The sequence below is a fragment of the Pagrus pagrus genome, assembly GCF_965226575.1.
Source record: "Pagrus pagrus genome assembly, chromosome: 8".
In the NCBI taxonomy this organism is placed as follows: domain Eukaryota; kingdom Metazoa; phylum Chordata; class Actinopteri; order Spariformes; family Sparidae; genus Pagrus; species Pagrus pagrus.
This window is the reverse complement of record NC_140192.1, coordinates 18160933-18304599: the sequence shown is the minus strand read 5'-3', so window position 1 is coordinate 18304599 and position 143667 is coordinate 18160933. Positions and strand designations below refer to the sequence as shown.

Below are 143667 nucleotides of genomic sequence, written 5' to 3'. Positions count from 1 at the left end.
TTACAATAATGAGATTCAGAAAAACAGGAAAAAGTACAAAAACATCCACAGAAACCTTTTTAAACTTAATAAATTTTTCATTACTAAGTAGCAAAGAAAAAATTAAACTTTTCAAATCTTTTTCGTATAAAATGTTTTAGAAATGTTTACAAACAGCTTTTAAGAGTTTATATTAATAATATGTCCAAAGAAGAGGAAGAAGTGTGTTCAATGATAACAAAGAGTCACCAGAAAACTTAAATAATATATATTTTGTACCATGTTCAGGACCAGTCACACCACTTCTACACCATTAAAGTTTGTCTGCATAGAAAGGTTGTGACATTATTAGAAGATAATATTGGTCAATGTTTTTGGTCACTAATACTCAATTTTTACTAGTGCGAATAGTGAAAATCCTGACTGGCTTCTGGTCAGCTTCTTGTTCAAGTAAAATAAAAATCACTAGTTTACATCGCATGATATGAATACTTATTCCTTCTCTCTTCTAAGTTTGCGTTCGTACATCTTTGTTATGTTTATCCAATCTGAACGTAGAACAGACAAATTAAAGCTCATCTATAGTGTTTAACGACTGTGTTTCTGCTCCTGTGTTTCGTCAGTGCACAAAGACGTGCGGTGTGGGTGTGAGGATGAGGGACGTCAAGTGTTACCAGGGTAGGGAGCTGGTCCGAGGCTGCGACCCCCTCACCAAACCGGTGGCCAAACAGACCTGCACCCTGCAGGCCTGCCCCACTGAGCCGCCAGGTAACACCTCAGGAACAGGAACACACGCATACTGTACACTGGTGGATTTTGTTCCATAATGCTTTTGTTTATATTAGAAAACAGCATCGACAGATTATTGGAGCCACCAATGAAAATCAGTCACTGTGAACTGTCAGTTTGTCTCAGTCCAAGTGCAGTCAAAAGAGATTTGGTTGGCCAGCAACCTGCCCAGGAAGTAGATCCATATGCAGTTAGCTACAGTTGTTCATCCATGAAGCTAATTCATGTTCAATTTCAACAGGAGCCAAAGATTTATGTCAAACTGATGTTTATGTCTATGCCTACAGTTGTGGTGGCGAGTGCAAAGCTAGCATGAATCATAGTCAGAATGGCCACAAATACGAGACTAACACTGTGTCTACGCAGGATGTGTTCAGGCACAGTATTGAGTGTAGGTTACCTGTGTTTTGACAGCACTCAGAGCACACAACACATAATCACTATAGTAATGTGTGTAAAAAAATAAGAATAAAATAGACTTGAAGCGCTTCTGGTTGTGTTGACCCACATCTTGTGGAATACATGAGAACAACTAGCAGACAGATCTGTATCTGTTCCCTCAGACGTGCTTGAGACGGACAACTAAAAAACATGGCTGTAACGCCTCCTGTGTAGACACACCGTAAGATGCAGGTTAAAAAGTAGTGTAGTTTCCCTTTAAGATTGAGATCTTTGGCTTCTTTTGCTAAATGATGAAGGCTTTTGTTTTAAAAAGAACAAAGTAAGCAATCAGAAACAGTATTGTTTTGGCTATCTTCACCTAGCTTGGGTTAAGATTTAACCGATTTAAATTGCTAACATGAGCTCCACCATCTGTGAACTGTGTCACAGATGAGAGCTGCCAGGATCGTCCCTCCACCAACTGCCTGCTGGCGCTGAAGGTCAACCTGTGCAGCCACTGGTACTACAGCAAGGCCTGCTGCCACTCCTGCCGCGCCATACGACCTCCAATCTCCTAGTTCAGGACAGCACTGCCCCGCTCCACCCGGCTCTAACTCCAGCACGAGGAAAGAAATGGGTACGTTTACGTGCACATGGTACGACAATCACTATGAAACAGTGAGAGGAAGCTGAAGGTTGGAGGCTCTTACCTGTTTTTAAGGAACTGACTTTGTGAGTTGGATAGTTTAAATGAAATAGGGTCAGTCAGTCCTGTTTATGCAACATTAACTGCAATATTTACACGTAAAACAAAAACACTTTTGTCATTTATTTATTCCTTTTCTTATTTCTTTTCCATTTTCTCTTTCCAAACGTTCCGAATATAATGTGTTTCTGGAATAAATAGAGAATCAGGCAAAAAGCTGTTTTTGTTTTGAGCAAAACTTTTCTAACACTCAGTTTAGATGTTTGAGATTTGATTAGTTTCTTCTTGAGTGGAGAGAATTTCTAACATATTAAACATTACAGTGTGTTTGGGTCTTTAGTAAAACATGAAAAAACCTGCAGCAGCCTTTCGTCTCAAGACCTCAGAAACATCTGAAAACAGATTCAGGAACCAAACTGTACATTTAGTTGAGAAAATGACTTTTTTTTCCTAAAAACTTCACATTTTGAGCCCCACAGCTGCCCCTCCTATCACTCCTCCAACCATCACAAAGTATAACATGATCATAATCACAATTGTCATTATGATTTAACTGTGTCTCACCCACAAAACCAGTTGTTATCAGCTGTCATTGATCATTCATCTTCCTCTAACAACATATGGAGTTGGAGACAAAGTGGAGTCAACCCTCAAACGGTCTTACAGAGCCCCACCATCAGTTAACAGTGTTCTCTTGTTGTGTTCATCGCTGCAATGACAAGATGTATTAAATTATTTCTCAACAGAATATACTGCATGACTAGAATATTTAATACAGATACTGTTTATGAAATATTATTTAATTATGTTTCAGTCTGGTGTCTGGCATGTAAAAAGTTCCTATTTCCATTTCACCCCCTGCTACTTGGCGCTACGCCAGTTCGCCTGGAGGATATGGAAGCATATTTATTAGTCATAGCACATTTTCATTTATCGTGACGCTCCTGATGCCAGCCGATGGTTATTCATCGGGTCAACTGATGCCAGCTCTGGTCTGTGTGTGTGGCAGGGGAGGAGAGAGTTCATACAGACACAGAGAGAAACATTCCTGACACTTGAAGTATGGTTGAAATGTATTCAGACGTGTACATGTATGTCTCATTTTTAACTATTGCGTACTGTGTTTTTATATAACTGATACCTCTTTGTACAAAACAAAGTATTGTGTACTGTTGATAATAAACTGAAGTCCTAATGGTACTGACTTGTATTTCAATTAAATAACAGTAAATGAACGTATTTGCCCCTGTCATTTTTATATAAAGTCATAGATTTATTCAGAGAAAAGAAAAACATAAACTGTATCACGTACCCCCATACATGCTTTCCCAAAGGCACATTAACAGCAGGGAGACTGAGGGAGAGGATTTGATAGCTTTATTTAACCTTTGTTTAAGCAGGATGCTCTCGACATGTAAATCTCCTTGAAAAGTGAAAACAGATTATGATACACAAACCAACTGAGACACTAAAGAATGAAGTGTAAATGAGGAGAAGGAAGACAAAACCACGAAAAAACACAAATGAAACAGAAAAACAGGCACAAAAGGCATATAAATCATAACATTAAATCATTATTTTTTTTGGGGGGGGGGTGCACTTTACACTAATATTTCATAGCAAACAGTAAAGAGATGACAGGCCTGGGTGTGGCGCCCTGATGCCCAGGCCACCAGCGCTCCCTTAAAGGGTCACTCCTCCAATTCAACACAATTTAAGTGTGTTTACAGGTCTTGGGGAGTAGAAGTAGAAGTGAAAGGTCGTATAAACCCTGTTGTGGTTCCACAGGAAGTCGCATGCAATCTGAGTAATTGGCTCCAGTGATGTCACTCAGTGGCTAATTGTATTGTGGGTAATGTAGGAACCAGGTTTTGAATAGGAAGAATAAAAATGTTGAATAAAACAGGTGATATCTCTGCTTTTGTTGTCTCAGTTTTGATCATCTGTTTATAAACTGTCCACAATGAGTCCGACAGTGTGACAGGAGTGCAATGCTACCCAAGTGGACTGCTTTACAGAACCACCGGGGGCAATTTACCAGATTACATGCAGCTTCCTCTGTGGTCACAGCAGGCCTTATACCACTTTTTTCACACATGCAGGAGTACTCGCGTGAAAATAGGCTGGTACTGTCAGGTACTCAGTACCACTAAAAGGTTGAGTGCCAGAATGAAAAAAGGGCTGCGTGCACCTTCAAAACCAGTCACGACCGCATTTCCAACAAGAAAACACATCTGCTTACGTTATATCAACTCAAACAACATGTACTTTCCTTATACATTGATTCTAAATTGCTTCTCCCCCTCCATGTTGTGTTTTTAATCCGTGCTGGAGGGAACCCTGCTGCTTTTCTATACCTAGTTGTAGTTACGCTAGCTTGGGTCAACACTGCCGCAGCTGACTGTCTGATATCAAATGCTGTGGGGTTGTTTTCCTGCAAAAATCTCCTTACTGAAGTTTGACGTAGAAGTACTGGCAAGAACTTAAAACTACTTTCAACCCTGTTAGTACTCCCAAGACCTGTAAACACATTAAAGGGGCACTGTGTAGTTTTGGAGAAGTAATTCAAATTCATAATAATATTTACAATATTAATGATGTAATAATACAAACTCAGAGGAAAATAAGGTCCCCAGAACACTGTTTGAAGCTAGAAAGGTGGCAGGGTCCGCCAGATATAAACAAAGTAAAACAGTATGAAATTGTGTTGTGTCATTCAGTCATGAAATTTTTTATAACGGTACTTCAGGCTCCTGTTGAAAGTCGAGGCTGCGATGATGAAAATGTCAAGATAATTGTTGCGGTGCATCCCAGCTATGAATCCATTAAAACGCTGTAATGACTGTAATCTGTGCATCCTTCTCCAGTGACCTCCACTCTCTTCCCCCAGGCTCCCTCTCATGCAAACAAGTTGACTTTTAATTTAATGAGGGTTGAAACTGATAAAAGAAAATTAAAAAAACAACCAAACAGAAAAAAATCTGTCCTGAATGAACTCCCTCTCTGCTGCTCTTTATTTAATGCCCCCCAGAAGGTAGAACACAGATACCAAAGAGATTTGCATCATTTTATTAACACTGTAAATGAAGTCACTTTCACACACAGAGCAGCGACAGTAGACTCAGGTTTGCAGCTGACGCCCCCTGCTGGCCAGTGTGACAGCATCAAACCTCTCGTCCTGTGAACCGCAGGATAACAGAAACACATGAACTACTGAAGCAGAGAGGAAACAAATGCAGCTATTTCAGTCTACTCACTGAATAACAAAGTGGTTCTGCACTCATTCTTCTTGAGGAAGTTTAAAAGTGTAGATCCTGCAGCTCAATCCCCCAAAACGCCCTGAATGGATTCATGTCGGAGGCTTTACTTATCAGTGGGGTGGATATTTATATGTCAGAGACCTATTTGCCCTGAGTCCCAGGATGTGTTTCCTCTGTGGCTACATGCAAACTGTAACCCCAGCTACTTCTGTAACCTAAAACATTTAATAGTCGGAGCTTGCTGCAGGCAGAACTTTGCCTGAGCAGAGTTACTGCCTGGTAGGCTGAGTGGGGGACCTCTCTAAGATCAGGAGAAGCATGAAGTTGGTATCTAAAAATTGCAGTAAACATCAAATTGTCAAGAGATAGAAATAAATGACTTCATGCAGCATCATTTTGTGTATTTTAAGATACGGACTGATGGAGAATAAAGAAGGAAACGACCAGAAACAAAAGGTGATCTTTCACCACAAGTGTAATACAAACAGAAGTTTTATTATACCCAAGTAAAGCTCACAAAATGTTACAACATTCTTATTGCTCAATTTTATAAACTGGTTTATTCCGATCATGATCGTATCTCTGTGGTTATATATTGAAGTTACTGTGTGCTCGCCAATTTTGTACCACTGAAGGTAGTACAAGAAAAGTCAGTTACTGAATATAAAGCATGTTCAAGGTATTGAAATGTCTGTGATAAGTAATTCAACTGAAAAAAATAAGTGGTAACACTATGAATACCCATCACTGTAATGCATTATAATGCACCTATAGTGCTGTAAAATCATTGTTATCAGCTCTCATGAATATTAAGGTGCAATGTGTGAGAATTGGCTACCAGTCAAATTCATACCGCAAACAAATAGGGGCCTGCTAACTGTAGCTGCTGTTAGCAAGTAAGCTCAGTTAGCCATGCAGCTAGTGGTTGTATTAGCTGACTGCATGGACTGAGACATTCACTATCTTTCCCATAGCAACAGGCTAGCTGGTTAGCATGCTAACTTCAATAGATTTGTCTGCAATACACAATACATAAACGTGAGTGGCATAACGTTGAAACTGTCATTTCTTCAGATTCTGTTGATAATTTCAGTTATTTTTTTGAATCTTTAAACAAAAAAATCTTACACATTGCACCTTTTCGTGATGCTTTATAAACAGTAAAGGGAAAACTCAAAACTTGAAACTTGGCAATGTCTATAATATATCAGAAACGTACTTTTAATGCATTATAGTGTGTCTATACTCATAAGTTATATAAATATATATTGAGAATGCTACATAACAATAATCATAAATTATAAAGCATTTTATAATGACTTTTGGACACTCACAGTGTATTAAACTTCTCCTTGTTAGAATACATGAAATGAATTCATAACACATTTTAATCACTGTTATGATGTATTATAATGTTAATGTTATAATGTTATGGTTGCTGGGAAAGTGAAAAAGTGAAAAAAATAGATTCAAGCACACTGATAATGTATTTTTTAACAGGCACTAACATACATTATACTAATGTTTATGATGCATTATAGATGTTGTTATGATAATGAGTTATGGTTGTTGTTATAAAGAATTCATGAGAGCTTATAATTACAGTTATACAGCTGTTTAGGTGCATCATAACATGTTATATATATGTTCATAATACATTATAATGCATTACAAACACGAGCTTCATAGAAAGTGTTACCAAATTATAATTTTTTTAATACATTTTCTATTTCCCGTCACTGTAATGGCGGGTTCAGACTACAATGTTTTTGTCTCTTACGTTGGTCACTGTGTCAGACCAGGCAGTTATAGCAATATGTGGTGCGGATGATTCTGGCACTGATACTTTCTTGTTGTGTGAGAAGCCTAAAAAAAGAAATAAAAACACAGTTCCACCTCACAGCACCAACAACCTCATTTCTCTTTTGTTTTACCAATTTTATACGTATTCTTTCACACCAATGAGCACCTTCTCCATTTCCTTTCCATCCAGCAATTGTATTGATAGACGTTTTTCAGGGCTGTACTCTGCCTTGCAGGATGCACCACCTGGAAGACTCAGTTCAAGGCAAAAAGCCTCTTTTCTCTGAGAGGTCAGAGGTCATGAGAAACATTACAACATTAGATAGCAGAGATTTAATTTATTAACAAGCTGGTACACTTTAAACATCAATATGTTGAGTGAGGTCATGTTTCAGGACTGGATTTTAGTCATTTATATTCTTACAAATATTAATGTTCAGCTCTTTGTTGAACCAACAACCTCCCAGCTTTAGAGGGCAGACACACTAACTGCTGCTTCATCCTAGCGAAGGTGTTTTAGGTCTCTGCAGGTTCTGCACTTCCATCCGACACACTCGTGATCAGTGTTAGCTGAAGACGACGTGTTGCTACAGAAGGCTTAACAAACTTCATGAAACACTCAGGAAAAAATCTCACATGACAGAAAAAAACAAAAACATTCAACAACAATAAACAGAGCTTATGTCATTTTTAAGCAGTGTATTATTTTGTCATACATGATGTCCTTTAAGTTTGCTCCAAATGAGAATTTTAAATCCATCTGAATGTTCATTTTGGGATTAAGGAAAAAACAATCTGCAGCTCCTGGAGAAGCTGTTCTTTCTTCTGATGTGACATTTGTAAAATACCAAATACTCATCTACTGTACTATCATTAATAAATACCCAAATGTGCGATCAGTTATTTGTATTTTGTCTTAAATGCTCAATATCTGGTGAAAAGCCCAAACCATCGCCCACAGCACAGCATCTATCTACAGCGGGGTGACAACAGGAAATAAATGTCCTCCAGGAATCACAGTCATTGGATCATTGAATGCTTCAGAAAAGCCCTTTAAAATGTTATTTGTTTTTCTGCACCAAGGCAAACAAACAGGAATTCACACACTGAAACACTCACATACTGACAGTATCACCAGCTGCTCTCCACCGTCTCAATTATAATCAATACAGGCGAAAAAATACAGCGTCGTGCTGACAAATCTACTCAAGTGAACACAAACATTAGTAAAACTGAAGCTTCATGTAATGTTTGTGTGAGAAGCCTTTTTTTTTTCATTCATTTTTTAGACCCAAGGATAAAACTACTTTAGATCCCAACTTTGGATGATATCCATACAATTACTGACTTGATGATGTTTCACCTGGTTTTGAAACAAATGGGGAATGTATTTTTATCATTTAAAGCTGAATACATGCAAATATTCTAATTGTCGAATATGAAAAATGCCATTCTTGACACCAATAATTTAATTTTCTTTGGTCAAAAATCCTGTTTTGGATGTCATGGAAAAATTTTGACCAATTGTTTTGATATTGAATGTTGATTTAAAATAAAAATTCAGATTTTAACAAGTTATACTGAGCTTGGTAAGTGTCTAAACCTAAAACTAATGTGCTGGCACAAAATACTACTTAGTGCACTTAAAGGGTAACTCCACCAATTTGGCAATTTTACACATTGAAAAGTGTGTTTACAGGTCTTGGGGTGTACTGCTGCATATGTGGAAAAAGCAGTAAAAAGGATTTTGTGGCTCCAGAGGAAGCTGTGTGTTATCTGATACATTTCCTCCAGTGATGTCACTCAGTGGCTAAGTAGCATTGTGGGTAATGTTGCTTACATTACCCACAATACAACTTAGCCACTGAGTTTCCAGGTTTCCAAAAGCAGCATTGCTTTTGGTTTAGCATTGCACACCTATAAAACTGTTGGACTCATTATGGACAGCTTGAATCGATACAGCACAAACAGAAATATCACCCTTTTTATTGTACACATGGTTCCTTTTCAAGACCTGCCTACATTACCCACAATGCACCACTGGAGGCAATTTATCAGATTACATGCAGATTCCTCTGGAGGCACAAAAGGCTTTACTTTTTACTACTTTTTCCACAATTGCAGTAGTACTCCCCAAGATCTGTGGAGTTGCCCTTTAAATTCTCATTTATGTGCATGATATTTTAATGAGTGTACAAGTTTGTAATTTCTGCTCTCGAATTCATTTGTGTCCCAAAATAGTTTTCTTTCCCCAGGAAACCTGCCGAGCTCAGAGAAACTGAATTGTTAATATCAAGGAAAAATTCTTCTTCTTATATGCTCGGCATTCATTTTAAACCTTAAAGGTGCGATATGTAAGAATTTTAGTTGAAAACATTCAAAAATGTTCTTAAATGATCGACAGACTTTATGACATCCATGTATTGTGTTGCGGTGACATACAAAAGTCAGCATGCTAACCAGCTAGCCCTGGCCCATCCTGGTCCAAAGCTCATGTGCTAGCAGTGAAAACAGCAACACTCCCCCGCTACTCTGAGCCTCCAGCATGGACTGCTAGCTGCACGGCTAACTGAGCTAACTAGCTAATGTTAGCTGCAGTTAGTTGTTCAGTTGATACGCTGCCCCCTTTTTGTTTTGAGAATTCAACAGGTTCTTACATATTGCACCTTTAAAAGCCTCTCACACCTGCATTCAAATATTCAAAAAGTCTATCTGTCTCTAATGAATTGTTAGGTGAAGGATTTCCACTGTGAAAGAAATAAATGTGAAACGTAACAGTTATTGAACACTTTACAGTTGCTGCCACACAAACAAACACAAAAACATTTTGTCTATGGGCACATCCACTTGTATATTTTTTTCCACTGCATGAATGTATCACAGTCAAGTGGTATTATAAGTACCCTATATTTTATACTGGATGTTCAGTATGGAGCAGAGTACTGGTCTGTTGTAGAATGGATTGTGCACAAATATTGGTTTTCTATTAAAAAAGGTCTTTGTGACTGTATGTGAGGTCAGTCTCATTAAATGTGAACAGTTTACAAATGGAAGCTACTGACTCAGGAAACAGACGTGTCTTTAGCTTTGTTTTCTTCTCCAAAGCTCTCTTGATTTGGAGCTTAAAGGGTGAGTTTTACTCTATATTTTTCTTCTGAACAAATCCCATGAAAAGACCAAAACCAATAACGTGTTGGCCTGTCTCTCAAATCTTCCTCCGAGCCAATGGCTCTTACTGAAGACATAAATCTATATAGCACCTCAAAAATACATACAGTAGTTTCAACTATAACGCCCGGTAATTTATGTAAACAGCTGGTCACTGTAATTTTCCTAAAGCACGATTGTGGAAGTAGTGCATTTGTTGGGGCCTATTTTCAGCGGCGGATTGGTCCACATTTGGTGCTCTCGTGAGTATTTAGGGCTGCAGGACGAGTGCGATTGAGACACTATAAACTATGTTGTGTGAGTTCATGGTAATGAAGGAACATGTCACCCAGTGCAACAGTGTGGTTCATTGATGTGTTTTTAATAGTTTTTGGACAGTAATGGAGCTCTATGGCACAGGGGAAGAAGACATATCAAGTTGATACACACACAGTACTCGTTAATAAATACATTCATTAATGGTTTTGGTCTGCACATGGGATTTGTTGAAAATTTGAACAGACTCACCCTTTAAAAGAGATTCAGTTAGCCTGAACAAACTGTTAACTAGGCATTAGTGTCATTCGGGAACCAGCCTATTTGAACTTGATTTTAATTTGGGATTTTTTCCCCTCCATTTCTGTCTCTTTTGTGGTTCATTCAAACAAACAAAACCTGTGTTCAATTCACTCACAAACGCTCAAATTGTTAATTGTCTTTGTTATACTTTAAAACACATATATTGGTTGGCTATTTAACTAGCTAATTAGCTAATTATCTACACACAAAGTCATATGTAATGGTCACAAAATGATCAGTTTTAAGTCAAAACTGACAAAAGTTAGTCTCTTCATGTCTGTCAGAAACAAATGTTTATGTTCAGACATGCATTCAGCTGTTAGCAGTTGCTCCGGAGATGCAGACCTCCAATATGGCTGCCAGGGGATTGATTACATCACCCAAAAGCCCTCAGTATCGCAGTGCATCAGTACAGCACAGTTTTAAAGCTGCATTCCAGGCAACACGTAAAATGTTAGTTCAGTTAGTTTGTATTAATCAACCTCTCCTCCGGGCCATAAGGGCGGCGCTGCTTCCACACTGTCTGCTCCTAGACATCGGTGCTGACACTGTGGGTGTACACCTCCCTCATGGTGACGGAGCGGATGAGGTTGAGCTTGTGGTAGAAGCTGGCCAGGTCCATTGGCAGATCCAGGTCATGCTGCTGCACAGTCCTGTAGCTGATCCTGCGTCCGCCGTTGCACAGCCTCTCGGGGTGCTGCAGGTAGAAAGGCAGCGAGCAGCGGGCGCAGGACGGGCAGAAGGCGTGTGAGCGGTGGCACCTGCGCGACGGCGGTGTGGGGGAGTAGCTGGCAGGCCCGTTGGCCTCGGTGAGGAAGGTGGGGGGGTAGGTCTCCGGTTCCTCGCCAAAGTGCTCAGGCGTCGGAGGCGAAGGGGGAGCGGACAGAGCCAGAGGGCGGGTCGGAGACATGGTGGCGAGCTCTGGTTCCTCCTCTTCCCCCTTCTCAGACTCCTCCCTCTTACAGCAGTAATACTTGAGTGGTCAATCACAATAAGAGAGAACTGCAGGTCAGAGTCATTGTCAAAGTTAGGACAAGTTATTTTAATGTTAAACTGCCAATAGACAACTATTATGCTGCTACTTGTCATTCTAAGGTAAATACTGATTGGACAGAGTAATATAGTGCAGGCGGACTTTAGTTACAAACTATTCTAACTAACTTTACAACTTGTAGATTGGTCAATTTATGGTAAAGTGTGTGTAGTAGCTATGTAGTGAGACACTTAGTGGTGGTGACGTTGAAGTAATGCGACCGCAGTGTACTTCATTTGTAGCCTAACATTAGCTTTTTACTCCTGCCGATTTCATTTACGCTTAAAAAAAACATTCAAATGGTGTTCATTGAGATTATCTTGCTGAACAAAACATGTAGGTATCATAAATGAGGGAACCAGGGCGATGCTAACTTCCAGGTTAGCCTACAAAAATACATCATCCCTGCTGCACTCTATGGCTGTAAATAAAATGACATCATCTGCATATAGATTGGTTTCCTATAAACCTCGCTTTTTACAATGCTATTTGGCCTGCCCACCGAGCTCGATTTTTCCTGCCGAAATGAAGGTGGCATTAAAGCACAAAAGAAGCCGTTGCCATTGCACAACCAGAACAGGAAGTGGAATTGTTTTCCCAGTCGCTATCCCCAGGTAAAGAAAAATAACCATGCTGTGAGCGATAGAAATTGAGGTAAAACACGAGTGATAGGACGGGCATTTACTGTGTTCCCTCTTAGCAACGGGACATGAGATGGTTCAAAACTGGCATTCTTTCTACTACATGATACTGAATGATACAAGGGCGAGATTTCTAGGTTAAACTAGGATTCTTACAGTTGTTTTTTGCTTTGGACAGTAGCCGGCTACTAGCTGTTGCCATGTTGCTAACGATGTGTTAGTGACAACAGCGCTAACAGTAATACCACAGGAAAATGCTCGGAGAGGGGAAAGTTAAAAAGTTGTCTATTTCCACTTTAACACTGACAATCATTCTGAGCATATTAGCATTGAGCTCAAAGCACAGCTGTGCCTAGGTACAGTGACTATGGGTATAGACCCTTTTCAGTTAAATGCTCATTGTACTTTGTGTTTCTGTATTTTTATAGCAAGGTGTTTCTGATTGAAAGGATGAAAGTCTAACCTACTGTTACATACATTCAGCAGCCTGGAAAGGCTGCATAGTCACTGAAATAGTCGATAGTAAAATAGTCATACCTGCAACCTACATAAACACAGTACAGCGACGATGGTCAGTAAGATGACTGTAGCCAGAATTCCTCCTGCGATGACCACTGTCCCGGCTGACATTCGAAATCCTCTCCATCAACAGCCTGCAGGACGGATGAGGAGGACAAGGAGGACGGGGACAAAAAGGAGGAAAGTAAAAGATGAGGATGACAAAGAGGAAAATAAGGACGAGGAGGAAAAAAATAAGAGTAAACAAGGGAGGGACATAAGAGAAGAAACGGGGCAAGAGAAGAGAAAAGAGGAGGATGAGAGGGAAAATAAAGAAGGAGTGAGGGAGAAGATGAGGAAAGAGAGAAAGAGGAGAGAGGGAGGCACGGGTCAGTAAGGAGAGAGATGGAGGAACAGATGGAAGAAGGTCAGGGAGAGGGGAAGAGGAAAAAGATGACAAAGAGATAAGGAAAATGGGTGTGGAGAGGAGAGAGTACTGTGACAGAGATAGGGGAGATGGAGGAAGAGGAAGGGAAATAAGACGAGAGAGAAAGTGAGTAACGAATAAGAAACAAGAAGAAAAGAAGCAAGGATCAGAGGATTCATGGGAGAGAAAAGAGTGCAAGGAGGAAGAGGTGAGGGAAGTCAAGCAGGAAAACGAAAGGAATACGAGGAGGGCATGAGGAGGAGAAAGAGGAGGAGGATAGAAGAGAGATAATGATGTTGCTGTAAAGTTTTATGACTCTACTGTACAGCTCCAAAATGTTTCAACTGGTTTCTCTTGCCAGCAGCCATTACTAAAAATATTGCTGATCAATTTTTATTCTTTATCTTTTACGACTGGGCGCACATTAAGCCCTCACAGTGAGCCAAGTGCAAATATTAGCAGGTCTGATCCCCTTCCTCTGTGATCACCACATCTGGGATGTAAACTTATTTCATTATTTTTTAACAGTGAAACAACTATGAACCAAAGTTTAATGAACTTTAAATTTAGCACTTATTAATGATGATTATTAATGATTATTGGCTTTTTTACTCACTTTACTCAAAGAAGACTTTACACGTTTTAGCAAGGCATGTCAAGTAAGAGCTGTAGTTATAAGGAGCGTCCATTTTCAATGATTTCCAAGCAGATTTATGGCAGATATTCATATATGTGGAAAGTTTCATTTGCGCTGATTCAAACAGACCTGAATCATGTATGTTCCTTCAGATTTGGATGAATTAGGACTCAAAGAAGTTAAGAGATATTAATGAGGGTGAGAACAATTCAAGACTCAAGGCCTCAAGGCTCACAGAGATTTATTTATTTTTTATGAGACAGAGATGTAAATAAGCCTCTAGTTTATGTTTAGCATTTCATGGGCTAACTGTATTCCATTAAACATTTTGCATATTTTAGTTTTAGTCTGAGTGCTCCCAAAGCTACCTAACGATTAAACAATAAGGCAGTCAACTGAGCGCAAACCTCTGCTAACACCAAACTGCTCTCCGACCTGCAGAGCTGCAGCCTCCAGGACTGATGATGGTGTATTGTTTGCCTTCCTGCACGTTAGGGATAAAAAATGATAAGCATCAAGTGGCTGAAGGCTCGATTCAACACCTTCAGCAGAGTTGAATCAGCCGGGGTAAAAAGAGCAGCCTGTCCTCATCAGAAAAACGACCATATAGGTCGACTGTGAAAGGGGCTTAGTCTTTACATTTGTTGTTAGGCGCCCTCTAGCAGCTGTAGTAATTATTACAGCGGGGAAGGAGGACGTGAGGAGAAGTTGTATGCAAAGTGAAAAGTCTGTATAGGGAGGAAGTTGGGGATGGACAGTCGGGTTAAACAAGCGACCTAACCAAGAACTTTAATACCTAAACCTAACCAAGTAGTTTTAGTGCCTAAGCCTTACCAAACTGCGACCATACAATGGAGGTCAGTGGCCTGACGCTGTTGCACTGCAAAGGTCATGTTGTTTTTGAAACAGTGATATATGTCATTTGGGAGATGCTGACAATCGACCTATTCAGTCGTTTAGGTATGAGGATGTGTTGCAAAAGAGAAGTGACCAGTATATATTTTTTTAAAAATCTGCTGGTTACTTTTTGAGTCTACAACTACCACAAAAGACTGACAGGGAAAGAAAAAAGGTCTTAATTAATAGAAGTAATAAGGTAATCTCTAAATATGCCAACATTACAAACAATCCAAATAATATTGTATCTGGAAGTTTTCTGAGAGAAAAGGGTAAAATTAAAGCCACCAGAAGGGAGAAATATGCGACAGGGGTGATTTTTTTTTTATGCAGGAGAAGGAGCAATCATTTTTGGTAATCGGTGACACAAAGTTTGTTCAGTTTTCTCTTTTTCATTGTGTGTAAGCGAGGACAAGTCACATTTTATTATTCACTTTCCCTTCATGTTTTATGCATTAAATCTGGTCCCAAACTAGAGGAAAGTGTGTCTTAGCAAACAGAAAGAGAAATCAAAACACTAAAGGGACACCAACAAACCTTTAATGTGATGACAGCTGGAAATGTAACCAGTTCTCCCTGTAGGCTGCTGCCCTGTAGTACTTAGTAGTCAAATATACCCCTGAAGAGTGAAATCACTCGTCCCTGATGTCAGAATACTATTATCAATTTAAATGATGAATAACTAATATGTAGCTTTCCCTCATGTTTATACAATGAACAAAAGCACTGTTTAAAAAATGTGTTCTGATGAATAGCAGAACACCGGCAGGCAGAAGCAAAGCCATCATCATCGTCATCATCATCATCTTATTAACTCATTGCTTCCTGTGTGGGTGTGACGAGGGTGGACAGGAGTTTGTCATGTTGTGGGACCATCAAGGTCTGATGCATGCCAACATCCAACATGCCAAAAATAGCTGAGCGGAAAACATATGAATGAATAAGAGGAAACATCACAGGTAGAATCTACCTGTTGGCTAATCTACAGGCTAATTTATGTAATGTGCTCTCGGGCTACAGCACCATTACTACAGCGCAGAGTCAAATGGAGGTACTTTTACTGACAGTCAAAACAGAGCTGCAGCGATCAGTCAATGTATCAATTAGTCGATCACAAGAAAATTAGTTGCCAACTTTCTTTTCCATCTTTTCTGTCAATTTCCATGAACAACCCTTGTTTCTGGAAAAAATGTTTTCCGGTTTTCTCTCTGATGTCCTCCGGCTGCTCTGCCCTTAACTGTGATTTTCAGAGTGTCCTCTAACTATAGCTACAACTTGTTAGCGGACTCTGCTCGTAACACTGCTGGGGAGTGTTGGTTTTTCAAATCGCTATCACAGCAGTTCAGGTGCAGGGCCAAAATGGGCGCCCGAACTGGAGCCAGGGGAGCTGGGATTGGAACTAGCAACCTCTATGAACATCATGGTAGAGATGAAGAGACCGAAGAGGACACATAATGCTAGCTTGGCACGCTGTTACTATTCTGAGCACGCATGTTCACTTCAAGACGAAAAGGTTTGAAGACGTAACATTGTTACGACGTGCACGTAACGTTATATTCATTCACACGAGATACATTAGTTTTGTGGTATAACAAGAAAACTTTCCGAGTAAACTTTGATTTTAAGTTCAAATGCTTCATCTCCGAGTACGAAATGAAAGTAAATACGGTAATCAGCCCCCGTTTCTAATTTGCCTGCTAACAAAGACTACTCGTTTTGTCTGAGTTTGTATTTCCTGAATATCTACAACAAAGGTTAGAGAGTGCAAAATGTGCTGACTGAAAAGAGGCAGCTACAGTTCGTCACTAAAACATGTGAAAAGACTACATGCCACCACACGTACGTATAAGAAAATCCACCTGGATTCACAACAGCATTGCCGCTCTGACTTGAAGGCAGCTTGAAGGAGCTACGGAGCAGCAGAGCCTCTCACAATGAAGACGCCTGCCTTTGAACTTGTCACCACCCAGAGATTACGCGACCAAACACCGCCATGGCCTGCCTCCCGCTCATCGGCACCCAGAGGATCAACTCATCACTGGCTATTGCATTGTGTTTCCATAGCAACGGAGCCCTGGACATCAGCATCCCCAAGGGCCCGGAGAGTCGTTTACACCCACACAGCAAGTCAGCATCACACACAAATCACCGGACAAGACACACACTCAAAGGTCAGCATCCATCCATCCATCCATTCATCCATCCATCCAGCCAACTAAACACAATACACCTTCCTTTTTAGACCTGAAAAAATCGCATAAATACAAGTGATATGAAATAAATCTGAAGTAGGAAAAAGCACACGCTCAATCTAACTTACAAAAACTAAAACAAATACAAAGACACATGCATTTGCTTGACAAATCTTAAATAAAACAACTTTTATTCCTTGCAGCTCCTTTAAACCAAAATAAATCACAGAACGTGACTCCAAATGTCCTTACAGGAGTATTATATCATAGAGGAGGTGACTATAAATTGTAAGTTGAGTCAGGGCCATAGCCACCATTATGGAAACTGAGGTCATGTCCCCGAGTACTTTTTCTGGCCTAAAAGCAGTCAAATCACAATATATTTTATCTTGACTGCTTTCAGGCCAACAGAGGAAGCAATCGTTATTTCTTCACCAGAATTTATTGCTGACAGTGCAGAGAAGACTGTAAAATTTCACATTGGGAAATAAAATCTACGTATAAACCTAAACGAACAGTTTAATCAATGACTGGAACAAGAATGGGACCTTTGAGTGTGGTTAAAATGCAGCAGGGTGACAGTTTGAAGGACTTGGTGGATTCATAAGCAGACACGTTATAAGTCCCTATCTATGGCTTTTACATGAGAACAGTCACGTGACACTGGAACGTGCACACGAGCTTTTGAGCAGGATTGAAGGTGTGATGTCATTACTATCAAACACCAATAGACCACATGATTGTTTTGCTGTTTGCAGATAGTCTGGTGCGACTTTTGCGCAAATTTACGCGCATAGGTGGCTGTTTTAAAGTGATCAGGTTCACTTTAACTTTCATACTGTCACTCTGTCCGTTCAATAAGTTCCAGCAGTCTCTTTCACTCAGGTTCCAGGGGTGTGGATTCATCAGCACCATAAACACACACACACTCTCTCTCTTTCCCAAACACACACACACCGAAGCCCAAGACTTATTACAACACAAGCTTCAATTACGCGTTAGAAATCAATTCACTCGTGTGCGTAAAAGCGGTAGCGACAATTACGCACAAATTCAGGATACAGCAAAGAGGTTTGTTTGAAATGAATCAGGCAACTTTCAGATAATAAGTCTCATTTGGAGAGCCCTCTGCGGACTTTTTGCGCATTTTACGCAGCTTTCTCGCACCATGGCACAAACCTCTTCAATAACCGTTTTCTGGCACTTTGTGACACCCACTTGGCTCCTTCAGGAACCACAGGCTCATCCATACAAACAGCTGATAATCTTACCCATCACATTAGTATTTGGGGTCGTCCCATAGCGTCCTCCCGCAGCACCTCCAACTCGGGGCGCCTCGGTTTGCGGGCAGAAGTGACGGTGCGGAGAGTCGAGTTTCAGTTTGGAGAGGTGTAACCAAACCTATAACTCTCAGCTAACAGCGTTTTTACATCCACACACACATCTGACCTGTATGAACGAGGAGCAGAGATCTGTCTCGGTGCGTCAAAGAGGAGGAAATCTGTCTTCACATTTCTTCTGTTCGCGTCTTCGTTCCACAGTTGGAGACGTTTGAAAAGAGAAAATGTGGCAAAACTTTTACCTCGCGAGAAGCTGTTTCCTTCGTTGCTTCTTTTATTAATGTTCTGCTTCAGAACAGGTTGCAGATTTTTTAAAAAGATGTCCAAATAAACAATTCTGAAATATTTCCTATCCAGGTGCCCAGGTTTCCTCTTAGTCCCAACAAAACCTTGAAAAGAGAAAAAAGATGGGAAGAAGCAGATCCAAACACACACCAGTGACCGCAGGAGGAAGCGCTGTTGGGAGAATTAATTGTGGGATGTATGTTCTGCACGGAACCGGTCTCATCCTGTCTGTGTTGCAGCGCATTCATTTCCGATGCTGACCTGACTGGATGTGACCGTGCGTCACAGGAGCGCGCGCTGCAAGAATACCTGAAGGATGCAACCAGGTCGCTCCTAATCTAAAAAGCTTTACAAATCTTAATCTCACCCTTTATTGAATCAGGTGATGTCTTCCTGATATTGGGGGAATGATCTTGTTTTCAGGGGGGAAACAGGAATAAAAGAGTAATCTCAGCTGGACAGTTTTATTATTTAAAATTTTAGGAAAACACTTCATCCCTAGATTCTCCTCCGGAATTACCTGTTAAAACATATATTTACAGTATTTGTTGGCATCTGATCACCTTAACTTGCCGTTTTAGGTGAATTTTGTGAGTTGCACCTTTAGTCATTGGTCACCTGCACACATTAACAGGCCCAAGCCACATCTTCACACCCACCGAGCAAAAACATGTCCAAAAGATGTCCAGTGGAGAGCCAGAATTAAAGTTGTCTTGACGTCTTTTCAATGTTCACCAGTGAAGTCCAAGTGACATCCTGACAGGGTTCAAAATTCAAGTCACAGATGTCTAAAGAACTTCTTGTGGTTCAAAAATTTAAGTTTTGATGATGGCAAATGTTACCCTGTGGTTTGAATGAGGCCTGTACCTGTACTGAGCGATTTATCAGCTTTGCTACCATATTTGATTCATCCAACCTTGGAATATTAGCGCACCTGATCGATGACCAAAACTATATGTATTTAATAAAGCTGATAAATACCAGCCAACCCCAATTTTAGCCTTGCAGTCATACCATTACATAGAAAGAAAGAGCTACATGTATTGTGTCCACTTTACTATGACCATGAGAGAAGAATGACCCTCCTGTTTGTTGTCAATAATGACGACAATAAAAACTAACAAAAAGGGAAGTCTGCTCTGTGTCCTTCAGACTTGTCTTGGTTTCCAAAATGAATCGATTATTTTGGAGCCAGATACACTGAGAGAAATTTTTCCACAGCCTGAATCAATTCACAAAAAACAGAACTTTGTGAAAAGTGAAATTTCTCATACCAGAATTTTCAGGTTGTTTTGCTGTATCTGTTATTAAATATGTACAAAATCTGAATCAATAAAATGAGTATTGGCTTGCTGCTGTGCTGTTTCTCTGTTTGCAGTCTGCCTCTCTCTGTCTCCTCTCTCTCTTCCATCTCTCCACTTTGAGCGGCACCAAGAAAAGACGAGTCCACGAGAGGCAGAGAAAGAAAAGATTTTATTGTGTGAATTATTTAGAGGTTAAAGCAGGCTGAGATTCCACTGTATTGTACAGACAAGAGAGTGTAATATTAATGAGTGGAGACGTTAGAGGCTATTTCTCCTCTTTTCTGCTGCTCCTGCTGGGCCTTTTTTCTAAAGGATATATAAGGAGGCAAAATTCCTGTATCAAGTTCTTGTTAACTTCAATAAAGGAGCGATAGAAAGCATCACAAACTGCCATGGTTCGTGCACGGCCCAGGACAGGAAGGCTCTGCGACGGGTGACTGCACAGAGCCCACTCCCACTCCAGCCACATGTCAACCTGCTGCCATCTGGCAAAAGATACAGAAGTATCTGCTGCCGTACCACCAGACTACAGAGCAGCTTCTTCCTTCAAGCTCTTAAACTCCTGAACTCGTCCTCAACATGCCACCACAACAAATAGTTTTATTTTTGTGACTCATTACTTATTCATCCATTTATATAATTTTTGTTTTTTGCGGAGCAAAGTGGGACTACAACTAGCATCTCATTGTGTTGTAGTATGAATAAATGTATAAATAAATGAATCTTGTACCTTGTACCTTCAGCATCCAGCTGCTCTCACAGGAAGCTGCTGCTCCCAGCACCAAAAACAAACTTTCAGTATCTAACCTGAACTCACACTGCAGAACTTCACAGACACGATGGAAAAAAACTGTAACTTTTTCAGTTAAACCACGAAAGTACGAATCAGAGAAAGTCTGAGGAAGTCTTCTACAGTCTGTGTAGTGGTCTGTATTTTGTGACATGTAAAAACATAAATTTGGTGTGAAAAGAGACCCTCCATGACCTCATTTGCTGCAGTGCCCAAAAACCAACTATGTTTTTTTTATATATTTATCCAGGTTATTTCTCAGAGACAGTGCATATTAAGGAAATATGCCAGAATTAGCCAAGAGGCAGGTTGTCATCTGTAGTCCCTGGCCAGGTGTAACCAAACCTTTATCACAGCAGTGGCAGATCAAAAGACTAGAAAACAATAATTGTAATGTTTTGGTTAATTTGGAGGACTTGTTGGTCTTGACTCGGTGTGTGTGTTGGTTACATCTTGCTTGTCAGTGTTGGCTTCTTTTATGACCACGATCTTTTAAAAAATCTTAACCGAGTAGATGGTGCCAAAAGCTAAAAGATAGCAATAGCAGATCAGAAAATGGTGATATTTATTTTTGTAAATATAATTGTGTTTGGAAAGAAAATACCTTTTAATATTTACACCCTCAACACGCGGTTGAGCTTGTGCACCCACTTCAGACGGGCTGTGCGCTAAGGGTTTTAGCTTAGCGGCTACAGTTAAGATTTCAGCTTTTAAAAGAGTATAAAAAACTCAGGATCAGGATTTCAGGGCTTCTAAACAAAAAGAGAGTTTCAATGAAGAAAGCTGAAATCCAAAATCCATAAAATACTAAAATACAAAGACCAAACACAAAAGCTAAACAAAGTACAAATCAAAAGACAGTGTATAAACCAGGAATAACATGAGGAATCAGGAACAAAAAGCCAGAAACATGTGACGGGAAGAGTGGACAGGAGGACACTGGAACACAAGGACAGGACAGAGGAGACAAACTGACAAAGAGAGAGGAGAAGACAAGGACTTACATACACAACAAGTGATTTACAGATGAGGAGCAAAAAGGGCGGGAAGCAGACAAAGGGAGGATGTAGAGAATGAGACATGACACATGAGAATATAACTTCAAAATTAAACAGGAAATGACAGAACCACAGCATAAACCATGACAAGTTAGTTCACATTAAGATGTAAATGTATGAAGGACAATCAGCAGCTCCTTGTTGACTTTGTCACCCCTCCACCTCTGTCCTCTCACTGCCATCGCTCAATAAGACAAACAGGGTCTCAGTGTAAGTCATCCACTTAGCATTGATTCCCACATCAGGGCGATGGATTAGCTTACAGTGGAGACTGTGTACATGTGGCAAGGTCAGGTGACAGGTCAGCACTGATGAGGCAAAGTCCGATACACACCATGCATTCACTGTGTCACACAGAGCTTCGATATGTTGTATAGATAGATAGATACTGTAGATAGATATTCTGTAGATGTACAGTATGTAGTTTCTCTCCTCTCTACTTTCTTTTCTTTTCTGCTTTGCTTCCTCTTTCTTCTCAAGCAGGACAGGATCTGAGTCCTCCAGCATTTGTTCCACTCCAGTTCATAATCCTGACTGGCACAGAGGAGCTGCAGAATCCTTAATGTGACACGTCATGATACCCACCAGATGCCATCGTCCTCCTTTGTATCTCTCACATCCCGACAAGCCCCGTGTTCAACACACTCTGACTGATCCCAGCTCTTGTTCTCTCAGTCACAACATCATCCAGAACATGGCAGCAACCGAGCGAGCCGGCGGGCTGACGGGATGTTTCCACCTCCCTGCGGCTTTCCACACAAAGTCTGTTTACAGCTGCGGGATCAGCACAACAAGCTCCACGACAAACTGGAGACCATCTGAAACATGTATCCAACTGAGGATTTCATTCTTGCTTTTTATAAAACAGTTGAAAGTGTAACCTTTTCACTGTATCAAACCCCACTTTTTTTAATCCATTTATTCAGTTTTCATACTTTTACTCATATTCTCCATTTTATCAATGCAGCCAGAATCTGCTGTTCCTGCACAAGAATCAAATTTAAAACTTTGATTGTGTTAAAGGTGTGCTATGCAGGACAAAAATGACTCTCAATAATCACGTATGACCCACTAGAAGAGTGTGACAGTGTCAGTGTCTGTGCATGCAGATACTGCCTGTATTTTCTTATATTCTTAGTGTTTTGTTGTGTCTGCAGTGTTTCTGGGCGCCAGCGATTGTGGAGGAAGATGGTTGACCCACCCAAAGCATCTGTATTTGATGACCTAGGAGAGAGACTCATGTTTCTCCAGAATCACTGACTGAACCTTTGAATAGTGTGTTTACATGCAGAAATCAAAAAATCCTGCATAGTATGCCGTTAAAGTCTACATTTCAATTCTCGCCACTCTTTATGTATGCGTGCAAATAAGTGAATAGATGATAAAGCAACCATTGACTGTTTATTTGGAAACCGTGCCCTGAGCCTCTGAGTAGTAGCCCCTAGTTCTGAATGGAGAGGTTTCGCAATGGAGGTGTTTCAGAACGTCAAGCTGTTCCCCATTTCAGGGATGAGAAGCTAGTTAGCCTAGCTTGCTGACGTCAGTTCTGTTTACTAGACATTACTTTTCAGTCATGTTATTTTAACACCTGCTGAGTCAGTGGTAGCCTCTGCTCTCTCAGTGTCGTGTTTACCCGGCAGAGGTCATCTACAGAAGTTAGCTTTAGCAGTCTCTGTCTCAGCGCACCAGCCAAACCGTCAGATCTCACAGCAACAGGTAGACTTCTAACCTCAGCACTTGTAAGTTGCCCTGTAATTCAAATAATGCAGAAACCCTGTTAAAACAAACATCATCCACACACGGAGTTCAATAGAAACATTTTATTTCAATTTTAGTTCAACTGCAAATTATTTCAGCTGTAGGTTCTGATTAAAATTTGACTGATTTGCAACATGTTTTCTGGACACAAGTGACTAAGAAAGAAGAGGCTTTGTTTCACAATGTTCACAAATCATTTTCCCCTCAGGTGTGAGCAAACTTTAAGGTCTCTTCAAAGTTTAAACTTATCAGAGTCAGGACAACAACTGAAACATTTCACCAGCCTTTGTTGAGTGAAAATAAGCCTTAATGAGTGGACAAACACCAGTCTAGTCGACACCAGTGCCATGTTTAATTCTGTTTCCTGTTTTATTTTGGCGTCTAGCTCTCCTCTCATGTCAGATCCCTTCCTGCCCTGGTGTGTTTACCCGTCACTGTGATTGTCCGCCCCTCCCTGATGTGTTACACCTGTGCCTCATTATCTCCTCCTCACTTGTGTATGTGGTCCGGCTGCTCCCTGTCTTCTGTGCCAGTTCGTCTTTGTCTCCTCGTAACAAGCGTCCCACCTTTTCTCCTTGTGATAGCCTTTGTAGTGTTTGACCCTATTGTGATCCTGACTATTGCCTCTGCCTGATCCCTTTTGTCTGTTTGTTTTGCTGACTGATCCCCTGTGTACCGAACCCATTTCCAGCCAAGAGTTTTGCCTTCTTGAACCTGATCTGTCTCAAGTCGTGCATTTGGGTCCTAGTCTGGTGTGTCAGACCTTGTCGAAGAGAGCTGATAAACTCACCTTCAGATATCAGAGATCATCTGCTCAACAAATTACATCAAAATATTGGTTTCTTAAAACAATATAAAACTGACTTTCATATGTTGTGTAGGAAGACAACTGGTGATGTGATTTACATGCCTGTACTCTTACGCCCTTAAATCCTGCGTGTCCCTGCTTTAATTGATTTGTTTTTGTGTCTTACTTCTTATTAACGGTGTGCATGCACTTATTTGGTTTCAACAAACTTCTTCAAATACATCAGACTGATGTTTTCTCTGTCAAATGTGTCTCTTCTTCCAGGGTGGCACTGCCGGAGCCTCTGCTGGTTGCTTCGGGGGTTCTCTCACATAATTACAGCAATAACCGTTTATGTGCGATCCATCAGGAGAGATAGCTGAGAAAAAAACAGCGGCTCGATATGCCCTGATACACCACTAAACTCTGTGGCTGGAGTGGCTATTGATTTGTGGTGCTGCAGGGCCGAGGTCCAGGACGCTGGGGAGCCATAAAACTTTATACTCGGGGTTCAGATCGCTGAGAGGAAGCTTCACTTCCATCACAAATATGAGCTGCTGCCTCGGATAAGCTGACAGACCATCACTGCTGTGAGCTAAACTTTTTTTCGCTTACAGTCTCCGTGTTTGTCTATTTATTTATTCATCAAATGTACTTTAAATTCTAGTTTGATTTACAAAATGATAATCAATTTAATAGGATTATTTTTTTAGTCACAGCTGAAGTTAGAGGTTTAATCTTACAGGCACGATCGCCAACACTTTCTCTCCAAAGATAATGATTACATTATTGAACAAACACCAGTTATCAAACTTCTCACAGCTCGTCCCCGTACTGCCCTGGAGCAAAGTCTCTTGGCTTTGAATCCACTGTGACGTGTAGTAAAATAATGGCTGACTTATAGATGATAAAACTATCATATTTTAATTGCAAGCCAGTGTCTAAAAAAGTTGGGATGCTCTCTACAACTTCATTCTTTAATTCTCCCTTTCATTGAAAAGATATGTGTCTGTATAATTGTGTCAATCCACATCACACAGTCACTTCAGGACAGTTATTTTTTGTTCAGCAAGATGAAGCATTTAGCAGAAAGCAGCTTAATGTCACGGTCCTGTCATTTCTGTCTCCTTTTATTTGTGTTTTATGTGTTTTCTGTGTTTTGTGTCTGCTCTCCCTCCACACCTGCTCTGCATCAGCCTGCTCCCAGTGTCCCATCAGCTCCTTTGTCAGCTCCACCTGCACCTCATCCCCTTGTTGGTTTAGTTTGTATTTAAGTCTGCAGTTCAGTATTTGTTGTGTCTTCCATAAAACTTCATCCACTGATCTCCCTGCCTGCTGTCTCCTGCGTTTGGGTCCTACTTCTTTGCTCTCAGGCTGACATGATGAAGCACAGTTGAAGATATTGAATGTGCTGGTGCTTTATTTGTTATACGGAATACATAAAATGTGTTTACAAAGTGTAAACTCCATAGATAGCAATTCAGTTCACACAAACATGCTAACTACTCCATCATCTCTCATGATCATTATGTATTTATATGCATATAAACTAAGCAACTACTGACGGTAATTACGGCTCTTTGTAGTGAACCAGACCATTTGGCTCAGCTCAGCCTAAAGGACTCTGTCGGCTCCTCTTCATTTTGTGCCACTTTTGGCTTTTATAATTCAGCAATATTTCTGATGGGTTTGTGTGCACATACTGTTTATCAGTTAAACTAATCAATGTAACCATACCAAAACGTATAAATCAGAATCGTAATCGTAATTTTGGATAATGTTTGGTATAAAAACCTTAAATAATGTAAAATCATCAAACAAAAGTCTCACCATGCTTAGTTTTACCAGTCCGACGTATCAGGAATTTATTTAGCAAATATATTCATCATCTGATTTTCAACATAAAGCGAGACCCGACAGCACTCTGCCTCTTTCTAAACTAAACAGAAAAGGAGGACAGACAGTTTTACATGAGAGGGACGACTGATAATTTTACCATTTAACGTAACTGTGTTTAACCTGCCAGGAGAAACAATTGACACTATGTGACACTATGAAGGAGAAGAGTGTGACAGATTAATTGTTTTGCTTCAGAGGGAACAAAATGGAGACGCATCATTAAAATAGTACTTTGCTCTTCAAGCAGCTATATTAACATCAAATCAAATGACTGTGTAATGTGAAAGGACCACTAGTAGTACTGAACCTGCTGAGAAGCAACATCAGCTTTATGCTCCCGGGAGGTTTTAGCACCTTTGAGCTTTAGTTTTGGTTGTCTGGCTGAATAAACAGGGTGTTTTTCAGAGGAGACCTGGGGATATTTCCAGCTGTTTTTGTGGTGACCAAGTCCGGCTGTTTTTCAAGTCGAACCGTCTCCATCCGTGATCGTGGCGACCAAAGCAGGTATTTTAAGCCAAACCGTGACTCTTTTTTTCCTAACCCTTACCAAGTGGGCATAGTGTTGTGACAAGAGGGAAATAGAAAATTCAACCAAAACAAATGTAAAATTGCAACATGAAGAAGCTTAAAGCTTTGACTTATCTTTGGTTTTGCAGAAATGTACTTCGCTAACATTTATTTTGGTGATTGTGTTGAGTAAATGACATGAGAGACAGGAGAGTAAACACATCACATATACAGAGAGCTTTCAGTCTCCTCTGTACTATGAGTGGCACAAAGAATAATGTACATCACAGACACGTCGTTGTGGCAGTTATCTGCTCTGACAGATCTTCAGCCCTCATTTAAACTGTGTGTTTTTGGCAGAGATGACTCCTCTAGCTTGTGGCGTTCAGTCTCAGTGCTGACAAACTGGCCTGCAGGTTTGAATCACAGCAACATACTGGCAGGGACGCTTTCTGTCCCAACAAATCATAAGAACAAAGTCATGTTGGATTTGAGTGAAACAGTTACAGAAAAGATGAATTTTGTCATTATGAACATTCTTTAGTCAGATTTACTTCAGGTTTACAGTTACTGCACATGGAAACCGTCTCAGTGCATTTACGCTTCAACATGAAGGGGTTTACTGGGTGTTTACATCTATTTGAGGCCAATCTCATCGTTGAGGTAAACGTCATTGGAAGAAATCAAAGAGATAAATGTTTTCCACGAGTCCCAGGTATGTGAATGAAGTGGAAAAGGTGGGTAACATTTTACAATAAGGTACCCAAAAATGTGAGTAGTAACTGAGGTGCGGGTGAGGAATGAGTCAGGAACTGCTTGGTAGTTAATGAATCGTTAATGAGTAATTCCTGAATAACTGTGATTTCAGGACTAATGAGTTACTGGAGAACAGACTGGGACATACTATTAAAGAATCATTAGGTAAAAATATGTTCATAAATATCCATGAATCGACATACTGACCACTTTCTACATGAGTTGCTCTGATTAATCTAGCCCCGAGGTTGTTGTGTGTCACCTAGTAATGGGGATTTTGAAAACATAACATGTAGATAGTGGAAGAATGGGGAGAATTGGCGCCCAATGACAGGCTTTATACCAACAGTCTACATCTTGTAAGGTGGACAACATGCAGTCAAACAGAACAAAGCATGTGATGACTTCCACAGCTGGAGAGGAGTGATCAGCTTTAAAACAACACAACTAAGGAGGAGACAGAAGAGAATGAATCACATTAGGATGATCAATTAATAACATCAGCCATGTCTGAGAGTAGCCTATGCTTACTTTGAGATGTTTTTCATAAACAAGTCTTCAGTAATATGATGAACAATCTGTTCAGAGCCATTTTATTTATATTCTTTTAGTTTTAAAACAAGTCCCCTCCTGCTTCAGGTGTTTAGGAGAATGCTGCAACTCTGTTTTGCTGTGAAGCTCCAAAAATGTTTGTGGACTTTGAAACTTCACCCAACTTTCCGCCTGCATGGGGGTGACTAGATATTGACTGAATTTTCATTATTAGGTGAACTGTTCTAGGAGCGCTGGTATGCAGATTTTGCATTACCTTTGGATGGAGCCACGCTAGCTGTTTACCCCTGTTTCCAGTTTCTGTTTACCAGCTTCAGGACTTTTCTATGCTTTATAATTAACCACAAGGGTGAACAGTTTTGAGTTGATATCACGATTACAGTCCAGACATGACAAACTGATGCAGGCAGTAGCTCTTGATGACAACATACAACATCTGAACTCTGCTAAGTGTCCCCTCCAGCTGTGTGAACGTCAGAGCAGACTTCCTTATTTGATCGGGCCTGTCAGCCTACAGGTGTCTACTGTTTCGTCTATTATTTAGTCTAGGGATTCCAGTGCGAGAGGTGCCTCTGGCCCGTCTGAGGGAGCCTCTGGCACCCGGCAGCTTTATTATCGTTTCATCAGCCTGCAGGTTGTTTGTGAAAGGTCAGACTCCTGGACGGCTACCTGCTGCGGTGTGAAGGCCCTAAGTGTTGTGGTGAGCTTAGCTGGATCGCCTTAAAATGCCCCGGGCGAGGGAAATGTGATGTTAGCATGATCCGCTGAATTAGCCCTCACCAGCTTTCCCACCAAACCTCAATGTTTATAAAATATATAGAGTTATCCTCATGTTACGGCCCGTGATGTCAGGCTGCCGCTCCGCGCCCTCTCCCTGCGTCATCGGCGGGGCCGGGCAGCAGAGGTCGGTGTCTGGATTCATTCAAACAGCCGTCTGATCCTGAACGCTGCACAAACAGGCTCTCACCTTCAGACAAAACAGAGGAAAGAACCAGAATTTCTCTTGTCTTCAGACGCAAGCTTCTGTTCTTACTTTGTTTGATATGTTTCCAGTGGCTAAAGTTGTGTAATGTAATTTTAAAAACATACATAAACCCCCCTCGGGGTGTTAGCTTTGTAGACGTTTAGCTGACAGATCGGGCTTCAAGGCAATTTTAAGCAAGATCTTTTCTATTCTATTTCCAAAAGCTTTTTTTTTTTTAATGAAATGCTCTTTAAAATTTCTGGAATCTTTCAATAAATACCCACCAAAGTTTTGGATGACATCAGAGGGAAAAAATTATTCCATTCCAATTACAGTTGCACAAATCTTTTGTGTCACTTTGACGCATGTATGACCTCCAGGATAATGAAGAGAACCAGAATTTTCAAAACAAGTATGAGACAATAAATGGACAATATCTGCTGGCATTAAACTGCTCCACAAAAGAGGCAAGACTTGTTAACTTGTTGTCAAGTTGGATGTTATTATGGATCCTATTGGATTTCTTGCAAGATCCTTCCTACTTTGCCTCTGATTGGTTGCCTTTGATGGTCTCTTTCAACGCTTGACTCAAACTGTGTGGAGCTCTGGTAATGTCTGTTTTTCTTGTGGTTCTGATACACTCGTTTATGAGCTCTAGTTTCCCTGGTAAATACACCGACCTCTTTGACCTTCTTCCCTTGTCTTCTGCTCTTCCTCTGCTCATCTTCTTGAGCAGCTCTTTGCTGCCAGAGTGGCAAGGCAGAGGAGCCACGCCATGTATACACAGGGTGGGCAGTCGTAGGGCTGCACTGGTGCTGGTCTGCTAACTAGTTCAAAGACACTGCAGCTGTGACAGCCAACAGGTCGCTGTGGTTACTGAGGAAACAACAGCTCACTATCCACTGTATCAGCTCTGCAGCTGGTTGTTTTATTTTACTAACCAGCGAGCAAGTGTCCAACCGATTTCCCTTTCCTCTTGTGGGCCAGCAGACCGCCAGGGCAACTCTGCAGCTTGTCCTATTTAGCATGAACTACCAGGACCACGAAACTTGCAAGGATTTCATCATACAAAAACTATTCAGTATGTTCCCACTTCCAGTTGGTTAGCATCTTAGCAGTCAGCCTACCACTTACTTTGCCAGGTTGTGTGGTCAACCTTTGCTTTTGCCTTTATAATCCCACACAATCTAATTCCAGTCAGGTTTTATTACATCTAAACGTTCCTCACAGTTCACACAGAGTTCATTCAGTCAGGATACTATAAAGTTAAAACATGAGTCTTGTAACTTTTTGCAGGATGCACCAGTTTGTGCAGAAAATGGTAATGTGACGGAGCATATACAGTAAGTGCTCCTTTATGTATTTTTCAAAGAGCAAAGAGTTTAATTACAAAATAAGATGACATTTTAACAATGACACAGCTTACAATTGGAATTCACATGTGCATAAAACACTTCATATTTTGGGGTTTTGGCTTTTGTTCAGACTAAGTGGGCTCTGATTAATTTAGAAAATAAAAACAGATATATTGGTAGTAATGTAGAAACATGTAGTTTTCCCAGTTTCTCTGTCTAAGCCAGTACAACATATCACAACTGCTTACCGAGACACCTCCTCCCCCTCCTGCAGTGCCAACAGCATTATTAATAATGAAACACAAAGATTTCTATTTGATGGTTTGGTCCTCTCTGTGACGCTCTGACCCCACTTTTAGAAAAAGAAAAAGGCTTTTTCAAAGAATATTCCAGCTCGTCTCCACTGAAGCGCACGGAGAGCATCTCTGTTTGAAGAGGCTTTTATTGAATATGGAGCCTGAGAGCACCTGAGCGTCCTCGTCTCCCTTACGCCACCTCAGCCTCCTCAGTTCAAACACTGAAATATCAGAGGTTGTACTCAAACACATCTCTTCAGCTGCATTGAATTAATTTGTCTTCGTGAAAAAGTGAAGTAAGAACATGTGTGATAAGGTGCCCTGTTCTAAGACAATCTAATACGATGAACTGAGGATGAAGCAGCACACTCTTTTTTCTTGCATTTATTTATTTATCAGGATAAAAAACAACATGTCAACAAGCCTGTCCTCATCAGGTTTTACAGATGGTGTGTATACCTGCATGAGTTATGATTACAGGTGAGGCCTCGTCCTTAAAGTCCACACAGAGATACTGAATCTAGGATCACGTCAAAGACATGCAATCAGAAATGGGTCCACCTCCATTTCTTAGCCCCTTTCAGGACTTTTAAAGACTTCTATTTCAGGAAGCAAAGACTCAAAAACTCCTGTCCCCTCTTTTAGCTTGTGGATGTTGTGGAGAAGAAGCACAAAGTTGCATTAAATGGATACAGTTCCTTTTGACCCCTGTGAGGAAAGATTTTCAGTTTCACAGCTGGAATGGGCAACAGAACCGGAGCCGGGTGAGCGGGCAACAGAACCAAGCCCAGCAGCCACTACAGACATCATGACAGAGGTGAAGAGACCAAGCAAGAGACAACAGTTAATCTCAATCATCAATGCATTGATATCAGTGCTTTCTGTGCCCTTCAGCAAGGCATTCCTCCTTCTGCTGCTGCACTCAAGCTCCACAGAGACCAGCAGGAGCAGACCGGCTGAACTGGGCAGCTCTCAGCACCATGGTACTGCGACTATATGAAGTGTTACAATGCTGGAAAGTCTCCTGTGAATAAATGAAGGTTACAAACTTTGTCACAAGGTCAGGCTATTAAGATATGCAAATGAGGCCCAGGTGAAAGAAAATAAAGTGAGTTATTATCGCTTGAACAAACTGTGCACATCACTGGAGGCTGCATGAAAATAAAGGTCAAAGAAACAACCGTCACTTTCTGAGCACACATAAGCTCTCCAACAACAACACTTTCACACAGAATCGCACACATTCACACTGTGAGCTGAATACGGCGTAGTTAGGACTCATTCGTTTTAGATATATCAGCAGTATCAGTTTTTTTAAAGCACCATTATGTAACAGCTTCAAATCATGTTGATGGTACAGTGTCTTGTAATAGGTTGAATGGTGTCTCTGTCTCAGCCCCTCATCACTTGTTTCAGCACTGTGTAATGTCAGTGAGAGGGTAGGATCACAGCGTTACATACATGTTTACTTCAACACACAAGTTTTCAACACATAACATTGCTATGACGTAATGAGTTTTGTTAGTAGTTGGCGCCTACATTACATCTGACAAATTGTTACAGACCTGGGATTTGTATTTATGACAGTGGTGTTGCACTCAGAAACTGTGGGGGGCGCCAAATCACACAAAATGCCAATTTCTACATAATGTTGCTTCAAATAAAAACTAAACTACTAAAATGGAAATTTCTGCCTGAGTCACATCAGATAAGTAGGTTTGACGCGACGGTGGCCATGGTTGTAAAGACATTTCAGTCTGGAAATCAAACCAGCGTCCTCACTATCTGCCTCAGGGCATCTGGTGAGTCAGTCTGACAGGAAGTTTCGACAGAGCAGTCGCAAAGTTTAGACGTACCTTTCCTCCAATGACACTGCGTCTCAGCTCCCAACTGTCATCCCGAATGTAGTCCAATAAGCTAATGAATATTCATTGTCTCTTATTAGCATATTGTTCAGGACATTAGCATAGCCAGTGACATAAACATCAGCGTGAAGGGAGCAGATGAATCAGAGGGCACGCAGAGAAAGAGTGGGCAGATCGGGCCCAGAGGGGACAGCAGGTCAGCATTCATTACTTTCATGAAGTGGACGGGTCACGGAAGACACAGGAGGGTCTGACAGGGAGAGGTAGCAGCAAAGGACACAATTCACAACACAGCACTGGGTTTAAAGTCGAGGCAGAGCAGATTTAGAGGCAGATGTATGGAGCCATGGAGCGGCTGGAGCCAGGGAGCCACGGCTTTCATCAACATTTGTTTCGGACTCTGCTTCTTTGTGAGTTTGCTGAGGCATTGGCAACTACAGAGATCATACTCTGAAATGTACATTTTACATTGGTAGAAGAATGTCAGGCTTTATAGCATTTCAGATGCCAGTTGGAGATAATGTACAGAGCATTTATTACCAGATTACTTCACATAATCCAGAGCAGCTCTGTTGCTGACAGTTAAACAGGGAAAGGTGCATCTTTCCATCACTTTGACAGGACTGATGCCACTTAACGGACACAGTGTGATGTCGAAAGCACTTGTGACCCTCCAGTTACAGTTACCACACACACACACACACACAGACACACACACACACCAAATGGCGTCATACTGCCGTGGGATGCCAGGTAAGATGAGGCTCCGAAATGCAAATGTGCTCAAAGTTAAAGCCCATGCATTTTTCATGGAGAACACGGCAGCTTCGCTCCTCTGATATGACAATGGGCGCTCATTGTCCTGTGTGCTCAGCTGGGCGTGCAACCACAGGCACAATTACAATCCACACCTCGCTCGCTGGAACAGATTCAGCTCTGCACTGCAGCAAACATAATGTAGGCCTACCTGATATAGAGAAGATGAGTCTTTGTGTTATATCACTTGAAACTAAAGATTTAACATGAATGTGCTTACAATATTTTTTGAGGCATCCATCTTCTGTTAATGCTGGGTTAAATTAGTTTAACTTTATCAGCCCAGGTTGGCAGAAAATCAGTCAAGCAAGTGTTTATAAAGCTAATGAGGTGAGCGCAGCCTGACTCTCCATTGAGAAGGATTGGCTTCACTGCAGAAAGCTGAGTCTTCGAACGAGAGCGGTTGCAAAGGATCTGCTGCAGCTGCTGTCTTTGGAAAGCTAGTTACAGGTACACATCTGACTGTGACTCTTCACAAACCACTACTGATGACAAGGTGTGTCTGCCGGTTCATCAGTTAACAAAGCCTATTGAATTATTGCCCCAACACACAGGCAAGCGCTGCCGGCTATACGAAGAGTCTACACATATGCCAGGAGCTGTGAGGCCATATTTAAAGGGTAACTCCACCAATGTTACACTTAAAAGTGTGTTTACAGGTCTTGGGGAGCACTACTGTACAGTATATGTGAAAAACAATATTGTGGCTCCAGAGGAAGCTGCATGTAATCTGATAAATGCCCTCCAGTGATGTCACTCAGTGGCTTAGTTGCATTGTGGGTAACATTTGTATTTAGAATAATTTAAAAAAGAATAAAAACATTACAATAAAATTAACTGAAAAACATAACTCCTAGTATTGATACAATAAAAAAAAATGATAATAAAATATCTTTGGGGTTACTTTTAACATATCTGAGCGAGTGTGTCAATTTTACAAACTAAAAAGTGCTTTTCCCATACACTTATATTTGTGTGTGAGTGACATAACTCACCTCAGAGAAAAGTGGCTCCGGGCTCAAAGCTACTCGTTACTGTCAGTATCTCATTAAAACAGGCACAGCCTGGTAGTTCGGCTGCCTTTAATGAGCTGTTTGCCTGATCACTGTCACCCTGAGCGCAGGCAGCCATCCATCCAAGCACCCCAATCAGAACAGCTCACTCAGCCGAAATGAAGCCTGACAAGACCTTCAAGGGCACAGCAAAGTGCAGGCTCGCCTAAAACCCACGCCAGTCTCTCTCTCTCTGACCTTCCACTGTTGCACCAGTCTGCAAAATCTGCTGCTGTGATGTCTCGTTGCTCTGCAGCAAACATACACAGCACACTAAGCGTGACCTTTGACTTTTTGAACTTTTAAAAAATATTTTCAGTACATTTGCCTCTGATTTATCTGACCATATCACTAAAAACACATAACCTAAAACAAGATATCCCTGAAACAAGAACTGAAATTTCTCCTCTGATGATAAATTAATATTGTTGCATAGCCCAGTGAACGCCTTTAATTTGAAATGAACCAAAATACTCTTAATACTCAAAATGTTCCTCAACAGACACAGATACGAGTGTGGTTGAAAGCTGTACACAAAAAAACAGTACTGTAACTGTACCTGATTACCATTATTATCCTTAGATATGTCTCTTTATCTGTACCCTGATAATATGAAAGGACCTTGTCTGAAGTGGGTGGACAAGTTCGACCGCATATCAAGGGTGTAAATAACGTCTTATGAAATCAGTTTGTTTGTTTAGGAGAATGGTGCAACACTGTTTTGCTGTGAAGCTCCAGAAAAGTCTTGTGGACTGCAACATTTCACCTGAGTGTTTATTAGCAGAAGTTAATTAACCATGGATATATTATAACATCTGGACCAGAAATGAGCCTATTCAGTCCAATAAGACTTGCTCGCCTGGCGCACGCTGAATGTGCGCGGTACTGTTAAACCCATCACGCCTTTGGTCTAGCTGTGCTACGTGTATCAATTCAGAGAGACAATATGAATGAGTGGAGTGTATGCTCATACACAGCTGTGAAGTTACTCAGAAAAAAAAGGCAACTCTTTTGGGCTGTGTAAAAGTTTTCTAAAAATGAAACCTTAATTGCCTAAAAAATATACAATACAAAGAGTAACAACTGTTGATATTTATATCTAGAGGTGTCAGCATGCAGGTTTACTGTCCCCGTTGTGTGTTAACCTAAATCTTTGGTCATGTTTGTGTTTATTTCTGTATCTCAGATTTCTGTATCAACAGCGATTTGACCACCTTTCACATCGATAAAGCCTTTTTCAGTTGCTCAAAAATAGTTTGATTAAACTCTGACTGCACAAGGAAGGTAAATGTTGTATTGATAGAGTATGTTGTATTATTATCACCACAGCTTTTTTTCTTCATCAATTAAATGCTAATAAACCATGACGTGTAAAAGTGACAGCACCATTTTATTAAGAATGCAGTGACCACAAAACAGCTGGAAGCAGAAAATGACCGAGCAGCTGTGCTATATGTTGTATAGAAACATCAGAGCTGTGAGAGTATATGTGTGTGAGACAAAGAGACAGAGAGATATAGATAGATGGATAGAAAAGGATGGACTCTATGTTTTATTTATCTCTAGTTAAGTGCCAGTGAGAGCTGCAGTAAAGCTGCTGGATGAAACCATCTCACTGGAACAGACCGTCCTGTAGCCCTCAGCCTGCTACCCTCAACATGGTTGGACTATGTTTTATTTTTGTTAAATTAAAGCCATATAATGAGCATTACATGTTTTTATGATTTACTGCTACTTCAATATTAATAAATTTGCTGTAATCAATCAGCAAATGATTGCTACCATAATACAAAGTTTGGAACATGAACCCCTCATTAAGTTTACTTATTAAGATGACTAGCTTTTGTTTTGTCAGCCTTTTTTATTTATTCGGTCACATTCAAGTTTGGCAAATAATTAGTTTTGAATGAACTTGCAATGCAGGTTATTATAATTATTGTATTTTTTAATAGTGTAGCCATCTTGTTTGATTGATTGATTAATTGATATTTATTTTTGGTCGTCAAATTAAAATGATGATAAAAACAAATGGGAGACAGATAAACACTTTAAATTTAAGTGAATACAATGAATCCAACATGTATGTCCAAAACCACGTTGTCAACCTTCATTTCTCTGTCAGTCTGTTGCTGCCCTCTGCTGCCTGTAAATGTAAACAGTGTCCTGATCACAACATTTCCACCGAACAGGAAATGGTGGCCAAGCAACAAGCTCCTTTACGCCACTAAGGTTACAATGTGGTGACTCTAAAGGTTTCATTCGACCTTCCTTGGAGAGGTGATGAGTATTCTTATAAGAGCTACAATGAGCACATCTGTATTTAAGTACTGAGAACAGCTGGTCTGTCAAAGATAAATCTGGTGGACAAAAGTTGGGACATTTGTGCTTCCATCATGGTGCTCACTAAATTTAACCTGACCACTTATGTTTTTAATAGACACCAATATCCTACAATGCAATGCACAAAAGAATTGGAGGAGCTGCTCACAACTGAAACAAATTAAACTAATGGTGGTTAATGCTGAAACAACTCCAGACTCCCCACAGAGGTGAGCTGAAACTTCTGTCCCATCCTTCTAGTGTCAAACTGCACAATGAAACCAAGTGAGGAACAGAAGAATTTTGAGACGTCAGTTGATTTTATTCAACAAAACAATTCATTAAGGCACAAATCTTTAAAACATCATAATGTTGTTTTCTACTAATTATATTACATTCATTCATTGGCTTCCATCCAAAGTGTCTTCAATAAAGGCATTTAAATTACATGGAATCACAGGAACCAGAGCTACATACCATCCCCCCCAAAAGCATCAGATATAGAGATGCATTATGTGACACATTATGTGTGGCTTTTGACATTTTATCTGCAAGGCTTGGTGTTACTGAGAAACTCACATCGGTCCATCACAGCCTGGACCTCTGCTGTCTGAACGCTGTCATACGTTCCTGTGATAGACGTCGTGTGGATCTCCCCGTTACCGTAGGTGCGGCTGAAGAGTGCTGTGAATGGGATGTTCATTTTGTACCTAAGGCGCTTCATAGTAGCAGTGCAGGAGTGGTTTGGCGGGGCTGTGATCTCCACAGAAACAGTGTCGGTGATAGTCTCTCTCACAGTCATCCCCTGAGAGTACTGGAAAGCCATCTCAGTGCTGAACGTGACACCTCCCTCAGTGATGAGAGGGATGCTGGCTTCGAAGCTTGTCCTAACACCTACTTTGATAGAAACGGTAATGTCCCACTTTTGCTGCGCCTCATATGTCTTTGTGAGGGTATCTGTTTTAGCCACTGGGCTGCATTCATAGTTGCTGATGACTGTTTTACGCATGATCTCTGGAGGATACTGAAAGGTTTTAGACTCATCAATGATATACTTGACATCGTAGATCTTCTGGCTAACTATATTCTCATTGATGGTCAGGACCTGGTAGTCACTATACCAATATTTAGAACCTTTCCAAGGTAGGTGAAAACCCTTATGCCGAGTATTCACCTCCCCAAGTCCATATTTGTTCTTGCCTACATATATGCCCTCCCCAGGGCAGGTTCGGACTGAATTCTTGGGAACTGAACTGTGGGAACTGTCCTTCCACTCCAGGATCTCAAAGTTGTCTTTGTTTACCAGGATCTCAAATGGGGAACCAAGATATTCTTTTTTTGCTTTGGTATAGTGACAATAAGGACCCAGACGAGGATTATAAAAGCCAGCATAACACTTGTATTTGCACACATAATCAGTACGACGAACATAACCATTGTAAATTGAAACAGTATAGTTAGGGAGAGAGTTGTTCCAGGTCACCCACTTCAGGTTAGAGCTATCGTTAGACACAGTGGAAGAAGACTGAACCTGCCTCCTCTGCCTCGACTTTGCAACAGCCAGAAGAGGTCGATCTGCGAGCATCGATCTGTCGACGGTCATCTCAGAGACTGGATAAAGAAATGGTGAAAGGTTCAAACGAGGAGAATGTTTGCATTAGTACAAGAGAAAGGGCAAAAACAGAAAACATTTAAAAATATGAAGCAAAACAGTTATAAAATCAAATTTGTTTACTCTATTGTGATTTGTGGACACTGAGATCAGTAACTAGCCGCTCCATTAACTCTTCACACTGAAATGTCTCCCAATTATTGGATGGATAAACACATTCATAGTTCCAAGAGGATGAATCTTAATGACGTTGCAATTTGGGGTTCAGTTGCTCAAGGATACTTTGACATGCAGCCAGGGGAGTCAGGGTTTTGAACCAGCAACCTTCCAATTACTGAACGACCTGCTCTACCTCCAGAGCTACAGCCTGTTTTAGTGCTATCTATCAAATGTTAGCTTGCTAACACATTAAAGTAAGAGGGTCAACATGGTAAACATACCTGCTTAACATCAGCATGTTAGCATTGCTATGTTAGCATGCTGACATCGGTATTTAACTCAAAGTATTTTCTTGTGTTAAGAGCCAGAGCGAGACAGAACTTGGGCCATCTTGGACTGTGACAGTTATCTAAGTACAAAGGAGTATATGGACGCTGCAAATCATGAGAAATTAAACTCTTCTGATATTATTTGATGGCTCCAAAGTGTGCATCGGTCATTAAATACCTCCAACCCAACCGTCCTCATGTTATATCAGGAGGAAGAGACAGGGAGAAACTAACATTTTGAGAATATAAATGTTTTTGCTAACTGAACGTACTGACCCATGATACTCTGCTAGTTACCATGAACTACTAGATAATGTTTAATGTGATGGGCAGGTGAGCCTGTCGCTCCAAATTACATTTGATTGGATACATTTATGTAAATGTTCAGGATGACTCATCAAAAATATCTTGTGGTTTTACAGGAAAAGGCAAAGAGAAGGATTTTGTTGTTTACATTAGAGATGAGATAACTGAACAACTGACAAAAAGACAGGTTCAAAATGAGTTTCAGTGTCTTTTAGAGGGATAGGCATCATTTTATGATCAACATACCCCTCAATGTTTTCCCAAAGTCATAAAGTCATTTGTTTTTACCATTTCTCCGCTCTGTGTTGTTTCCGAGGTCCAGAGGCGTGGCTGAGGACAGAGCCAGCAGGGCCAGCAGCAACAACACTGACAGCTTCATCTGGAGATAAAACACAGAACATCTCTGTTCACTTTGTGAAGACTCTGTAGTCTGGGCTGTCTGTGTTGTAGAGAATGTATACAGCAAGTGTATCTGTTGAAGCCGAAACTCTCAGAAAGTACGACACAGAGGCAAGGTTTGTAGAAAGTGGGTTCTGTTTATTCCTGGACTGACCAGGCATTTATATATTTATATATATGCCTCGAAATCTGTTTGCACAATCACACTTGCGTAGTGGTGACCTGGACCATCACCAAAATGTCACGATGACCCTTGTCTCATTGTTCCGTATCTTTCCTTGTATTTCATGTAACTTTCAGTAATCTTTCATTCATCATTTCAATCATCATTAGTGTTTGCCTGCAGTATGCAGTTATGTGTAACTTAGATGACTATAAAAATGGAATAATATTACGGTGGCCCTGAAGTGCAAATCACAACGGCAAATCAGAACACACAACAACAAAACAGAAAACACAACAACAACTTACTAAACACAACAACAAATCAAAAACCACAACAACAAATCAAAAAACACAACCACAAATCAGAAAACACAACAACAAAACAGGAAACACAACAACAAAACAGAAAACACAACAACAAATTACTAAACACAACAACAAAACAGAAAACACAACAACAAATCAGAAAACACAACAACAAAAAAGAAAACACAACAACAAATCAGAAAACACAACAACAAAAAAGAAAACACAACAACAAAAAAGAAAACACAACAACAAATCAGAAAACACAACAAAAAAGAAAACACAACAACAAAAAAGAAAACACGACAACAAAAAAGAAAACACAACAACAAAAAAGAAAACACAACAACAAATCAGAAAACACAACAACAAAAAAGAAAACACAACAACAAATCAGAAAACACAACAACAAAAAAGAATACACAACAACAAAAAAGAAAACACAACAACAAATCAGAAAACACAACAAAAAAGAAAACACAACAACAAAAAAGAAAACACAACAACAAATCAGAAAACACGACATTAACCAAACCGGAAAAGGTAGGTACTCTCGGGCGACATGAATCGTCGCTGATTGGACTGGTCCGTCCTTTGAACCGGAAGGACAACACCGCCGTTTTCTTTTTTGTTGTTGTGTTTTCTTTTTTGTTGTTGTGTTTTCTGATTTGTTGTTGTGTTTTCTTTTTTGTTGTTGTGTTTTCTTTTTTGTTGTTGTGTTTTCTGATTTGTTGTTGTGTTTTCTTTTTTGTTGTTGTGTTTTTTGATTTGTTGTTGTGTTTTCTTTTTTGTTGTTGTGTTTTCTTTTTTGTTGTGTTTTCTGATTTGTTGTTGTGTTTTCTTTTTTGTTGTTGTGTTTTCTTTTTTGTTGTTGTGTTTTCTGATTTGTTGTTGTGTTTTCTTTTTTGTTGTTGTGTTTTCTTTTTTGTTGTTGTGTTTTCTGATTTGTTGTTGTGTTTTCTTTTTTGTTGTTGTGTTTTCTGATTTGTTGTTGTGTTTTCTGTTTTGTTGTTGTGTTTAGTAATTTGTTGTTGTGTTTTCTGTTTTGTTGTTGTGTTTTCTGTTTTGTTGTTGTGTTTTTTGATTTGTTGTTGTGGTTTTTGATTTGTTGTTGTGTTTAGTAAGTTGTTGTTGTGTTTTCTGTTTTGTTGTTGTGTGTTCTGATTTGCCGTTGTGATTTGCACTTCAGGGCCACCGTATAATGTAGTTCAGAGCGTAATATTAAAACTTAAATGACAAATATGGCATGAAAACAACATTTGTTTGAAAGTAACATTACCGTCATTCGTTATTCTTCGCATGACTCCAGTAACACTGTTAAATGGGGATCATCCAAATACAGAGCTTTTAAACTTCTCATTTCTTCCATACACATATTATAGTACTAATTAATTAAACACTTCTTTACTTGATATAGACTTAATAAGTTTGACAAGTCAACATGTCACAGTTGACTCAATATATAACTTGTGCACATGAAAACCTTGTTTATGGCAGGCTGTAAAACAGAATATAGTTCATTATACTGTCACACAAAAATAGAACAAATTTCAACTATAGTTTGTTGATTAAACTTCAGAATATGCATAATACATTTTTGATTATATTGCTTTTGTCCTTTTAAACTTTTCGATCGGTCCATTCGATGGCAACTACTACAATGTCTTCATCACAGGTGTCCAGAGGTCACAGTACAGGCACACGTTGAAATCCTTCAATTCTTTATTTCAAAGTTCAGTCCTTGTTCACATTCATAGAACAGTTATACCTTTGATACACTGTCCGAGTCCGTGTAGTAATCAGGTATTGGGAACAAATCTGGATGTTTGATCACCATTTGTGCCAGCTGAGCCTCTGCCACCTTCGTAGTTGCCATCGTGGACATGTGTTGAGCAAAAGCTTTTGTGAGTACATTTCTCAGAATGGGTATGATGCAACAAACCATAAACTGAAAATAACGAGGACTATTGGAGCTGCTGTACCTATTTTAGCAAACACTGCACCCCACTGCCCAAACTATGAAGTGAACCAATCCCCTGATTCTCCACTCCCTCCTGCATTTTCTGTTACTTCCTGTCTTAATTTCTTAAGTTTAGACATTGCAGCGGTGAATGATCCACCTGTAGCTGTGTTTTCAGGTATGCAAGTGCAGCATTTTTCTCCAAACATGTGACAGACTCCACCTTTTTCAGCCAATTTCCAGTCTAAAGCTTGTCGGTTCTGTCAAGCAACCCTACTGGTTTCATGCAACTGCTCTCCAAGAGCTTTGAAAGCCTCATTCGTGTAGTTTATGAACCGCTGTTGATTGTAATAGACATTAATTCAGTCAGCATTTTTGTTTGGTGTGATCCAAAGGAATATAGATTCTAAGCCTGTTTGAATTTTATTTCTTGCCTTGAATTCCTCTGGGATTCCTGTGGGTTGACCGATTGCATCTAAATACATGTATTGATCAATCTCTTTTGACCCTACTTAACTTGTCATCATCATTGGTGTTAGGTAGCTCTCTCACACCCTTAAACACAACTTGTAAAGGCATTTTCATTCTAACCAATATACAAAGACCAATCCAGCGATCTGGGAGTGTTTAACAGTGTGTCATTACCACACATCCAGTAACTATCTGCAACGGCAGTTGATTGTACACTTACAAATTGATTGCTTGGCACGGTCATTTCATTACATTGATGTATTCTATAGTCCTAAAATCCTTTATCCTCTTTATCGGCATGGTGGCTTTCCAGAATTCTCCACTTGCCCTCTTTCTTCGTTTAACCTTGGGTTTCAGGTTGTTTTTTTTTGTTTGTTTTGTTTGTTATTCAATACTTTTCCTATCCCCACTATCTCTGCTACACCATAAGTTGACATTTGGCTCATTTCTCTGTTAACACGGTTTGTGGTTGCATCATACTCATCTGAGTCATGTCTTTTGGTTTCCTCGCTACATGGCCTTCCTGGCGGCTGCCTCTCTGGCGGCCGCTCCTCTCGTGGTTGGCCTTCTCGTGGGTGATTCTCAGGCGGCTTGCCCTCTATCGGTTGTTGCTCCTGCGGCTGCCTTAGTACCGTGATTCAGATGGTACCACGTCGTGCTTCCCTCCACCTGCACGGCTGTTGGCGTTGCCCGTACCACAGTGTAGGGACCCTCTCGTCTTGGTTGATGCCACTTTCTTCGAAAGACCTTGACCTCGTCCCCAGGCACCACTGTGCCCTCTGTCCCCGAGCTGGACTCGGGACCTCTGTTTTTTTTTTTCCTGTAGGTAGATGGCTTTGTGTATGGTAGTTAATTGCTTCATGTACTCTTTTAACTCCATTTGCAATTGTTCAAGCAGGGGTCCCTTGTAGGGGCCCCTCAAATGAGGTGCCGGCATGGGTCGACCCGTGAGCAGAGAGCGGGTTATAGATGTGTGATTCTGTTAGTTTGCATACGATAGCTCATTAGTGCAAGTGGTAGAGCATCTACCCAGTTTAGTTTTGTGCTTGCAGATTTTGTTAAGCTTTGCTTTCAACGTTTTGTTTACTCTCTCCACCATCCCCTGCGATTGAGGGTGGTAGACGCACCCTAGTCTCTGTTTGATTCTTAGTTGTTGTAAGACTCTTTTGGCTACTTTTTAGACAAAGGCTGACCCATTGTCTGAGCTTATTTCTGATGGTATGCCAAAACGTGGAATTATCTCTCGTATTAGTAATTTCACAACTAGTGACGTAAGAGTAAGTGTTAATTTTGGCAGCTACTTTTATATTTAGTCTTAGTCCTGTGTCAAATGTCCTTGTTAGTTAGTTACCCCCTCGCATTGATCCACACTGTGTGAGTCAGATATCAACAAAGTCAACAATGACACCGGTGCAACCAACAAACCTTCGTGAGACTGCCAAAGTCCCTTCTCATCGTAGATGAGCTGTTCGCTAGATCCTGCTTTCTGCTCTATCAGAATAATATATAATAATAAGCAATATTCTCACGTTTAGCTTCTGATTGAGGGGGAAAGAGCCGTTTGTGTGAGTGAGACCAACTCAACAAACCCCCTCTGATTTATACTTTAATAACAAAAATATACAGCTCCATTTTTGGAGAAATTTGTGGAAGCTTACTCACTGCTCTTAGGCGTGGGTGAGATTGCAATTTTTGAAAATATGCAAGAAATATCTCACCTTTTTTGTGGCCACTTTGCAATGTTGCCCAGCCCGCCTGTTTCTTGACGCCAATTATGTTGTTGAGAATGTATACAGCAAGTGTATCTGTTGAAGCCGAAACCCTCAGAAAGTACGACACAGAGGCAAGGTTTGTAAAAGTGGGTTCTGTTTATTCCTGGACTGACCAGGCATTTATACGCCTCAAAATCTGTTTGCACAATCACACTTCCGTAGTGATGATTGAGAGTTTTCAGACCTTGTGTGCATGTGTGCGTGTTTGCTCATGAATGTGTGTGTTCATCCTTGTTGACTCAAACGTGCTGATTTGGGGTGCAGACTTCCTGTTTTGCACCGTTTGGAAAGTCCTGGCATCTCTATGCGGTTATGTGTGTGTGTGCTTGTTAAAGTGTAACTCTCGCCAAAATGCAACCTAGGCTTTCTACACATGAACACGAGCATTGAGAAAATTGTTTGTGTACACAGAGTTTACTAAAAAGAAGGTTTTTGACCAACTCACGTTGGCTTTGGCTTGCTCCGCTTGTCGCCATCCTGCTGGTCGAGATGCGATGATCCCCGATCCCCGGCTTCTGTTTATCTCAGACCCCAAAGCAGAATAACACATTCATATTCAAAGGTCAATACCGGTCACCTAGTCAGGCCAGATTTCTCAGTATCTGCACATGGTACATTTGTTTTTGTAGGAAGAAGTTTAAGGAAATTAATCATAAAGGATTTTGGAAATACAGAATTTGATGGAGACTACTACTATTCATATTATTAAAAATATAATAAAAAGTGTTCTTCTTTATTTCAAGGTACAGGAAATAAATCAGAATAAGCAGAACTAAAGTCCAAATATTTTTCTGGAACTGATTCATGATTTTAAATGATGCAAATTTATTATTAAAGTTTCCACTACATTAAAAAAAACTTGAGCTGAAAACATAAAATGCAATGTACTTTGTACGACAATGAAGTATCATAGGCTTTTTTTCCCTCCATTCAGCAGACATATAACAGGTATTGTACATTTGACCTTAACATTAGCAGTGACACCAAAACCCGTCCCCCACATCTGATGTTAGCCTTGAATCCCCCTCCCTTTCAGCCATTCAGATGCTAGCATAGCATATGTAACAGTATGAAGTTGTGTATGGTGGGTTTCAGCTGTGTGGCTCTTCCCAGCTAATCGCTGTGGGAGAGCACCTTATAAAGGCAGGCAGAACGCACCTGGTTGTCCTCTTGCTTGACGGAGCCTGGGTCACGTCACTTCCTGGCGCCCTCCACTTCCTCTTTCGTTCGGTGGCAGGTAGGCTGGCGGCGGCGACTGCAGTCTGGTCTCACGCTGTCCATCCAGTTGTTCTTTCTGGTAATTTTATTTCAGAGGTCCGCTTGGGTGTTGCTGCTGGCTGTGTGCCGCTCGCTGTCTGCTGCTGGTTGCCCTCATGTAGCCGATCACTTCGCTCCACGCCCTGCCGACCGGGATTGCCTGACCGGTATGTAGCACAGTGACCTTAGCTTCCTCCTCCAGCCGTTAGTAAGATGCTCATTATCTATTCTTTTATTGTAGGGTAAAGATACCTGTGCAGTGGCACAGCACCCGCTAACCCTGTCTGCAGGAAATCACTGCTGCTTCGCCTCGCTGCTTTACGGTTATTTTTGTCCTTGGGGGTTGCAGGTAAATTTTATTTGGGATTATGTAGATTTTGTTAATTCTATTTGATTTGCTATTGTGTTAACTATTGGGGATTTCATGTATTTCATTTCTTGATTTCTGATGTGTGTTTTGTGATTAGGTACATTTAATTTTCTTTTGTTTCTCACCTATTGTCCTCTGACTCCCCCCATTCAGGTGCTGAGCCTGGGGTGGCTGATTGGTGTCCCGGTGGCGGTGTCCCCCTTGTGTTAGCACTTTTTGGGTTGATTTTGTTTCACTTTTATTTACTTCACGTGTGGTGTTCCTGGGATCCCCCTTGTTTTGGACACATCTGCCCCAGTAAGTCTCAGCCCTGATGGGCTCCCCCTTTTTGCCCCAGTGAGTGACCCCTTAACATTGGAGTTTTTAAAGATTTTGGAATGTAATTCATATAAATAACATTTTTTGTGACCAGAAATGCTGTCTCTGCCTCACTTGTAAAACAGACCTGAGTGCCTTCTCTGGTCGGAAAAATAGTCCTTTAAAAAAAAAAAGGTCTCTGGGTGAAACCCCCAGCGTGGCGTTGTTTGGTGTGAAATTCATTCTTAATCAAGTTCTGCCCAAAGCACGACCCTCGTGTCGCCACACATACCTAAATTGGATGAGATATGTATATATATGTTGGGGACATATGTCTGTTGTCCACGTGCAAACTACAACCATGACCATTTGTAGACTTTATTCTATCCGGCCTTATCATATAGAAGGGCAACTTATTTTCCCTTATGGTTCCTTGAAGTCTACTAAAAGAAGTCCCCTTGTTGTCCATCATTATTTTACTAGCTGTAAATAACGTAATATAAAGAACATTGAATTAACTTTCAAAGGAAATGCCGTTCATTCCTGGTCCTGGTGGCGACCTGTCCTGCTCCAACACACCTGATTTATATTAATTGTCTTGTTATCAGACTTCAACAAAGCTCAGCAACGAGCTTTCAAGTATGTCAGTATTTCACTGGTTTTATGTGTGAATGATGGATGATTCCTTGATGACCACAGCTTGTTTACACCACTAAGGTTACAATGTGGTGACTCTAAAGGTTGTTTGTGTCCGGACTGCCACTATCACTACCACTTAAAAATCAAACTGGAAGCGTAACACCCTCCAGTTTGATATTTCTGAAAGGATGGTTTCATTCGACCTTCCTTGGAGAGGTGATGAGTATGCTAATAAGAGCTACAATGCGCACATCTGTGTTTAAGTACTGAGAACAGCTGGTCTGTCAAAGATAAAGCTGGTGGATAAAGTTGGGATATTTGTTCTTCCATCATGGTGCTCACTAAATTTAATCTAACTATTTGTGGATGTGTTTTTAATATTTTGATTTTTTTTTTAACACCAATATCCTTCAATGCCATGCACAAAAGAATTGGAGGAGCTGCTCGCAACTGAAATAAATAAAACTAATGGTAGTTAATGCTGAGACAACTCCAGACTCACCACAGAAAACAGCATTTAGCTGTTTAAGATAGTAAACCTTCTCTAAACCCAACTTACAAAGTGTGCTCAATAACAACGATATGGATTAAAAAATAAAACTTTTTTTTTTAAGTAAACAAAAAAAACATTATTTTCTACATTTCAGATGTTAAACTACTGGTCACAAGTCGTCCTCCACTTGTATTTTTCGTGTATGTGCGCTGGAAGTTTTTATGTTTCTGCATCACATTTGTGTTGATTGCATACTGGACCATGATTGACGTCCAAAGAAGTTGTGATGTCACAAAACTACAGTCATACATGCTTTTAAACAAAGATTTGAGGTGAGCTGAAACTTCTGTCCCTCTTCAAAAGGTGAAACATCCTTCTAGTGTCAAACTGAAACCAAGTGAGTAACAGAAGAATTTTGATAAGTCAGGTGATTTTATTCAACAAAACAATTCATTAAGGCACAAATCTTTTAAACATCATATGTTGTATACTAATTATATTACATTCATTCATTGGCTTCAAGTGTCTTCAATAAAGGCACTTAAATTACATGGAATCACAGGAACCAGAGCTACATACCAACCCCACCAAAAAAGCATCAGATTTAGAGATGCATTATGTGACACATTATGTGTGTCTTTTGACATTTCATGTACAAGGCTTGGTGTTGTTGAGAAACTCACATCGGTCCATCACAGCTTGGACCTCTGCCGTCTGAACGCTGTCATACGTTCCTGTGATAGACGTCGTGTGGATCTCCCCGTTACCGTAGGTGCGACTGAAGAGTGCTGTGAATGGGATGTTAATTTTGTCCCTAAGGCGCTTCATAGTAGCAGTGCAGGAGTGGTTTGGCGGGGCTGTGATCTCCACAGAAACAGTGTCGGTGATAGTCTCTGTCACAGTCATCCCCTCAGAGTACTGGAAAGCCACCTCAGTGCTGAACTCGACATGTCCATTGGCGATGAGAGGGATGCTGGCTTCGAAGCTCGCACTAACACCTACTTTGATAGAAACGGTAATGTCCCAATTTCGCTTCTCGTCATATGTCTTTGTGAGGGTATCTGTTTGAGCCACTGGGCTGCATTCATAGTTGCTGATGACTGTTTTACGCATGATCTCTGGAGGATACTGAAAGGTTTTAGACTCATTAGTGATATACTTGACATTGTAGATCTTCTGGCTAACTATATTCTCATTGATGGTCAGGACCTGGTAGTGCCTATACCAATATTCAGAACCTTTCCAAGGTAGGTAAAAGCACTTATCCATATTCGTTCTGCCCTACATATATGTCCTCCCCAGGGCAGGTTCGGACTGAGTTCTGGGGAACTGAACCGTGTGAACTGTCCTTCCACTCCAGGATCTCAAAGTTGTCCTTGTTTACCAGGATCTCAAATGGGGAACCAAGATATTCTTTTTTTGTTTTGGCATAGTGACAATAAGGACCCATACTAGGGTTATAAAAGCCAGCATGACACTTGTATTTGCACACATAATCAGTACGACCAACATATCCATTGTAAATTGAAACAGTATAGTTAGGGAGAGAGTTGTTCCAGGTCACCCACTCCAGGTTAGAGCTATTGTTAGACACAGTGGTAGAAGACTGAACCTGCCTCCTCTGCCTCGACTTCGCAACAGTCAGAAGATGTTGATCTGCGAGCATCGATCTGTCAGCGGTCATCTCAGAGACTGGATAAAGAAATGGGGAAAGGTTCAGACAAGAATGTTTGCATTAGTACGAGAGAAAGGGCAAAAACAGAAAACATTTAAAAATATGAAGCAAAACAGTTATAAAAGCACATTTTTTGACACTGAGACCAGTAACTGGCCGCTCCATTTACTCTTCACATTGAAATGTCTCCCAATTATTGGATGGATAAACACATTCATAGTTACCAGAGGATGACTCTTAATGAAGTTGCAATTTGGGGTTAAACCCATTCCTGCCTGTCGCTCCAAATTACATTTGATTGGATACATTTATGTAAATGTTCAGGATGACTCATCAAAAATATCTTATGGTTTTACAGGAAGAGGAAAGAGAGGGATTTTGTTGTTTGCATTAAAGATGAGATAACTGAACAACAGACAAAAAGACAGGATCAAAATGTGTCACTGTGTCTTTTAGAGGGATAGGCATCGTTTAATGATCAACATACCCCTCAAAGTTTTCCAAAAGTCATAATGTCATTTGTTTTTACCATTTCTCTGCTCTGTGTTGTCTCCGAGGTCCAGAGGCGTGGCTGAGGACAGAGCCAGCAGGGCCAGCAGCAACAACACTGACAGCTTCATCTGGAGATAAAACACAGAACAACATCTCTGTTCAATACTCACTTTGTGAAGACTCTGTAGTCTGGGCTGTCTGCACATGGTACATTTGTTTTTGAAGATTAAGGAAATTAATCATAAAAGATTTTGGAAATACAAAATTTGATGGAGACTAAACATTTGAATCACAATTACTGTATGATAATATTGTCAAATTATGTTTTATCATTATTCATATTATTAAAAATATAATAAAAAATGTTCCTCTTTATTTCAAAGGAAAGGAAATGAGTCAGAATAAGCCAGAACTAAAGTCCAAATATTTTCTGAAACTAAGTCATAACTTAATTTTAAATTATGCAAATGTACAATTAAAGTTTCCACTACATTAAAAAAAACTTGAGCTGAAAACATAAAACACAATGAAAAAAGTACTCACCATCCCAGTGTCCATCAACTGATGCACCTCCAGTCCCCTTCAGGCTTTTATACTGTAACTGCTTCATGACCCAGTCACTGAACAAACACCGTATATACTTTGACCTGATGGGTAAACAGTAACCACAACCGTGATACCCACAAGATAGCGAGTTCAATCTGAACAATCTGAAGTAACACTCACCAGATACTTTCTTTATTTCTTCACCCCCTCTCTTCTCTGTACATCCATCAAGTATAAAAGGCTTACGTTACGTTTTCCCTCCATTCAGCAGACAAATAACAGAGTTAGGTATTGTACATTACAATAGGAGTTGCTCGTCAATCCAAAACACCGGCCTCTGTCCCTCCACACAGGTCTTTTAGTCCAGTTATCTGCACAGACAGCCATATTATTTACCTGATATTAGCATAAAAAAATCTCCACATCATAATAAAGTTCAGTGACTGGAGTTAGCTTCAGCTGAGTTGAAGCCAAGCAGACAGCTTGCAGCTAGCTCTCTCAAAGCAGCTACACCCCTAATTATGTGCAACTTTATGCCTTAATATAATATAAATGAGTGAGTTATATAAAGATCCACCCCCTGTACAGTTGTCATTAAGGGATACATCTGCTACAGAAACCAAAACCATTGTTTGGACCAGGAACATGTTTATTTCTGCTGTGAAGTTTTAGGGCATTTTAACATCGACTCTTCTGAGGATTGACTCGCCCTTTTCTTCCAGTGGCCATTTGAGGAACTGCAGGTTTTGGAACAGTTCAGAGCTGCAATACAAACACTGCAAAGGCTAATTTTAACTGAATTTTTGGCTCCATCCTTTTTGTTATGAGGCATTTTGTGGGAAACATAAACTTGTGAAACATGGGTGCTGAAAGTAGAGATGCTGAAGCCTCCTCAGCACCTGTAGATCAGATGAAAAACTGATCCTGAATCAAGGTGTGACACAAAGAGCCAAATCTTTGACAAAATGGGTCATTGTACTTGCTTAAGAGTACATGTAGAAATAATGCTAAAAATGTGCATTGGAGAAGATTTGGAGGAAGTTCCCAGCTAGCTCCAGCTGGTTTTGTTCATCTGTGTGGAATGAGCTTTTAGGGATCCTGGTTTACCATTAATGGATATTAAATTAAAAGACTTCCTTGATACTGTGTGTTTTCCTCATGGGAAAATCCCCAGTGAGGATGTTGTATTGGTGGAGATGAATACTCTACAACGTAATTTGTTCCCTGACCTTGTCATAATGTTTTTGCAGCATCAAAATCCGTTCTAAAAATCACAGGGGAAAGGAGATTTATCACAAAATGCACATTAAACATTAATGGACAAGAAGGAAACTTGTGGTTACTTATTGTTGCCTTATTTCTCTGTGGTCTTTAATAGGTTAGCCATCCGCAAGGCCGTAGGTTTCACCTTAACATTGTCAGTGACACCAAAACCCATCCCCCACATGTGATGTTAGCCTTGAATAGCCCTCTCTTTCAGCCAATCAGATGCTAGCATAGGATACCCAAATTGGCTGTCTATGAGATATCAGAATTATATAATATGATTGATTTCACTCCAAAGAAAAAGTGAAGTCATGCTAAAACAATGTTGTCTCTCTGCTGTCCACGTGCAAACTACAACCATGGCCATACGTAGACTTTATTCTATCCGGCCTCATCATATAGAAGGGCAACTTATTTTCTGTTATGGTTCCTTGAAGTCTACTAAAAGAAGTCCCCTTGTTTGTCAAGTCCATCAATATTTTACCAGCTGTAAATAACGTAATGTAAAGAACATTGAACTTTGAACTAACATTCAAAGGAAATGCCATTCATTCCTGGTCCTGGTGGCGACCTGTCCTGCTCCAACACACCTGATTCAAATTAATTGTCTTGTTATCAGACTTCAACAAAGCTCAGCAATGAGCTTTCAAGTACGTCAGTATTTCACTGGTTTTATGTGCTCTGTTGCTTTATTGGTCACTGAAATGTTGGCTCATGGTCATTTGAAAGGAAAAAAATCATGTAATGCTTAACTATTATTACAAAAAAAAACCCTTCTCACCCAAATGATACGGTGAATCAAATACAAACTGCCAGTCCGGATGAGTGAGCATATCGTCTAGCACTTTGAAACTTTTACACGGTCAAGTAGTTTGCTGTAGCCCTTGAGCAACTGCCAGGGCAGTGGATGATTCCTGGGTGACTAAAGCTTGTTTATGCCACTAAGGTTACAATATGGTGACTCTAACGGTTGTTTGTGTCCGGACTGCCACTATCACTACCACTTGAATATCAAACTGGAAGTGTAACACCCTCCAGTTTGATATCTTGAAAGGATGGTTTCATTCGACCTTCCTTGGAGAGATGATGAGTATTCTTATAAGAGCTACAATGCGCACATCTGTATTTAAGTACTGAGAACAGCTGGTCTGTCAAAGATAAATCCGGTGGACAAAGTTGGGACATTTGTGCTTCCATCATGGTGCTCACTAAATTAAATTTGACTACTTGTGGATGTGTTTTTAATATTTTGATTTTTTTTTACTTTGAATATCCTTCAATGCAATGCACAAAAGAATTGGAGGAGCTGCTCGCAACTGAAGCTAATAAAACTAATGGTGGTTAATGCTGAGACAACTCCAGACTCACCACAGAAAACAGCATTTAGCTGTTTAAGATAGTAAAACTTTTCTAAACCCAACTTACAAAGTGCGTTCAATAACAAATGGATTAAAAAATAAAACAATTTTTTAAAAATAATGTACAAGAAAAACATTATTTTCTACATTGCAGAGGTTAAATTACTGGTCACAAGTCGTCCTCCACTTGTATTTTTCGTGTATGTGCGCTGGAGATTTTATGTTTCTGCATCACATTTGTGTTGATTGCATACTGGACCATGATTGACGTCCAAAGAAGTTGTGATGTCACAAAACCACAGTCATACATGCTTTTAAACAAAGATTTGAGGTGAGCTGAAACTTCTGTCCCTCTTCAAAAGGTGAAACATCCTTCTTGTGTCAAACTGAAACCAAGTGAGTAACAGAAGAATTTTGATACGTCAGGTGATTTTATTTAACAAAACAATTCATTAAGGCACAAATCTTTTAAACATCATAATGTTGTTTTCTACTAATTATATTACATTCATTCATTGGCTTCAAGTGTCTTCAATAAAGGCACTTAAATTACATGGAATCACAGGAACCAGAGCTACATACCATCCCCACCAAAAAAGCATCAGATATAGAGATGCATTATGTGACACATTATGTGTGTCTTTTGACATTTTATCTGCAAGGCTCGGTGTTGTTGAGAAACTCACATCGGCCCATCACAGCTTGGACCTCTGCTGTCTGAACGCTGTCATACGTTCCTGTGATAGACGTCGTGTGGATCTCCCCGTTACCGTAGGTGCGGCTGAAGAGTGCTGTGAACGGGATGTTAATTTTGTACCTAAGGCGCTTCATAGTAGCAGTGCAGGAGTGGTTTGGCGGGGCTGTGATCTCCACAGAAACAGTGTCGGTGATAGTCTCTGTCACAGTCATCCCCTGAGAGTACTGGAAACCCACCTCAGTGCTGACCGTGACACCTCCCTCGATGATGAGAGGGATGCCAGCTTTGAAGCTCGTACTAACACCTACTTTGATAGAAAAGTTAATGTCCCACCTTCGCTGCGCCTCATATGTCTTTGTGAGGGTATCTGTTTTAGCCACTGGGCTGCATTCATTGTTGCTGATGACTGTTTTACGCATGACCTCTGGAGGATACTGAAAGGTTTTAGACTCATCAGTGATATACTTGACATCGTAGATCTTCTGGCTAACTATATTCTCATTGATGGTCAGGACCTGGTAGTCACTATACCAATATTCAGAACCTTTCCAAGGTAGGTAAAAGCACTTATCCTGAGTAGACACCTCCCCAAGTCCATATTTGTTCTGCCCTACATATATGTCCTCCCCAGGGCAGGTTCGGACTGAATTCTGGGGAACTGAACCGTGTGAACTGTCCTTCCACTCCAGGATCTCAAAGTTGTCTTTGTTTACCAGGATCTCAAATGGGGAACCAAGATATTCTTTTTTTGTTTTGGCATAGTGACAATAAGGACCCATACTAGGGTTATAAAAGCCAGCATCACACTTGTATTTACAGACATAATCAGTACGACGAACATAACCATTGTAAATTGAAACAGCATATTCAGGGAGAGAGTTGTTCCAGGTCACCCACTCCAGGTTAGAGCTATCGTTAGACACAGTGGTAGAAGACTGAACCTGCCTCCTCTGCCTCGACTTCGCAACAGTCAGAAGAGGTCGATCTGCGAGCATCGATCTGTCGACGGTCATCTCAGAGACTGGATAAAGAAATGGGGAAAGGTTCAGACAAGGAGAATGTTTGCATTAGTACAAGAGAAAGAGCAAAAACAGAGAGAAAACATTTAAAAATATGAAGCAAAACAGTTATAAAAGCACATTTTTTGACACTGAGATCAGTAACTGGCCGCTCCTGGAATGTCTCCCAATTATTGGATGGATAAACACATTCATAGTTACCAGAGGAAGAATCTTTCCATTCCTGCCTGTCGCTCCAAATTACATTTGATTGGATACATTTATGTAAATGTTCAGGATGATTCATCAAAAGCATCTTATGGTTTTACAGGAAGAGGAAAGAGAGGGATTTTGTTGTTTGCATTAAAGATGAGATAACTGAACAACTGACAAATAGACAGGATCAAAATGTGTCACTGTGTCTTTTAGAGGGATAGGCATCGTTTAATGATCAACATACCCCTCAAAGTTTTCCAAAAGTCATAATGTCATTTGTTTTTACCATTTCTCTGCTCTGTGTTGTCTCCGAGGTCCAGAGGCGTGGCTGAGGACAGAGCCAGCAGGGCCAGCAGCAACAACACTGACAGCTTCATCTGGAGATAAAACACAGAACAACATCTCTGTTCAATACTCACTTTGTGAAGACTCTGTAGTCTGGGCTGTCTGCACATGGTACATTTGTTTTTGAAGATTAAGGAAATTAATCATTAAAGATTTTGGAAATACAAAATTTGATGGAGACTAAAAATTTGAATCACAATTACTGTATGATAATATTGTCAAATTATTTTTTATCATTATTCATATTATTAAAAATATGATAAAATATGTTCCTCTTTATTTCAAAGGAAAGGAAGTGAGTCATAATAAGTCTTAAGCAAAGTCCAAATATTTTCTGCAACTGAGTCATAATTTAAAATTATGCAAATTTACAATTAAAGTTTCCAATACAATAAAAAAAAAAACTTGAGCTGAAAAGATAAAACTCAATGAAAAAGTACTCACCATCCCAGTGTCCATCAACTGATGCACCTCCAGTCCCCTTCAGGCTTTTATACTGTAGCTGCTTCATGACCCAGTCACTGAACAAACACCATATATACTTTGACCTGATGGGTAAACAGTAACCACACCCGTGGTTTATTTGCTCCAAACAGAATATATTTTACATGAGCCACAAAATAACAAGTTCAATCTGAACAAAGTAACACTCATCAGATTCTTTCGTTCTTTCTTCACCCCCTCTCTTCTCTGTACATCCAACAAGTATAGAAGGCTTACGTTATGTTTTCCCTCCATTCAGCAGACAAATAACAGAGTTAGGTATTGTACATTACAATAGGAGTTGCTCGTCAATCCAAAACACCGGCCTCTGTCCCTCCACACCGGTCTTTTAGTCCAGTTATCTGCACAGACAGCCATATTATTTACCTGATATTAACATAAAAAACCCTCCATAAGGCATCAATACCACAAATACAACAGCTAGCTCTATCAGAGCAGCTACATCCCTAATTATGTGCAACTTTATGTCTTAATATAATGTAAATGACCACCCCCTGTATAGTTGTCATGAAGGGATACATTAGCTACAGAGACCAAAACTGTTTTTTTGGACCAGGAACATGTTTATTTCTGCTGTAAAGTTGGGCATTTTAACATTGACTCTTCTGAGGATTGTCTCGCTTTTAGCCTCAAGTGGCTCAAGAGGTTGCCTCTTCATGTTAAGTTTATGACTGGTGGCTGAAGTAACTTTTTAAGAACTGAGTTCACAGCTGCAATACAAGCACCATAATTCAAAAGGGCCAATTTTAAGTTGTGTACAATGTTGGGACTTGTTGACGTTGTCTCTGTTGTCCATACGCAAACTGATCATGACCATACAAAGATTTTATTCTATCCGGCCTTTTCATATGGAAGGAAAAGGGCAACTTATTTTCTGTTACGGTTCCCTAAAGTCTACTAAAAGAAGTCCCCTTGTGCCTTTTTGTCAAGTCCATCAATATTTTACTAGCTGTCTTTAAAGAAATTCTAACATTCAAGGAAATGTGTTTCAGTCCTGGTGGCAACCTGTCCTGCTCCAACACACCTGATTCAAATGAAAGGCTTGTTTTCTTCAGCAAAGCTTGATAACGAGCCCAGATGGATGGAGTAGATACCTGTTTTTGATAGAAGAAGAAAACGCAAACATTGATGGCCGAACAGGACACATGTTATATTATTTATTACTATGGCTATTGTCTGAGACGTCCTTATTTCTCTGTCTGTCTTTAAAAAGTTAACCATCTCTAAGCTTTATTTTGACTGATCTTATCAGAACAGCTTATTTTTCTGTTCCCTGTGGTCTTACTTAAAGGAATTACGCTTCTGTTTGTCAAGTACATCAGTATTTCACTGGTTTTATGTGCTTGGTTGCTTTACTGATCACTGAAATGTTGGCTTATGGTCAACTGAATGTAACGCTTAATTATTATTACAAAAAAAGCCTTCTCGCCGGGGCAGTGGATGATTCCTGGGTGACTACAGCTTGCGCTGGTTTACACAGGGCGACTGATGAAGAATGAAGAAGAATACTTGATGTAGCTCTTGCTCAGCTGTACCTCCATTGGAGGTCAGTAGTTTTGTGTAGAAGTAGTAGTAGTGTCATCTGATGGTTTGCCTGAAGCTGTTTATGGCCTTCTTAAGTTCTCTCTACACCTCAGCTTTCGCTGCTTCAAAAACTGCGTTCCCCTCTGTTCTGCTGATACCAGCCTGTCAGTACTTCCCCTCCTTCGCCGAGTACAGCCTGGTCCTGCACTAGTCTTGCCTATTGGTGAAAAAATCCAGCTGGAAACCTGGAGAGAACAATAGTAGTTAGTGACTGTGCTGTGTGTCTAACACCGCCTTATCTTTCTCTTTTCTTTAATAGGTCAATAATTTACTAATTTTATTTTCCTGACTGTAAGTGATAAAGGGAAAAGGGAAACGTATTTCTCTCTCAAGGAAGGAGAGGCTGTTTACATTTAGATATCATGTTATTTGAGAATTCATTTGATCATGATTTATGATCATGTTTTCAGCCCTGCCTGTTAGTCTGTAGCTTTCCTCTTGTTAAATGCAGTTTTCAGGCCTTTCACACACCAGATTTACTTGTTTTATTATTCTCTCACAGGTTTTCTTATATGAACAGCTTTCAACTGATGGCCAATAAGCAACACAGCAGGAACAGTTTCTGACATGTTAGTCATTCAGAAACTTTTTTAGGGAGGTGTCTGTGGTGGAGGAAGTATTCAGATCATCTACTGAAGTAAAAGTACTAAAACGACAGTGTAAAAATGCTCTACTACTTATACTAATACTTATTATTATTATTATTATTATTATTATAAGAATTTGATTGTTATTACTGATGCATAGAAGCAGGATCTACTGTTTTTCGATGGCTGCTGAGCACAAAAGGGGAGTGTTGGCCCTTGACCAGCTCCCTGTGTGAGTTACATGTGGTATCTTGTTCGTTGAATAGGTTTAGAAATAGAAATCTTATTCACAAGAAATCGTCATTTTTGCCCTGAACTGTATAACTTTCTGCATTACTTCTGGATTATTACAAAACCCCACTTGACATGAATATGCTCAGTACAATAATACTACACAGATATCCTTTTCCTGGATTTTGTTGGATAAATATTTAATAAAAATCTATTTAGAAACATGATTTGTAGTTTATATGGTCAAGTATATTAATACACCTGTAATATTACTTTTAGACATAGTTTGTACTAATATTGTACTTTTCTCCTTTACTTGTGTCATCCAAATCATTCAAACCCCATATAGGTGAGGTGAATAACATTAATTGTCAATTAATGTTCTGCATTGAAACTTTGGGTTCTGACATCCATGAGAATGCTACTTGTCTTGCATCACCTACCAAAACACTAGACCAAGTACACCCCCTTCATGGTCACTGCACTCCCCACTGACAGTGGACCCGCCAAAGTGCTCCCAATCTGATCAAGCATCCATGGTATGTGCCCCATCTCACAACTCACAGGACTCAAACACCCTGGTACCAGGCACCACATGAGACCCCCAGAGGTCCTGTATCCATACCTCGACAGGTCAGAATCCAATCCACAGCAGGGCCTCCACGGACTGGAATTGATCCAGGACATCCTTCTGATGCACGATCAGATTGGGATCTGGGGAATGGAGGCCAGGTGGACACCTTGAGCTCTTTGCCACGTTCCTTGGGCCATTCCTAGGCAGTTTTATGGTGTGGCAAGAAGCATTGTCCTTCTAGGTGGTTTCTAGCATCAGGCTGTGCTATTGCCATGAGGGGGTGTACTTGGTCTACAATAGTGTTTGGGTGTGTACTGTGTCAAGTAGACCCAGGTTTTTCCAAGCACAACATTGCATTGTAACAAGATGATCAATGTGATTCACTTCACCTGTCAGTGTTTTTAATGATTTGGCTGATCAGTGTATTTTCCTTTTTTTTTATCACAGTCTCATACCTGGACCCAGATCTGGAAGACAGGATTCCTGAAATCAACGCTAGTGATCTGATGCAAACAGATGAAGGCTTCCTCCTTCCTCCTGTGGAGCTCGGGACCAGGCGCAGTCAGCCTCTTCCCTTCGACTTTGGAAGTGCCAACCTGAAATGGCAAACCTGGCAAGGCTCTCTTCCTGATGGAGCTGTTGCCATATACAGTCGTCATACTCGTTGTGACGACTACATCTGCAAATACAGATGTGAGGCCGGTTTCTACAACCCCAAAATGGGTCCGTACTGCCACTTCCCCTACGCAAGACGAGCGTACCGTTGTTTCCCCTTTGAGATCCTAGTTAACAAGGATAACTTTGAGTTTCTGGAGTGGAAGCCTGGTTCCTTTGGTTCAGTGCCTCAGAATTCAATTGGGACCTGCAATGGGGGTGACATATATGTCGGGATGAACAGGTATGGGCTTGGGAAGGTGCATCCCAAGCACAGGGCTTTCCTCCTTCCTTGGAAACGTAGAGAGTACTACTACCGGAAGGGGTACCAGGTCCTGACCGTCAATAAGGATGTGATCAGTGAGCACATCTCTGATGTCAAGTATAAGATTGATAGTGGTAAAATCTTTCAATATCCTCCAGAGACCATGCGCTTCTCTACCATAACCAACTATGCGTGCAGTGAAGTTGGGAAAACAGTCACGCTTTCAAAGCAAAACACAGTGGAAAACAGGTGGGACACTGGTTTTTCCAACACTTTTGGTGTCACAACTTCAATCAGCGCTGGATTCCCCTTTATTGTCTCCAACTCAGTTGAGATAAGTACTCAGACAACAGTGGAGTTCTCACAGGGGAAGTCCTTGATAGAGGAAAACTTGCACTCTGTTACCGTAAACCTCAATGTCCCACCCAACCACTTCTGCAGAACACGTATGGTGGGATATAAGTTCAAGCTAGACATCCCATACACAGCCCAACTGACACGCATCTACCACAATGGGAGAATCAGTTGGACTGTCATTACTGGGACATACTACGGTGTCCAGATTGGAGAAGTCAGAGCAATAGTTGACCGCTGTAAACCTCTACCAAACGTTAACCATTGCCGCTGAAAGACTATAGCATGAGTGTCCTGGTAGCTCAATGCTGTGGTGTCAGGAGCTCCATAAAGAATCAAAAGAACATTTTGAGGTGACGCAAGATGATTAACAGGAGAGGAACCAGAAAACACAATCTATTGTGTTTTACTTCTAATATTTTCCAGTTTTCTCATTTATTAATTGATGATTTTAACATCTTGAAGCCTCTAAGAATGGAATAAGGAAAATGATTTTTGGTTGAACTGAAGCATACATAGACTTTGGTGAAAGTTAAACAATTCAACAGTAATGTTTTACTGTTGAGAGAGATTATTTCTGCAGAAGAAATAGTCCCTAGAATAGCTTTAAAGAGAGGAATTTCTGGATAAAGCACAATTAATTAAGAGCTGTAATGTCCAATATATCCAGCAGGTGGCACTGAAAGATCACTCAACTACTGACAACACATTGTAGCTGGAATGCCACCCACCAGCAGTTAAGTTATGATCAAGCTCAATACACTGAACTTTGAACTAAATTACATAAATACATGTATTCTGTTTTTTAAATGGTTTGTTTTTGCTCATATTCTTCTTTTCCTGTGTAAAGCACCTTGAGTTGCCTTTGTGTTATAAGGCAGTTGATGCTCATGGGACAATTTGGGTGTAAATTAAAGAGTTTGTTCTGGAGCTCCTCTAATTGAAAAGTCTCATGAGATAACTCTTGTTGTGAATATGCACTATGTCAATAAAACTGACTTGATTTAACTTGACTTTGAAATGTGCTGTATAATTATAGCTACTCTGCCTTGCCTTACATGACCAAATCTAACTCTTTTTTTCAGCTATTCACTCAGCTGTAGCTCAGGAGGTAGAGCGGGTCGTCTAGTAATCGGAAGGTCACTGGTTCGAATCCCGGCTCCCCTCAGTTACATGTCGAAGTATCCTTGAGCAAGATACTGAACCCCAAATTGCTCCTGATGAGCAGCTGGCGCCTGCCTTGCATGGCAGCCTCCGGCATCAGTGTATGTGTGAATGGGTGAATGTGGCATGTGTTGTAAAGCGCTTTGAGCTGTTCGAGAGGACTGGAAAAGTGCTATAGAAATGCAGACTATTTACCATTAATTCAGTTGTTAATTATATTCATACTTATGATAAAATATAACATACTTATATACTCATACATAATTGTGTAAAACAGATTTGTGTTTCTTGGAAAGGATTTTTTTTTTTTTTTTAATAAATCAATACACTAATAAGTTCCTGTGGTCATATAATGACAACTGAGTCGTCTCAAACTCAACCTGCGGATGAAGATCATGGGATCCATTTGAAGGCTCGAGAAAAAGTTAGTAAATTGTAGTTTAATTTGTGAGTTCATTTTGTTAAGTTTTGAAGTTGCTGTAAAGCTGACAACAGCACTTTTGAGAGGCTCCTTTTAAAGCAACATCATGTAGAAATTGGCATTTTGTGCAATTTGGTGCCCCCAAAGTTTCTGAGTGCGACACCACTGTCGTAAATACAAATCCCAGGTTCGAAATAAAAACTCACAACATCATAACAATGTTATGTGTTAAAAATCTGTTGAAAAAGAACAAGTGATGTGAATGTTGACTCTGAGACAGAGACACCATTCACCCTAAGACACTAACCCATCAAAATGATTATGAAGCTGTGATTTTGTGGTAAAAAAGGTCTCTGTTTGATACCACAAACACTTTTGGTGTTGGATTCCTTTTAGGTTTGCGTCCATGTTAAGAGCTCAGCTCACTAAATTTAAATTGTGATGATGATTAAAGAAAAAGGAGCAGCACTGTGACATGATGAGGGGATTAACTCTATTAGTTTATGGTTTGGATTTCTCAGTTTATAAGAAGAGATGACATTTGACAAACACTATAATGAATGTGTGATACACTGAAGGTCATTGATACTGTATGATAGTCTGGAGGACAAAACTAACTGATAAGTAACTGACTTATCAGTCTCTCTTTTTTTTCCTACGTGTTAATAATCCTGAATCTTATCCTGGATTTATCTGTCCTCATTTCATAATGGGTCATGAGAGCAGCCAGCATGAACACAACAAGGGTGTTGTAAATAAAATAAAGGTGCAGATCGACTTAGACTTCTTCAGATGTGGCTTCCTACACCTTTATCTTGTTAAGCCTATTCAAGCTGTTCATTCCCACCTGGAAGCCGATCAATAATATCAACCAACTGTGGTGTGGTCTCCTTTCTCTGCCGCAGCCTGAAACTGCTCTCAGCTCAACAGGAGCAGCATTCAGGCCAACAGCCTTTCACCACAGGTCCCTTATTTTGAAGATACACCGCCTGATTTATTTAATTAAAATAAAACAATAACATGTCCTCATTGTGCATTGGATTTGAAAGTGTGGTGGATTTTGGGGTGCTGTTGAGCATTTCACCCAAATTTCCGTTGTGCGCCGTATGGCTTTAATATCGTTCATCTAAATAAATATTCATCTCTTAAAAGTTTTTTCTTCAACAGAAAGATAAATTGTCACAACATTTTATCACCTAATCTGACGACTACAGCTGGGTGATTCAGTATTATCTTCTATAAACTTTCAGTGTCATCATTTCTTCATCAAATACATATAGATTTCTAACATTCAGGGATCAGAAACCACCACCAATGTATAACGATTCCCCAAATTACTGACCCAATTAAAGACGTCATTCCTACTTTCAAATATGTTATTCCTTTGTCCCTTAAAATTCTGACTATGCTGATGATCCTCAGCTATTTTTGTCATTCCCCCAGTGACACTCAGTTGGAGGCATGCACCACTACTTGCTACTTGTAGTGGATGGCGAGACATCTAACCTGGACGAGAGTGGGCTTTGTTGTGTTCCTTCAGGTGAAAAGATGCCGCACTGAGACCCGTCCATCACCACTGATAATGCAGTAGTGGTGCCGACTCTTGTTTCTTTGGAAAGGATGTCTTCCTTGTTCTAGTCTATTTGGAATAAAGTTTAATAGTTATGGTCCAAAAGCTCAGACAGTAATTGTCTATTGACAGAATCATATATTCAGACCTGCCAAATTCTCATTTTCATATATTGACTTATGTTTAATGTATTAAATTAAATGTATTAAACAGGTGAAAAAGTTATTTTTGAGGGAAAAGGAATCCTAAAGACACCAATCCCCTTCAGCTGGTACCAAATCCACTGCACCACTTTGTGTTTATTGATCCCTGTCAGACAGAGTGCACAGTGTGCTTTATGATTGAGCCATAAACCAGTGTATATAAACCTGGAGGTGACCGGCTGTGGACTCTGTGGGGAGCGACTGTAAGGGTGAGTGCTGCTCAGTCTCTTTTCACCTTCAGTCAGTCAGACTCAGGGCAATCATTGATGATCATGATCAAGTGGCAATAATCTCTAATAATCAATTTGTATTATTTGGTTGTATTATATCATATTTTCAGTTTTGTTTTGTAAAAATCTAAAGTAAAATCTTGGCTTAATGAATGTCTCCAGGAGAAAATCTATCATTTCAATGTCTCTTGGTGTGGTAACTTAAAATATGTTCTACTTTACTATCAAATTAACAACAATAATTATTTATAGTTATTATAGGAAAATGTGTACTCTTATATACATACTTCCTAAATGACCCACAAATATTTCTGAATGGACACAGACAATATAACCCCTTTAAACTATTGTGCATACAATGATCATTTCAGAGTGTTGTGTTGTTTAGCACATTGTTACAGAGGTTTTAGATGATAGGTTTAACATGAAAAAGACAGAGATCATACTCGCAGTTGTAAAATATTGATTGTGTCCGAAAAAAGATTTGAGCCGAGTTGTCTAAAAATCAGATCCTTTTTACGGACGAAGTGTAAGAGATGTTTGGCTCCTGTTTGTTAACTGTTCTGTTTTTGAAATGATGAAATGTTTCGTACATGAAATGTACGAAGGAGCAGACAAACTTACTCCACACGCTGAGTTTAAAGCCTTGACAATATTTTGTGTTTCATTTCCAGATGAAGCTGTCGGCGTTGTTGCTGCTGGCCCTGCTGGCCCTGTCATCAGCCAGTCTGCAGGACATTGTGAAGAAGAGCGCACAGCACAGAAAAAGTAAACATGTCATATTTTTTTACATAGAGAAATAAAGATACAGATATTAGCTTGGCTTTACACCTCTGACTAAATCGATTCTGAAGCAGATGTTTTCCAGACTTTCCAGACAGTCTGAGCCCTGGTGTCGGGTCCTCAGAATTCATTTTGAGTTTCATTAGTTCTCCTTACAACAGACCAAATCACCGCAGTGTTGCCACTCTAACACTAACAGTATTTCCAGGCAGAAACTGTAGATTGATTTGAATTGTGGACATTATATGTGTAGTTATTTTTTAGCCATGATTGTAACATTGAAAGCAGGGCTGCCCAAAGTGGGGCCCACAGTCCAAAGTTGCCGCACCATAAGGTTCAGTTTGGCCCATGAGATGTGGAGAGACAAAATATTCATTAAAAGATTTAATATTAAAATTGATGTTCATGCTGTTTTTTTATTGTGAGGTAAAATACTCTTTAAATATGTAGGATCCCTAATTATCAAAGAAGAAGTTTGGGCACCCCTGATTTCAAGATTGTTAAACGTGTGCAGTGTGATTCAAATGTAAATGTTCTGTGTGTCTCTTTTCCACAGCTTCCTTACTGAACCCAGAGCTGGAGGGGCTGGTGCCTGAACCCACTGGTAACAATGAGGTGTCGGCTCCTCTGACTCCTGCTGACTTGGAGCAGCAGCAGGGTCTACCTTCCTCCATTTTCGGTGATAACGTGAACCTGGAGTGGCTGACCTGGAACGGCTCTCTGCCCAACGGAGCCGTTGCAATCTACAACGGTTACACAGAGCGCACCGACTACGTCTGCAAGTACCAATGCGAGGCCGGTTTCTACAACCCTAGCCTGGGCCCATACTGCCGCTACCCCTACGGAGACCGCGAGTACTACGCCGCTGAGTTTGAGATCCTGGCCAACAAAGACAACTTTGAGTTTCTGGAGTGGAAGGAAGACTCTTATGGTTCAGTGCCCCAGTATTCAGTCAGGACCTGCTCCGGTGTTGGCATCTATGTTGGGAAGAACAAGTACGGTCTCGGGAAGGTTGTTCCTCAGTTTGAAGCCTTCTTCCTGCCTTGGGAAGGCGATGAGTATTGGTACAAGAAGTACCAGGTCCTGACCATCAACAGGGATGCCTACACCCAGCACATCACTGACGTCAAGTACGCCATTGATGAGGTCGCCCTCTTCCAGTATCCTCCTGAGACCATGCGCATCTCCGGGGTCACCAACAACGAGTGCCAGACAGTGGTGAAGACAGTTACCATCTCAAAGACCTCAGAGGTGGAGACCACCTGGAACATCGGCCGATCCACCATGCTGGGTATCACAGGCAGCATCACAGCTAAAATCCCCCTCATCGGCTCTGCGGGCGTTGAGCTGAGCGGCGAGAAGACACTCCAGTTCTCCAGAGGAACCACCCTGGTGGAGGAACTCAGCCACTCCGTGTCCGTGGAGCTCAAAGTCCCACCGAACCACTCCTGCAGAGTCCGCATGGAGGGACGCAAGATGAAAGCCGACATCCCCTACACAGCTCGCCTCAGCCGCACCTACCGCAACGGAGAGACCCAGTGGACATCCATCTTTGGGACATACGACGGGGTCCAGATTGGAGAAGTCCGGGCCGTGGTGGACCGCTGTGAACCTGTGGTCGACGCCCTGCCATGCCCCTGAAAGACTGAAAACACACCAAAAGATATTTTTGAACAACATCTGATGTTTGTGATATTGTAAGCAAATAACGTGTCACAATAAAATAACGCAAAGCACATGGTGTGTGGAAAATATCTCTTGTGTCGGCTGTACATGTTGAAAATACATGAAATCATGGGGCCCTTTAACTTTTTCTTCACTTACATTATCTCCACAATCTCTCCTCCATTTTACCACCACATGAAGCTAATGACGTTTCACTGTTAATGATTTTACATTTAAATCAAACAACATACACAAACGTCAGAACCATTACGTGCATTTACCAACCGCTCAATTTCTGCAAATTCATATGAGCAATCCTATTTTATGCTTGCAGATAAATATTTCCTCTACAAAATAAACGATGCATGTTAAATTAGTAGTTCTAGTAGATTGATGCTTTGAAAGGGACCTTTAAAGTGAGGTATACTTTTTTAATAAAAGGAACTTTGAATGCAGGACTTTTACTTTAAATTGAAACATTTTAGTTTGTGGTAAATATATTTTAGGTAAATAAAAATAATTATTGCTCTCAAACCAAACATTAACCAATTTCATACAAAGCTGAGATAATATCAAGAGTTATTTCAAACAGATCGAGGTTGTACTAAAAAAAATGAACATATATAACTGAAGGGACTGAATGAAAACATGAAAAAAGGTTAATAAATAAAATGAGGTGCATTGTTTCACAGTAGATCAAAGTTGTATAATGACTTAACACAAAAAAAATAAATTCTTCCTTTTTTTTCTTCTTTTAATAGACCTAAATATTCAAATATCGTGTCAGTGTCTGTGTTTTTATACACATCCTTGAATATTCTGCTTGTTTATTCCCCTGTGACAGTTAAACCCTCAAAAAGCCAGTGTGCAGTTGGGCATTTGCTTATCATGACCAAAACAATATTCAGCAAGTTTGAAGGTCTACAATTTTCAGGAATATTATTATATAATATATATGATTCATTTGCAATAAAACCTCCAAAATATTGTTTATTAGAACCAAAACTCGGCTCCAAAACGTTACCAGCATGGGACACGACCAGAAAACACATTAATATTTTACAGGTTGCTCTCCCCTCTCTTTTGTGGGGTTGCGGTTGGGGTTGGAAAATATATTGATTAGATTCCATCGGTATTCTTTCAAAGTATAAGTAAATATTTTATACGTAGGCTGTATTTAAATCCATGTTTTATCCTCAGTTAATTCCCCATGGTCAGATCTGGATGGCTCCAGTGATAGCAGTATTGACCTCAAAAACAAGTGGTGTCATTAAATTTGTTTCATAAATTCATGTTGCCCTCAGGATGAATTTATAAAACTTTTACTTAAAGACTTTTAATCCAGCACCACATTCAGGCCAAACTATTAGTTTGTCCAATCTTTTACTGGTTTATAACCAAATACCTGCAACATTGATGACAGTCCATTCAGGCTCTTGTATTAGCTAATGTTAGCATGCTAACAAATTCACCTGAGATGGTGAACATTGTTAGCATTATGCCTGCTTGATATCAGCATGCCATTTTTAGTGTGAACTTCATCAGTGTGACCGTATTAGCTTGTGGCTGTTAGCATTAGCCCAAAGCACTGCAGTGAATTTCTAATAATTTCTAATAAAGCAAATGACTGCTAGCTTTCCCACCCACAAACAAAAATTTACAGTGAATACATTAATTACTTCCTTTTAGACTTTGCCTTGTTTCACATATCCAGTCAGCTTCTGTTGTGTGAACATAAGATGGTCACTGAGACAGAATAACATGAACTGTGAATCAGAGTGAATCCCTGCCTGTCACACTCACGATCATAATAATAAACTGAATCAGAGTAAATTTCTCGCGTCGCCTGAATGATTCTTTTGAAGCATTCACACTTTCAGCTGAATGCTGAAGCAGTTTAATGCCGTGACAGTGCAGTTTTGTGCATGTAAATGACCTTTATACAGCCTTGTTTCACACAGAGTCCACGTTCAGAATGAAATAAATAAATTCATAATAACTTTCTGTCTCAAGGACGCACACAGATGGCCATGACATCAGCGATTTTCAATGATAGGGCTGTGCGTGCGGAACAATGTTCGTGTTGAGCGGCTTCTGCTCCCGTTTAATCTTGGCAGCCGGCGACATTACGCAACAAGGTCCTTCTTAATCAATGACCCACTATTACAGGGGATCTAATCACTGTGTTCCCAGCCCGGGCTTATCTAAACATACAGTATCTTGACATCGATGGAGAAAGAGCACCACAGCACTTTGGACATCATGCGATCCTCTATCGGCCAGTAGATACGGGACACTAAATCCAGGCAAATTTATTTATGAAGGACTTCGAACAGGCTCATCAAATAGTAAAATCAGAGAGAGAGGAGGGGGGAGTGCTATTTTGTAAGCAAGGATCAATAAAGAATCCTGTTATCATTATCAGCATGGACACTCTTTTACACTCCTCCATGGCTGCAGGTAGACAGCCTCATTTCGAGTCAAGGACAAAACAGGTCAAAACAGCATGATGACCCCTACCGTCTGTGGCTGTTCTGGTTTATCAGGAAGGCAACTAAGACAGTCTAAAAACACACTCAAGTATCTGGTTAGCGTGTGTGTAGAGCCAACCTAGCTTGTATAAATAAAGGTGTAATAGGCTGACATTTCTTTAAGAAATCGCACATGGCCAACAGATTCGGCATGTGGGAACCTGGAATCTAAATTCTCTGTTTGATGCCTCAAATGAACAATTTCCAGCTCACATGCAGAATAGCTGAAGGGTTCATGAGGCAGAGGGAAGAACTTATCCGTTACAGGGTGAACTAGGCAGCCCACAAAAAGTACACATACTCAAAACACCAGAAATACTGAAAATGTATAAAAAATGTTATCCTTTCCACTGAGGTGCAGGGAAAAACTTGCTCAGCAGCTCGTATTTTGTTTAGCATTTGACACAATAAAATGTGTTTATTGTGTGTTTTTGAAGAGGAGGTGCAATTCTTTTTTGTTTAACCCCTTGTTGCTACAGTAGTTAACATTAACATTGCTAATGCTAGCTAGCTAACGGCAGTATGCTGGAAAGAGACATCGTTTATCAGGTTTTTCAGCCTTATTTTTTAGTTCCATCTGCTTTCATCATATTTTAGCGAAGGCAGACATCTCTACAGCTGATATTAGTCAAACTCAGCAGTACACACCAAAACAATTGAGATGGAATAAATAGCACTACAGGTAATAGAAAAAATATGTGTTTTTTATTTTGGGATGAACTGTCCCTTTAAAGCCACGGCCTTCAGGTGTTTAACGGCATAAAAATGGGACTCCTTTATAAATATTAGGTCGTTGTTTTGAATCCAGACCATACTGGGAAAGCTTGTCTCCTTCGCACTGTTTCCTCTGTGTCCATAAGCAAGGCCTTGAACCTGCCACTGACATCAGTGTACAGTGGTGCTACTGGTCAGCTCCCATTGAGAAAGCATTTAACTGTGAAGTAAAACAGGGTCTTGCTGTAGAAGACCAAACATGCTCATTAAACCTCCCCTATGTGAATTTTAAGCTTCTTAATTAGGAAAGTTTCATTTACTTTGAGTCTTTCCTTTGACACTAACACATCAGATTAAACCTGAGCAGCAGGAGAGTGTAGACAGTGGGTCAACGGCTGCTGCAGCTCTCTCTCCTGTTTATTGCGGGCAATAATAGGTCTGCAGGGAGGTTTTAAAACTCAGCACGTAGTGCCGGCAGCGTCACTGCAGGAGGAACCTGTCGAGGTAAAAACTGCTTCTCTATATCTGAATGAAGTGCTGGTGTGGGCTCAATCTGCTTCATTTCACTGATTTGTTTCCTGTATGAAATGTATAATCAACAATAAATAAATCTGAAATAGTTGAATCTGAAATTATCATTTTGAGGACATTTAATCTGTGTATTATAGAATAACAATGTTGTAGACTGTGATAGTTGTGTATCACAGTGTTTTCTTTCCACTCATTTTTTCTTTCTTTCTTTCTTTCTTTCTTTCTTTCTTTCTTTCTTTTCTTTCTTTCTTTCTTTCTTGCATTTTAGTAATTGAGGTGATAATAATTTTAACAATATTCCTGAGGAAACTGAGGCCAAATTTGATGCAAAATTGGAGCATACCTCTCAACCGTGAATTCAGATTGTCTGACATGAACTCACATTGTACAATTTAAAAGGTATTCTTCACCTGCTATCAAAAAAAGAAAACATATCTTTAAAGGAGTATTACACAGTGTCTAACCTTGACTGAACTTTATAGCCAGGAGCAAATTCAACATTATCCTCAGAATTGAGTTTTCTGCTTTGTCTATGTCTATGTCTTGTCTACGGTCACCTTCAGTGGTCTTATATAAATAACAAAAATCTCATTTTTTCACAAGCTTTTCAAATAGGCTAATACAATAATTAAAGAGATACTTCTAGTTAAGACTATTAATCGGGAAGAACTACCAATAAAGAAGTTTTGGTGCCAAACAACAATTGTGTGTTTTTTGGCCACAGACGTACTGACTTGAAAAACACAGGTGTAACGGATAACATTTTAACTGCAAACACACGAGTGAAATTAAACATTTGAAGAACTGTCATTGTCAGTATGGCAGGAGAGCCTTGTGTGTTTTGTGTCTTTCAGTTTGGGTGAATTTTATTTGTCTTTTTCAGTAAAAAGAAAAAACAGAAAGTAATGAGAAACATGTATTTGATGTCATGTTATTTCAAAACAATTTAACATGGCTCTCTCTCTTGCTATAGTTTCTTGAATGATGATGCAAAATTAATTGATCAGCTTCAGGAGGGCATAACACAAGAAAAATGACTTAATTTGATGAACTCTTATGAATCACTTATGACTGTGCCTGTGAACTATTACTGACTATTCCCCCTGATGCTGACATGTTGGTTGTGTTTCCCTGTGTGTCCAGATGAGGTGGTGTGTTGCTGTTGTCTTTGCAGTGCTGCAGCTGTGCAGCCCGGCGCTGCAGGCTGACCCACTGCTCTACATCTCCCAGCTGCAGGACGGGCAGGAGAGACCCAGTGAGTTACATCATAATAGTTTTATCTAGTCGGACACTCAAACAGAGTCGAATTGAAAAATATGTTTGTACCAAACTTACAGCCAGTTCCTTTCTGTCTTGTCATGTAGAGCCGTGGCTAAACCCCACACTGGAAAATGTCTTCCCTTCCCGGGAAGTCATCAAACCTGCTTTGATTAGAGACGTACCACAAACTGAGACGACGCCACACTCCCTCCCCATGTTTGGTGAACACACCAACCTCAAGTGGGTCGCCTGGGAGGGCTCCCTCCCAAACGGAGCTGTCGCCATCTTCAACGGCTACACCGAACGCACTGACTACGTGTGCAAAGTCAACTGCGAGGCCGGCTTCTACACTCCCAGCAAAGGGAACTTCTGCCAGTACCCTTACGCCGACAGAGAGTACAGGTCAGCCAAGTTTGAAGTGCTGGTCAACGTGGACCACTTTGAGTTCCTGCAGTGGGTCGAAGAGTCGTACGGTTCAGTCCCCCATTATGCTGTCAAAACCTGCCCCAACTCTGACATCTATGTGGGTAAAAACAAGTATGGTCTTGGCAAAGTGGTGACCCAACATGAGGCCTTCTTCCTTCCCTGGGAGGGTGATGAGTACTGGTACAAGAGCTACCAGGTTCTTGCTATCAACAGAGACAGCTACAGCCAGCACATCTCTCACGTGGAGTACGCCATCGACCAGATGGAGCTGTTCCACCATCCACCGGAGGCCCTGCAGTTCGCCAAAGTCACCAACCTGGAGTGCAGAAATGTGGAGAAGACGGTGAAACTGGAGAAGACCACTACGATGGAGAAGACCTGGGACATTGGCAGAGAGACCCGCAACGGCTCCGTCTCCACCATGACAGCCAAAGTGCCCATCCTCGGCCCGGGAAACGTGGACTTCTCCAAGGAGCAGACGGTGACCTTCTCAGAGGGAACCAAAATGGTGGAGTCCATCAGTCATGCTGTCTCTGTGAGCCTGGAAGTCCCACCCAACCACTCCTGCGCCGTGAGGATGGAAGGCAGGAAGATGACGGCTGACATCCCCTTCACCGGCAGGCTGAGCAGGACCAACCACAACGGAGACACTCACTGGACGTACATCACAGGCACCTACGACGGCGTGAGCGTCGGCGAGATCAATGCTGTGGTGGAGAGGTGTCAGCCGGTGACTGACGCTGTTCCCTGCTCCCCTGCTCAGGACTGATGATCAGTCTGCAGAACTTACAGCTGGAAAAGCAAATGTTGAAAGTGAAAGTTTCAAAATAAAATACAATTGAAATTATCAAGGATTTTCTTTTTTGTTGTCTTCCTTTAATTGAGATGTTTGAGGCCAAGTACTGACAGCAGACCCCAGACAGTCATTTTCAGATTTGTTAATCTGCTTATTACATGTCCAGCTACAAGACTGTTATATTAATTAAATCTCTTCAAGTACATTTACGTTAGAAATTTGAAATATGTGGCATAAATATTTCATAATTACACTGACTGTTTATACTATAAACATTTCTTTAGCCTTTCAGAACCAGAGTCTAAAAATTGCAGTATAATGCAGTATATTTATATTTTTGACTGGATAAGCAACTGTCCCCAGCCCCTCCACTAATTCTGATAAACACTGATATAAACTGAAATGACAAGGCCAAGGTGTATTTTACCAAATTAATGGATTGAAGTGTGTGGAATGACGTTACCACTGATGAATTATTATTTAATCCTTATCACATGCACAACGTACAATTAGGTTAATAGGTGCCCACAATACATTTTTTGTCCTGGGGCCCTCGTGTGGGTTAATCCAGCCTGTTCAATGCTCATGCTGATGGAAAGTCTGGTGTTTCATACTCTACAAACATTTCTGGAGTCTCACAGCAAACCAGCATTGCAGCACTCTCCTAAACAACTGAAGTAGATGGGGACTTTTGGGTTTTAAAACATTTAAAAACAACTGAAAAAGATGGCTCCTCACAGCTCGTCCAGCGTAATTCAAGTCTCTGTTCAAGCCTTACTCACCTACTTCAGATGGGATGCACACTTTAAGCTTATAGCAACAATGAAGATTTCAGGTCAAAAGAAGGGGTGTAAATACATCTTTTCAAATCAATTTGGGATCTCCAGGCTTCTGGAGTCTTGGATTACGTCAGACAAGCTACGTGGAGTCATTTTATGTTTGGTTTTTTGGTTTTTTAATGTTGATTTTTACTTTAAAAACAAAACAAAAAATCCCCTTCTACTTCAGTTGTTTGAGTGTTGCAACACTGTTATGCTGTGAAGCTCCAGAAATGTTTGGTGGACTACGAAACTTCTCCTGACTTTACCATCAGTGTTATCTGAGTAGATAACGACTGAATTTTCTGAACTTATTCTTTAAAGAATTGTTTAAATAGTATAGTCCTCAGAATTGAGTTTAAATAAAAATGAGATTGGATTTCTTATATTTGTCTTCATTAATACTGAGAAAGCAAAGCACATGATTTCACTGGTGGCTCCTGATTAGTTGAAAGTGTGTTAATCAGGAGAATCAAATACACAGCAATCAGAACACAACAATCAGTGTTTGCCTCTGAACAGACATAACATTTACTGTATATTGCCCTTTAGTGTTGGGTACAATATACTGTACTTCACAGTCCCCGAGCCAGAGGGCGCTGCAGCCCAACAGAGCAGGAAAATCCAGCTCAGTCATGTTGTCTTTATGACACTCATTGACTGCCTGGTGTGTGTGTGTGAGAGAAAGGCATGATGATAGGAGGACTGTCAGCTAATGTCACCTCATATTAGACTTGAGAATATTTTAAAAATGACATAAACTCGCAGTTTAACCGGTGTCCTGTGTTAGCCTGAGTTTTAGACGTGTTTTGTGATCGTCTGTTGATGTTTTGCTGACTTGAGTTAGCCAACAAGGTACAGTAGCCTAAGCTAACGCTTAGCATAGTAATAGCAGTTAAAGTTACCTTCACATAGTTTTTACATAAATGAGATAAAACAGTTCAGATACAGTGACTCTCATTGAAAAAAGTCGCTCCAGTGTCACAATGAAGATACAGGTTGTTTTCACAGGAAATGTTTCATCACTGCAAATCACTGAGAAAACGTTAAATTTGACATAATAACAAGAGCAGACAGTCTGTTTCATGGGCCGATTGAAGAAAGTCACAGGTTTGAGTAAATTGTGCCGATATTTGTCACTCTTTTTAAAGACACTGATGAACTTTGTCACAATGAGAGGACTTTTAACACGAGTCATAAACCGAGTTTTGCTGAGTGAGCTGTTTACACCAGCCATGGGCATTGAAGCAGAAATGCACACAGAAGGCCGCCGAAGGATGGTAAGTGTATTACCTCACACATCATCTACAGTTTGTGTAACACGTTGTGGCTCCATGTTTACTTAACTTTGGCTACCACGAGTTCACCTATCCCTTAAAATCGCCAGTCAATTTTATTGGTTTGACAGCCACCAAACTCCATTCAGAAATGTGATAATCGAACTTTGTTTCGCTGATTGAACAAAGTATCCATCCCATAATGTTAGTTCGAACACATTTTCTTAGTCAGTATAAACAACTATTCAATTCGGTATGAATTTAATTCAAATAAATGCTAGAGGCCAAATTAAATACTGAACTGCACCACTTCAACCATATCACTGAGCAAAGCTTCACTAAATTGACAGATTTTTGAATGGAGTTTGGCGAGTTCTCTCTGTTTACTGTACTACTGCTGTAATGTGACACAGTGGTTTAGTGACATTTTGTCTGTGATCAGTCCCAATTGGTCCAAGGAGTTTAGACACAAAAATGAATGGAGACTGAAGAAAAACACAAAACAGACATTGTATAGTATGAGATGTACGTTTTATTGTAATTGTGGCACTGTAGGGACAATTAGGTGGCATTTGTATTGTCCTTAAATAATTTGTCTGTTGACTTCCACTGTGTTAACTTGCATGTGCCTCTTCACTGTGTCCTGTTCAAGTCAAAATAAATTAAAGCTCAGTGTGTAGAGGCACAGCACAATGTTTGCAGTGTGTCAGCAGCCATAGAGCCGGAGTTTAATACAATGTAGTCTATAGTATTTCTGTTCACAGAGCTGTTGATGTTGCCAATGGATCAGTACCATCAGTACAAGGCAGTGGCTGTATACAGAATGTGTTCTGTGTGTTTATGTCAGCCTCCTCGGCTGAAATCAAACTCTCCCTGGCTTTTTATGACAGAGAACTGATATTGTAGAAGCAATAATGCATTTGTTCATCTCCTGTGTTTTAATAAAACCTTTTCATTGGATGGCGGCCAATCATCTGAATAAACTTAATCTATGGCACAGTGGAATAAAGTAAAAGTAACCATCCCATTATAACTAACTAACCCAATTTAAGGGTCACTATTCAAAGCATAGTCAACAATCAAATAACTAAAATAACAACAACACAACACAAAAGCTTCTCCACTGCAAGAGTGCAATGTTGCAGATGTGTGTATTTATGTGTGTTTGTGTGTGTGTCAGGTGGTGGGGCTGGGTAACCCAGGGATGGAGAGTACCAGACACAGCATCGGCATGGCGGTACTCGGAGCGCTCGCCACCCGGCTCAGCTTGGCTGACCGCTGGCGCAGCGACAAGCACGTGTCGGGTGAGGTCATCGTGTCAGAGATAGAACACGCACATGTGGTGCTGCTCCGTCCCAGGCTGCTGATGAACGTCAACGGAGTGTCAGTGGCCAAAGCAGGTGAGGTCACCGTCCGTCTGTGTCAATAGACTGATTTTGTTCAAGTGTTAAGCAATATGTAAGGCTTATTTTCTTACATTTTCATTTGAGTATTTATGACAGAGGTGAGCTCAGGAACAAACTATCTTTATGTCCTCTCTGCTCTTCGCCCCGACACTAATTGGTTTTGTTCAAAGTGCTCTATTAACAAATTTGATTTCTTTTTCTGTCTGTCTCTTTCTCAAGCACCTTGGTTTGCCATTAAATAAATTGCCTTTGTGGGACAAATAATTAATTAAACAGAAATTAAATCAACAACAGGAGAGTCTCACTGACGTCACACAGCGCGTGCGTGCGTATGCTAAAACTGAGAACTACAAATGACTTGTGTGTTCACATCAATTTCTGGACACAGATCTTTGTTCAGTTGTTCAGTTCTTGTAGTTATTACAGTTTCTAATAATTAGAGATGGAAAAAAAATCTAATTAAATTTACCTGTAGTGCTGTTTATCTGTCTAGATTATTTTTGGTGTAAACTGCAGAGTTTTGGAGATATCAGCCGTAGAGTTGTCTGCCTTCTCTCAAATATAAAGGAACAAGATGGAACTTGCAGTGCTCAAAGCGCCAAAAAATTAACCTCAACAGTAATTTCTCTCTACCAAACGACACCATCCAAACGTATCACCACTCAGAAGGAAATGTGCATTTCCTCCTGGATGAGAGGCTCATGCCCGTGACTACACGGGATGTCATCACTAATGGCGTCCTCGTTGGCTGAGCTGTAACATTAGCTAGCTTAATTAGCTTATTTGCTAGCCTCTCATCCATTAAAAGTATGCTTCCTTCTGCACGGGGATGCAGTTAACGTGTGTAGAAAATAATTAATAAATAAAGGTGCTCACCTTAAGGTCTACCGATTATCTTCAGGGTCATGATTTCTGGAAAGAGACATTGCTGTTGTATGGAATGTATTTTTTGGGCGCTATGAGCACCACAAGCCATCTAGTTCCATTATATTAAAAATAAGGCAGATAACTTGCACCAAAACAATCTAGGTGGATACATTTGTATTTTTGACTGTCCCTTTTAAATTTAGCGATTTATAATAGTCAACTGATGAAAGTGATTCCACGTTAAATGTTCTGAAGTATCTGTTCGTCCTCCAATAGCTCGTAAATACGGCATCAAGCCCGAGGACATCGTGCTGGTCCACGATGAACTGGACAAACCACTGGGGAAGATCGCCATCAAACATGGAGGAAGTGCCAGGTCGGTTTCCTTCATCATGTTCTTGTGATCTCAGGTTGGCTCAGAGAATACCTTGAAACTGATGTGTGAAGGTCTGGAACAGTAAAAGAAATGTTATTTGAAAAGCTTTGTGTCACACTAAGCAACAGACCTGACTATTGGTGGATCGAGTTACCTCTAAGAAATAATACCTCATCTTATTATGTGAAGTGACTGAAGATTTAGTGGTGCAAAAATAAACAAGAGCAATGCTTAATGTAATATTTAGTGTAAGAGAGTTTGATGTGCAAGAAAAACATGTTTAAAATTACACAGAGAATTCAAAATGAACTCTCTTCTTCACAGAGGTCATAATGGTGTCCGCTCCTGTGTAGACTGTCTTCAGACTGATGTAAGTGACTGTTAACACACAACTCTCCACAACACTGCAAGTCAAGTGAGGATAGAGGATGTGAGTGGTACCCAGTTAACAGCAGGACGGTCTCGTGTCCCTCCTGCAGGTGATGCCCAGACTTCGGGTCGGGATCGGCCGGCCGGCGGGGCAAATGTCGGTGGAGCGTCACGTCCTGGGCCGGTTCTCCTCAGAGGAGCAGAAGGTTCTGGACTCTGTTCTTGTCCAAAGTGTGGACATCCTCCTCTCCAAGTTCCTCCAGCAGGACTCTCAACAGGACTCCCAGTCTCCCTCCTCACCAGCAGGGGGCAGACAGGCAGCACAGAAGAGGAAGGAGAGGGAGCGCTCAGACTCTCCAGCTAAGGACTCTGCTGCTGCTCAGACATGAAGCTCCAAGTTTGTTAACTTAAACAGGAGAAAACATGATCCATTACAGAGAGGGGATCTTTATTGAGACTGTATTTGTTCTCTGGTGGGAATTAAATGAGGAGACCCACATTTCTACAGAGCATGATAACAGCTCAAAACGATGGAGTCAGGAGCAGAGTAACCACAAAAACAGGCTAAAAGTTCAAAATGGATGTATGCCACGACCTGCAGAGCTGCAGCTAATTTTGTGTGTATTTATTTATAAAGTCTGATTTTACTCTATCAAATGCCTGATGTTTCTGACTGTTGGCTGAGATTAATCCCTCATATTTGAACAGATTTAAGTGTCACAGGCAGAACAATAAGTGATGCGTGTTAAATGTGGAGCCACCAATTTATAAATGATATCAAACCTTGCAAGACGACATTTTTGAAACGTTAAGAAATTTTCTGATGACTAACTGAACATGAATGGGCGGAACTATTTTATCAGGTTCATTTATCTCATTGTTGTCATTCACTATGTGTATTTTGAAGCACATACAGATGCAGAATAAAAATTTCTATACATTTATTATGTTAACAAAGTTAACAACAGCAAATTATGAAGGCTGTGCAGCCTTGGTGGAGGTCTGCAGTGGAGTCCGACTGATACCGCATTTTAGGCTAGTACCAGTATCAATAATTGAGAGAAATAATGTATCCCATGACATTTATTCATTGATGGATTAGACATGTGGTGCTGGAGGGTGTGGAGACAGTCAAAGGATGGATAGGTGGTGTTACACTGTGAGTGCAACAGAGGCTGATACTGAACTGTAGAAGCTGCTGTGCAGAAATATGTCAAAAATATACCTTACTTTAGGTTTTCATTTTGGATTTAAGATGATTTCAATTACATGTAAACTCAAAAGCCATCAGTACATGACTCATACAACGGATCTAGACCACTTGTAAATTTTGTTCATACACAAGGTGGTAATTCCTGCGGGGGAAGGAGGGGGCATGTGAGCTTAAATTTCTGTCTTACTGTCCAGACACTATAATTCAGAGGAGAGCTTCTTCTGAATCAGCTCCAGTTATTACTGTGTACTCAATCCAGTGATCTTAACAAGCAGCGGCGATGCTGTGTCTGCTTCTTTGCCATTATCCATCAGAAAGTTTCAGGTATCAATGAAGAAAACTAAATATGATTTTAAGTAGGGACGTTTACATAACATTTAAATCCTGTATGCCACTATTATTATGGAAATCACACCAAATCAATGATAAAAAGATAATTTTATAATAATGAGGTATATGGCTCACTGTTTATAAATGACCTGAAGCTTATCTTTGGCATTTCTGTGCTGTGATACTGATGTATCTGTGATAAGCAGATGGTTTGTTAACACAGCAGTGATGTTTGGCCACTTGCATGTATCATCAGGGGACAATGGTGGTACTCTCACACACTGTTGACTGTATTTCACTTCGTTTTATGACTTGAAACAGACATTTTGATCCAAAGTGGATCTTTGTTTGGTTGATTCTGTATTTGAGGATACATCTCTCTAACCGCAGCTGTTATTATCAATGTTATAGGCAAGTTAGAAGGTTGGAGGTTAAAGCCACAAAACCTAGAAATGCCACTTGTCTGCATTGTATGACATTAAACTGAACTTTAACAGGCTTCCTTTGCGTTAATGTGCGTGCATTTTAAGTTAAAAGACTAACAAGAGGGTTGCTTCTGTGTGATGCACTTCTAACAAGTTGAGAGTCAAGAACTGAACTGGGGAAAAAAACAAAAACCTCTTGTCTTGAAGCTCAATTTCTCCTCTTTTGTATCTAAAAGTGAAAGCGAGCCTCTTCATGCTGCTGTCACCCAAACATACGGTTCTCCTCACACGCTGCTCTCCTCCATCTTGTCCTCCCTGATGTGGCTCTTTTGGCTAAAAACATATTGATTTCCCCTTCCGATTGTCACACTAATTACACTCTTCATCAATTAGGTGTCTTTAATGAGTTGCATCCAGTCAAGAGGCGCACTGCGTTCTCACACTGCAGAGAATGCCAGAGGAGGGAGGGTTCGGCGGGGGGAGGTGGTGGACAAAAAAAGCCAGAAAAGAGCATATAAAACAGCGGAAAGAGGCCGACGAGCTGCTGAATGAGGGAAATCAATACAAAGGAGGCCAGTAGATTGCGATGGAGGGCTGAAGAAGAAAGGCAGGCGAGAAACAAAAGGGGCCAAACATTGTTTAGACCCGGTTTGTTTGAGGCCTTCTGTCCTGCTGTAGCTCAGAGTCACAATAGCTGCAGGGACACACTTGTGGACCTGAGGAGGAGGAGGGGGGCTCAAAGGAAACTTCTTCACTCCATGACACCCCCCCACAACCACACACACACACACACGCATATACCCTGAACACCCCTCACCCTCTTAAAACCCCCCGTCTTTCTCTGCTGTGACCCCGTTGAGCCACCCTTTGCCTTCATCAGGCCACTTTCCCAGCCCCTCCTGGCTGGTCAGCTTTAGGAGGCTTCACCAGTGGCTTCAATAACTTCTTCTGCAGGGGTCAGAGGTCAGCAGTGGGGCTGGACACCTGGGTCTTTAGAGGAGACCACGAAAGGGACCCCCAACCTCCCCCCTATGCTCTATGGCCAGGCGTAGCGGGGCTAACAGTGGCCTGGTGGGGGGTCTTCCCACATGTGCTAACTCTGCAGTAACACAAAACAAGCCCACTGACTTCACTGAGATGCTGAGGAGGCTAATTAAGAAGAGCTACATTAATATAACATAGACACTTGTACACTCTTCAAGCTCTGGTAAATATAATTTAACCATGCTGTCGTCGTGGCTCCATGGAGGGCAATGTCCACACTTTGGTCTAGAATGAAATATCTCAATAGCTGTTGGATGGATCACTATGAAATTCATGTTCCCACTGAATTAATCCTACTGACTTTGATTTTTCCTCTAGTGCCACCATGAAGTTGACAGGGAAATGTCTAAACATCTACCTGATGGATTGGCAGCGAATTTTGCTGTAATTTAATTGTGTTCAATGCTGGTTACCAACACACTAAATTGAGATGATAACTGAGCTAATAAATGGATGCTGTGCTGACATTAGCATTTACCTCAAAGGACTGCTGCCTTACTTAGCTGCAGTATGGCTATAGACTTCTCATCTTGTCATATTAAAAGTCCAGAGTGTAAGGTTTAGTGGCATCTAGCGGTGAGGCTGCAGATACAACACGAACACAGCTCGTCTCACCAAGCGTTTAGAAGAAACTACAGTGGCAGCTAAAATGTGAAACTCTCTCTTCAGAGCCAGTCAGTACATTAACATGATGTTAGAAAAAGTCAGACTATTGTGTTAGTCAAACCTTAGTTGGACCTCAACTGGCCTTGGGGTTCTGCGTATGCACCACAGACCCCACACCGGGCATTGACCCGGAAGTCGTCCATGGCATAAATCAGTAGTAGGAAGCCGGGAAAAACAAAAGAGGACAACGACGACGGTATTAATACAATATATATTATGTAATGTATAGCGGCAAGAAGTCATCCATGTTGTCACCGTTCGCTGTGCAGCCCGTCTCAACTTGTTTCGTATGTGACGTAACAGGTCAACAGTAGCAACTAGCTAAAAGAGTGCATATTGCCATCTATACCGTGGTCGAGTCGGACATACATCTGTCAATACATCCATTCTCCCCTGGTGCTTGCATACTGGGACAATGACAGTAGTCCTAATCAAGCTATGACCGTAGCTCGACTTAGGTGTGTATGGAGACGTATTCAGTGTTGTCCGTTCTGGGCTAATGTAGAAACATGTCAGACTCTGTAGAAGAGGACTTGCTTCCTCTCCAGATAGCCCATTCTCACTCCCAACACATCAAAAGCTGCAGCCTGATCATTAGCCATCGGTTTGATTTCAGCTGCTAGAGTTTGACCATGTAGTTTCCCCTGCATCTCTCCTTGAAGCAAGAAAAGGGGGTTGTTATGTAATGTGAATAAGTTAACAAACGTAAATGACATAACTTGTGTCACGCAGGTGATGGAACTTCCATTACAAAAGATATGTTACTGAACTTACTTAACCCTAACCCAAAATATGATCTTTTCCTAAACCTGACAAGTAGTTTTAGTGTTTTAACTTGACAAAGTACTTTTTGTGCCTAAACCTAACCAAACGGTGACTTTTTGACAACATCAATAACAATCCAAAAGTGACATTAATATGTGAACTGCTTGTCAGCAAGCTTTATTTTGAAAGTCTAACAAGTCTGCATATTACATATTATTACTACCTTGACTGCGAAGCCTTTCATGTGCAAATCTTCTGCTGTATGAGTAGGTAGAGGTCATAGTTTGAAGCTTAAGGCCACTGACCAAGCTGCTTTATTTGATGAGTTGGGAGTGAGATCATGTTGCTGTAGATGTAGAAGACTCTTTCCAAAGTAACAAATATTTAATCAAATGACTGGCCTCATGTGAAAGAGAGAAGTCTCACCAACTTTGCAGCCCAGCTAAGCTTTTTATCTTCTCTTAGTTCACACTCACTCACTTCAGTCTCATGCATGTTTCCAGCTGAAGCAGGCAGCTGTTTTCAACAACAAAGAAATTACCCCCACTGTAGACTACCTAGCCAGCATCAAATGGGAGACAAAGCAGGAGAAAGAAAGTGAGCTTTAAACACGAGCTGTGACCTGGTAGTGATGAGCTCGCCCTGCTATCCTGTCTTTGAACGGCCACTCATTTGTATTCATCTGTTGGAGCGATTCACACAATCATGGCTGACCTGTCTTTGGTGTTACTGGTTTTCCTGGTTCCATATGGCACTGGGATCCCGAGACCAGTTCCTGACCACAGTTACTATCGTTACCTTGACAACCTGTTGCACCACCAACCTGCTACAGAGGCATGTGGTGTTAGTGGTGGTTGACATACAAGACAAGACAAGCGACTCTTGTCCTGTGTCTGAGTTGAAGTGTAGCCTTACTGCAGACATCAACGGCTCCCAAACGGAGGTCCAAGCACTATAGGGGCCCCATGAATGTAGAGTAATTTCACCACCGTCTTTTCTCTGTCTCCACTGTCAGGAAAGGATTTTGGTGGGCTGATGTCAAAGACCAATATGTATATATGATGTAAAGGTTTAATCCCAACTTGACATCGTTTCTGCAAGCACAGTAACATCCAACAGTTTATTTCATATTGGTATATTTGCTCAAAGGTAACAAACAATTGAATTTAAAACAAAAAATCCTGTGTTACAAACTGTGTGAAGTTCGAAACACTTGTGAAAATTGGCCCGTCACTTTTTCAAAAAGTCTAGTTCAGCAAATTCAAACTAACGTGATTCAGTCGAATCAATTTCAACACAACTGATGTAGCAAAAGCCACATACAGAATCAGGCTATCTTATCTAGATAGCCTTTTTACAAGCTTCAGGCGAAGGTCCAGATGGTGACGAGGTTGTACAGTTGACGTTGCTCCTTTCAGCTAGCAGCTGAGTCCTCAGGTTCATTGTGTTTGCAGTGTAACGCAGCTGGTGTTTTTAAGCGACAGTCTAATTGGTGTTGGTATTTTTCTACAGTGTAGATCCAAAAATACTTGCGCACTCTGCTTCTCATACGCTTTGGTGTCGTGACTATCTGATCAGCACGGCTTTGCTCGCCATCACCCTCCTCCATTTTTATCCATCAGCTTGGTTAAGTCTCTTAACTGGTCCAGTTGATTGTAAGAGCTCCCGTTCTGGATCCATCATTTCAGCTTCACCCAAATAAAAGTCAGGATGTTTCAACTTTTGCTGCTCACAATTTTTTTAACCATTCTCTCCCAAATTCCCTCAACTTTATAGTGCAACACTATTTGCCAAAGTGCCCCAGTAATAGTGGCCTTTACCACTACATTGTGATCTCATAGTGTATTTATGTTACTTTTAAGGCATATTGTGCTTGTTCTTTTTTATTTGTTTTGAGGCTATCTCTTGTCCTATAATCGACAATTTTTGTAAGGTTGAAATTTGGTGCAGTTGTCCTTTAATTGTATTTTTATTTCGTACAGTTGCGTTATATTCAAATCAGACTAGTCAGTTCACTCATAGTGCCCCTGTGGTCTAGAATAAATGACCTTTCTGTGCTTCATTTTACGATTATGCCCATTGGTCTGAAGGTATCCCTCATGATGTCCCTATAATATTTCTGTAGGGACTGAATAGTAGTTTATAGTGACCTTAATGTATTTTATCTCTTGGTGTATTACTGTAATGTCCCAGTAGGGACCTGTAGTTGTCTTTCATTATCACTACAGCTCCTTTTTTCATGAGGCTTCTTTCTTTTTTTTTCCCCTCCTGCATCACAGAAAAGACTGAAGCCGTCCTGGTTTCCCATGGCAGAGCCGTGTGTTACAGTGAATCCAGGCCCGTTGGGGATCCTTTTCTCATTCGTCTCTTTCCGATGAGCAAGCATTAATAACGCGTCCTTCTCCCCTTTCATAGCCATAATCTCCAGTGATCTCGGGCCTCCCGCACTAAATTATTCTTACAGGGCCATGAAAAGGCAGCAGCGGGGCCCTTTAAGAGGCAAATGAGCATCCAACGTGCAAAGATGTTCCCAGCAACGGAAATGTTAACTCACCGTACAGAGCAGAGCAGGGCAGAGGGACTGCACTGACATGTCTGATGAGAGGGGAAGGAAGGGTCCACCATCGCCCTGAAGGCAAAGCCTGCTGGGTAATTTCTCCTTTAACCCCTTGTCTAACTGTTTACATTTGGCTTTAAGCTGATAGTTTTGTACAGAACGGCTCGCGAGGAGTGCAACAGTAAAGATTCACGGGCTGGATTATCACCCTGGGATCCATGATGTAGGTCTGAGAAGCCAGTACAGATACCAGTCATTTCACGATTTTATTTCTTACTGTTTCATGCCTAAAATGACAAATTCTTCCATGGTGAGCAGCTATTTCTGGATCTGAACCATATGTGTTTCAACACCAGCTTCTAGATATATTATATCTACATTTTCACATAGCACAGCATTTCAGGAAATCACATTCACATGGGACGATTCTGAAGCTCGCCATTTCCGTCCACCGCCAGTGCAGTAAGTAGTGGTTAATGTAGCGCTGCTCCTTTTATTCGACTGTGACCACCTGCTTTCCCAAACCTTAAACATGCTGTATAGTTGCCATGCACAGATAGTGTAAAAAGAAAAGAAAAATAGGGTTGTTTTTCCCAATTTCAGCCAAATATGACAAATATTTATTACCTCTATAGAAGGTCTGGGCGACAAACCTCTAAAAAACAGTCAGACAACATGTGAAAATTGACATTTCTACTGGAAATATGGTAAGTTTAAGGACGATGTAAGAGGTGCATGGGACAGAATAAGGAGGTCACATCACAGGGCTTTGACAATCCAGCAATAACTTTCTTTGAAGCATACTGAGACCTTTAATTCATTGAGTTACATTGCTATAAACTATGGATTGCACTGTGCTGAACTTCATGACATTTACTCATGTAACGCACAAATTTGAGGTACTTGCATTTACATTAGTCGTTTCCTTTTGTGCCTTTCTTGACTTCTTCTCAGCTATCTCAGAAGGACAGACTGTACGTTTTACTTCACTTATCTGACAGCTTTAGGATGCAGGTTCAGGTCAGCTCTCAGTCCTCCTTCATGACACTGAACAGATGGTGAAACTTTCCTCTCAGCAGAGGGTTGACAGTTTGTAGTCCTAGAAGTGTTTGAGCTGTGGAGTCCCCCTCCACATTTTCCAGACACATTCTCAGTTTTTGGTTTTGATTTATGCTGAAAATAAATCAAAAGAACAAAAGAGTGACTTTCTGTATAGAAATCCATTTTAATGTAAAAAAAAGAAGAATAGCACAAGCAGGCTGAGCTGACTGAACATATGACGCCATCTCGACTGTCACAACCTGTAAACATCACCTGGTCTCATCTGCATCATCTGCTTCGACATCTTTGTAATCAGTATTGACTTCAGGAGGGAAATCAATAAGGTATATTGGCTTTGACCCTGGATTCACCTCATCCCTGTGTGCCTTCACCACATTTGTGTTTGTGTCTGATAGAAAAGTTCAGAGAAGCTGAACCTGTGATCAAGTATTTTAATATTGTCCATGTTGGGTCATTTTGAATGAGGTAATTTAACAGCTTCTCTGGGGCGGGAGGTTTCAGATGAGTCAGTGCAGTTTCATCTCTGTGCGTCCAGTGCAGAGATACACAGGTCCAGGGTGTGTTTAGCCTAGCTTAGCATAAAGACCATAAGCAGGGGGAAACTGCTAGCCTAGCTTCATTAAAAGAGAAAGAAAAATAAACATTCCCACGACTTCAAAGCTTTTCAGCTTGTTGTTTTCCTGTTCTGAACTGAAGTTTGATTGATGACGTTGTTTTGTTATTTTCATTGCTCTCTTTTTAAAATCTTGTTAGGCAATAAACGCTGATCTCTTCATTTTAGTTACAAAATAATATATTTTTGTTTTACTCGATTTTGTTTATTTATAATTAATTTACATTTTAATTGAAACATTTGTCAAATACTTAGGTTATAGATTTTGAAGAGGTGTAATCATGTAAATCATCATTGTAAAATGATGATGAAATTTAATGTAAGTGTAAGGAAATAAGGTATTCAAGGATAATAATCAATCTTTCTTATAATATGTTTTATTCATATTTATACTGTATGCATTTATGCATTTAATTTAACTTAAAACATTATTCATAAAAATATGACATATTTTTTGAGGGGTTATTCGTTGTATTTAGTTGACACACAGTTTCACCTTAAGGTCCAGCACTTCTGGATCCTTCGATCACATCACATGATCTTAATAACCTCAAGGATGAAGATCATGAAAACTAATTCCCTTTATTCCCAGATCAGATTAAGTAATCAATGAATCAATGTTTTTATTCAAAATTTCAAATAAAAACTTAAAGGTGCTCTATGTAGTTTGGGAGAAGTAATTTTAATCAGAAGAGAAAGATCTTTTTCATGACTGAATAAACGGAATAAACAAACTGACCTTAAAGGACAACACAATTTCATGCTGTTTTATTTTGTTTATATGTGGCGGACCCTGCCACCTTTCTAGCTTTAAACAGTGTTCTTGGGACCTTATTTTCCTTTGAGAACAGCTTGTTTATTCAGTTATGGAAAATATAAATATGATTTTGTATTATTTCCTCATTAATAATGTAAATATTAAAATTCTGAATTTGAATTTCGTCTCCAAAACTGCACAATGCCCCTTTAATATTTCTATTTATTTTTTTCATTTTAATTAATAGCATCAAACGAAATACAGTTTGTTTTTTTGTTTTTTATAGATTGAAATCACTTTAAGAAAAATACTAAAAGGTCAAATATTAAAAGAAAATGTTTGACACTTTTTTTTTTTTTTAAGTAGATTTCGTTTGCCTGAGTTGGTGCGTCTTTTTGTTTATTGTTGTGATTGTTTTCCCACCATCACATCATCAGTGAGGGAAACCTCTGAGAGCTCCAACTGTCTCTTTACACCAGCAGCGAGGAGGGAAACGTCATCTGTGGCGCTCAGTGCGTGTGTGTGCGTGTGTGTGTGTGTGTGTGTGTGTGTTGGGGGGTTAACAGTGTTTTGATTGTAATTGGAAAATGAAGAAAAAGCAAAAGAGAGAGAGAGAGAGAGAGAGAGAGAGAGGAAAAATAAGACCGTTGTGTCTTTAAGAGGTTTGCTGGTCCTTCATTCGCAGCTGCTCTCTCTCTCTCTCTCTCTCAGTGCAGATCCATTACTTCTTCTTCTTCTTCTTCTCCTTCTTCTTCTTCTCCTCCTCCTCCTCCGGGCACAATGGGCATTTATCATCAACCCCCGCGGTGTGTGTGAACGTGTGTGTTTATTCAAATCTCAGTACCAAGAGCGGACCGGCCCCACTCCCGAGCTCTCTCTCGGTGACACGGACGCACCGGGGCTTATTGTTGGAGGAGCCCCAGAAAAAGCCCCCTCAAATCGGCCGGTGAGGGGAGGGAGGAGGAAGGTCGGAGGAGAACGGGAGCGACAGAGGAAGCAGGAGCCGGCGGTGGTTGTGGATGTGGCGGCGGCGGCGGCGGCGGCGGCGGCGTGACCGTCCTCGCACCCCCGTCCTCCCTGCGACCATCCGGGGGGAGCATCCAGCCTGCCTGGCCGCCTCCATCCCTCCATCCCTCCCTCCGTCCACCAGCCTCTCCTCGCCGCCGCTGGAGGAGCCCCCTCACACCGCTCCACATTTCTCTCCTGGAACTACACGCGGTGGAGCAGGTGCATCACGCAACCTGCAACACATTTCCCCTCATTTATCCTCTCTTGTTGCAGGTTCGTGCGAGGAAAAGGTGATAAACGGTAGTTGCATCTGTTTTCTTTCTTTTTCTTTTTTTTTTTTTGGGAGCTTTTCCTTTTTCTTTTTTCTTTTTTAGGGGGAAACTACAAGAGGGAGGAAGGCAGGAAGGATGGAGGAGAGAGATGCGTCTTAACAGGTGCAGATATGGCGGACAGGAGTTTTTGGGCAAAAACTGCTCTCTTCTTCTTCTTCTTCCTCTTTCTTCTTCTTCTTTCTTCTTCCTCCACTCCACCTAAAGTTATCCCCTCTGTTCGTGTGATATTTGTGAATGGGAGTTATTTTCCCCCCCGGCTGCTGTTTTTTGGGGGGATTATTTCATATAAATTGGAGAGCTGCTGCTAATTAGCGGCTGTAATTGGATAACATGGCTGATGTGGCCTGTGATGTGATGTGCGGTGTGTTTGAGTGTGAACGCGCTGCTGGTGACTCCACTTTGGATTTTGAATCGTGATGGAGGAGAAGATTCACTTCTTTTTTCTTTTTGTCCTCCTCTGATTGTGACACTTTGCTGCTTCTCCCTCTCCTTCATGTCCGCTTCAAAGCTGATTTGATTTGTATTTTTGAGCTCTAGCTGCTGATTGTCCAAACGCAATTCTTGTGAAATTTCGATTCCAAACCCGAGAATTGTGCCTGGACATCTGTTGCTGGACGCTCCTGCACTTCTGATCCTCTTTTACCGGATAAAACCTGACTTTTGTTTTTTTTTAAATCCTCTGCATGTTGCTCATCCGATCCATTATTTCCAGCACATGCTCACCTTCTCCATGATCCTTTGGGTGTTCAGCTCATGCATGTTTTGGGCTCTCTGTTGCCACCTTTAATTTGACTCCGATTTCCTTTTTTTTTTTAATGAACTTTAAGCGCTTATTTTGGCTCCTTTAACTGATGAACTGAAGCAGAAAAAAGCCCCAAACACTCACTTTTTTTTTTTCTTTCCAGATTTGGTTTCATTGCAGGCCTGCAGCAGAAGGAGGCCAAGCAAAAAATAAAGAGTGATGATTAAGTATTTTACAAGCTGGGACATTTTTTCTAAGTTGTTGGAGTGAAACTAATATTTCCCAGGCAGGCCCAGCTCCACAGCTTCTCTCTTTATTCGCACTTTTCCTGCTGAAAACCTCGCAGGGAAGGTTTATTGTCGCTCCACTGGTGAGCTTTTGTTGCCGCCTTTTGTTGGCGTTTTGGGGATTATAATTTGCATAATTCTTCAGGAATGTATCATTTTAATTTTGTTTAACAAACCGTGACCTTTTCCAAGCCCTTTATCCTTTTGATAAAGGATGCCATTACAAGCCAATAAAGACGGAATTCGTTTGTACTGATTCTGCTGTTGATGAATAATAAAGAATTAATGATCATTGAAGGCATCAGATTTTATTTGTATTGTTCCACGTTTTTCTTTTCTTCTTCTTCGTCTCGTCATCTTTCCTGATTTATTTGATCTCATCTGCATCCAGGTTTCCAAAAACACATTTATTTCTTTTTTAATTTTAAAAGTAGAGCTTGTAAAGATTTTTTTTTTTCCCCAAAGATCTTTAATTCCTTCTTTTTTCTTTTTTTTTTAGGTCCAACAGGCCTCGTGTTTAGTTTTTCTTTGGATGTAGTTTCAGTCATGTGACCTCTTTCATTCTGACATCATTCATCAGGTATCAAAAGATGGGTAAAAACATCCTACCTTTAAAAACGCCTGTTGTTAAAGGTAGGGTGACAGAAAAATGGAGTTTCAGTCCCTAAACAATGGCTGGACTAATTAAAAAAAGAAAAAAAAAAAAATTTTAACTTTACACCCTGGTTAATGTAAAAACATTTTGAGAAAGTTTGAAACTTCAGTAATGTGTCAGATTGAATTTCTCTTTTTCCAAACTTAAATGTATAAATTAGAGAAACTATCCTCTACAGAGATTCAGTGTGTTTCAGTGTCTGAGCTGTGACATGACAGGGATGTGAAAAGCTGTCAGCAGCAGGGTAAACCAAACCCTCAGTTTGACTTTGGCCTCCATGGGTTTTGGGACAGGGGTCTGTTTGATTTTCACACCACAGCATCACCCCGGCTCGGATGCGTCGGGTCTCCTCAGGCTAATTTGCTGCTGTAATCCGCTCTCAGCGTGTTGCCCGAGGAGCTGGGCAGCTCTAGGACGAAGCTCGGCCTCAAAACAGTGGATTAAAAACTCGGGGAGGTGTGTGTGCCGAGTCCAAACACCACCACCCAAGTTGGAGGGAGAAAAACACACAGGTCGTCTGTTGACCGAGTGCCACTGAACGCCCCATCATGACTGGATCAGAGGGTTAAAACAGGGGAGACTGGTGTCAGAATGATTTGGGTTCATGAGAGGAGCATTAAACATTAGATAGATACTTTGTGTCAGGCTGCTTTGACACATACATATATTTTCTGCATTTCTGCAAGTTCTTAAATTTTAAATTTTGTCTAGACACAAGAAGCTAAGCAGGAACTTTGCTTCAGTATAATACATCTAAAACTGGCAAAGTTTTGACTGAAGTCCTTTTGATAACTGATCGACAATTAGTTCTGGAGACGTTGGTGTCAAAGTGTAACATCAGAAAGCATTTAGAAGATTTCTGAAACAAAATGTAATTGTAAAGTCTTAATTTAAGGATCAAATATTAAACTGTAAAAACACAAAAAAAGAAAAAGAAAAGCTTTTATCTCTTCTTAAAGGGCACTGTGTAGTTTTGGAGAAGACATTTTTTATTTTTACAATGTGAATGAGGTAATAATACAAACTGCACAAACAAGCTGTTCTCGGAGGATAATAAGGTCCCAGAACACTGTTTGAAGCCAGAAAGGTGGCAGGGTCCGCCACATATAAACAAAGTAAAACAGTATGAAATTGTGTTGAACTTTAATTTTAATAATTTTGCTGATTCAGTTTGTTTTGGCATTTAAGAAAATCAGTCAGTGAAGATCTTTCTCTTCTGATTAAAATGTTTTCTCCAAAATGACATAGTGCACCTTTAAAGTGGTACTTTGACTTAAAAACAAATTAATATCTTACTTGCCATCCTTTATTATTGCCACCAGCTTGACCAAAGAGACTCTCTTTGTGGGTGATTAATAATCATCCAGTCACTTAAAAAAATGGCAACATAACTATAATTGTGTGCAGCAGAGATACATGAGTGTTTTCCTCTTAAATCTTGCACTCGCACAGATTTATCCTGTGACTCCTTGCGGGGGTCCTGACCCAAGGTTGGGAACCACTCTCTTATTGCATCAGTTTTAAAAAAGTGATATTTGTAAAGCTAAAACTCAGGTTTTACAAAGGAGGATTTGTGTGAATATTATGAACAGAATTGGGCGATTAAAGATTCAGCGAGGGAACAAATTTCATTATTCCAGCAGCTTGGAGCAGGATTCAAATATTGAACCACACCCTCTGTTTATTTCCCATCGATTAGTAGAAAAACAGTCTGAATTCCTGGTTATTTTACGCCAAACGAAATCATAAAACCTCCGCTGCAGGAGTGTTGATGTCGCTGAAGCTCTGCTCCAGCGGGGAGGGGTTACTTCAGGCGCCTTGACGAGGGATTGATCAGTATCGACGGTGATATTGATGACAAAGATATCTTGAGGAAACAATTAGGAGAGCAGTGTAATGATTAGAGAGATCATTACAGCCATTTAACCTCGCTGGCATCTGCTGATGAGGTATAGACTGATCACTGGGCTTTTTTCAGTCAGTTAAAAGTCTTCAAACGTGTGAATCCTAGTTGTTTTGCGTACGATATAACCTCTCCCCCTGCTCGTTCTGTCTCCATGTTGTCAGATTTCCAATGAATCTCAGGAAATCACCTTCTTTGAGGCAAGATTTCTTTTTTTAAGACTCTCTGCAGCATGAGAAATGCTCAAAATGAATCTGTGTGTATATTCAGGGTTAAATCTGGCAACAACATTTTTTTATCTTTGAACAATTTGGTTGCCCAAAAGCCTTTCCCCTGTTTCAAGGAGACATCTTTAGCCAAAAATCCCAGATTCACGTCTATCAGAGGTCTATATGTCAGTTGAACGCGGGGGGGTCAGTGATCACAGTGAAGATAAATGTGATTGCGGGCGTTGACGCAGCGTTAAAGCGCTTGAAAAAGCTTCCTCTTCCGGTTTCGGCCTCCATGTTGGACGCCGTCGAGCGGCTCTCTCGTCCTGCTGTGTTCTGCTCCGGGTCACTCACTTCCTCCTTCATGTCCTCCCCCGTTCCTCCTCCTCCTCTTCTTCCTCCCACCCAACACCACCACCACCACCTCCACAGTCACATGACCCAGGCTGTGTCATCACTGGGACACACACACACACACACATGCACACACCAAACACACACACACACTCCAACCGCCGCAGAGTAAAAGGCAGGGAGGATGGAGGAGATGAAGGGAGGGGACCGGATGTGGGCGGAGGAGGAGGAGGAGAGGAGGAGGAGGTGTGGGAGCATCACGGGGGTGACGTCACATCACGACCTTCTTCCCAGCATCCCTCCCTCCCTCCTTCCCATCACACACGCACGCACTCACACACACACCAGCAGCAGCAGCAGCAGCATCCCACAGGCGTCTGAGAAACGTGCAAGAATGTTGAAGGTCCATCGCTGGAAATGACCTCCTGTGACTCCGCGGAGACATGTGACGTCTTTTTTAGTGGCGATTTGTATGTATGTGTGTGTGTGTTTGTGTGCGCGCACGTGCATGTGTATGTTTGCATACAGCGTTCATGTGCATCATCCACAGTCTACAGTGGTCGGTTGTTCACAGGTACAATTAGAGGCGAATCGCCATCGAGCACTAGCTAGGCTGAAATGAGTTAATGTTCGGGGGGCTGGGGGTGTGCGGGGGACTGCAGATGTCCATATGATGTAGCACTCCCCCCTTCTCTTACTCCCCAACTCCCTCACCCACCTCCACACACACACACACACGCATACAAACACTTGCATCATCATCACCGACCCATCACCTCCTGCAAAATGTCAGTGCCGCTCTGCTCGCCAGCACAGTTTGTTCTGCTGCGTTTTGCAGAACAGGCGGCCATGTTGGAATGGCACACACAACGTTTAGGTTCATACGTGACTCAAACGTGTGCGAGCGGGAGTTTGCATGCTTTTTGGCCGCCGTTTGCGCCTGGGACGTCTGCACTCGTCTCTGATCGAGCTGCCGTCCCGTCGCCCCAGCCCCCCGTCACCCCTTTTAATGGTACCAAACAGCAACCAGTCCTCCCCCCCTCCACACTGCACCACTGTTCAGCCCCAGCTGCAGGACGCACAGCTGCGGTTCAGCAGGGGCGCTCTGACATCACCGCCTCCATCCGGCCAATCGTCTGCTCTATTTATTTTAAGCAACACTTACTGCCCGGCCAGAGGAGGACATGTTGGGTGTTTTGCTGGAAGTCGCAATGTCTCTGCTGTTGTCCATTATTCCCGTAACGAGTAGCAGAGTCGCAGAGAAACATCAACAAGTTTCTTTTCAGTGTGGAGAGAAAAATCCTCAAAAAACTGACAGCAAACAGAAATCTCTCCGTGGTATTCTGTGTTATGGTCGTGAAGGAACAAACTGGAGATATTTGAACTCACCTGCTTGCAAGCTGAGGTCAGTTCACTGCACCTTCTCAATGAACCAGTGCTGGCTTTTGTCTCAGGGTTCATCATAAAGTTGACCTCTTCCAGTGTAGCACTTCTTGATATCTTTCTCACACCTTCAAAATCACCAGAGTACAGTAACAAGTAAGGACTTCATCACTCTCAAAAACCCGTTCTTGATTCAATTTATCTAAAACACCAAAGATCCAGTATGAACACATCATGTATGGTCATGCGTCATGCTGAGATCCGACTTTTTGTTTGGCCTACAGCATGGTCAGGTGTTTATACGTCCGTCTGTGGACACATTTAAGCATCTCATGGCATCATCACAACCATGAACGGCGCAGTCAGGACACTTCACAGGTGTGTGTTTGAGATGAAAATGAAAGCTGAGTTCGGAGCGTTCCGACCCATGACGGCTGTGTACTCATGAGTTGGTGTGTCAGCGTGTTGTTGGTTGTCACGGCTGGTGTGATCCCGTTTTTAAATGTGACCAATGTCAGATTTCAGCGTGAATTGACCCTCGTGCACAAAACAACATTCACATGCCATGAAGCAAACATGGAGCCAACTGAAGTCAACGTTTATGGTTCCCTTTATGAGTTGATGCGCAGTGGAGGCAGCAAACTCGTTCGCAGATGACGAAGACAAGAATGAGGAGAAAGAGAGACACATTTCTAATTATTCATCCAAAATTTCAACACAAGACTGTTGCGGCAAGACACTCGTGCAGGTGACGTGAAGGTTGCATGAATTCTGATAAGACAGTTCAGACTGAGGTCACATTGCAAAAATCAGACCTGATCTGATTTTAGCATCACATAGAAAGTGTCAAACCGGAATTGAAAAGATCAGATACCACGAGCTGCTCAAACTGTCATGAAAATAGGAAATGAAAAAATCCTGCCTGCGGTCCGAATGCAGCCTGACTTTCCTCCATTTGTTGTTTTATTTGGTAGCCAGGAATCATGAAAGGAGACAGTTTGAACATGTTTATATACAGTAAAAACACAAATGGGCTCACTATGAAGTGTGAAGTGGAGAAATATTCAAGTGCTGTGTATCTGTCATTCAGTCCATTGAGTGCCAAACTTATCTTTGGTATTTATTCCACAAAGACGTTTGACCCACCAACCAATTTTCTTTCCTTTAAATACCTTTTATTTTAGAGTTTTGTTTTTAAAGAATTTACAGCAAATTGTAAATGCTCCGTTTTCTGTGTTTAGACTGAAGGCAAAGCACATTTTGGGGTTTAACTGGTGTAAAAACAATTCAGTTCAAAGGCTCAAGTGCTCAGCTTGGTAGGTGTGTTGAAATTCAACTGTATGAGTTGGAAACTTTAGTGAAACTTTTGGCAATTATCCTAAATTACTGTACTTTGTCATGTACAGATACAGAAAAAATTGAAAAATTGCTACTTAAATTTGTTCAAAAATGATTCATCTAACTTTGACTTTTAAAACATCTAATAATATCATAAAATAAGTCCTGAAAAAAAAATTGCAATTAACTCTCTCTACTTTTGAGGTTGAGGTTTGTTCGGTGGGATCTGAGAGTTGTGCAGAGCAGCTGCAGAGTTGCGGCTCCTCGTCTCTCTCAGCATTATTACCATAATTTGTGGTGGGAAAGGAATCGCTCATCAATCAGAAGTGTTGGGAAAGTGACCATGCCAAAGACCCGGGGCCGCTGTTTGAGCAGCGGGCTCACAGGGGTCAGCCCGGGTGCTCTGTGTGTGTGTGTGTGTGTGTGTGTGTGTGTGTGTGTGTTTTGTCATTAATCACTCCAGGTTTGAAGAGAGCGAAAGGCGTCACAGCCTTTATCCTTCCCCGCTCTTCATCCTCCTTGCTCACGGCCGGTGGCCTCCGCACCCCATCTGACCACCGCACAGAGGCCAAGGTCAACCTGACCCCCCTACCCTCTCATCTCCCATCAGCCCTCTCCAGGAGTCACTCCTCACCCCCCCAACACCACTCGGCCTCCCTCCTCGCCTCACATTCCCCCCGCCGCGTCCCCTTTGTTCACCTGTTGTCCTGGAGACTCGATTGCCACTGAGACCACCCCTCTACTGTGTACTATTGCTGTGTACTATTGCTGTGTGTGTGTGTGTGTGTGTGTGTGTGTGTGTGTGGCAGAGGTCAGAACAGAAGCTAAAATAACAGATAATCCCACATAACACTGATCAGGCCATGACACCATGGAGGCTACTCAACAACAACATAAACAACAGACGTAAAGTCACAAAACAGAACACGTCACACTTATAACACAATATACTGTTGCATAACGTAACACACATGTAATTTAAGGTAACTTTATACAAAATAGCTGAGCTTTTCGGAGTAGCAATCAAACATGGTCAAAGATCAAAGTCTCTGTTGCCCTATCAGTAAATCAGGGTATCGCTGTTGTCTTCGTTAAATGTCTGTGTAGGTTTTAGTGACATCTAGCAGCAAAGTTGCAGATTGCAACCAACTGAATAACCCTCGCCTCATCCTCTCCTATGGTGGACGAGTAACATGAACATATAACACGACGAACTCTGAGGAAGACGACCTGCACCCTGTGTAGATATAAAAGACTCATTCTAAGGTGACAAAACACAACATATTCATAGTTTCAGGTTAGAAGTTGTACAAACATAGAGAATCTGATGATTATCATTTCACCGCTGGATTACATACAAAGTCAATGATTAAACGCGATTAGGCCTACGAAATACGGCTCACTTCAGTCACACAGGAGCAGATTGTAACATGTTACTTGTAGTAATATATTGCTGAAATATTATTAGTAACATGTTATATTACCCCGTTACCACTAAAAGAAATATATTGGTGTAACACGTTGCTTTTGTAATGCGTAACCCCCAGCACTGGTTATCAAATATGTTGTTTCACCTTGAAGTATGGCCCGATGTCCCTCCAGATGTTCATTATTTCATCTTTTCAGTTGCTGATCAATCGGAAAGTGGTGAAATGATGTGAATTTTTTAGATTCCCAATGTTTTTTCGGACTTCTCACCTGGAACACAACAACATAACATTACCCCAGCAGCGTGACAATAGAGGCAAATGGCCTCCCATTATCTCAAGTGTTTTGAAATCAACAACAAAGATGTAAAATTAATGGTGTATTCAATTTATCTCGGAAGTTGTAAATCAGAGCTGGAATGACGTCATACCTGAGTTGACCATGTTCCAGTACAAGTCGGAAAAGCAGTTCAGGTTAGCCTCTGTTAGCCTCTGTTAGCAATAACAGTTGATAACATAGCATTACCTGTTTCTTTATGCATACGAACACCGAACGAACATGATCCACAGATGGAGGTTTGGACAGTACTGTGTGGATGACTGATTTCATGAGACACAAAAAAGACAAAATTGCCAAAAAACAGTAAAATCCAAACCTTTACAGCTGTTGATGCACGGAGCAACCATCTTAGATTTTGAAGTCGAGGAAGTCAGATATCTGACCCTTAAGTCAGACACACCTCATATGTCTTTTTTGGCGGCTTGCTAACACTCAATGCCAACATGCTAACCATAAGCAGGTATAATGTTAACAGTGTTCACCATTTAGTTTTACTAATTAGCACTAAACACAAAGTACCGCAGAGGCTGATGGGTCACTGTCATTGGACAAATCAACACTTTGACCTGATGATGGCATTATATATAAAAAGTCAGGGGATTACAAAAGTTATTACAAGTCATGCTGAGGAGAACATGACAATCTGTCTTGTGGCTGTAGTTCTCCACACAGCCTTGGTGTTTTAGCTGCTTCACTTTGTTTCAGATACTTATAAAGTCATAAAATCAAAAAGTATGCAATCACCATAAAACAGCAGTCACTCCCACAACACCATCTCCTAAAATTTAAGTGTATGAACTAACCTGCAAATGCATTTTGAAAGAAATATTATACAGTAAAGACAAACATCAACATAATAATAAACATTTTATAGTTGAGTGAATCTGCAAAGTTACAAAAAGAAAGTAACTGCAAAATGATCAGTGGCAACTTTGTCATTTTTCCTACAATTATCTGACTCTAACTACCTCTTAAACCACCTGCATTATTTTTGTTGTTGTACGTTTACCAGACCAGACCTGACATCCTCGGACTCTCCGCTTGAGGCTCCATGTGGACTGGATCGATTGAGGGTTCGGACAGCATGGTAATGGTCATGGTAATGCATCCACAAAGTCTGTAAGCGTGCAAGAACCCGCAAGTCCCAACATTTGTATTCAGGTTCCCTGACTGTCCAACAGTTGTCCTCAGCTCTTCCCCTCACTTGAGCTGACTTCCTGCCTACACACCTGCCCCTTATTTCTTATATCAGCTTTCACCACTTCCCTCCAAGATTGTCTAGTGCAGGTCTGCCATGTTGGCTATCCATTAGGTTTGATTCGGCCCACCAGATGTTTATAGCGAAAATATTTTTTAAAAGATTATATAAATCGCTGTTTATGCCTTTAAAAAAAAAAAAAAAAAAAAGTGATTTAATAATGCTCTTTGAATATATAGGATCCATACTTCCTCATAGAAGGTTGGTTTTGTCAGCAGGTTTACACAAAAACTACGGAACAGATTTTTTTTTAGTAAAAAAACAAACTCTTTTCATTTTCATGACTGAATAAACAAAATGACCTTAAAGGACAATGCAATTCTATACTGTTTTAGTGTTTTTACATGTGTTGGACCCAGCTTTCTAACTTCGAACAGTGTTCTGGGGACCTTATTTTCCTCTGAGAAAAGTATTTCTCATTATTTCTGAGTTTGTATCATTAATACTGTAAATACTTAATAATAATAATTTCTTCTCCCAAAACTACATAGCGGCCCTTAAGCATTGTGAGATTTTTGACATTTTCATTAATTTCTCAGGGAATAACGCATCTTGATGGAAAACAAAAAACGGCATATTTAGGTTGGTAACGTTGGTATTGCCATTGTGAGCATGTTAACATGCTGATGTTAGCATTTAGCTCAAAGCAATGCTCTGGCTAAGTACAGCACGACTTCGGAGACAGACTTAAATTATCATAAAACACACAAAAACCATCAACATACTGCCGGAGCACCTGTTGTAATGGCTCCTCAATTTTGCATGCTATGGATTACATTGTTATGCTTCGTTATGCTATGCTAAGCGCCTCTGCGCACGCTAATTTGTTCAAAATATGACACATCCTCCTTCTGGGGTGCATACACAACTCCTGACTGTTGAGCTTTCACTCTGGTCATCGCTCCACCTCAGTCCTGCCTGTTCACTCCGTCCTGCCGGGGGGACGGCCTGCTGCAGGAATGTGAGGCGAGAGCTGGGCCCGTCCCAACCGTCCCAAATGACTGCACACACAAAAAAGGATTTAACTCTTTGTCACAATTGTCCCCTCACACTCCGGCCTGCAAGCAAACACAGCACAAGACTCCCTAAACCAACCACCCCCCCTCCCCTCGCCACCCTCAACCCTGACCCACCCCCTCATTGTATACACCCCCCCTCCACTCCTGCCCCTACCTTTCTCCTGACCCCGGCCGCGTGCATAAAAGACCCATCAGAAGTATCGCTGGCCACATTTACAAGTGAAAGAGGCCCAATAATGGAGCGGTTAGGGAGAAGAATGAGGAGACAGAGGGGCACTCACAGATGTGGAGGTGGGTGGAGAGGGGGGGGAGAAGGAGCAGCGTCCCATTGTTGCTCCCCCTCCACCCCCGATGGAGGGGAGGAAGAAGGGAGGGCTGGGAAGGGGTGAGGAGGTAAAGCAGGAGGTGAAAGTGGCTTTTTACACCCGATTTGTGATGGGGGAGGAGACGGGAGGAAAGAGGGAGGAGAAGAAGAAGAAGGAGAAGAAAATAAAGTGGACAAAGTAGACAGTTGGACCGACTTCTTGTTCTGCTATCGTCCCTCAACTTCCCCTCTCTCTCCCCATTTTCAACTGTCCTCGCTCGCCATCCCTATAGCAGAAAAGAGGGGCCGGTCCAGCTGTTCAGCAGGGAGCGTGTGAAAATAGGCTCAGAGGTCAGAAGAGGTGTGTTCATATATATATGTGTGTGTGTGTGAGAGTGTGTGGTGGTCATCGTGGCATTATTATGCATGTGTGTGTCTCATTGTCCAGGAGCATGGAGATGACGATACAGCAGCTGGGGTGAAGAGGCCTCTAAGCTGACCTTCGAACCCCTCCTCTTCCTCGCACCGCCTGTGTGGTGGTGGGTGGGTTTGAGGGAGCGTTAATGAAGTCATCACGGCGGGATCACAGCGAGATGTGGCATATATAGGAGGCGACGGGGTGCCGTCAGAGGATGAGGAGACGCTTCCAAAAATGTTGGTCGGTCGGCCTCATCCAGCAGGTAACAAGTCAGCATTTTGACGTCAGCAAAGAAACGGAGTTGGTGAAGAAAGCTGAGTCGAAGCAGCTGGAGAAGTTTATCAGTGAGTTTTAAAAGGTGTTTAAAGTTGCAAATGGTCTGTTGTGATTAAGCGACAAACTCTGATGAAGTTTTCCGGAAGGGAGAATTTCTCAGGTCCCTGAGGGGGTGTTTCAATTACATGGTTGGTGACTTACACCTCGAAACCACCAGGACGCCCCTGAGCCAGTGTTTTTGCCTCTCATAGCCTTTAAACTACAAATCCTGTATTCTCAAGATTTAAGTTGAAAAAACTAACAGCGCTTCCTTTTCCAAGACCCCAGTCAGCAGAAAGACTGACTTAAGATAAACAAAGTAATGTATATAACGCTACATTACATTCGATTAACACTGGTGTCATGCAAATCAGTGCAACATAATGTGATGTAATAAAGTCACATGCTGCAATGTTTCATCACAATGGATTCATATTGCAGTGAGGTTAACTCTCAACGTTGTATCTCTGCAGTTTGTGAGATTGCCACAAAATATAATCTATAGGAACTGTACATGGATTTTCAATTGTTTTTGTTATTCACAGCACAACTATCCTTGTTACCTGCATTAGATTTCTTTGACCGAATGAACTTTACGTTAATGAACCGTGCTGGAGTCACAGGGAGTGGGACAGAGTAGATGGTGGGGGATCAATCACACCAGATCTGCAGTCCGCATCCAGTCAGTGGTTAGGTTTAGGCAAGAAAAGCACTTTGGTTAAGGTGAGGAAACGATATTTTCAGTTCAAGAAACAGTCACAAAATGTAATCCACAGGATTTACTCTGGTTAAGATCATGATTTAATCTTTAATCTTTAGGATCCGTGCACATGGACTCGAATTCTCCATCTGAAAGTTCACAAACTGTGGCGATACTGGGGTGTAACTACTATATAATGGACACACGGTTGAGCTCAGCACTGACTTCAGACAGGGTGCCCTTGCGCTTTTAGCTTAGCAGCTACAGTGAAAATTTCAGCTTTAAAAAGCAAATAACATCTTTTCAAATCAATTTGGGGGCTTCTGGAGGAACACGCTGGTCGAGCTGTATGGAGGTTTTCTATACATAGGGCCTATTTATTTATTTTTTGGTTGTTTTTTTTAACTTTTTAAAACAAGCGCCCACCTAGGCTACTTCAGTTGTTCAGGAGAATGATGCAACACTGTTGAACTGTGAAGCTCCATAAATGTTTCATTGACTATGAAACCTCGCCCGACTTTCATCAGCCCAGGATGAGTAGATAATGACTGAATTGTCATTTTTGGGTGAACTTATCCTTTAGTGGAGTGTAAAACAGAGCTAAGTAGCATGACATTACTCATGGTTATGGTAAACTGCTGTTATGCAACATGATTTAATTTGGTATGAGATAACATAATGTAACATTTGTTAAGCAGGTTTATTCCCACACATACTTACACATCAGCAGCAACACACACCAACTCAACTCTGTCTTCTGTATTCACGAGTTGGCCGGCCATCTCTGTCCCTACCATGACCCTCTATAGGTTTTCTTTTATTTCCATATGGTATTAAAATTACTTTCTAGGCTGAGCTAAAAAAACAACAACACTCACACGGGTAAGTTCTGGCTCGGCAGATTGAATCACAGCAAGTGACCAAATCTGTCCCTGTTCCTCATCACTGAGATCTTCCTGCCTGAGAGCATCTTCCTGCAACATTTTTAGCTTTAGGCTGCCAAGGAGTTGAGGGTTTGGACACAAAGGGTTTAGAAGATCCTTAAAGATATACTATGAAACTTGAACAAAACAACAATTTTCTGTCACCAGTCCAAGATACAACTTTTTTTTTTGGCCTCTGTAGGAAGCATTTCAAGCTTCTGTTCAGCTCTTCATTTATATCCAGAATACTAAAGACCTCTGACACCTGTTCATTTCCGATAGAGAATCTATTAATTTCCGGCTGAAGCTGATAGTGGAGCTACGTCTGTGTCAGAGAGATCACATCTCCTCTGCTTCCTGTTCAGATCTCAGAGTAGGTGACAAACAGCAGCTGCACTCATTCTCCATCAGTGACAGGTGGAGTTAAACATGTATCAATACTACACCAGTTTTCAGGCATCAATACCCCTTTAAGGCCCAATAAAATATCAATGGAAAAGTTTTGAAATGCTGAATATTTATGATGGGATGTGATATGATGTTTTGATTAGCATTGGGTTATACCTTATACATGACTTGTGTATATTACACCAGTTCTAAATTATCGGCACTCTGTGAGGTTTTTGGCGATGACTTGTTATAGAGAAGAGGCTCCCAAACTGGGCTGCGGACAGGTACCAAGCCACAGAGCATCTGCTCCTGGGCCACAGAGAAGCAACATGGTTTGGAATAAATGGCTGAATGTATATGCTATTGAAGACTATTTTTATTTTGTTCCTTGTTCTGTCTGTGCTGCATTTTTCCTCATTTGCAATGAGTGCGCATGCAAAGTGCAGGCAGGTAGAGAAAAAGGTAGCCTAGCGAGTCTTTTCATTCAGGCCAAATGAAACAATTTGATGGGCTTATTAAAGGCCTGCAACAGCCACTGATACTGGATTACTTTTATTTGTAAGCGCATTTAATTTATTGATTGCTGTTGGGATGTTTAGCATTTTCTATTAATAGAAGAAGAAATGCCTCTTGAATAACTTACCAACCCGAGCTTTGAGATCGGTGAGAGGAGGCTTACACATCACCACAACCTCCACACCAAATCCTTTCTTTCCCCCTTGCTTCTATAGGTGTTCAGTACAAACAAATGAATGAACAATGAATCTTTAAACTAAGGGGAATGCTGCAACACTGTTTTGCTGTGAAGTTCCAGAACATTTTTGTGGACTATGAAACGTCACCCTTCTTTTCACCGTCTCGGGGGCAAGGAGATAAAGACTGGATTTACATTTTTGCTTAAACGTATCCTTTAGGTTAGGGGCCAAAGAGCTGTAGGACATCACAGTTTTATGCAATCCCACAATCTATGGTCAAAGCAAGTAATCTGTTGCAATTCCTAAAAACCAACTACCAAAAAGTAGTCGTCAATGTAAACAAAGCAGGTTTCAAAATATTTTGAAAGGGATTTACAAGTTTAAGCTACAAGTTTTAGCTGATGAAAAATGGAGACGTTTTCATAGAAAAGCATTTACAGAATCATGATTATGTATAGGGTTAATTTAAAATGGTATGGTTTAAAAATGATCATTTAAATCAAACAAAATGCAGAAGAAGAGCAAACAATCGTGTTTTACAGTGCAAACAGACACATGTTTGAGTATTTTTATAGGACATTTCTCTTGACAAGTCTGAAAGAGAACAGAACAACAGTTTTGTTGTATATTTTCTTTATTTCACGGTTTTACCAGAAGTAGCATTTGGCTTTGGAGTAAGCTTCACTTACCAACATGCAGGCACTTCAGAGGCTGAAACTGACAATTTAGTGGTCACATAACAATGGAAGATGCCAGAATCTTCAAGGAAGACACAAACAACCCGAAGAATAATGGCAACTTTTGATAGTGATTGTTGTGTGTTGGCAGTTTCTGATTTCCACTGATAATACACTCACTGACTGGCCTCTGAAGGTAGTGAGACCTACATGCCAAAAACAACTGATATTTGCATGGAGTCTGGTGGAAGTTTACAGGCTACCGTCTGTGTATACCGGAGGGAGGCAATCTAAAAACTGATAATGGTGACAACGCTGACTGAACGGTAAAGAATATCCTGCATGTTACAGATTTCTGACTGTTATATGTCAATACTCAGTCTGCTGCTGTGTTAATCTGTCTTTGTTCCAATAAGAAAACCTCCATGTACATGTAAATTCAATAAGCTTGATTTTCATTGGATTTTAAATGTTTGACTTGCTGCCGCAGGACTTCATACAGCCTTCATTCAATACAACAAATAATTAATGGTTTACAATCAGTAATAAATTGTAAACAATTCATTCTCGTGGCAATTATTCATTTTGGCAGATGCATACTGTCTTCTCACCAGACACATTTTCTTTCACAAAGAGTGAGAAAAACTATTTCTCAAGAACACATCAGATCCATTTTATCCACTATAAAAGGTAAAGTGCACTTTCAGTGTGTTTAAACGAACAGGCAAACATCTTACATCGAAGAAACAAAATCATATATACATCTTTACAGAACTCACTCATAGTTCAGATGGACTGAGCTGCAGGTGAACTCTGCTTCACCTCTTCCACTTGAGGTCAAAGGAAGTCTTTACTGCCACCTGATGGCAGAACTGATGAAGTATTTCAAAGCTATGACATCAACCCTGCTGGACAGCATCAAAGCCATAGTATTCAAGTATTTAAGTAAAATCCATCTTCTTCAGATTTCTACCACTTTTTAAAAAAAATAGACATGGCACTCTTCAAACAGGTCATTCATATCACTTGAATCTCAACACAGAATTGTGGAAGAAAAATACTTTAAGACAATGTACATTTACATTACATACTGTATTGCTGTCTGGTACAGCACATGTTGGATGATTTAGAGGAGTTAAGTAAGAAAATGTATTTATCAAGGGAGCTGATATTTCATTTAAAATGTAGTTCTCATTTGTTTAAGGACAATCATGGCAGACTTCATTTTAATTTCTGTATATTTTCAAATTATATTGGTTAGGTTGGGTTTGAAACCAATGATGGCACAAGCTAAAACACACGCACTAAATGTCTTGCTTAAAGCTCTGCTGCCTGTTGCACCAGCCATGTGTAAGTCCTGTCTTAAGTTAGAGTGTAACGTCCACACTAAACCATACGTGGACACTTGATAGTTTAATACTAAAACTGTTTTGTTTGGTTGCACCACAGAGACGTAAGGTATCCTAACTAGTACCTACAATACAGAAGTTTTCACTTCCTGTGGTCAATCAGTTAAAAGAGTAATGGCTATAAATAAATAATTGTGTTAACCATCGTTAATCAACAACAAAAGGTACGTGAAATAGGACGCAGCATTATGATATGGTGATATCAGATCTATAGCCTCCAACCGTAATCTACCGCTAGTTTAAAATAACAACATCGAGTCAGCTACATCATATGGTAATATAGAATAATATATTAGGATGTAACTTATGTTGGAGCTATTTTACTTGGTGCAACCCTTAAAAATGTTAGCCGAGTGTATACTCCGTCCTAATCTAGAAATTACATTCCAACTAGGCTGAGTTTGATTTTTCGCATAGCTGGTGCAACCCAGCGCTGGTATATTTCTCAACCTTACTTACACTTGTGAAGTGAAATCCTTGGTTTTTTGTTTGTTTTACATGTTCGCACCAGTTGGGTGAGTTCATGAGTTCACTTTTCAACCTTTAAACCCCTAAACTAATTTTTTTCTTGGCTCCTGAAAAGTTAAATAAAAGTTAGATAAAAGATGCAAGGCTAAATTTCATCTCTCTCTTTAGCTGCTGCAATTAGGAACTCTTTACATCTTTGTGCTGACATTAAATATGTTTTCCCTACAAAAAAACTCATTGAGATGTTTTAAATTCAACAAATCCTCCATAAGAACTTTGATCCCTTTTTGTATAACTCCCAAAGTGGAAGTCAGTGAGCTCCTTCCTCCTCCTGTGGGCCAACTAGGGAGCTATACAAGTGAAAGGAGGGTGGTGTTGAGAAATAAATACTGGATAAACAGGCTGAATCGATCGCCTCCACTGATGGCAACCAACTGCAGCTGAAATCTAAAACCGTAGAGTACCAACTTCAGAGTTTATAAATTAAAGGCAGAGTTGGGTTTGAGGTAGAGCGTAGCAAGACTCCGGGCATGGCGCTGAAAACTCAGCTCTGACAGCACAAAGCTGCTTTGGATTAGGGGAGTTGTGAGTTCAAGTCCTCTCAGAGAGGAGGCGTCTTCGACTCTGAATCCTTGCCTGCTCCAGAGATGCTGCTCTGACCTGTGATGGAGAAACTGATGGAAACAGACTCTGACTCACCTCAGAATGAGTTTTCCATTTCAGTCCTTAAATATCAACCAGCAGCTGCCTTCTCACCTCACAGGAAGAGGTTGATTTTGGCGGGGACGGCCTTACAGCCAGTGGAGGAAAAGTAATGTCCCTTGACAGGAGTGTAGATCATGTCCGCCCCTACTGCCTCCACCACGTCACTGCGACCACAGCTGCCCCGCTGGCAGAGTTGGGAGTAGACACAACGCTCCACGTGGCGACGGCTAAGAGGCAGGAAGGGAACGAAGCGGGTGATGTAGTTGTGCTGGATCACACTGGAGCGGAAGAAGCCGCCTGGAGAGAGAAAGTCCCTTCAGTTTCCTTCATCTGACAATAAGTAACAGTGCAAAGCAACCAAACCAACGCGCTTGTTTGATCAACTGAACAGACACATCCGTACCATAACTCTGGAGTCTCGGTTCCTTTACCTAGCTGAAGAAAAATGCTGTTTTTGGGAACCAATTGTTTCAGCTCAACTTATGGTGAGACAAAGGTGTGGCCCACATAGAACTAAAAATCTTCAGCCCTGTGTGAACGCGAGCGACATGTGAACCCACTAGCGATAGCCTTAGAGCGCTGGCCTATACTCACAGAACCTGCAGTTGTAGTACATAGTGAAGGTTCCCGCCTACTCATTTTGAAACAGTAATGGCCAATGGGGAAACTCCAACAGGGATGGATGATCCCAGCAAATATTTTTGGCTAATATGTAGTGTGTACTAATCTCTGAAAACTGTACAATTAAATTACAAAAGACACTTACTAGAGTTGCTGTTGAAGGCCGCTTCTGCGATGGCTTTCTGCAAGTCGGCCCACTTGATCTCGTCTCTGTCCCCTCCAGACTGCCGGTTCTCCAGTGCCATTTTGTTAATCACCTCCTCTCCTGTGGTGCTGCAGGAAAAACATACAAAACACATTTAGAGTGTAATTCCCTCTGTGTCTGGTGGAGGATAAAATGATTATCACCGTACACTGAACAACATGCCCCCACCGATGCTGCCCCTATATCTCTCTGAACACCTTGTTTGTGTATGTGTGTGGTTACCCGATGAAGACGTAGATGGCCTTGCGGTAGTTGGTGCCAAACACAACGTGGGAGGGACCCAGGAAGGGCTGCAATACGTCAATAAGACCTGGAGGCATCTTCTCCATCTCATCAAAAAAGAAGACAGAGCGAGCGCACTCCGTCAGGTTCCCCTGCACCCAGCTCTTTAACTCCTCCTGCGAACCAACAGAGGGAAATTTAGTCCTGACAAAATTGCCAAAGGCTGCAAATGAATCCAACATTTCTAGTCTGCCCACTATAATTTTGTTTCTTCTCTTATTTTAGATAAAGCCTTTTGTCCCCAACCTGTAATTACTCATGATTACTGCTAAAGTGATTATATTAAAATTAACATCACCTTACACAATAATCCATAACTTACCCTGTACTCCTTGACCCGGTCAGGATAAGGGAAGTGCAGCGTGGGAACAAATTGATGGACGTACGGGCTGCTCATCGCTGAGCCGTACAGATGATTTCCCAGCATGGAGCTGACCAGCGTCTTTCCTGTCCCAGAGGAGCCATGGAAGGACAGCACCAGGGGCCGGTCAGGGTTGTTATTCTGAAGGAACCTTGCCACCTCCTCTGAAACGATGTCCTGGGCCAGATGTTGTCCATAGAGATTTTTGTAGAGGTCCCATTCCAGGTCTGTTTGTCAGGAAACACATGGGATGTTAATTAAGGGTCAACTGATATGGCTTTTTCAGGGACGATACCTATACTGGTATTATTAGAAATCAAGGAGACTGAAAAGTGATATTTGGGACCGATGTTCATTTGCAGTAAAAATAAAACTCTTTCAAAATTTTGAACAACCAGTGATACTCAAGTACTGTTCTTAAGTACAATTTTGAGGTACTTCACTTGATAGGCTATTAATTGTGACATGTTACCAAACAGATGTTGTAGGCAGGGCATTTTCTGAGAAGATGTTGCATCAGAGCCAAAGTAACACATTTTTAAATTAGTTTATCCTATCAGCAATCTGACAGAAAAATCACTAATACTGATAATCAAAAATGCTGGGCCGATAATAGACCTACCCCTAATGTTAATGTTACCAACCATCCACAACACCTACCAGGTAGTCAGCCTAATATATCACACAACGTGTGCCCCTCCAATCAAATCAGCCCAGGAGCTTAAAAAACCTAACCCTAACCCTTTTGACCATTTTCAAAAACGTTTATTTTGTGCTTTTACATATAAGACCCAATATATCATTGTCAGATTGTTTTTTTTATCTGTCAAACCTTAAGAATGAAGAACAACTGTCTAATACCTTAGAGTAAATTGTAAATCTGGAAAATCAGGTCAGTAACAGTAAGCTGAAACTAAGTTTACACTGCATATTAAGAAAGTTCCTCTCAGTTCAGAGCTTTCAACTTACAAAACAATGTTTTGTTCCAACTTCTTGTTTTGCCTTGGCTAACCGCAGAGACGACTTCTCTGTTTTGCTAGCTAGCATAGCAGCCAACTAGCAGAGCAGTTACTACAGTAACGACGTTATTATTTCTAAATATCACTTCTTAAGTACTGTGTAGACGTTAACGTCAGTAAACCAGCCCTGCACACGTACAAAACATATCAGTTATGTCAAAGTTACTGCTTAATCAAACTAGCTAGATACACGTATCTTATTTGCCTAGCTAGCTGGCTAACAACAGGTAACACCGGTCAGTTAACGTTAGCTAGCTACGACAGACATTTGTCATCTTACCCCTGATATTCGGCTTAAAATCGCAGTCACAGCTGTCTTTAAAGGTGCAGACAAGTCTCTGAATAACACCGCAGACCGGATTAGAAAGGTACAAAAACAGCACAGACAGGATAACCAACATTTTGGCTGCCTGCTGGCAGACAGAAAAAACGAAAGAACCGTCTCCTGACCACAACCGGTCAGATTGTAGTTTTTCTAGCTATAGGGATGCGTTCAGGAACATGTAACGAAGAGACTGAAAGGACTACATTTCCCATATGGCAATCTGACATGGGGCGTAATGCTGTACACGCTGGAGTATCACAGTCCAAAAAGCACAGCTGTAGGCACAACAGCTGGAAAATACTGTAGATACAAATATGTTTTTTTAAATCGATGCAGGCCTGTATTTAAATTTAAAGAGATTTAATTACACTGGACTGTGTGGCAGGATGGAATAAACATCTTGTAGAAGCATTGGAAAGAGCTGTTTTATTGGAAATTAATTGAACAGAAGGTTCAAGGTTCAAAGGTTTAATTGTCACTTGCAATTATACAAATACAGCAGCAGTGAAATGAAATGTCTGTGCAAAAAAAGTGTGCAACCAGAAAATAAAAATTTAAATAAGAAAATAAAACTGAAAAAGAGAATAAAATAACAGACTTAAATTTAAAAAGAAAAAATATATATACATATTATAAACAAGAAATATATATAAATAAGAGACAAAGACAAAAGTATTTACAGAAAAAGAAGAAGAAGACCATGTGCAAAGTAGGAGGGTGTGTATGCATGTGTGTAAATGGTGTGTGCTGAGTGTGTGTTATGTTGGTTTATGAGAGTTTATTGTCCGAATGGCCTGAGGGAAGGAGCTTCTCCTCGGACGCTCAGTCCTGACCATGACACTGCATAGGCGCTTGCCAGAAGGCAGCTTCACAAACAGTTCATGGTTGGGGTGGTGAATGTCCGTCATGATCCTGGTCACTCTGCAGAAAAGTCACTTAAAAGATTTGTATTTGTAAGGAATTATATTCTTGCATATAAATTAAGTCCAGTAGAGTAAACATCATAGAAAATGTCATTTTTACCACAAAGGGTGGTGCCAATGTGGAAATTAAGGAGCTATGGTGCACGTGGGCTATTATACCTAAGTTAACTCATTCCATTACTTTGTTATACGTGTCTGTTGCTATTCTGCGAGGATGCCCAGAGCCCCATCTTGTCTTGTCAGAGCTCACCTTGTCTGTATGCCCTGGAAAGGAAATGGCTGAGTCTTAGCTGAGACAAACAAGGGGAAAACACAGATGTGTGCAGATGTGTTCAGTCCACTTAACACCTATTCAGCTTATGCACAGCTCATGGCTTCTTGCCAGTTGGCTGAGTGTGTTTTAACTTTGAGTAACGAACCAAAGTTTTTCTTCTAAAAACTGTAAAATGTTTGGCATCTGTCTGTTTCTATAAATTGCAGTATATATATATATATTCAATCTTCAGCCCAGACCTTTGTTCTGTTGTTTAGTTGTGTACTTACATTAACCCAAATGTTTCCAACAACATTCAATCCCAGATGAATCCATAATTTTAATCAAGGTAACGGTGGGCTTCATTTGATCTCCAGCTCAGGCCTGGATGCTCCCAGAGCCTCATTTATGCCATTTCACACATACTTCCAATGTCCAAATAATGTCTCTCTTTAATACTATGCATGGTAAAATAAACACATCTTTCACAAGCTGCATACAAATATAGACTTTACCCTTCAACACTCTCGTTTATCATGTTACAACACTCCAGATAAGCTTGGTTTGACACATTATTGTCCATTATGTAAGGCATTAGTGAAAGATGCCCAAGCAGAGATTGTTTTGTGCTATGGCTGTTCCATTGGTCTGTAGTGTGTGTGTGTGTGTGTGTGTGTGTGTGTGTGGTTGAATGTTTAATTGAAGCACTTTGAGAAGTTGGTAGTACAACAGCGCTATATAAACACAATCCATTGCCATCTCAGACCTCTTCAAATAAGTGTAGGACAGCTGTATGGGTCAGGCATCAGGCGTGTTTCTGATGGATATACATTATAAACAGTTTGATTCAATAAACTGGCTTGACAGTGAGGTAAACATGTTTATTTTGTTTTCACATTTCAGATAAATATTAGACATTAATACTGTGTAAGGTAATAGAAATGCTCTGTACCTGTGGGCTGCACTCGTGTGGTTGGGGTCAGCTCGCTTTCAGTTCACTCACATCATTGACATAGAGATAATCACATATACAGTATGAGAAAAAGGACGTTGTAGCAGAAAGTGAAGTGACCCCAGCACTGATTACAGCACCTGTAATCTCATTAAATATTCACTTCAAATAATAAATCCTAATGATTAACACATGGTGATAAACGTAATACAAAATATGGAAATGTGGATAGAATGTTATTTTGTTATTGGTTGTACAATATGACATACACTTCATACAGTCCTACATTTAGGGAAGGTCCAGCCTTCAGGCAGATATAAACACATTTCTATACAACAGACTGAGGCACAGCCTCGTCTCAGGAACAATTTTCATGAAAACAGGTCTCAGGCTTCTTGTAAAATTAAAGTGTTTGTTTTTCTCCTGCAGAACAAAACCACTGTACCACAACAGAACCTGGCGCAGTACTGCATATATACACTGGTATTTTCACATTTTGGTTCACTGTGGGACAGATGAAGTCCTCTGGTAAGAAACTTAAACATATTAAATAAAAGATGGTGGCAGGATAAAGTGGATTTCCACTGAAACATTTAAGTTGTTCACGTCCTCAGTTAAGAATATAGATAGTGGTAAACAAGACTGTGATGAGGATGGTAAACAAGGGCTTCACCAATTATTTAAATTAAATGATCTGCCGATTATTTTTTGCGATTTAGCAAAAAATAGCTTCTTTTGTCCAACAAACGCTCCAAAACCCAAAGACTCTTCATTAACTGACATAAAGTACAACAAAAAGTAGCAAATCCTGACGTTTAAGAAGCTGGCACCAGCGAATGTTTGACATTTTGCTTGAACAATGACTAAAATATTTAATCGATTATCAAAATAGCCGGCAAGTAATTTTCCTTCAAACTGACTAATGGTCTAGCTGTAAATTCTGCAGCCTCTTGGTTTGTATTTGTTGTCCTCCAGGGTGCAGTACCGCCTCACACTTACAGTGCCTCCACCATCCTGCTGCAACTCTGACTTTAACATGAACTCTGCTTTGCGTTTGAACATTAAAGGAACTGAAATATTAGAAATGAACCATTTAGCATGAGAACAAATTAGAAGCTAACATTCATCCTTCTGATTTGCTTTTGAACAAGAATCTGAATCCCAACAAGCTCCAGAGAACCAGGTGAAGAGTTGGTTTCACCCTCGGCTCTCACAGTCTGTTACATGTGGGCAGGATTTGACCCACAAAGGCGGCGTACTGTTTGAGACTAGATGCTTATAAAGTGTTTGTGGCTGGAGTCTTCCTGTTTCAAACATCATGCTCTCCCTTTTAATGCCTTGCTCAAGTTCGACTGGAAGGTCATCAGAACTGCTAGGAGGAGCTGCTCAGTGACCAACGGACTGTCACATGTAGAGTTAAAAACCGACAGGGTGCTCATCCTGGATATACAAACAATCTGTGGTCAGCGTGGTCTGACAGGTGGCTCCAGCTTGTTGGACAAGGCGGTCAGCACCTGGTCAAACTTGGCGTATCGCAGAGCCTGGCTTTCCTTGGCTCCCCTGCTGCCCCACAACAGCCTCATCTGGAAGTCAGTCAGGAAGAGCTCCAGGACCTCCGCCTGCTCCTGCAAACCTGCAACAGCCATCCTTTTTAGTGTAGCAACAATAATTTAGTTCCTGCTGATTTTTTTTCAGTTTTTCTTTAATGTCTTGAATAAAACAATATGACAAAAATGTAATAATCTTCTGACAATCAACGACATTACCTTGGAGTTTGCTCTCAGCGTTGGAGCGGTAGATGCCCCCCAGCTGTGCGATGGTCCTCGCCGCCCCCAGGTGGAACATGACCACGTCCACCCCGACTTCCACCGTCTCCCACGGCTCTGTCCCCTCACCCACCGCCATGCTCTTCTCCAGCAGAGACAGGAGGGGTAGGACGTGGGGGAAGGTGGTATTGGACAGCGGACAGCTTTCTGTCGGACAAATATACAGACAGAGTCAGTGTTGTTTGTGAGGAAGGTGACCATCATGTTTTTTAGTGCTTGAAACGTGTGGTAGGGCCTCTACCTCTGCCGTCGTTCAGGCTCTTCATAAACGGCCTCAGGGTTTTCTCATAAAGGATTGCGCCCTCTGTGTGCCGCTGCCGTAACGCCGTCCAGGTCTGCTCCAGACGGGACACCTGAGAGGCAGAAAAACATCACCATGAAAACCTGGCAGTGATGGTTTCAGATGTAGAGGTGGGGCTAGGGTGGTATACTGACTGTCCTTCCCTAGAGTCTGAAAATGATAGGTAGTTTTCTTTCTCTTGTTAGCTTGTCAGGTCAGGCTACCAACTTTTACTTAGAGAGCACAGGGCACAGATTACCTTATGGGTGAGCAATCTGTGCAGTTTTATACCATCAATAAAAGACAATAATGATAAAACTGTGGTGGTGCAGTTTTATTAATGTATGATGACAGTGCTCATTTTTATATGTACAGAGGGTAAAGACAGGGGTTATTCTGATGTACTAAGGCAGTGATGATAGTCAATATCATCACCTTCATTTGCCCATCATGAATTTAACAATAACCATAAATCAGCTTAAATCAAATATCCAGTCTGGGTGATGCATGTTTACCTGCGGCAGCTCCAAGGCTCTCATGACAGCAGCGAAGCCGAACATGTTGCCCATGGTGCTCTTGAGCTCCGCAGCGATTTGGATGATTTTGTGCAGCAGACCGGCCCTCTCCTCGGTCGTCCCAGTGCAGCCCAACACATCCACAGCCAACATGGTCGCCATGGTTTGGAACCTGCAGTTGGGAGGAAGAGATCATTCAAAGATGTACTTTGTCCGGTTTAAGTCAACCTGCTAACGTTTGACGTGTAACATTTAGCATATTAGCTGGCTGAAACTTTCACTGTGGCTTTCCATAAGAGAGCAAGCTCTGTTCAGTACCAAACAGCTGGCTGGACGTTGTTGTCGATTTGTGTTGAGTGTTGTGGATTTGTAAACCGCAACTCACCTCTCCAGCAGGTCCAGTCTCAACTGTTGGCCATGTGGCAACGTAAGCAGCTCCATCCCAGAACTAACTCCCATCATCCTTTGCACCTCCGGAGTCACCTCCAGAATTCTGGCCACCTGGGAGACACAGAGACATGATTACTGGTCCACTCCTGGCTTCTTTAGTCAGCGACAACTGTATGAGGAAAAGAAGCATTCCTTTGCATACTTTTGCATTGTAAATTGTTATTTTAGCCAGAGTTGACTTTTAAACAGTACCATGCAGTCCGCCTTGGTGATGTGTTTGGCCGCTGTCCTGGGGTCGACCTCAGCCAGCAGCTCCTTCACCCTCCGCAGGATGCCCACCTCCAAAGGCTTATTCTCCTTGGGCATCAGCGGTGACTGGTACCTGCTCGGTTTGAAAGATGAGACAGTCTCTACCACCGGTGAGAAGTACACGTTCCCCTCCTCTACCCTCAGTGGATCGATGCCCATTGACCCTTCCTCCGCCCGCAGCCTCTCCACGTAGCTCTGAGGGCCGGGGTACAGCTCCGTGTAGCAGTTTCCACCTGCATCAGAGGATGGGGAGTCATGGTTCAGATGAGGTTGGGGTCTGTCGTTTAACTGTCTGTGGAGGGTGCTACTGGGAGAGGGCATGGGTCCGGCGGTATCCAAACGCCTGGGGAGGGACGGGGATGGAGCCACGCTGGGTGCCCTACTAATGTTGGGACTTCTAGACTGTGGAGCTGGAGACAGAAGGAAAAGGAGAACATTTATTAACTCTTTGTACACTTATGTCAACACCAATTACTCTTTGGTCCCATCAAATGTTGAAGGTATTAGTCCATTGGTTCCTACAGCAGCTCTAGATTTAATCAACGTTACTCAAACAGGAGGAAATGGTGCTCCAGTGAGTATTTGTGTTGGCAGGACGGTGTTTGTCTGACAGAGTCAGAATCAACTACAGTGTGTGTGTTCATGGTGCATAAAGAACACGTCACCCAGTGTGAGGGTGTGGCTCATTGATGTATTTCTTTGAGGCATGATACATCCAGGAGACACCAGCTGTAACGGATGTGTTATTTGACCGTTTAATATTTCGTAACTTTGTTGCAGCTACACTTTAGTGAAGCCAACAAGTTGTTACTCTGGAATGAAAAACATCACCCAGCATTTAAGTTACTCCCACAAGTCTTATCATTTGATAAATTAAAGTCTATAAAGAAAAACTGTAGGTTTTTAAGATTTTTCAACCCCTTTTCTTTCACACAGGTCATTGACCCTTTTCTTTACAAAACTGTTCACCTCAGCTTCTGCGTGAAACATATTTGCTTTAATATGTAATTAATTTGTCTCGTAAACGAACACATCGACTGTTTTGAAGTCAATGAACGTTGTCATGTAGTTCATGCACATCTGGCATGAGCACATAGTTTGGTTACACAATGTGATGACCTTCAACTTACATTACACTGACTAAATCAGGACTATCCTGATTTAGTCAGGACACACTATCAATCTTAAAATGTCTTACTTTAACTGATCAAAGCAGATTTTAATTTTTTCCCCCTCTGGTATTTGTCACGACACTTTTAATTTTAATTTTACATGTCCACTTTAATGTTTATTGTTGCTGATCCTGTTTTTCTTTTATTAAAATAGTTTTCAGCTACATGATGGCTCGTTGGAGGTGCTGAAGCTCGGATTCAGTAATAAAAATAAACAGTAAAGTAACCGCACAGTTTGATCCATGTCATATTTATTTATTGAATAAAGCTTTCTGTCAGAGACCTTCATCAAGCATCTTTTACACTGAGTAAAAACTGTAACAGTCATTGACATTAGTGAAACTACAACTGTTACGTGTTTACAGAGATGACAGCAGGCAGGAAATGTGATTGAATAAGGTATAAAACAAAATAAATCTCTCCAGTCCTCTTGTCAGGTTTGTTTGCCTTTGCTCGCGTTAACCTGTGACCACAGATCTGACTTATCTCTACTAAATATGAAGTTCAAAGTCAGAGTTTGCCACGTGAGACTCCCTCCCAATCAGCTCTCACGTGTGTAACCAACCTGCTGCTGCTGCTGCTGCTGCTGCTGCAGCTGCATTACACACACCCTGAACTTTAGACCTGCTACTAGAGGAACAACACCCTCCGAGCTGCTCTGTCCGTCAAAGCTGGACGCCGGTCAGTCAGTCAGCTGTCTGCTGTGAGGGAGGCTGGACACACCAACAACAACAAGCTCACGGTGACACAAAATCCGTTGACTCGGACGCTCTCGGTAAGTTTGTAGATCAAAAATCTTTGCTTTAGAGGCTGAAATACACTGGTGGCATGTTAACACCAAGTTTTAAAACACTTACTGATCTTTCAGCGCAGTTGTTTTTCATGTTGGCTGTCGTGTATTACTGGAATGTATAAGTGCATCAATGGACTGTTCAGCTGAGTGCTTGCAGATGGATGCTATGGTCTCAAAGTCTCACCGAGCCATATACCACTTCCAGATGTTTCCTACTGACAAGCTCAACAACAACAACTGGACTGGACTTTATGTTTCATGACCCACGGCAACATGAAACATAATGAAACCCCCAAAAAAATCACTCTGCGTAGTTAAAGCAAGAACATTGACTAATTATTTTGGAAAAACATTTGCCTATCAGCTAACAAAACAGCCTCATGATTCCTGTTTACAGAAATGTACGAACAGCGGAAGAGTTTGACTCTTTTTGTCCTCACACAGAGAGAACATGCACTTGTATTCAGTACAGGCAGTCTTGGCCGTTAAAGTAGTAGCTACATGTTGTCTTTAGTAAACAAAATTACAAAACGTAGTCTTTTTCTCAAACAAAACATTATATAATGACATGTTTGAATGCCTTCGCGCAGCTAAAGTGGAACATTTCACTGACAGTCAATGGTCAAAGGACATTTAGATAGGGACCCTATCTAAATGTCCTTTGACCGTGAAAATACAAAATGCAGCTGCTATGAAACACTCTTTACAGGTTGACACCATTACTGAGCGCCACATGTAGTCGAGCACAAAGCTGTGAAACCCGAGAGTGGGAACATCCACCAGCAAACAGCCTCTGTAAACCTCCTGGGATTTAGCGGCTGGAAATCCCACACTGTGTAGTTGTGTAATACAGTAGGAAGCTCTTATTGAACTGTATTATGCAATTACCGGTATGCAAGTCTTGGAGCAGTGTGCTGAAAGAATAATGAAAATCCTCTATGGAAAGAATTGCACTGGTGTGCATCGGGTTTGTTTTGGCTGGGCTTTGCTTTGTTGGAGGAAGCCAGAGGGGAAAAGTGCATTCTGCCTTACCCCCTTACACTGCCACTTTGTAACACTGGCAGTCTGCTTTAATGGGTCTGGCTCAATATGGATTAATGATTTGTCCACATAAGGCATGTACACAAGTGTATCCTTTGAAGACTGATGATCTTGGTACTTGTTCGATGATTTTAAGGTGTGAGAGACCTTGTTCATTTGCCAGTGGGAGCCTTTATAGACTTAGATTATCGTTTAAGTGTCTTTGACTCTATTTTCACTTTTTCTTTCATCTCTCAAAGGTATTTAGTGTCTGGTGCTTTTTGAACTTGGTAAATAAATCTAGAGAGACAATTCTCTGGACCAGTTTCTTTACATCTGCCCATCTAAGCCGTTTGTTAGGTGGATGCATGCTGCATAATTGTAAAGCCTTGACAGATCTAACATCCCTACATCTCTTGTCAGAATCTCTTTCAGAAATGCACCGACCGACCTTGGTGGCACTTGTGGTGCTGCTCTGCTCTTTATCCTTGGTAGATGGAGGGAATGTCTTGGTGTACCCTGTGGACGGAAGCCACTGGATCAACATGAAAGTCCTCATCGAGGAGCTTCACTCCAGAGGCCATGAAATCACGGTGATGCGGCCATCAGACAGCTGGTACATCAAGGAAGAGTCCCCATATTACAAGTCCATCACTATATTTCCTTCTGGTTTTGATGAAGATCAGTTTGGGTCATTTGTAATGAGAATGATGAACATGCGGCGGGACGGTGCTTCACTTTGGAGCCGTATATCTCTGGAGTACGAACTGTTGGAGCAGTTCTATCAGATGCATAAGCTGTCGCTTCAGATGTTGGGGGAGATGTTTGAGAATACCACAATGATGCAGGGATTCCGTGATGCAAAATATGATTTGGTTCTGACGGATCCTGCACTTGGTTTGGGGGTGCTTCTGGCTCACCGTTTGGGTCTTCCACTTGTCTTTAATGTTAGGTGGACCGTTCAGGGTGAGGGGCATCATGCAATTGCACCTTCCCCATTTTCCTATGTCCCAATACCAGGGACAGAGCTGACTGACAAGATGACATTTCTCCAGCGGCTCAAGAACCTTCTTTACTTTTTCTTCACTCGTTTTCAAATTTGGTATGTCACAGACCCACACTACATACCATTTGTCCAGCGTTACTTCGGGAATGATGTGCATTACATGGAGCTGTTTCAGTCTGCAGACATCTGGCTGATGAGGAACGATTTTACCTTTGAGTTCCCACGACCCACCATGCCAAACATCATCTACATGTCAGGATTCCAATGCAAACCCTCCAAGCCGCTGTCTAAGGAACTAGAGGAATTTGTCCAGAGCTCTGGTGAACATGGTGTCATCGTTATGACATTAGGAACCCTGGTGTCAAAACTTCCCGAGGACATCACCGAGGAGATTGCCGCTGCTTTTGCCCAACTTCCTCAGAAGGTGATCTGGAGGCACAAAGGCAAAAGACCATCCACCCTCGGCAACAACACCTTACTCGTCGAATGGCTGCCTCAAAACGACCTCCTGGGACACCCCAAGACCAGAGCTTTTGTCGCTCATGGCGGCACCAATGGAATGCAGGAGGCAATCTACCACGGCGTCCCCCTGGTCGGCCTGCCACTCATGTTCGACCAGCAGGACAACTTCTTCAGGATGAAAGCAAGAGGTGTGGCTAAAGTCCTGGACATTACAACTGTGAACAAAGACAACTTCCTGGAGGCGCTGAAGGAGGTTCTCTATGAGCCGACCTACAGGGAGAAGATGAAAACACTGTCCAGCCTGCACAGAGATCAGCCCATGAAGCCACTGGACCGCGCCATGTTCTGGATCGAGTTTGTCATGAGGCACAAAGGTGCGAAGCATCTAAGGACAGACTCTTACAAGATGTCCATGATCCAGTACCATTCGATTGATGTGATGGCATTTCTGTTTGCAGTTATTTCGCTAGTAATTATCGTTTTCATTTCTGCAGTCAAGTTTCTGTGGCGGAGAGTGTTTTGTCGAAGCAAAGCCAAAAAGGAATAATGAGTATGGCAAGATAGTCATGTCACATCTTCGGGATCCTGATTTCTCGTGAACAAAACAACAACATTTGTAAACTGTTCTGTATTTAGAGTCTTACACTGGTACCCTAACATGCCTGAGTGTGTTAGCTGAATGCACCCACGAACCTCATACGTCACAGTTCTGTTTGTATTTTTGTTGGTTTGCAGGACATTTAAAAAATCTGTAAATAATTTAAGATTACATTTGTAACAATTTATTAATCCATATCCAGGAATAATTTTGAAGGATTTCTTGCAAGTTTTTAAAAAATATTTTACATCTTACTCTCATAAACTACTGCATTTACTTGACTGAAAGTGTCGCATTTATCTCGTGATTGTCTATCAATAGGCCTTATTTTGAAGCTTTGTTTTACACATGTGAAGAGTAGGTCTTGTGTACTGCACAACCATGCAACACATTCACTGCTTCACAAAAATGTGATCATATATATGTGTACCTTTGATTACATTTAAGGATTCAATAAACGAATCATCATTTGCCACCAGTCTGCAATTTTTTGTATTCTAGCTGCTCCATGGACAACACATGTACACAGCATTTAATTACCTATACCAACAGCTTTTTCTACTTTGTATTTTTTAGTGGTAATTGAAACAAATATTTTGTTAAACAAATTTTAAAAATAAAAATAAAATACATTTTTCCATCTTTGTCTAGTTCTGTATCAAACATCTTATAATCCCTTGTATTTTCTGCTATACTGAAGGAAACAACGGATCATACAGCTGTGTGTGTTTACTGCACGGACATTAAGGCACAAGGACAAGAACATTTTGTGTAAACGCTTAATAAGAATTATTGTCTCTGTTAAACAAAGGATAAATACATTATTACTGCTGTGTGCCTTGAAGTAGATGGTATCATTGAGAAGAACTACCAAAGCTCAGCAGCTTATCGGTGTCTTCTTACTTATATCGGTGGATTAGTTTTGGGTTATTGGAATCAGATAGCACTCGTAGGGAATGCCATTGTGTTTGAAGTTTCTGTTTACTTCTCACATTCGCTTACTGCTTTACATCACATAGGACATTTTACCATGCCGTCATGTTGAGACATTATATGATATGATTTTTTTTTCTATAGGATAATTGTTATTCGAGAGCCAACACTGTGAAGAGACAGTGACAGTAACAGGTACCCTCAATGGAAATGTAATTATTGTAAATAACAACTATCAACAACTGATGCAAAAATATATAGCTATAAAGCTATACAACTATAATTAAGAACTTTAAACTATCAACAAACTTTTGATGAAGAAGTGTGTGTGGTTGAGCACTTCTTTACCTGGAAAGTTAAATGGTTTATCTTTTGACATTTCTTTACCGGAGTATCTTGTTATAAACATATATATCTGTAATTAACTAAACCATCAGCCTTGAATCTGTCAGGCTCTATTTGACACAGAGAGAGTCTATAAAATAAAAACATTTTAAAATGTTTTTTACTCAAACTCCACTAGTTGTGCATCAGCAGTGTGTGCCTCCTTGGCCACAAAGTAAAACTACCAAAAACTCACTATGAACTGACAGTGGGCCTGTTGGCCTGAGGGAATAAATCTAATTTAAATGATTTACCCAAATAATCAACCGCCTACTCCCTATTAATGATTTAACTGTTTTACTGGCTCACATTTAGAACAGAGCATCAAAAAAAAAGAGCAGACAGAGTTTAGTTTAGTATTCAAGTTGAGTTTAGTTTAGTATTTAAGTTTAGTTTAGTTTAGTATTAAACTCACTGTTGTTGTACGTCACAGAGAGAGAGGATTCTCCAGCAGTCGGCAGAGTCCGGTCGTCCTGCTCTCTGTTTCCATCTGCCCCCCTGTGGTGGAGAGAGGAAGGACTGTATGGAGACAGACAGAGAGAGACAGATGGCAGATCATCACGACACTGGAAACAGTATCTCATTTTGAATCTGTAACTCATGCTCATGTTTACTCTCTCAGATTAAAAGAAAATGATGTAAACAAAGAGTTCTGTCTGTGTGTCATGGTGCTTTTTCATTGTTTAAGTGATTTATGAAGGCAAAGACTCAAAACTTTGTTGGTTGCAAATATAATATTTTGGGGTTTTGGATATTGGTCAGACAAAATAAGCACTTTGAAGATGTCTGTGAAATTGAAGATTGATTGATTGATTGACATTTTTCACTATTTTCTGACATTTAATAGACTCATCAGTTAATCAAATGATCAAAATAAAAAATATTTGAGAGATGAGTGACATGACCATTAATTGCAGCCGTAGATCTTTTCAGTAACCAGAATTGCTGCATCACGTAACCCACAAAATTCTAATCAGTTCATCCCTGAGTCATAGTGGATACTTAAAGCAAATTTGAAGAGATTCCCTCAAGGCGTTTCTGAGATATCACATTCACAAGAATGAGGCACCATAAGGTCACAATGACCTTGACCTTTGACCTCCAAAATCTAATAAGCATCCTCGAGTCCAAGTGAACATTTTTACCAAATTTGAAGAAATTCCCTCGAGGCGTTCTTGAGATATTGCGTTCACAAGAATGAGATGGACAGACAACCTGAAAACATAATGCCTCAGGCCACGGCTTTCAGGGTGTGGAGGTATAAATATAGGATGTTCTGGTAGTCTGGGAAAAAATACAATAATGGCAGCATAATCTCAGAGACTCTGCCTGAAAAAAGTCCTCTGTGTTGTGAGTGAAACCTCACCTTCTCGGACAGACCCTCTCCTCGCCGCTCACGCTGCCGTTCATCAGCCCTTTGTGGCAGGACGGGGGACTGACGGCGGTGCAGAAGGAAGTCTCCAGGTGGCTGAGAGGCAGCGTCCTGTTCACCGGCCGGTGAATCTGAGCTCCGCTCCACCGGGTCAGAGCCGCCCTGCCACCCACATAGAAGTGAACGAGAGCGGGTAAAGAGTCAAAGGCCTCGTCCTCCAGGCTGTACTGGACCCGAGAGTACGTCTCACTGGACTGAACCACCGTCTTCCTGATGACGAAGTGAAGTGTTTTCTGCTCCCAGTGGCTGGTGAGGACAAAGTCGCCCGGACTGGACTGAGAGTCTCTGATGAGGAAGTCGCCGTGGTTCACCACCAGGCTCTCCGACACCTGAGGAAACATTATAAATATGACGCAAGATAAATATCGGCCTGATATTGGGAAATTTACACTATCGGCTGTTTATTGGTATTGGTGAAATTCTAACTGATAAATAGAGCCAGTAACATTACACCGAGTTCTTCACATAGAGAAGAAGAAGAAGAAGAAGAGGAAGGAGAAGAAGAAGAAGAAGAAGAAGAAGAAGAAGAAGAAGAAGAAAAGGGAAACAACAACAACCCATACAGATTGGGTTTTTTTTTACAATTCCAGAGGAAGACAACATGACTGCAATTTGCAACACATGTTCTACAAACATTCACAGAGGAGAGAAAAGGTCAAGAGATTTGATAGAACAAATCTAATTAGAGCTTTGTAATATTAAATCATCCATCTTTGCTCACAACATCTCAGCCTTTCTGATTCAAATAAACTGCAGGACATGAACTTCTCTTTAAAAAACAAAAATTATCAGCTATCTCATTGGTATCGGGGAAAGAAAAAACATATTGTGCCCCCCTAATTATAATCTCTTTTGGTTATTGGAATTATATGTGACATTTTAACATTAATACATATGCAGTGATGTGGCTTCATCGCAAAGAGTTTCCAGTTGTAGGGTAAAGGTATGTTAGTTCCTATTAAATGAGTCCAGTCCTGAAATAAATGTATCTGCATTTATCTGTTTCTATTTCTGACTTGTACAATGAAGTGATTCAACAAGCTGTTCATATCTGCTTTTTCATGACAGAAATGCACTGTTTCCACATATAGAAGAGGCCCGATGTTAGTGTAAACCCTTCACCCAGAGTGTGAGCCATCAGACACTGTTGGGTCAATCCAGGAGGAAAAGGTTAATAAGATGAGGATATTTCATATTCAGTTCACCCCTCTGATACATGAGGTTGTCATGCAAAAGAGCTTGTCAGTCAGGTATTGTAAGATGATTAAAGGCTAATTCGGGTATTGCTGCTACACTTGCATTCACCTGCTGTAATGAATCAGTTTATCTAATGTTGGGTCAGAGCTCCCCCTTGTGGATGATCTACTGCATGACTCACTTAAAGATCAGGCTTTTGTGTGCAATGGGAATGTGTAAACTCTGCATATACACCCGGATCAATTGACTCTGCAGTACACGCAGGTTTTTATCACCTCTGCTCAGCTTTGATCTCATCATAAGACCCGGGGGAACACGCTAAATTACACCGTGTGAAGTGATCATCCGGTGGTGGCGCGTAAATGAGGAAGGAATTTGGGATGCGGACTGTTTTATTACTGGACACAGTGTTGGAGGTGGAGCCCCATTCATTCCATGTAAAATTGGTGGAATTACCCTTTAAGGTAGGCCTCCAGGTAATGAACGCCAGTCAGTGCAATCCTAAGTGACAAACACACATATTGTCTGTCTGTCTGTGTGTGTGTGTGTGTGTGTGTGTGTGTGTGTGTGTGTGTGTGTGTGTGTGTGTGTGTGTGTGTGTGTGTGTGTGTGTATGTGTGTGTGTGCGTGTGTGTGTCTGTGTTGGAGACAGACCTCCCAGGGGATGCGTCCGTGGTACCAGGCGTGGCTCTTCAGGTTGGTGCCGCTCAGCTTCAGCTCCTCCTCCAACTGCTTCCTCAGCTTCTCCGAAGCCGGCTCCAACCAGAACTTCTCTTTGGAGAACTTAAAGGGCATCACAGGCGCACAATCAGACACACAAACACACAGAGAGAACAACAACATGAGTCCAGAGCCTCATGTCCAGCGTCCGACTTTGGTTTCAACTCACGGCAGAACCAAACCAGACTCCTCTCTTTCCTTCAAAAACCTGCTTGAAATGTTCGTCCTTTGAGAGAAAAAGCATTGTGGGTAAATCTGGTCAAGCTGCAGCCTCCTCAGCTCTGTTTTTGTGTGAATATGTGTGTGTGTGTGTCTGTGTGTTAAGCGAGGACAGAGGGGGGAAGAGGAGGGAGGACGGACAGCTCTGGCATTCCCACACTGGCATCCACACTGGGGGCACCGGGGGCCCAAGACCCAAACCCATGCTGGAGTCTTACACTCGTCGCCATGGCAACATCATTGTGCGACTGGGGTCATCACTCAGTGGTGCTTTGTTGGACACGTCTTTATACAAACACACACACACAAAAACGAAGATACTGTATATCAAGAGCGTACACCAACGACGGGCTGGGAATGCTTTTGTTTTGGGACACACACACACACACACACACTAGTTACTGTTATTACACTGTTATATAGGTGACATGTTGTTTTTCTTCTCTGACACCTCCCACCCCTCACTTTTTGACAGAATGGTTTGTCCCACTGGACTGTGAATCAAGGGCTGGGCACCGGGCCAGGGCCACTTCAAAACAAAATAGGAAACAGTGTGTGTGTGTGTGTGTTTTTGAGGGGTAAAAGACCTGGAAGCCCCTAATGAATAGCTTTAATTTCATTAGCATTATCATTCATTGCCAGCTTGTACCATTCAGACGAGTGTGTTTGTCAAGTATCCAATTATAAGCCAATGAAGTGGAAATTCTCTCGTCCTCCGTGTCTCTTTCTACCTTTTCCAGGCAGCGCTGCCGGCCCGAATCGAGGCCGCCGCGGTTACCAGCGGCAACGGCTGCGGCGACTTCAAAGTGTTTCACCGCAGAGGGCCGCATACCCCGAGTCCTTTCTGTCACCCGCCCTGATTGAATTAGAGCCTGCGTGTGTGGAGGATCACAGCAGCAGACAGAAAAGAGCTTTAACTTAACCTTTACTGAGAGCGGTGCCACTGTTGGGAACAGAAAGAGTCTTGTCTGACAGGAGGAAGAGAGAAAGGCTCCACCGCAGCAAAAGGAAGTCACAGATAAACAAGATAAGTGTGTTACCCAAGATGAAAATAGATTTGAAGTCATGTAAAGAGGAAGCTCACCTTCACATATTCTCCACCGCTGTCTGTCAAGTTCTGCAGACTGAAAAAAAGAAAAAAAACACACGAGAGGTTTATGTCATAAATGCTCCATGCATGAATCTTCTCAATTATTATGTTTTATACACTGGAGAGCGTTCAAACACCGCTGTTCTGAAGTCTGCTCGTCCTGTACCTCCCATACAGTAAAGCACTTCATGTATCTATGGAGCTACTTTTGGGCTGCAGCAGCCATACAAGACAGAGTCTGCAACCATGAAAGTGGCTCTGTGAAGCTGTTCTTGGGCACAGCAATGCTAAATGCTAACACGATGATGCTGAACACAACGAACACAAAGTGCAGCTCAGGCTGATGGGATTTTCTTTACTTTGCAGGTATTTGGTTATAAATCAAAGTACTGGACAAAGTGAAATTTCGACTGAGGTCAGCAAAGTTGATGTTCATCCTCTGGAGACCATGATTATCTGAACCAGAGCTGATGCCAATCCTTCAAGAATATGTACAGGTGTTTGTTGAGATGTTTCAGTCTGGGGAAAAGCTGTGGACGGACAGACTTTGTTTCATTAACAATCCACAAAGTCCGCACTAAGCTAACATTTAGAATCTCGATGCGTTTGTCTCATCAAATTTTTGTTTTAGATGCTTTTATTTATTCATTTTTGTGGGTTTAGCAGTGCTTCGGCTTCTTTAAAGGTGAAATGTAGGTTGTTTCTAAAAAAAGAAACACTTTACTCATGTGGTCACACTTCTGTTTATTTCTGATTTGTGACTTTTACTTGTGGTATCAGTTCCTGCCTGTGTATCTTGTTCAGGGCACTCTTTTCCTGCTTAAATGGTAAATCAGTCATTTGAAAATATAGTTTCTTATGAAGTTTCCTCCACAGGGTAAAATGACTTATTGTGATGAAAAAACTTTTACTAGAGAGAACACTGAGTCTCACAGATACATCGGTATCATCATAGATGCTGTTCAATAAAAACTTTTATTGTTTCAGTGCACTGATGTCATGTTGGACAGTGTAAGTGTAAGTTTATTGTTAAACTGTAAAATATCCTGCCTCAGTTACATACGTATCTTTGACACAAGTGTTTGATAAGCACATTTGAGGGATCATTGCAAAAAATGTGCATTTATGTATTCAGTATATTCTGTGTATATAAGCATCCAAAAATCAAGAGCTGGTCAGACTCTAGAGGAAGAGTCATTAGGATTTATCTTCTGGGCACAATGAAAATCTGAATCAAACTATATTATAGCCCATCTTGACAGTTTTTCATACTCGATGCTACAGACACATTTTGGTTGGGAACAAAGAAGTATTTAGGTTGAATACCCGGCCCTAAGTATTTTAATAGCAGTAAAAATAGTAGTTGTAGTACTGGTAGCAGTAGTAGTAGTCATAGTACGCTTTCTGTCTCCTGCCTGTCCTGTTACACAACTCCCTGACAGCAGCCGTGTGTTAATCCGTCACCACCCAGCAACAGCTTGCAACACAACAAACTTCTTCAGGGAGGATGGGGAGTACTTGTACTGCTGTGCGAAACTGTTTTTCAGGACTGAAGCAAAGGAAACGTCTTTTCTCCCCAATGTCCATCCAGCAATCAAACCAGCTGGCTTCTTGCCAAGTCTGATGGTTCTGGGAGTTATAAAACTCAGCTCTGCTCTTTCAGCTGACATTAAAAAAAAAGGGAAAAACACTCAAACGGCAGTTGCGTTGTTTCTTTCTGACAGCAGTGATGTGAGAGTGTGAAACTGCACGTTGGCAATGGCTTTTTTTCTTGTCACTCTGCTCTTCCTCAAAATGCTGCATACTTCCACGAGTCCCGTCAAGGGAGGTGACCTTTTGTTCCCAAACACAAACTCTGAGAACGGACAGCAAACACACACACACACACACACACACACACACACACACACACACACAAGCAGATGCGAACACACAAGTAAAACACACTGCATGAGAAACTCCCTGACTGTTGTTCACAAACCGTATGTAGTCAGTGTTTTGTCCTGAACTGCTGCTTGTGTGTGTCTGGAGCCCGTCAGACTAAACCCTGGGCGACTCTCTGTGAGGTTTGAGAGGACGTGCATGTATTTATTTCCGACATTTTGTTTTCTCAAAACAAGTTGTGTTTTCTTGTGATTAGGAAATAATTATTTCATCAGCAAAAAGAAAACAGATCATTAAATAATCAGAGCTCCAAAGAAAACAAGTCTGATTTATTGAGATCAAGAAATAACTTCTCACTATCACGAGAAAACGTCTGAAAACGTTTCATCATCTGGCCCTCATTACAAGTCGAGCACTGGTTGAGCACAGAGTAACAGCTAATGTAAGAACACAACTCAACACAAGCTTTAGAGACTTGATAAAGCAGAGATGTTACATGTTATATCTTCAATTTATATGAAAGCACAATGTAAATCCTGGTGAATCAGAGAGGGAATGTGAGTGAATTGTTGCTTATCTGGAGAGTTGTGTTTTCTGAAATATGTTTTCTGAAATGTGGTTGTGTTTGGTAAAACATGTTTTCATCGTCTACCTTGTGCCTACATTCTTTAAGCATGACTGGATGTGTTTGTCACTAGTCACTTCTGAAAAGCCATTTTAATAACAAACTGGAATTGATTTCACAAGAAACAAAACGTAAAATATGAAGTTGTCTCTCTTTCTAGCTAGCCATTTTAACTGCACTCGGAGGACAGCCTCTGAGTGCAGCCCGACCTATACTCGATTTTTGGGCCCAATATTGGAAGTAAAAAATTCCGATATTGATAAATTGGCCGATATACACAGATTTTTGGCAATGATCACTTAAAAGTGATTATCAAACACTTGTGACAAGGACATGTAGTGGGAGCAGGATATTTTACAGTTAACAATAAACTTTGTTGTCTAAAATAACACCAGCGCACTGAAACAGTAAACTTCATTGTAATTGTAATAAATTATCCCAAGCATCTTTTTCTATCTCTGAGGTAATGTCACTGAACCGCAGCCACAGTGAAGAAGCATTGTCCACAAAAACCAGACTGCTCTGAGATCCCAGCGAGGGGGAAACTCCCTCCGCCTGGGGGCCGTGCTCCCCAAACCAGCATCAAATTTTACAACACTTCCTGCACCTTCAGCCAGCAGCTCCTAAACCCCTGCATGAGACACACTCATAACATCCACACACACACACACACACACACACACACACACACACACATACACTAGCTGTGGTTCAAAGCTCTCATAACCAAAAACAAATGTGACACCATCTACATGACTCCACACAGAGCAGAGACTGTCGAAGTTTACCACAGAGAAACAAACACAAAGTGGAAAAAGCAACAGTCGGTCAGCCTGTCTGACTTTTTCAATGAAGGTCAAGGTTAGCCTCAATAACCACTTCTGCTATGACTGATTCAGAAACTAGGAAACACAAACGCCTCTCTCATCATTACAGAAACCGGTTCAGTTCAGGAAATCACCAGCTGCTGATGACGACTGAATTACTGGATAAGCTGACATTTTGGCTATTCAGTCTGTAACGCATAAAACATAATTAAATAAGGCAGCTGCTAAATGACTTCATGATGGAGACGGAAACAACTCCCACTAAAGGTAGCCTAGCTAGCTTAGCGTAAAGGTGGCTAACTTGGCAGATCGCAGTAGCTGTTAATTAAGCTACATTTAAGTCACGTAAGCTTTTGAAATTTATCAAAAACATATTTTTTCGTTTGCAGTCACCAGGCTACAGCTAGCTTTAGCTATGATTTTCTCCTAGTTATCTGTAATTTAAAAATAACTATTTGTTATTTGACTAAATTAATTTGTGATGGAGAAGAACACAACTCATGCTATAGATAGCCTAGCTAGCTTAGCATAAAGGTAGCTTACTATCAGCTAGCTGATAGTAGCTGTCATTTCATTTTTGTGACTCTAATGAAGTTCATTTGATGTGGTGATTTAGCTACATTTAAGTCACATAAGTGTCTTAATTTAAATGTATTAAATTATGATTGTTATTATGTTTAAATATTAAAGGTGCAATATGTTATCATGCCCCTGCCCCCGTAGAGTTCGCTAATACAACCGCTAGCTGCACAGCTAACCGAGCTTACAGGCTAACAGCAGCTACAGTTGATAGATGATATGCAGCCCCCCACTTGTTTGGAGTATGAATTCTTACATATAGCACCTTTAATAGTGCTTGGAAAGATAAACTTAGCCAGAAACACTTAAAAGATTATTCTTATTCTTATTATTATCAATTTAAAAAAGGATTATTATAATTTTTTTAAACAATCTAGGCTTTTTAAGATGGACCAGAAAGCTAAAAGAGCACATTTTGCAGTTCATTCAGAGGCAGCGTGCAGAATTGGCATTTCTTATTGCGGTTTTGTGTTAATTCTCAGTTCTCGGTCAAAATAATGAGCCTAAACTGACAAAAATGAAACATTACAACCAATCGGTTTCACAGTTTGCTGCCCGGCCTGAAAGATTTTTAAACCCCTTTTTTTCAACTTCACTTCTCCTGTACTTCTGTTCTGACCTGGGGCTTCTGTAGTTTGGCAGGGCAGAACATTAGGTCAAAGGTCAAAGTCAGGTGTAAATCAGGACGGACTGAGGCAGGTAGGACAGACAGGAGAAAGTGAAACAGGCTGCCTAAACAAGTCTTATCACTGTTCTGACTGAAACCAGAGCAGGATCAAATTCCTGCTCTTATGTAACACTCAGTCCGGTCCAGTTACTGATCAGCCTGCACTGCTGCACACACACACACACACACACACACACACACACAGACTGTAGACAAGCCCGATAACCACTGACTTCAAATTCAACTAGTTGTGTTAAATGTTTTGTTTTACTGCATCAAACTCAGCTGAAACACGTGTCTGTCTCCGCTCTAAATGCACCAAACATGCAGGAAAAACCAATTAAAGTTCAACTATTAAGACAGTCTGTTCATGTCCGACCAGTAGATGAGTCCTGGAGCAGTTTAACAGCCGACAGATGACGGTGACATACCGCACATTCCTGCTCTGACAGGGAGATGCTGCTCAGACAAACTTCAACATAAACACAGTTACTGACTTTACATCAGTGAGGTTGAATGTAGTTCATAATAGTTTTCCTCTCACCTCCTCTCTCCCTCCCCGGGCCGGACTGACCGACAGTTAGCGTCCCCAACTTCACACATCTTCTCCCGCACAGTCCGACACGCACTGCCGCTGAGCTCCAACCAGCTGACTGACTGAACCTCAGCGGGCAGGCGGGGAGCCACTGCGCATGTGCACCGGCACAGTATTATATTATCATGACTTTTTTCTACCAATATGACGACTTAAGTTAATAAAACAAAACTCAGAAATAGTTATTTTTACCATAACTGAATAAACAAGCTGTTCTCAGAGGAGAATAAGGTCCCAGAACACTGTTTGAAGCTAGAGAGGTGGCAGGGTCCGCCACATATAAACAAAGTAAAACAGTATGAAACTGTGTTTTTCTTTAAGGTCAGTTTGTTTATTCAGTTTATTCAGTCCTGAAAACAAACAGTTTGTTTATTTAGTTTGTTTAGGCGCAAAAACAAAATCAGTCAATTAAGATCTTTCTCTTCTGATTAAAATTCCCTCCCCAAATACGACACAGTGCAGCTTTAAACTACAGTTAAATAATGCGTGTTTACGTATATTGAAACATACTATTATATATCAAGTATTTAGAGAGTATGCATTAGGGTAAGCTATATTTTCTACTTTTAAAAGTTGTTTTTCATTGTATTTTCTTTTTTCCTTTCCTTTTTTTGTTTCCCCTTTATTGTTTTTCATCTGTATTGGTTCATGACAGTAGTGCAATAAATGCTCAGACCTTTTTAGTGTATAATCACAACAGTAATAATATTAATAATAATAATAATAATAATAACATTAATAAAAGTTAGACATGCATTTAGAAATATACTTAAATTACCCATATAAAAGTACAGTTCAGAATCCTGTATGTTTTAGTATTATATACTGATGTGTTGAACGTTACAGCTGGTAAAGCTGCAGCTAATTTTAATGACTTTATATACTAGTAGCTGGGTAGCTTGTGAATTTACCCCCAGACAAGAAGAAGTCTTACGATTTTATATTGAAAATTCTCCAAACTAGCTAGTTTGCAGTGGAGACAGGTTGAAATAATCTCACTGCTGTGGCAGACTCTTAAACTCATAAGACTTAAAACCAGACAAGTGACGCTCATTCTTTGAATAGATGTCTGTTGTGCTAGTTGAAGAACCGGACCACAGTCTATTTCTGGGACCGTCACTACATCTACTGAAAGTCTAATAAATAAACTCTCTCACCTGTCAGTGCTCTCATTTTCAGGCGAGCCATTTACAGTCTTTGAGGTTTCCTGTGTGCTTGTGCTGCCTCGCTGCCTCTGTGTTTGGTCGTCCACCAGGTGAGTGTGAGCTGCTTCAGCTATCGGGTCCATCGGCACATACACATCCTGTGATGAAGACACTTTCGGGCCGTTGGTTGCCATGTTTGAAGGCTCTCTCACAGGTTTATCAGTTTCTAAAGCACCTATGCTCCATGATGGTGCCTCTTGGCTCTTAATGCGGTCGGCTGAAGGATCATTGAGGCGGCTCTGTGGCGCAGAGGTCAAAGGTGAAGCCCGGCTGAGCAGCGGAGTGGCGGGCAGCGGCCGGGCCGGCGCAGAAACAGGGTATTGCCGGTCCAGACTGGTCAAACTGTGGCTGGACAGGGCAGTGAGCAGAGGGGAGTCGCGGACATGTTCCCCCGCCTTCCACTGGCTCTGCCCTCCGCTCACCCCCTCCTCCTTCTTCTCCTTCAGGTCCTTGCAGCTCTTCTTCTGCCTCTGGCTGCGGGGCACAGTGCCCACATGTGTGTACATTTCGCTCGAGCTGGCATAAGTGGGGCTGTGGAGGCAGCTCTCCATGTCATCCACAGTTTGGCCTCCCACTGATGATACGGCACAACAGTGGATCCCATCCTGTTCTGGGGCCACCTTGATGTGGTGCTTATCTGATGGGCGGCGGATGGAGAGATTGGTGAGGCTCCCGAGCCATTTTAAACCTGGAGAGAAGAGATAGTTCATGAGGGTTGGCAGAAATATTCCTTTGTCAACTTTATTAGATATCAGAGTCCCAGGATGTAAATGAAGGCATAGTGACTTTATGAATTCAACAATAAGAAGGAGAAAACAGATACCTGCTTTTACACAATATACAAATCAAACAAATTGCTTAATGTTTTAGAAAGTGAGACAACTGTGGACATATACTCTCAAACTCTTTGGTTCGGAGTGAAATATCTCACAGCTGTTGGATAAATTGCCTTGAATTTGGTTCAGACGTTCATGTCACCCAAATGATCAATTCTAAACATGTCTACAGACTTTAGAAGCAGCGCGATTGCAAATTATGTCAACGCCTTTGATGATGCAAGGTGAAGACGTGACCATCTTATTAACGTGCCGAGAAAACAGGAAGGCCGTACTGGAGGGGAGTAATAGACAGAGCTGGAGGTATGTTTTAAAGGAACAGTTCACCCAAAAGAGAAACTCCAGTCATTATCTTCTCATCCACATGTTGTTAGAAAGTCTGTTGTCGTCCATAAAACATTTCTGGAGCTTCACAGCATAATAACGTTGTGGCATTCTCCTAAACAACTCAGGTAGATGGGGACTTGTTTGAAAACCCTTAAAAAACAACAGAAAAAAGATAATAAAATAGCTCCATGGGCCTTGTCCAACGTAATCGAAGTCTCTGTCGGCCCGAACTTCCCTCAGTCAAGATCGCCAATACTGCTAAATTAAGATTTCTGCTTTTTTCATTTTGTGTTGTGTTTCTGTCCCCATCTACTTCAGTTGCTTACAGTAGGAGAATGCTGTGAGGCTGTTTTTGCTGTGAAGCTCCAGTAATGTTTTGCAGACTATGAAACGTTGAGTAGATAATGACTTAATTTTCATTTTTTAGGTGAACTCATCCTTCATCAGTCAGTGGCCGAGCATTCACACACACACTGTCGGTTGTTTCTCTGTTTATCTATATTTCTGCTTCAAAGCCTGAATTTCCCCTCCCTTGAATTCATGTTAGCCTCAGCTGTACTTGTTATCTTATGTAAACTCCTGTCAGTCTCCAAATTCCCCTACATTTTTCACGTGTCTTCTGAGTTTGGCATCTTTTTAAATTTTGTTTCTATGACGACGGATGGTTTCAAAGAAATCATGCTAAAATCTTTCAACAGCTTTGAGTCTAAATGACAAATGTCTAATCGACTGTGACGTGCGTGTGCACATCCGGCTGAACTCTGGACTTGATGCGATGATGAGAAGTCTGTTCTGACAGGCTGAATGATGAAGTGCAGGATATGACTTTGTATTCTTTCACAACATGGGGTTTCTTTCACGCAACTGTTTTACTTCATTCAGTAAAACACAAAGAATGATTGACAACCTTGTTATCTAAGCTGTTTAAAGAAGGCAATGTATTAGAAGTGTAGATTATATTGCATTCACCTGCTTTTTTCTGAATACGGTCTCGGTCAGGTTTTACATTATTCCTTCTGTGAGATACATTTTAAAGATAATTAAAGAATAATGTGAGACGTTTGAGTCACCAGCAGCTGCAAACATTTAATTTTCACTTCGTCTTGTGAAAAACAAAACATGTTTTCTTTTCCGTAGAGTCATCTCAGGAATGTTGTTGTACCCTCATCTGCTGAAACTCTCATCGTTTCTATTCTGAACTGCCGCCCCTCGAGCTCTGAGCAGTATTTGATTATGTTTCTGCCCCTGGGACCTATTAGACTCTGAAAACACTGATGGATATTTATTTCCTCAGCTAAATATAGACTAATGATTTTGTGCAAGAGACAGAAAGGGGACCGTGGAGGTGCAGATGCAAAGAGGCTACTTTTTTTATTTTCACAGAAGACATGTAATGGACTTCATGCAGCCAGGCTTGCTTGCTTCTAGTCTTTGTGCTACGCTAGGCTAAACACATCCTGGATTAGTCTTTTTACTGGTCTGATATCCATATGTTTCTTTAATCGATTCACATATCCAAAAATAGTACAGAATAGTGTCGAGCGTGCATAATTTTTGGCTGGATAAAGGTTGAACTAACCTCCGTCCAAAGATTCACATCAGCAGTTAGTCTAGTCAGAGTAAAAACATCAATGTGGCTCTAAAATGACAATGTTTTAATGGTTCTATTATTTATCACACAACTAAACTGACTTGACTTGAACACACAGAGACTTGTTTACAGTTTCAGTCCCGTTTTCAGGCCTAATTCAACTGAATGAACCTTCAGATGCATCACGGCTGAAATTCAGCTTTAAATAGTGAACGACTATCGAGTCCAGCAGCCGAAGAAGAGAGGCACAGTGAGCTGTTGTCCTTTTTAGACATTCGCTGTCTTTTCTTAGCTCAACTCTGTGCTAAACTCTGCACTCGGCCGGCCCGCTGTCCATTCACACTGCACAAAGACGAGTCTATGCTTCATTTACAATGGACCAAAAAACTGTTTGTAAGTGGAACAGTGAACAAAGAGCTAACACACACACACACACACACACACACACACACACACACACACACACACACACACACACACTCACACACACACACACACACACACACACACACACTCACACACAAACACACACACGCACAGTTAAACAAGTGTCAATAGATCACATTCTTTTATGGGATTGTACAAATAAATTTGCGTCAGCCTTTACCCTGACTCATCGTTTTCTAAGAATCAATTTTCCAGCGAAGGAAAGAGAAGTAGTTGTACAATCACTCAAGTACTCTGTTTCTCTTTATTGAGTATTTCCATTTTCTGTTACTTTACAGTTGTACTCAGCTGCACTTCAGAGGGAATATTGTACTTTTTACTCCATTTATCTGACATCAGTTGGAACCGTTCATAAACGTATGATGAGCTTCTAAAACAAAAAAACATTGTCAAATATTAAAGGGGCATTATGTTGTTTTGGTGAAAGAAATTCAAACTCACAATTTTAATATTTACAATACTAATGAGATAATAAATTATATTAATAAAATATTTATTTTTCCATAACTGAATAAACAAGTTGTTCTCAGAGGAAAATAAGGTCCCAGAACACTGTTTGAAGCTAGAAAGGTGGCAGGGTCCGCCACATGTAAACAAAGTAAAACAGTATGAAATTGTGGTGTCCTCAGTTTGTTTATTCAGTTTATTCAGCATTGCCCAAAACTACATAATGCACCTTTAAACCAATGCTTCCAAACCTTTCTGTGGCAGCAGAAAATACCAGAAAAACAACACCACAACAAAGATAAGTATATAAGTATAAGTAAAGACTTATTATCAGTTACTCACACTTACAGTATTCAAATTAAAAGTACTCCTTTTGCAGAAAATAAGCCCTTGTGATAAATATATTGTAATAAATTACAGCTACTTGTTTAACTACTTTATACACAGTGAGTAGTTTACCAACCCAGCTGCTGTGAAATGATTAACGGGTGATGAAAGAAAAAAAAACACTTTCTGATACATAACATTGGATTCATTGTTCCGATTTTTCCATAATATTTGCTTTTTTTTTGCGAAATATAGAAGTGTTGAACCTCTTTGGGCCTCAAACATGAATCTGTGTCTCTGTGATGGATCATAGACATCTGAAATGTAACAACAAGCCACAACACAACTGTCTTCATACAAGGTACCACTGGTTTAGTTATCAAAAATGTACTGAGTTTTATAAGCTGATATCTTTCTAAAGTAATTAAAGCTGTCAAACACATGTAGTGAAGTAAACAGTGCAATACCTCCCTCCCTGAAATGTAGTGGAGCAGAACTATGAAGTAGCATAAACTGGAAATATTCGTCCACTCTGTTGTTTTGTCATATAAGGACTCAGATATTATATAATATTTTGCGATGATGTCAGGTTTGTCTAATGATAATGTGCCCAAATACCCTCATATTGCACAACAACGCCACAAAGTAAAATATAACTTACTCAGTTTTCGTTTGTTCATATTTCAGACGTTGACTTCCTGATACACACATAAAACTGCCATAAAAACCGTATCTTCCACTTGTTGCTGCTGTGTGCCAATGAGCCGCATGCTCAACAGAGTGACTCTGCTTCCTGTCTTCTCAAAGCCAGCGGAAGCGTTGGGGCGTATTTCAAGGAAGTTTCATGTGAAATTGATGCAATCAGGTGACAAGTCATTTTCTGACTTCACACTGGAAAACCTGTCAGTCAGGAGCCACCGAGGATGTTTTTCAACGACAGTTTGTTTTTGTTTGTTTTTTTGCTGATAATCAGACTTTGTTGATTTCCAGAACACCTAAAATTGACACTCACCTGACTTTAACACACATGGGCAGCAGAGGCACCCTCAGAAGTTTTTATAGGGGGGGCAGAAGGGGCCATGGTGAATCTAGATGTACTGTAAATGATTAGGACCTCATGTAAAATAGCAGATTGACAAAACAATCAGAAAATCTTGATCAGGGACAAAAAAGTGCAACTCAAAGGCAATACAAATATATATGTACAGAACTTAAACAAAGTGAAACTCAAAAGTGCATTTTAAAATGTCTAAATGTCCAATTCAGAAGAGATATTCTCCTCGTCCTCCACTACAGACGCAACTCTGCAGATTCAGATTCTACGTTTAACTTGGAGTCAGCTCATAAAGTCATCATCATATGTTGTCTAGATGTCAGTTGAGATGTCAATTTCCCTTGATGACGCAATACTGTCACAAACACTAAAATGATTTGTTATCATTTATAAAGATAACGGGTTTGTGGAAATGTCCCCAGTTTGAAGAGCATCGTTATCCTTAAACTGATCTGAGAGCTGGAAAATCTCCAAAACTGAAAGGAGGTTTTATCCTCAGTAACAACACGACACGACACAAAAACACTGTCTGTCTTTACTTTTACTTCGGTGAAATGTAAAATGTAGGACTTTTACTTGAATTGTATTTTTCCCCTCCAGGATGAAAGTATTAAATCTAACTACATTTGCATTTTTCTCAGTTAATAACTGCTATTAATTAGACATATTTAATCTAAAAACATGAGTCATTCATATCTGTCGGGCACATTCAGAAACATCGAACTTTGCATGTACAGTTTTTTCGAAAGTCTCTTAATGAAAACGATGTTTCTGAGCAAATCGGTCCAAGAAGAAGAAATGAGAATGTGACATACATCACTTCCTCAAAGTACATTTTCTGTCCTTCACCGGGGAAAAATGATTTCTATGAATCCGTCCCACCTCTTCCTTTAAACTTTCTTTACCCAGTGATAATTTGAATTATTCAACAGCACAAAGCAAAATCTGTTTTTCTAGAGTGCCCAAAGAAAATATAAAGAAATTATAACGTGATTAATAAAAAAGAAAAAAAAGGAAAGACAAGTCAGTAAAAGACACACAATTTCCTAAACAGAAACAACACAACAGAATAATTTCACTTCCTGTTTCAGTTCTTTAAATCACTGGGTGGAGTTCAACTTCAACTCCTGATTCACCTAAATGATAACACACACACACACACACACACACACACACACACACACACTGTATATATACTTCTTTGGCTTGCAAAAGCCTCGAGAATTTATTTTAAACACAGTTGTGCGGGTAAAGCCAGGGTCGATATATGCCTTGTCTCATTTTCATGGATTTGTTCTGGCTGTGTTTGGTATTCTTGCTGTGGCCCCCATGTGACAACTCCAGGCCCCTTCCTAGGGCTCTCATCCCCCACTTTGGGAACAACTGTCCTAAATGACTGAACATTATGGGGGGAAAGACCTGAAGTTTTGAAGCTGTAAAACGTAAAGGAAAAAAACTGATTTCTTTTATTTCACTACATGTGATGGACAATGAGCACGTTGTAATGAAACTGTTCACGAGTAGTTTGTCATAAAATAACTGAATCTGCAAACATCTAAAGCAGCGTGAAGGTTACTCTGAATTTCAAAATAAGAAAAACAATATTTAAAAATGGAGTAAAAGTTGTGTTGCTGAGAAGTGTCGGTGAAGTCCTCTGCTCTGCCGACAGGTCTCCCTCTCCGCTGACTCGCTGTCAAAGAATAAATCACGCTGAATGTGGGCTCTCCTTTAACAGGCAGAAGCAGAAAAATAAAACATGTAACCACTGCAGGAGGGCATCTGTCACTCCCCGGGCTCTGTGGGTGGAGGCACAGAGCTGTCAACATCTTGCAACATTTCCTGCCAACGTTTCCTGATGAACATGATTCCCAAAAGCAACTGAACAGATTTGTGTACTCGACAAAAGCACACAGTCATGTCAGCTTTATTTTGCATGAAGACTCACTGAGATATGTCATACTCTGAAAAAAAGTAGACGAACTGCATCCAGCAATGTTAAAAAAAGGTGAGGCCAAAACCAAACACTGCAGTAAAACTCAAACTTCATTAGTTGCATAGGTCAAAATGAGTTCCAATATACAGTTATATACATATATAGTAAAGTACAAGTACATCATAATTCAGCTTGAGTGCAGTATTTGAGTAAATGTACTTAGTTACTTGCCACCACTGCCAGCTGCAGGTGTCGAAGTGTGTTTCAGCCCAGCTGCCAGTCGTCACTGACTTTCTGTCTGTCACGTATAACACTTGTTATGTCGTCTGAACAATGACGGCTCAGAGTCACGCCAGATGAATGAAGACTGTATGTACCGAGTGAGTCACGTTACTGTACTCTACAGAGCCTGAGTCTGAAACTTAAAGGGTCAGTTCACCCAAATCGCCAAAAAAAACTGGATCAATATAAACAAATGTGGGTTACTGCAGCTGTGATCATATTAATAGACAGACCTTTCATGTTTGAGCTTGAAGATCATGTGATTAATGAAATGTCTTTACTCGACAACCTGCTCTCTGCTTTTCAAAGTAAAAGTCCAGTAATTCAATTCTCCCTTTGAGGATCAGCTTCTTTCCTGCAGCAATCATAACTTTGCTTCTGCAACTTCCTGCCACTCTGACATTAAACAGCACCTTCACAACAGCATCGTTTAAATGTCGGCAACATCAGATATGTCTGTCTGTTTGTAAATGATGCATATGTAAGTCATTTTATGTTGTACAAGTCAGTGGGGTTTTTTTTTGGAAATCTGCAGAAAAAGCACTCAGATCTTTAACTCAAGTAAAAGTAGCAGCATAGAATTATTTTGTTAAAATAAAATCAGTACATTCCACGTGTTTCTCTTGTATTTTGTATTGATAATCTAACTCAGCAAACTAACTATAGCAACAAGTGTTGATCAATAAACATTAAAAGGGTTAAAAGTGTGATGTGATTTTTAAAGATTTGAATAATTTGCTGTTTCCTGCCTGCCGCTCTGGTTTTGGACACTAGGTGGCAGCAGAAGTCCTAATAGAGCAGAGCGAGGTGAGCGAGGGTGTCAGTGGTGAAAGTTCACAATATCTATTATTCACATGTAGTCGAGGCAAAAACCTGTGCTCGAGCTCAGCTAGAGTAGTACGGAGACTTTGAACTCCACATCATATTATTAAACCTGTGTGAGGTTTGTACCTTCGTCTCATGATTCTTCTGAGAAGAATCTCAAACTTTCTATCCTTTCACCAAAAATGTCAAATATTCCTGCTGTGTTTTTCCAAGGCTCCTGAGTCCAAACGCTGACATTTCTGAGATAGCAGATCATATTGTGTGAAGAATCTGTGCACATTTTTTATGTCTACTTCCAGTGATGGATGGAAGAAGTATTCAGATGCCTTTATTAAATATTATTACTAATACCACACTGTGAAAATACTTCACAGCTGTGGGTTTCAAGACTCTTGTACTTTAATGGAAGAACAGACCTCAGAGCTCACACCTGGCACTGTTTTCCCCTCAGATTTTGGATTCAAGCTCAGGGAACCAAAATGCTACAAGTGCAAATGAAGTTATTTCAACATTTTACAAGTTAAGAAGAAAAGGCCCACTCTGTAATTACATTGTATATTGTTCCATTAAAGGTGCAATATGTAAGTCTTGGCATCCTGTCAAATTCATATTAAAAACAGATAGGGGGCAGCACATCAACAGAATAAGTGCTAACTGCTGCTTACTGTAGCTGCAGTTTGCTAGTTAGCTCAGATAGCCGTGCAGCTAGCAGCGCAGACTGAGAACTCGGGGACCAGGGGAGCGATAGCGTTCGTACCACTAGTAGGATTTTTGTACTTGGATGGGATGGGGTTAGCTGGTTAGCATGCTAACTTCAGTAGACATCTCTGCAACACAAGACAAAGACATCATAATATCAAAACTGCTATTTCTTCACATTCTGTTGATACTTTGAGTGAATTTTCAACCAAAATTCTTACATATTGCCCCTTTAAATAATATCCGATTAGCTCTTAACTGTTTTGTTTTGATGGTTTTATGTACAGTCAGAAAAAAATAATAATTCACATACAGAAGATAAACTCAAAACACCCTAAAAAATCTATTGATTTGTTTTTAATTTACAAAGCAGGATGTGTTTTCCATATATGCCTGATTCTGTTGATGCAATACTTGAATTTAAGTACTGCAAATGTTGTCTTGACCCCGATCCTGCTGGAGACTGGATGACAGGATTTACAGAAATGAACACATGCAGTACAATATGCATTGGTTCATTTCATTCTCAGAGTAAAAGCTGCACGGAGAGAATAGGAAACATGAAATGCAGCTTTTAGTGGAATAAAGAAGAGGGATCAGCAGGAATAAAAAGCAGCAGAATAAGAGAATAAAAACATGTAGCTTTGGAGTCGGATTTTCAGATTTGGGATTTACAGAGCTGTGGAAAAACACACACACTGTCTTATAAAATCAAAGTGAAAACGCTGTGTGGCGGCTCGCCCACATTAACATGTGAAAGCAGACGTATTGAACCAGGAGCAGTTTGCTCTCTAGTCAGATGTTTTGTTAAATGAGATTAGTCTCTGCAAATGAAAATCTTTTTAACATGTCATTTAATTTGCTACTGACTCATCAAATCTCATTTGTCCTCAAACAAATTTTAAAAAGAAGAGCGTGCGTGGTGAGATAATCCTGTTTCCATTATGAGTCAGTTCAGTTTGCTGGAGGAGAAAATCGTTCTCTCTCTGCTGGGACGTGATCGGTATCTGATCCTGGACCAGCAGGCCAGGGCTCGGGTCACTTCACCTGCTGGGCTCGCTGCTGCAAGCCAAACCTGCAGTCAGCATACAGTAACTCTTACATTTAGGCACTTCAAGCATTTAGCTCACAGTTACTGTTTCAATCATACAGAAGGATGATGGGTTTCAATCAACACATTCAATGAGGATTCCTGCAGGATGTTGAGACTTTAACCTTAAGTAAGAGTTTATTATAATTACCTCCGCCATGGAGGTGATGTTTTTGCCAGTGTCTGTTTGTTGGTTGGTTGGTTTGTCAGCAGGATAACACAAAAACTAATGAACGGATTTCAACAAAACTTAGATGGAGGATAAGTCTCGGCCCAGAATGGACCACATTTGGCGCAGATAATGTGTGGCTCTTGATTTGAAACATTGGGCATATTTAGGTGACTGGTATCTACGAGTGAGTACAATTTGATGTGGCTCCAAATAATTATCTGAATATGGCAAATATAAATGTGGTTTATTTGATAATGGACTGTAGGCTTGATCAGTTCAAGGGGACTGTTGGGCCTTGGCGGAGGGATGCACTCTACTGAGTGCCGTTCTAGTTACTGATGCGTTCGTGTATAAGCATCACTTTAATGTTGAAACTTGTGATATTCAGCCCTGGGGATGAATAAAGTGTTATCTTTATCCATAATATTACATCATAATGTATTTGTTGTTTAGATTTTCTATTCTTTCTTTTCGAAAATTGCAATTAAAAGTAAGTACTAAAGTAAGTTCTCAGTTACTTTCCACCAGAAGAGGTAGAGCAACAGAAATAAAGATGAGAGTGAGGAAATTATGGGCTTTTGGTGTTTCTTTCGTAAAGCCCCTGAAAAACTTGATACGAAATCTTGAGTTTTATTCAAAATATTCAAGACTAAATAAGAGAGAAAAAAAACTTACTGGTTTGATCATATTTCATTATGAGTGATCAAACAAAACATGACTGATCATCAGATTGAGATTCAAATGTTGCAGAGCCCTGATTAATTCAAAAGGAATTCATTCGGGATGAATACAATTACTTCTTGCTGTGTCTTACCCTCAAATATGTCTGCAGAGATTCTTAGTGCAGAAATAGCAATACTGTGTTGTGCTGTAAAGTTTTATACATTTCCTGTTGTCATAGCAGCCCAGGAGCTAATACGAACCCGACTAAAGGAAAGATAAGTCAAACAGCATGCAATCAATGAGTGCATGGAAACATATAATATTCATATTCAGGGATAAATAATGTAGTTAAAAAGTAAATTAATGTGTTTTTATTTCTTTGGTTTTCATTCATAACATGAGAGAAAACAATCACGTCTGCGATTTAATAAGAAGCAGAAAAAAAAACTCAAATGTCAGTCGAGCCTAATTTCAGCAGCAGTGAATCAAAACAGGACCATGAAAAGAATTTTCTTTGCTGGAGAGCTGAAACCATCAGAGAGGACATCAACGTCTCAAAATCTGTCTCAGTCTTCTTAAAACTTGAAAGCATCCCTGAAAGTATTTTGTGATCGCTGGAGGACTTTCTAGTCTGAACCATCTGCCAGTGAAGAAACATGACATCTGACATGATGCTGTCAAGGTCTCTTTTACCACAAATAAACACGAAGAATATGAGGACATCTGGTTGATCAAATTAAAATGTGTCCCTCAACTAACGGCACCATCTGGCCCGCTGAGCTGTAAACCCGCTAATTTATTATGCTTTTTTTGTTTTTTTTCCACCACAATCAAGTGAGTAAAAGCTAAATCACTGCACATTAATTAAACACACGTTGTCACTTTTGCTGTGGCAGTTGGGTAAAGTGACTCTGAGTGAGATACGGGATCAGATCGTGATCAATCACAGAGGATTACGTAGTGAAAAGAGCATTATTCATGGCCTGAGACCATCCTGATCCACTCTCTGCCCTTTCATTACCTTTTGTCTGCTCTGCCCAGGATCACTGTATAAGACACTGCTGCTAGAATATTAATCCAACCAGTGGACTTTACATGTTCGAAATAAAGATTTCAATCAATCAATCAAATGCATTAAAACTACAGTCTGTTTTGAACATGTAAGGAGTAGAAAGTACAGATATTTGAGTAAAAATGTAGGAAAAAAACGGCATATCTATTTCATAAGACAGGCGTGTAGGAGAGGGACGAGTAGATCAGAAAGTGCAAACAAAATCCTGCACGATACATTTATCTGTGATGTATCAGTGCTTGACATTCATGCAACCAAAGACCTTTGACTCCTTGATGAGTTTTCTGTAACATACGGCTCGGTGCCATACGAATGCTTGATTTGAATATAAGTCCGTAACTTTGGTTTGAACAAAACATCATTTAGCCTTTTCTTTCTTCAAATCCGGCAAGCAAGCTGCAAGTATGTTTTTTATACTGTCCATGTAGCCAAGCCTGTGACTCAAACCCAGCCCAGCGTCAGTCAGCTTTGTCACACACTTACCCTGCAGCGTTAATGAATGGCAGGGATCTCATTGTGAGAAACGACACAGAAATAACAGCTTAAAGCCACTGGCCTCCTTTTTGATATCACACACGCTGA

At 40.9% G+C, this 143667-nt stretch overlaps 12 protein-coding genes and 1 long non-coding RNA gene across 19 annotated transcripts in view; 7 read left to right on the top strand and 6 right to left on the bottom strand.

Moving 5' to 3' along the window:
• Nucleotides 1-3090, top strand: part of ttc16 (tetratricopeptide repeat domain 16) — a 52695-nt gene extending 49605 nt beyond the window's left edge. For all 3 annotated transcript variants that reach the window (XM_084360415.1, XM_084360414.1, XM_084360413.1), the window contains 2 exons: nt 603-747; nt 1600-3090. In XM_084360415.1, coding sequence (XP_084216541.1) covers nt 603-747; nt 1600-1727 — 273 coding nt within the window. In that variant the 3' untranslated portion in view covers nt 1728-3090. The remainder of the gene's footprint in view (nt 1-602; nt 748-1599) is intronic.
• Nucleotides 3091-10777: 7687 nt separating this feature from the next.
• On the bottom strand, nt 10778-18318 carry fam163b (family with sequence similarity 163 member B). Of its 3 annotated transcripts, none has more exons than XM_084359499.1 (3): nt 18241-18318; nt 12856-12971; nt 10778-11617 (listed from the first exon to the last, which is right to left on the bottom strand). In XM_084359499.1, exons 2-3 carry the CDS (start codon nt 12946-12948, stop codon nt 11174-11176), a joined length of 537 nt encoding a protein of 178 aa, XP_084215625.1. In that variant the 5' UTR covers nt 12949-12971; nt 18241-18318; the 3' UTR covers nt 10778-11173. The 3 variants fall into 3 exon arrangements, with proteins under 3 accessions (XP_084215625.1, XP_084215627.1, XP_084215626.1); XM_084359501.1 differs by lacking the exon at nt 18241-18318 and adding an exon at nt 16617-16760; XM_084359500.1 differs by lacking the exon at nt 18241-18318 and having other exon boundaries at nt 12856-13300.
• A 10535-nt stretch (nt 18319-28853) lies between these two features.
• Nucleotides 28854-39457, bottom strand: LOC311261894 (natterin-3-like; the record flags this gene model as incomplete). The annotated part of the gene is made up of 3 exons (XM_084360907.1): nt 28854-28972; nt 37252-38283; nt 39367-39457. The coding sequence occupies 3 exons, from the start codon at nt 39455-39457 to the stop codon at nt 28854-28856; spliced, it is 1242 nt and encodes a 413-aa protein (XP_084217033.1).
• Nucleotides 39458-47682: 8225 nt separating this feature from the next.
• LOC311261096 (natterin-3-like) lies at nt 47683-48738 on the bottom strand (the record flags this gene model as incomplete). The annotated part of the gene is given in 2 exon segments (XM_084359489.1): nt 47683-48471; nt 48473-48738. Coding segments are annotated over 2 exon segments (882 nt in total), but the record flags the coding sequence as incomplete, so codon positions are not given.
• A 4457-nt stretch (nt 48739-53195) lies between these two features.
• LOC311261893 (natterin-3-like) lies at nt 53196-54910 on the bottom strand (the record flags this gene model as incomplete). The annotated part of the gene is made up of 3 exons (XM_084360906.1): nt 53196-54262; nt 54742-54826; nt 54875-54910. The coding sequence occupies 3 exons, from the start codon at nt 54908-54910 to the stop codon at nt 53196-53198; spliced, it is 1188 nt and encodes a 395-aa protein (XP_084217032.1).
• Nucleotides 54911-58247: 3337 nt separating this feature from the next.
• LOC311261892 (natterin-3-like) lies at nt 58248-59827 on the top strand (the record flags this gene model as incomplete). Its single annotated transcript, XM_084360905.1, has 3 exons — nt 58248-58438; nt 58522-58562; nt 58728-59827. The coding sequence occupies 3 exons, from the start codon at nt 58248-58250 to the stop codon at nt 59825-59827; spliced, it is 1332 nt and encodes a 443-aa protein (XP_084217031.1).
• Nucleotides 59828-63815: 3988 nt separating this feature from the next.
• On the top strand, nt 63816-65565 carry LOC311261010 (natterin-3-like; the record flags this gene model as incomplete). The annotated part of the gene is made up of 2 exons (XM_084359350.1): nt 63816-63909; nt 64481-65565. 2 exons carry the CDS (start codon nt 63816-63818, stop codon nt 65563-65565), a joined length of 1179 nt encoding a protein of 392 aa, XP_084215476.1.
• A 4943-nt stretch (nt 65566-70508) lies between these two features.
• Nucleotides 70509-71820, top strand: LOC311261009 (natterin-3-like; the record flags this gene model as incomplete). The annotated part of the gene is made up of 2 exons (XM_084359349.1): nt 70509-70620; nt 70730-71820. 2 exons carry the CDS (start codon nt 70509-70511, stop codon nt 71818-71820), a joined length of 1203 nt encoding a protein of 400 aa, XP_084215475.1.
• A 1505-nt stretch (nt 71821-73325) lies between these two features.
• ptrh1 (peptidyl-tRNA hydrolase 1 homolog) lies at nt 73326-78069 on the top strand. Its single transcript, XM_084359093.1, has 6 exons — nt 73326-73520; nt 73817-73945; nt 75123-75342; nt 76492-76591; nt 76916-76961; nt 77071-78069. The coding sequence occupies exons 2-6, from the start codon at nt 73823-73825 to the stop codon at nt 77347-77349; spliced, it is 768 nt and encodes a 255-aa protein (XP_084215219.1). The 5' UTR covers nt 73326-73520; nt 73817-73822; the 3' UTR covers nt 77350-78069.
• A 9121-nt stretch (nt 78070-87190) lies between these two features.
• On the top strand, nt 87191-89053 carry LOC311261093. The gene is made up of 2 exons (XR_014623087.1): nt 87191-87700; nt 88638-89053. It is a non-coding gene; the product is annotated as an uncharacterized lncRNA (long non-coding RNA).
• A 14702-nt stretch (nt 89054-103755) lies between these two features.
• Nucleotides 103756-108596, bottom strand: tor2a (torsin family 2, member A). Of its 2 annotated transcripts, XM_084360823.1 has the most exons (6): nt 108420-108596; nt 107082-107347; nt 106700-106875; nt 106418-106545; nt 105703-105948; nt 103756-105620 (listed from the first exon to the last, which is right to left on the bottom strand). In XM_084360823.1, the coding sequence occupies exons 1-5, from the start codon at nt 108538-108540 to the stop codon at nt 105704-105706; spliced, it is 936 nt and encodes a 311-aa protein (XP_084216949.1). In that variant the 5' UTR covers nt 108541-108596; the 3' UTR covers nt 103756-105620; nt 105703. The 2 variants fall into 2 exon arrangements, with proteins under 2 accessions (XP_084216949.1, XP_084216948.1); XM_084360822.1 differs by having other exon boundaries at nt 103756-105948.
• Nucleotides 108597-110507: 1911 nt separating this feature from the next.
• Nucleotides 110508-136031, bottom strand: sh2d3cb (SH2 domain containing 3Cb). Of its 2 annotated transcripts, XM_084359194.1 has the most exons (12): nt 135957-136031; nt 131273-132008; nt 124933-124972; nt 123564-123692; nt 121647-122041; nt 120696-120799; nt 113856-114322; nt 113599-113714; nt 113214-113385; nt 112660-112771; nt 112359-112565; nt 110508-112225 (listed from the first exon to the last, which is right to left on the bottom strand). In XM_084359194.1, exons 1-12 carry the CDS (start codon nt 135973-135975, stop codon nt 112056-112058), a joined length of 2667 nt encoding a protein of 888 aa, XP_084215320.1. In that variant the 5' UTR covers nt 135976-136031; the 3' UTR covers nt 110508-112055. The 2 variants fall into 2 exon arrangements, with proteins under 2 accessions (XP_084215320.1, XP_084215321.1); XM_084359195.1 differs by lacking the exons at nt 131273-132008; nt 135957-136031 and adding an exon at nt 130065-130185.
• On the top strand, nt 115262-119438 carry LOC311260912 (UDP-glucuronosyltransferase 2A2-like). The gene is made up of 2 exons (XM_084359196.1): nt 115262-115859; nt 117321-119438. The coding sequence occupies exon 2, from the start codon at nt 117335-117337 to the stop codon at nt 118910-118912; it is 1578 nt and encodes a 525-aa protein (XP_084215322.1). The 5' UTR covers nt 115262-115859; nt 117321-117334; the 3' UTR covers nt 118913-119438.
• Nucleotides 136032-143667: the final 7636 nt, after the last annotated feature.

What these genes read in the sequence shown, in the direction of transcription:
- sh2d3cb (XM_084359194.1), bottom strand. An exon ending in GCGGTGGAGAATATGTGAAG is followed by an intron (nt 123,693 to 124,932) that starts GTGAGCTTCCTC and finishes ATGCCCTTTAAG; the next exon opens with TTCTCCAAAGAGAAGTTCTG. An exon ending in AGACTGGACCTGCTGGAGAG is followed by an intron (nt 113,386 to 113,598) that starts GTGAGTTGCGGT and finishes TCCCAACTGCAG; the next exon opens with GTTCCAAACCATGGCGACCA.
- LOC311260912 (XM_084359196.1), top strand. Translation starts at nt 117,335, where the DNA reads ATGCACCGACCGACCTTGGTGGCACTTGTGGTGCTGCTCTGCTCTTTA.
- tor2a (XM_084360822.1), bottom strand. Translation starts at nt 108,540, where the DNA reads ATGTTGGTTATCCTGTCTGTGCTGTTTTTGTACCTTTCTAATCCGGTC. An exon ending in GCCATCTACGTCTTCATCGG is followed by an intron (nt 106,546 to 106,699) that starts GTAACCACACAC and finishes TTTTTCCTGCAG; the next exon opens with CACCACAGGAGAGGAGGTGA. An exon ending in GGCCTTCAACAGCAACTCTA is followed by an intron (nt 105,949 to 106,417) that starts GTAAGTGTCTTT and finishes TTCTCTCTCCAG; the next exon opens with GCGGCTTCTTCCGCTCCAGT.
- fam163b (XM_084359499.1), bottom strand. Translation starts at nt 12,948, where the DNA reads ATGTCAGCCGGGACAGTGGTCATCGCAGGAGGAATTCTGGCTACAGTC. An exon ending in TGTGTTTATGTAGGTTGCAG is followed by an intron (nt 11,618 to 12,855) that starts GTATGACTATTT and finishes TGACCACTCAAG; the next exon opens with TATTACTGCTGTAAGAGGGA.
- ptrh1 (XM_084359093.1), top strand. Translation starts at nt 73,823, where the DNA reads ATGAACTTTGTCACAATGAGAGGACTTTTAACACGAGTCATAAACCGA. An exon ending in CAGAAGGCCGCCGAAGGATG is followed by an intron (nt 73,946 to 75,122) that starts GTAAGTGTATTA and finishes TGTGTGTGTCAG; the next exon opens with GTGGTGGGGCTGGGTAACCC. An exon ending in TAGACTGTCTTCAGACTGAT is followed by an intron (nt 76,962 to 77,070) that starts GTAAGTGACTGT and finishes TCCCTCCTGCAG; the next exon opens with GTGATGCCCAGACTTCGGGT.